Source organism: Argopecten irradians, chromosome 9 (genome assembly GCF_041381155.1).
Source record: "Argopecten irradians isolate NY chromosome 9, Ai_NY, whole genome shotgun sequence".
Taxonomy (NCBI): domain Eukaryota; kingdom Metazoa; phylum Mollusca; class Bivalvia; order Pectinida; family Pectinidae; genus Argopecten; species Argopecten irradians.
The window spans coordinates 8,155,460-8,298,339 of NC_091142.1; the positions used below are offsets into that span (position 1 = coordinate 8,155,460).

Below are 142,880 nucleotides of genomic sequence, written 5' to 3' on the forward strand. Positions count from 1 at the left end.
TACATAATCATTCACACGCATTAACATTTAATATAGAACAATAAAAAACAGTCAATTAACAGAAAAAAAATAATAGAACAAAAGTTAAACATCATTAAAGTTAAATTGGCGAAGTAAATTATAACTTCATTACACGTGTATCTTAACTAGTCAATGGAAGCAAAATTCTAACAGTTTTAATTACATTTTTTGTACATCGTGTTGTACGGCTAAAATATTGTTTTATTATCAGCTACAGAAAATGACTCGAAAAAGCAGCATTTCAAAAAAAAAGAACCATTGAAATCAAACGAGTGAAGATAACGTCGGTCGTCTTATTTCATCATACCATCTACATTCTACTAAAAACATTTGGATGCAATTGCTGCGTAATAGGGGTCTAAAAAGACCTATTGAGGCGCCGCAGACAATATAAGAGTTCGAATAAGATATGTCGTTCTGGGAGGAGGAAAGTAAATATTCGGGTTGTAAACAAAGTAATTTCCTCGTCCCAGGTAGACGGATCCCGCGAATGAACAACAAAGAGTTGTAATAAATTCAACCTCACATTTATTAAATCATATATAAAATTAATACAAATATGATAAGTTAATGATTTTACAAACAATCGAGTACGTCAACTAACCTCTCTGGTCGGGGCTTTCCCCAAGAATGTTTGGGGTTACGTCACCCCAATTCGGGGCACCTGATTGGGGCAGAGCTCGGGGCTCTCCTCGGGGCTACTCGGGACAACCCCTAGCAGACGCTCTAATAATATTTTATAACTTAATAATAAAAATGCTTCCGATATAAATTATCGGCTTTACTAACGTGCCTGGTGCCGTTGAATAATAAATAAACAATTAAATAAATAAATTTGGAGTTTCCAGTATGGTAAAATTACCTTGTATCTGGAGCTACGAAAATACCAGCTTCACAGATGGATGGATGGATGGAGGGAAACTCGCGCATCGAGGATCCAGCGTAGCGACGGACCGACCAATGACGTAACGCGACAGAGACAATAACCCATGAGGGCCTACGTATCTATCTATATATATTTTGTATTACAAATCATAAACAAAGATGTCAGCGCCTAGGAGAGGACGTAGTAAATTACTACTGACAGCATTACTGGATACATAGATGTAAATATGTGTTAACGACTATTACGATGATAAGATAAAGTTATCTCAGGTATATTATTCTACTTAATAGAGCCAAAGATTTATAAATAATACATTTAAACGGCAATCGTAACCGACACAGCTGATTGCAATAATCTGACCTAGATAACGCAGATACATATTTTCGTAACACAATAATAATTGTTGTATTATTGCATTTTGTATATACGTACATATTAAACTTCATGATTGAACAATCAATAGCTTCTATTCACGTTTTATTGTCAGAATGCATTTTGACGAGGTCATCACTGAGCTGGGTGCGTTTGGACCTTACCAGAGACGAGTGTTATTGTTAGTTCTCTACCCCTGTTTCCTGTACTCCATGTATACAATGATCCCTGTCTTTATACTCACCGACCACACACATACGTAAGTTACTGCATAGAGGGTAACATTTGCCAGTGCTTTATTTTTGCGGTTTTACTGAAATCCGCGAATTTAAAACACCCGCGAAATATTTGCTTCCTACATTATCGTACCATCGTCAGTGCTTTGTTTGCTGTGTGCTATATGCAAAATGGCACCGCTCTCAGGCGATGTAGATAATACTCAAAATTAATTGGAAGAAAATATTTTTAAATAACATTTACGCTATTAAACTTTATTGATCTATGGATATTGCATGTATAACAATTCAGTTTTAATGCTTATTAAACAATCATAACATGTTATCATATTGAAATGTATTTTAATTTGAATAAAAGACATAATAGAAGACATAAACTATTTGCTCCTTTAGAACAACTGTTCAAAGTTCTTACATTTATTACATTTATTTCATAATTCCAATCATTCAAATATTTTACTTAAAGCATTTTTTCCTTTTTTTTTAATTCAACCTGATAGTTTGGTAATGGATGTACACGCAATTGATATTTAAGGATTCAGAGCGTATCTTAAATAATCCGCGAAAGTTCACTCAGATTTGTATGCTGTTTTAAGCTTTAAAAATATATTCAAATTAATCATTATAATCCAGTTTACTAAAGATAATCTTATTCAAATTAAAATTTCATGTTGGGATGGGGTTTTTTTTCTAAGAAATCATTGCGCCGTCATCACGGTCAATCATAAGCGACGTTACAAACGCCGGCGCCATTTTTTCTTTTATGGATTTATAGAACATCTTGATCCAAATAAAATTGATTATTACAATATAGTGATAAAACATGCACCAATCACTATAGAATTATTTCTTATTTCAATTTATCGTAGATGTAACAGCTATGGCAATGCAAGTATTGGCTTGTCGTCAAACTCGTCCCTTGTCACAGCAAAAGAAATTTGTCATATAGGTTACTATGACAACTTCACCAATTTGACCTCTGAACTTGCTTGTACATCTTGGGTATTTGACACTGGCGAACTGATAAGTACACCGATATCTGACGTAAGTTTATACTTCATTTTACTTTGTTGTTGAAACAATATCTTTTCACAGTACCAGTACTGAATCATATGATGCGTTGGCATATTACAAAGTTAACTGCATTTGCGGGTAGACCTGTATTGAATATGACGTTATGTGTTTGAGAGCGTAACCTTTCATACTTTTCAGAGAAAACAATATAACATTACAATGGATAAAGGAGCTAGTTTCATTTTGCCAACTTAAAATTTCTGATATGATTTATTCTGTAGAGTTACCTACCCTATCGGTTGTAACCTCATTTTAACAAGAGAAATATTACATTATGGTCACAAATGCTTGATAGAGAATAACCAATATATCATTTCTCAAAGGTGTATTAAAATTGGTCATGATGTCGAAATCGGCATGAATGTACGCTACACTACATAGACTACAATTTCGTCGAGATAGTTTATCTAAAAAGGAAATGTCCATTTCTACCTTTTGAGAAAATATGTTGTTATATATTGTAAGAATTTATTGATTATAGTCATATATAGTTCCAGCTTGTCTGTGAGAATGCCATCATGAAGTCACACATCGGAATGGCCTTTTTCCTAGGAGTAGTGGTCAGCTTCCTATTTGTCGCCGCAGTAGGGGACTCGTAAGTATTAATCAATCTGAAACGCTAAATTTTAATCCATTTCATTCACATGACTTTTTATGTAATGTACATGAACCAGTTTATTCCCATTTAAATGTGTTAAAATAATAAGCACAATTTAAGTAGTATGCTGGTTTTAAGTGAATTTCATTCAAGAATACGCAGGTGCAATTTGAATTAGAAACAAAAAGTATCGAGAATTTTCAAATTATCTTCAATCGCAATCTGATCAGAACAGGTACTGCCTGATGCGTTCTACTTTTCATGGTTACTCCTGTATGTTAATTCATTTCAATACAGAATCTGTTGTTATGCTATGTCAGTGGGTGATTATAACGAGTGATAGTAACCTCTGGAATATCATGGGAACAGATAAACATATATTCGTTTCTGTATGTATATATGAATATATATTTTTGTTTTTAGGCTCGGTCGTAAGCCGGTGGCGTGCATTATCATGCTGTTTTTATGTTTCTCCGTCGGTAGTGCATGGGCACCCAATGTCTACGTGTTCGCTGCTCTCAGGTTCCTCACTGGAATCGGATGCAACGTCGGTCAGATTAAGATATTAGGTACATAGCAGTTATTACACAAATATTGACCCGATACACATGGATCATCTCTTTTTACATTTAATTTCATTTCTACTCCCATGTGGGGCAGTTGCCAGGTACTGACCGCTGGCCGGTGGTTTTTCTCCGGGTACTCCGGCTTTCCTCCACCAACAAACCTGGCACGTCCTTACATGACCCTGGCTGTTAATAGGACGTAAAACTAAACAAACAAACAATCATTTCTACGTAGTTTACAGGGTCTATTACAGAGTATATATAAAACATATCATTATTTGCATTTGATCTATAATCGAAAAGAAAATCGGTTAGGAAAACTACCAAAACTTACTTATTAATATGATATTTTAGATGTTTAAGCCATATTGTATTGTTAGAAACTGAGACAATATTTTTAACTAAATTGGAATAAAGTATGTTGATTGTACATATTAGTTAGCGAAAATGGGAAAAAAAGTTACAATGACAAATGACAAATGTTTTTCTTTGTTTAGTTATAGAGATTGTTGGTCCTTCGTGGCGAGCATTTGCTGCCATTCTCCCTGACGTGATATACACGCTTGCCGAGTTGACTCTTTGTTGCCTTGCGTTTTTCATCCGGGACTGGAAAACCCTACAGATAGTGGTCTCAGTACCTTCAGTACTTTGCCTTCTTTATCCTTTGTAAGTGTATCTTTACCAATCGGAACTCCTCGGATGTATAACATACGTAAGAAAATCAAACATGTTTTTCGCCGAAAAACCTAATTACGCCCTAATTATAAGTGCGCATAAGATATTTGAAAGTTAATGAAATGTTGAACTTCTATAGTCGTTTGGTGGAAAATGAATGTAATCTTTTCTCCTTCGAGACGGACAACACACGGCATTAATGAACTGACGCATTCGAGGGGTGTTGTCCTGGAAGGCAACCGTTTGTTATGAGAATATCTTTTAATTTCAAAATGGATGCCCTTGTGTCACATCTGATATCAATGTACGACAATTACATCCAAGGAGTTCCGATAGGTATCATTAAATCAGGATTCACAATCATTTAAATACATGTACATTTAAGGATCAACAAAAAATCTGAGTGTACTCTAAATAACCGCGAAGCGGTTTATGATGAGAGTACACTCAGATTTTTGTGTTATATATCCATAACATAAAAAATCTATTCAAATTAATCCTTATAATTCAATTTACTAAAAATAATCTCTTCAATACTCAAAATTCATTTTGGTACTTTTTTGTCTATGAAATCATTACGCCGTTATCTCAGCCAATCAGAAGCAACGTCACAAACGACGACGCCATTTTTTCCTTTATGGGCTGATAAAGTAAATTTTCAAGCCAATGAAAATACTCGTAACAAGCAAAATTGAATTATTTTCGTTTAACGACTTTTTTTTTCTAGGTAATAACATTGAGAAAATCAATTTATAATCATTAATTGCCTTTTCGCACTTTCAGACTTCATTGGAATAGAAACACAATAAAACGATACAAAAGTGTTGAAAAGTTATATAATACAAGGGAAGTAACTCCTTTAACTTTAAAGCAAATATAAGCATTTGTATCCTTCAATATCGATAAAATGGCGGAAATCCTATTGATATAACATATTGTGAGATTTTGTTTATTTGCTTTCAGGAATATAAAAAAAATCTGATATTAATTTATTTTGTTTGATATACCGATAATAAAAAATTAAAAATGAATATAGAAAGGTTTTTCAAATACTTTTATTTTTAAATTCTATTTCTTTTTCAGAGTGCTTCCAGAATCAGTCAGATGGCTACATGCTAAAGGAAAGGATGGTAAAACTATGAACTCTCTAAGACGGATGTCTCGTTCGAACAGCACGACTCTCCCAGATGCCCTACAGATAACAAAGGAACTCAAGCCTCCCAGCGTCATGTCGGAATTAAAGCCGTTGTTCCAATCTCGTAGGCTTCTCGTCCGCTGGATAGTGAATACATACACTTGGTAAAATAGTTCCAGAAACTTCTGCAAATTTGTATGACGTAGAACATGGTATTGGTAGATTATTAGCAACGTCATCGAATCTTGTGTACACGTATAACAGATTTGTATCAGATAGTTTTGGAGTCTTCATAAAGAAACGTTTTTGCACACGATGTTATGTGTGCTATCAAATAAAAATATAGCAATATACCGTGTTCGCCGTAATGAGCGCCCAGGAGCTTAAATATTTTAACAAAGGGAAGCTTATAAGGAAAACAAAATTAATTTTGTGGATGAAAATAATCTAAAATAAGTCAACTCTTTCTGTACCCATGGCACATTAATATAATCTATCACAGTAAACAAGCATCATTATGCCGGGATTTGCAGGTGAAAGACTTTCTTCAGAAATAGAGGGGGCGCTTATAGGGAGATGGGCTCTAATTACGACGAATATGGTAGTTGATATAACAATATTTCTTTTGTTTTGATTTGAAGCAAATACTCTTATCTACGCAGAACGGTTAAAAACCCACAGCTATTTCCCTAATCGACATCGATGTAAAACAAATCCAATGGTAAATGTAAAGGAAACTGTTTTAAAATGCAATGCGTCTATTCCACCTCCATTAGGTTTGTGTGTGGCTTCCTCTTCGCCGGACTGTCCTTGAATCTTGGGACTCTCGGAGGAAATGTCTATCTCAACTTTTCCATATGTGTCCTAACGGAACTCGCATCACAGATGGGATGTCTTTGTCTTAGTAATAGACTGAGGCGTAAAGCGGTCATCGTATTCTTTTTCGCTATTTGCAGTATCTTGTGTTTCATCCTTATATTCACAACGCTCTATTTGGATACAGGTAAGTAATTATCAATAAAAATTATCTGCCAACAGATAGTATAAAAATTATGTTTATACTGAACACCAACATTCGTTTGCGTGCGATCTAAAAAAAATTGCAAAAGTTTTTGACAAATGATATATACATGATCTATATGAGGTAGTCCAAGGGTGTAGAGATCGTATTTGATCGGAACCTCTGGAGTATGGAGGATGGTCATTTCCATGAAGCTGCTTAAAATTGTTTCGTCGAAAATTGAACATTTTTGTTTTCTTTCACGACACTTTTTCAAATTCATAAAAGTATGTTTGAGTGTTATGATTATGTATTGACATTCTTGTAATAATAATTCTGGTTTCTTTTTATAGTAAAATGGTATTGGCTCCTGGCTGTTGCGACGATATTAATAAGGATCTGTATCTCGGATGCTTCCACCATCCTCTTCACATACACTAGTGAACTTTTTCCTACCTCCATCAGGAGCTTCTTCATCTCTGCAGCAAATGTCTCGTACATGTCGGGGGGCATGATCGCCCCTTACATAGCTTACATGGTGAGCATTGTTTCTTTATGCACATAACTTTTCTTTGTTTTCATACTAAATCCGACTTTCTGATTGGCGGATTAATTTTTTCTTTATATTTCTGAAATGATAAAAATCCGAGAATGACGGGAATCTCGACGTTATGGTGATATTACGATATATTGACGTTACGTATTGTTTGAAAATAAATAATCTTTTTGAAAATTAATGGAGTCGTACTTTACATAGTTTGTTATTTTATTAAGTTGTCTGAAATATTAATAATAAGCATTGATGTCACTATTCTTATAAATTTCATCCTAACAACGGATTATTACTGTTTGCAATCACGTTTGCGAAATGTGGTAATTCGGATTGCCGAAAAACTGGTATTAGTTTCACTGAAACAAGCAACATTAACGCTTCTTGTCACATGAAAGCACGATTATTTTACATGTAAATAAATTACCATTTTATGATGTGTTTTTTTTTAAAATTATTTTCAGAACGAGACTGTGGATGTCAGTTACAGGGCAGCCTTACCTGCTATTGTATACGCATCTGTTTCTATATCTGGTGGCTTATTGAACTTAAATCTTCCAGAAACTTTGAACAAACCAATGCCTCAAGTAATGACAGATCTTACTAATGAAGCGGATAATAAAACTGATAATAATGATCCTGTCTGGTCAACAAAACTTTAGGCGTTTTAATTAATTTTAAAAGAAAAAAACAATAATGTCGTTTGGTTGTTTATTTAACTGTATAATATAAAATATTCATTGCGTAGCGATTTACGTTATTCTCATGGTTGCTGCGAGACCAAAATTATAAATATAACGACCTATGTTTTCATATAATTGTCACAAAAACTACAAACCATGAAACATATTTCATCCTACATTTGTATACATTAACTCACTTCCGGAACATCTTGGCAACCATGCTGAGCTCAAGCGGGCAGAACCAGTTTGTTAGTCACGGTCCACTTATGGTAACTTGCCTGTTGGGATGTTACAAGCGTGTAAAGACTCTATAATGGGGTTGTAAACTACCGTTATAGGGAGATGGGCCCAGTTAAGGTGAATGTTTCCAATGTGTCAACGCGAAATGTCACCCGAGGTGTCGAAGTATGACCAATGAACTAGTCAAAAACTTTAAATTATATCTCTCATTGGCGTAATCTGGACAGGACAGGCTGTCCATGCCACAATCACCATTGAATTCAGGTGAAAATCGCACTTTTGCATACTGATTAGCGCTGTAAATTCACGGGGTCATAATTTCGCGGTTAGAAGAGTATACCAATTTGCGGAGTTTACATTTCGCGGTTCACTAATAACTGTAACTCTTTTAACTAATGTTCTTAGGTATTTCATTGGATTTCTGGATATTTCGCTGTTTAAAATTTGTGAATTTATGTGTAAACGCGGGAATAAAGCGAGAATACCACCCGCGTAATTTACTCGCTTAGCAGTATATGGTGTTTTTTTTAAGTTTTACGGCCCATCGACAACTAAGATCATTTAGGGCCAGACTACAAGGTAGGCATTAGTATTAGGATATAAATAAGGACTGTATCTAAAAAATTGTTATGTCTGTTTGAGTTTTACTACCCATCGACAACTAAGGTCATTTAGGGCCAAACCACAAGGCAGACATTAGTATTAGGATATAAACAAGGACTGTATCTAAAAGATTCGGATAAGATGAAACGATGAGTGTAATGTTGATATGAATATAAGATACGATGAGAAAACGTTCAAATTTTGTTTAAAATGCCGATCTCTTTGAGATAGTTGAAAATACGATTATGTCTCACGGCGTGGAACAAAGTGTCGGAGACATTATAATACTTATCTCGTATGTGTTTAAAATCAATACAATGCAATAAAACATGCTCCACTGTAAGAGGAGAATCACATGCATGGCATGTAGGAGGATCCTCCCCTCTCAATAGATAGGAATGTGTAAAATATGTGTGTCAACTTCGGAGCCGAGAGAGAACAACTGCCTCTCTGCGGTCTCTCCGACTGGAAAGTGTAGGTTGTATTTTTAAAAACACTTTATTGTTTGTCTCGTTAGACCACCTTTGTTGCCAATGATGTTTAATGGCTGACTGAATTGAAGGTTTGATGTCAGTGTAGGGTAGTTTCAAATTTGTTTGTGCTAGGCGAAGAGCAGTCTTAGCTGCTTTATCGGTCTTTCCTCTTCGATCCCGTATCCACATGGCTGGGAATCCCGAGATAAGTAATTTGAATTTTAGAAGACAATCGAAATGTTCGGATCAAAAGATTTTGGATTAATGTGTTCGCAGTATATGCGCATGGGTACTCACCCTTCTTTACCTTTAGTATCCTCACATATTTGAAAGGCTTCGCCAGAAACTTAGTATTTACACACATTCTTCGGAGGATTCTTTCATGAATCGTAGCTTATAGTAACGAACACTAGTTTAGTTCTATTAATAATATCATTGTAATTTATTCAGAAAAGCCTTATCTGTAAGATAATAAATGCCAGAACTTATCGTATTGAAATGTCGAGCTCGAAGAATTCCATCAGTTATAATAAATCATTCAAGCATGAACCGAACAGTTACAGACGTATCGAATATCTATTTATATTTCATCGATATCAATTATTCAAATGCGAACAAAACAACATTTTACATTTAGTATTTATTATTTTAATAGTTATAGTCAATGCACACGGTCAAATCAAGAGGCCACTTAGTTGTCTCAAACTCATTATCAATTTTTTGCTGTGTTACAAGTACTTTCACAATAAAGGAGGTTCTTTTTTGAAAATGTAACAATTAACGTAGACCGCCCCTTCTGTGACGTCATACGTTTGTTACGTCGCTATCCGAATCCCGGCAAACGTATTTTATTTCTCCGTACCCATCTATTACAACTCGCTTCTGGAATCGGCATTCGAGCAAGTATTTCGTCTAGAACCTTTTCGAGTGTTTACTTGAAGTGTATCAATCTAAAGGTGTGTCAATCGCTAAAAACTAACAAGGGTATATGAATAACATAAAACGTTGAAAAGTGCTACAGATTCGCCTATTTTTTTAACATTTTCAGACCAAAATTTAAGGGGTTGTAGGAAGCAAATCGGTCATAATTTGAAAAATACTTTTTATTGGCTTTTCGTATTGCAAATAAGCCAATCTTCATGGAAATTCTAAAAAAAATCGATTTTTCTTGAGATCATTTTTTCAGAAAAAAAGAAAACATTACTATTTTTTATGCAATCTTTCACTAAAATTGGGTCCGGACTTAATTTTAAAATAACGGTATTTCGTTTTATTGTGGAAAACCCAGGATATAGTTATGAGTTCTATATCACCTACTGAAGGTATGAACATGTTACAGGTATATTATTTATATGTTAGGATGCTACAGGAGGAATATTATCTATTTTAAAATCCTTAAAATCCGGATTATTTTTGTACATATCTGTGTTACAAAAACTTTGACATGATTTTAATGCGGTTTTTGTGGAGGGTATCCCTAAAATCTTTTTGAACGAAAATGAGGAAACAATTAAAAACATACATAGAATATCTAATGCAGGGGTTTTCACATTGTGTAAAATCTGGGCTTTTTTAAAACTTATTTTGTTAAACATTAATTTTTTGTCTGAAAATATTTCTACCTTTTAAGGCATATATTAATTAAATGATGCATTTATGTGTAGAATATTTGTGATATAGATTATAGAGAGAGGGGGAAGAGAGAGAGAGAGAAGAGGGAGAGAGAGAGAGAGAGAGAGAAGAGGGAAAGAGAGAGAGAGAGGGAGAGAGGAGTAGTGGAGAGGACAACACCAGTACATCAATTGTGTATGAACATTTACTATCAGATAAAAAATTATTCCGTCTTTGCATATTACAGAGTTAGCTCCCTTGCAGGTAGTTATCCATTCTGAAGTCATTATATTGGGAGCAAAATTCACGTTGTTTTCTATGAAAAGTATGACGTTACGCTTGCAAACACATGACGTCACAATTAATATTTACCTTGAAGGGCAGATAACTCTGTTATATGCAAATAGAAAATAAAATAGAATCGAGTCTTACTATAATCACTATCAGAAGTAACACGAACGCACTCCCCATACAACTCGTCACATAGAAGTTAAATCGATCTGCTGCAAACGCCGTTGGACGCTTCTCTTATCGTAGTATATAGCAGAACATAAATAATCTTAATCTTTATTTGATAGCAGCGCGGCATAAAAGATCCGACGACAAAGTGAATCGATCGGGTGAGTATCTAGACTGTATGTGTGAATCTGTTCTCGGTAATGGAGGAATGTCTGATTCGGTGCATTAGTATTTACTTCTTACCCTACACAAGGTTGAGCAGAACGATTTCGTTTGTGTTGGAGCGGTATGCTTCAGGGATACATCATATGTATTTAAGGTTAGAAAGTCGGCCATTTTGGATCGCTTCGCTGTTTAGTGTGTCATTTTAATAGTCCTCAGTGGCCAACGTTTCACAGACCCCATGCAAACATACCACCGTGCCTGTTACCTGTTAAGATTATCTTGTTCCAATATCGCACAGGTGTAAACAGCTATATATAGCGGACACGAATATGGGATGTGGATAGGTAATCTATAACATATGAAACATCGTAATAAAAATGCATGCAAGATGATATGTAGCTTACGTATGTTTGTCTGGGTTCCGTGAACTTGGTCTTTGTTTAAAATGCCATTGAATATAATTAATATGACAAATTCAATAACGGCGAGGCAATACAAAGTGGCCGACTTTCTACCCGAAATACGATCGATTGATGTCATAGAATCATTGGTTTTTATCCTGCAACTGCCCCGCATACTGAATTTGTGCTTTATCCGTCAATACAATTACGTGAATATGTCCCATATCTGAAGGAACATTTTCTAAATCGTCATTCTGTCCCGCTAAAAAGTGACGTCACAATCTCCGGAATGACCTCATTTTTACGAAATCGAAAATCTCGTATGGTGGTGTCGTCTTTTTCTTGGCTCATGGTAAAGGTATGTATTGTAAATTTGTAAAGTATTTTTTGATAGGTAATTATATTTTTTGAGTGTTTTCATATAGTTTCACTGATATTACACACAGAATTATTGGCACTGTATGCAAATGCGCTTATTCATTTCCCACGGTAGTGAAAAGGAGTACACTCTCCTTCGGTTAAGTGAATGAATCTTTTCATCCGCATCAAAGAAGCGTCTTGCTTCGAGCGAAATCAAGTATATAGCTGACAATTGTCTTTCGCTTGAATGTCATAATGGTTGCAGGATAAACAGAATGCACAGTTAATATCTTACAATACAATTTTTCTTTTGTTGCTCGACACGGAAAGCCGAGATGACTCGGCAAAGCCTCGTCATCTCGTCTTTCCTAAGTCTCCCAACAAAATAAACCTTGTATTGGATGATACTAATCATATTTTCGTTATCTGTGTTTCTGGTGTATGAAATGAGTAAGTGGTAATTGAACAGATAATGTATTTAGTTTATGATTGGTTATCGATTCGTGGTCTGATATATGCGGACATTTTGCTAAGAACATAATTGTATGTTATTGAGTTAGAAAATTTTGTTGATATCGTTCTATGGTTTGTGGTTAGGAATAAATCTAGTCATCTTACATATGTACGAATTCACAGTCTTGAACGATAACGGCTAAAAGATCCTGAAAATAATATAGAACAAAACAAACCCAGGCGATTACTGATTATCGACTCGAGTTTTAATCACTGTTAATATAACATACATTTATTGCAGATTCGACCATGGATGACTTCCGTGAACAAATAAAAGAGTTTCTATGTAACATCAAGGAGATGACCAGTCTAATTAAGAGTCACATCTCCCCGACGACCTGTGTGCTGAGCGTCAGCGTCGGTCTCGCTGTTTATTGGTTGATAAGAAGAAATAGGTACCGCCTCCCGCCAGGGCCTCTCGCTTTACCATTGGTCGGAAACTACAGTCGTATGTATCGGCAGCCAATCCAGTAGAAGCAGTGTCCTATACTCGATTATTCCGGAATTGCATATTACAGAGTTATCTGCACGTGCGGGACTGTCTTGATTATGACGCCATATGTTTGCGAGCGTAACGTCATATTTTCTGCGAAAACGACATGAGTTTCACTCACAAAATAATGATGGATACCTACCTGCACGGGAGCTAACTCTGTAATACGCAAAGACGAAACTCTGACGAAGACGTAAAGATCCCTCGATCACTATATCAAAAGTAAATGTTTAATGTGCAATGATTTATGTTATTTTTCACAAATGATTATTTGAACGCAAACTAGTCTGTATAAATCAAATATATTATCGCAAATCTGTTATGCTGTTTTTGATGATGTTCGAATCTGCATTAATTATATGAAGAAATTATAACTTAATTGACGTTTTTTGTTTCGACTATAGCGAACCCATCATTTCTTCGTAACGCTTGATATTTTTGAATAGAATTAGTGTATATTTCTTAATAAAAACAAATTAAACAAAAAAAATGCATAATATTTTTTTACTGTAGTTTAAAAAGGTATTCGTAAACACATAGTTACCAACTGTATATTTCTGTCAGTCGTCAGGCTAGGTTGAATGCTCAGTTAACTTTTACATATATATGTATTTTGACTCTATAATTAGTGCTGGGGGACCAGAGACTACACGAGACATGTGCCAAACTGTCCAATCAGTACGGACCAGTCATTACGATACAAATTGGTAAGTTTTATAAGTTAATCAAGTAAATGTTCGTTAGAAAGTTAGGTGCTGAAATCAACCATTTTTCTAAAACTATTTCATCAATCAACCTTTGACATGATTTCGAGAATGGATGGGAAAAGGTTTATAACTGTATTTTTCACATGTTCGAAATGAACATATTTTTATGTTTTGTCGCTAGCAGTAATATTGCAAATCATGGAAGAATCTTAATGCATTTTTCCAATTTGGTAAATATTATTAATGTTTCATTTTAAAAACGTTTTTAAATTGAATGCATTTATGGCAATTGTTTTTTAAATCACTGCATAGGAAAAATACTTCCACATACTTATATTTCTTTTCTCTGGTGAGGTCCGATGAGAATGGTGGTCTTGAATACAATAGAAGCGGTAACTGAGGCTATGGTTACCAAAGGAACGGACTTTGCCAACCGACCTGTTACTGTTTCCGGTAAGTGTTTTCTGGGAATTTGTTTTGAATAACACAGAATTGTTTATTGTGACGATGACATCTAGTTATGAATGTTGTATATTTACATTTTGCCGCAGAGACTCCCCTTACTCTAATATCAATTATAGTGTGTGATCTGCTTTATGCGTCAATAGATGCGGCCTAGGCTTGGTGTAGTAATAATGAGATCCCTGTTTCCTCCGCGCGATAAAATTGACACAAAAGTTAAATTGTTGAAACGTGATTATTAAATGTTCACTAGCATCTGAAATATATTTTACTGTGAAAAAAAATTGTAAGACTTAACAGGCGCTATTCTATTTATCTGCCACCCAGATTGCATTTATACTATCTTAAATAATTGCAATCTAACAATCCTTTAATTGTTCAGTAGAGGTTCGGTACTTGGTATTTGAAAATTGCATTTAGAAGTATTACGGAAATATTTACAAGAGTTGATCAGTAGGAATTTGACTTTTTTCTTTTATATATCGATTAACATACTGGAACTCAAATATTTTAGTGAAAAAAACGACCATATGTTTTTTTTTAACATAACCCAATACCAAATAATGTATAAATAAATTATATACTTTGTCCCCAGAATTATTTACTGATTTATTCGTTTAATTCATTTCACCTTCTATTTTTCCGGGAATTCTAAAAAGGAAACATGATAAGTGAAGGTGGCAGCGATATCCTTCTTTCACAGTATACACCGAGCTTAAACATCCACCGGAAGATTGCCACTAAAGCTCTCAGGTAGGTTAAACGTCATCATGTCGTCAAGTTATAGTTACAACGTCATCACGCATCTGACGTCATACCACACAATTGCATATAAGGTGTAGATAGATATGATAAAATGACTATAAATGACATCCAAAAATAACCATTATGTCGACGTTATAATTGAGATGACATATGAGTATTTGTTTATTATAAATAAACATTTTGAAGCAAAAACTTGGTCGCTGTTGGATCGATTGTTCTAACTTATATGGATTAGATTTTCAATATAGAATTGTTTATACTTCGAAATTATATCAACATGTATTTCGTAGATTCCAATAGGTTCGTTATAACTTTGTTTTCCTCAATGTATTTTATAAATGAAATAACTTTTATTTAATATAGGATGTACCTGAGAGGAGACAAACAGGAAAAAGCTGTGTTTGCCTCAATGAATGAATTTATTTCGCTTTTGACCAACATCAATGGCAAACCTTTCACCCCTCACGCCTACATTAACCACGTGATCTTCAACGTCATGTGCAGTCTCTGCTTCAATAAAGTGTAAGTCTGTCAGTTTTCGAACCGCTAGGTCCAATATCCCATGTTTTTTCAGAAGTCAGTTTGACGCAATAAATCAATTGATTAGTTTAAATTTGTAGTCTTTGTGTTTTGCTTGAACAATAATTGATCGTATTTTATGGATGCATGTTCAGTCGAGACTGTCTGAACGACTCCGTGTATGTAGCGACTCCCTGTGTCACGTGACCTTACATGATGTTGCGGATGAACTTGGACTCTTATAATTGACCCCCTGTCTTATGTGACTGTTTTTTGTAATGGTCCCTTGGAAAGTCACATAAGGCAGTCTCGACTGTATATTTGGAAACTTAGAACCTCGGAATAAAGGTACATTATAACTTATAAAGTTGCTTTTCTAGTTATTTATTTATATCAGCAGAACTCTTTTTGATCGCGAGTTTATATATTCGTGAAGATTTAACGGAAACGTCTCCTACTTGATTTAAGAGACTTCCATACTAAGATACCTATCATTTATTAGTTGTAAATTTTACGTATTATTATAAAAATTGTCATACTATTTAGAATACATGATTTATACATTTATCTTAGCTACATATCTGTTTAGATAATTGTTAAAATTAATGCATGTGACATGACAAGTATAAATTTAGACCAAACTTTATCTCAATATTCTGCAACATTTTATCTTTTAAATCATATACATGAATGCAGCAGCCATGGTAGAACTTCTGAATCCCATTGGTGGATGACCATCGGCTTATTAGCCACATGGACTCTCTGGTCTGTATCTGGTGGGTGAAGGTAATTTCATCATGGCTGCTGCATTCTCATTTCTTTATTATTATAGTTTTTGAAAAACAAAATTACTATCTATAATATCATTAATAATATCTCATAAGTGTCATGACTTCTGAAACACATACTTTAAATTTCAAATACTCTTTCATTGCATTTGTATATATACATTTTGTTACCAGGGAGAGAACTTACATAGGCACTGCCTGTTGTTTAATCCCATTTCAATTTATTTGAAATAAAATTTTGTTGAAATTGAAATACTAAGATTGATTTTATCTAAATTTGTATCATAGATCTCTTCAGTGATATCGATGACCCTTTTTCTTACCGATTTTATACATCTTCATAACACTTTGATATTACAAATATGTATTTATTTTTGTTCCATTTAATCTTAATAAATTATAATATACAAGGTTTCGGTGATTTCCATATCCAACATTTATTTTGTTCATGAAGAAAAGTTTACATATCCCTATATGATATATATAGCTCCATAAACATTCGTTTCAGGTTAAGGAAGCGCATTTTAATGCCTGGTTAATTTTTACATTTCCAGGTATAATTTCGACGACAAAACGTTCACGCATTTCGTAGGGAAAGACGATGAGTTTATCAAGGAGTTTGGACTTGGTTTAATAGAAGATGTATTCCCGATTTTGGTTAAAATCTGGCCAAGTGAGCGCTACCGCAAAATGGCAGGGCTTTGGGAAGAAGTTTTTCAATTCATAAAAGAAGAGTTCCAAGAGCATCTTTTAAAATACAATACAGGTAAGTGATTTATACTTTGAACCATTTGAAACATTGTATGAAATATTAACATGACATTATGAATATCATTGCCACTTAATCTAACATTATTACAATAATGGTTACTTTTTTTAAAATATTATTCTCGATCTCCTGTGGAAAGCAAAAAAAGCAAATAAAACCATGACAAATGGAAACGAAACATTGCAATAATACAGAGTATGACAAGCGAGTCATATTGTATAACCTGAAGTATTCGTGGATATTTAATTTTGTGGTAAGGAGGTTTAAAATCATTTCATGTGCAGGAGTATTCGTGGTTTGTCAATGAAACAGTGACTCAAATAATGTATATATCAACTTTATCGTTTTTTGTTTTTTTTGGGGTTTTTTTTGTTCGTGGTTCCGCTATACCGGATCATTTAATGTTATACAGTTTATATTTTAAACTGTTTAGCATTACTGCTTCAGCATAACTATTCAGCATTACTGTTCACCATTACTGTTCAGAATATATGTTCAGCATTACTATCTAGCATCACTGTTCAGCATAACTGTTCAGAATATATGTTCAGCATTACTATCTAGCATCGCTGTTCAGCATTACTGTTTATCATAACTGTTCAGCATTTCCCCATTTTTTTTTCTTTTTGAAGATGACATCAAGGATGTCACAGATTTTGTGATCCAGACACGGAAAGAAGCCGAGGGAGATGAAGGGGATGAAGAGCTTCTGAGCCAGTTAACAGACGTACACTTACGGCAGACAGTCTCGGATATCTTCTTCGGTAAAACCATCGAGCATTACTGGTCGGCGGCCAATTCTCGCCATGAGTAAATCATATTTGTATGATTACCCACGAATTTCCAAGCAATATTGTAGAAACTGCATGATTTTATGTATGGAAATTCGTGTGTAGCCATTCAAATACACGTGCGATGGCAAGAATCGGTACTTGGCGAGAATCGGTCGTCTGCCAGTAAAGATGGAAACAAAGTTCTTACTTTTATATGACTTTTCGGTGACATAAAGTTATTAGCTTTATGAAGACATAATGTAACTTAACTTCTAGTATGATAAATTTTATGAATCTTATGTAATATTCTGAGCAGATATACTTCCAGTTACTGGATAAAGTATTTTGCTACCAACATTATTTTGACAATAGGAGGATTTGAAAGTTCTCGTTTTACTCTGACCTGGGGACTTCTGTACTTAGCCGATCATCCCGAAGTACAAAAACGAGCACAGGCTGAAATAGACAACGTCGTGGGTATGTGAATATTTATTGCTGTAGCCAGTGGTCACAAACTATTTCCGATCAGTCATTGAATTATTTCAAGTGAAAGTAAATGAATAAAAACACAATATCGCTTTTAGGCAAGTGAACATATTTTTATTCAAATTTCTTACAGCATCATCTCAAAAATGTGTCAACGGAAATAATTCCATGGATTTACCGAAACTTTCAACAAATGCATTATGCTGTAATTGTAATATATTCAGCTATATTGATTTTACTTAATGATGCACGTGGTTTATAAATACAATATGACACTAGATTGTACAGTATCAAGCATTTTGTTTAAGAAACTTAGAGACTTTGTGAAAGTGTTTCTGCTTTAAGTTTAACGTGAGTGCGACTGCTGTTTTCTATATGGCAGTATAATAATAACCAATAAAATGGATTATCTTTGATGCAGGTAGAGGTCGTCTGCCAACATTAATGGACCGAGACGACCTACCCTACACACAGGCTGTCCTGTATGAGATTATGAGAGCTGCGACGGTTGTATCTCTCGGCGTAGCACACGCTGCTGGGGTTGACTCCACCATCTGTACGTTTCAAAAGTAAAAACAATATTTTTCACAATGTGTAATAATTTGAAGTAGAATAATTAGAGGCTGTTATATGATAATTTTAATATTGCGCCCATTATCACCACGAAACCGGCATATCAGGTCAAGGGTCACAGGCAAAAGGGCTGATATCAGGTCAAGAGTTGGTTTTTGTAACGTTTCTTCTGATTTCGTGAAATAGAAATATATTATAATGGAAATAACGCATTTCATTTCTTACAGGTGGATACGATATTCCACAGAACACAACCATCCTCATCAACCATTGGGCTCTACACAATGATCCAAAGCACTGGGACCAGCCTGAAGTATTCAACCCCGAGAGGTTCCTGACGCCGGACGGGAAGCTTGCTCCAACCCCTCAGAGTTGGCTCCCGTTCTCTGTGGGTCGGAGGGCATGTCTGGGAGAGTCCGCAGCGAAGCAAGAACTTTTACTGATAATCTCGGTCATACTTCATCAGTTCACCCTCAGGTTACCCCCGGGCGTTGTAGCTGACTACTCACCGGAATCGTCAGGTCTAGCGGGCTACATGGCCAATAGATACCTGATTGAAGCAGAGAAACGGGTTTAATAAGACACTTTAACATTTTTTTAATTATTTATGTGATTAGAAAAGGAGCTGTGCTTTATTTGTTTCGCAAAGATGTGTGTTTGTTTACGCGCTATTGACAACAGAAATCATGCAAGGATGTTTCAAGATTATGATTCGCCGAAAAATCTGAGTATCATGCGAAAAGCTACCGGTCAGTCAGTCAGTACCTGCCAAATATGTACCCAACATGAGAATCGAACTTATGTGGAAGGCTAATGGTAATATGTCGGATCACCTTATATCATAAACTAAACTCGGCTATCGCGCCCCCGTGTCGCAAAGGAACAATATTAGTATTGTCGTTGTTTTTTTTTGTTTTTTTTTTAACTTCCATAATCATCGTTTCTGAAGGAATCAAATATTAGAACATCATTGTTACATTTATGTTTGAAGATATGAGTTTACCCACATGATGTTTTGTATCTATCGTTCTTAAAAAGTAAACATTCAAGTTTTTGTGTTGTTGCCAATATTTGAAGAGTGTAGGAAACAACCAGTTTCAATGCTTATGAATAAACCAAATTATACAATTATCTAATACGTTTAAATTTAATTTATCAAATGGAATCCTCATTGTTTATTTTTTTATATATAAATCCGTTACTACATGTATTTTCTAGTAAACCTTATTTAACTTTTACAATGTATACTTCATTACCATTCCCTCTCCACATTAACATGCAGTGTGTGTGTATTGTTTTGAAAAATATGATTACAAAAATGACCTGTTTATCAGCAATCTTTTGTTTTCCATCATTTACAAACCAGTATGCAGTATCATACTGATTCTCTTGACCAAGAAAACAACAGAATGATATATGACATTAAGTATATCAGTTAATGTTATTTATCGATACATAATCTGAATAGGGCCGCGGTGGCCGAGTGGTTAAGATGTCCCGACATATTACCACAAGCCCTCCACCTCTGGGATGCGGGTTCGAATCCCATGTGGGGCAGTTGCCAGGTACTGACCGCTGACCGGTGGTTTTTCTCCGGGTACTCCGGCTTTCCTCCACCAACAAACCTGGCACGTCCTTACATGACCCTGGCTGTTAATAGGACGTAAAACTAAACAAACAAACAAACATAATCTGAAAAGAGATCTTCCTCTTCAACGGACACAAACCATGATGATTGGTTCATGAAGCAAAAAAAAGCCCTCTAGGTCTACTTCTATTACATATAATGTATTGTACGTGTTATCGTGTTCTTAGCCTACGGAATAGTCACCATTATCATAACTATTATTTGATATATATATTGTATTCTATATATATTTAGATAAATACTCCATTTTCTCCAATGTTATAAAATAAATTAATTTATATGCATATGTTTTAATATACTCCCTCAGCATAGCTCTTTCTCTGGACATTCCTGACTAGGACCAGTACTCAGTGGTAACACTATGGACTTTTTAGTACTGCCCGGTCACTAGGAATGGCTTGTGTGGGAGTGATATTGAGGGATCCAAATTCAAATTAAATTCAAATCAATATCAACTTATTTAAATCAAGGAACTGCATATATATTGAACTGATATGAATCCATTATAAATTTCAACTTATCATTATCTGGCTATACAGTATCCACATTTTAACTATAAACAAAAACATGTATATATATATATATCCTTAACATGCTTTTTATACCTGCTCATCATTGGAGTGTTATCATAGTATTACTTACAAGTGTATCCTAAATAGATGCTCCACCGCTGACGAATGCTATTTTTTTCATTATCAAAAACAGAAGCAAACGATTTCGCATTTTTCTTCAGTTACAAAAGTTACTTACTTTACATCTTTACCACCTTTGAAATGTTTGAGCTTCTAATTTTACTTCAAATTAAAAATATGAAAAATAATTAATTGCATCCCGAAAAAATCCGTGACACTATATCCTATATGGAATGAAGTACTGAATACGCATGCACCAAAGGTGAAATGAATTATTTTATATTATTTTTTGTGTTAACTAGATATATGTATACACGATTAAACATCAATTATTGTTCAAATGATGAATATCATTTATGATCTGACGGCGGTGGAGCATCTTTCAATATTGTCTGTAAAATAGCATATATTATATATATTATTTTGAGATGTACATGTATGTATCCACAGGGAGAGGGCTTATATAGGCATAGCCTGCTGCCCAATCCCTATTAAATCTCTTGATTTAATAAAAATATTTTGAAATGAAATAAATAGTGCGTTAATGGCAATGGGGAAAAATGATGTTATCATGTATGTAAAAGAAATATGATAAAACGACACTGTTTGAGTTTCTGAAAATTAAACAAAAATGTTCTGATAAAAAGCTCCATATAAACACGTGTTAAATGTTATAATCTGCATATCATATTGATTTATAATTAAAGGAGATGAAAATAAAACACGATGATATAAGTCGACTTTTTAAGATCACATCGTCATATCCAATGACAATGTACGCCTTCTGTACTGTAGTCATACAGGTAGATACGGGATACAAAACAGCTGTCCCGTCTAGCCTTCCGTAGGAGATAAAAAACAGTACATACGAACTAAATATGTCAATCACGATATCCTGCATTCACCTACTGCCTACCGTAGCAGATAACATAGGCAGCTATGCTGGCTAAATAATCTATACTGACTCTATCACTAGGGAAAACATATATGATATGAGGATGTTTGATTAGTTTAAGAACAAGAATTTGTCTTTGTGCATTGCCGATCAGCCGAGTCACACAGAACGCGTGAGTATGTTTCGTCTGTATATATTCTAAGTTATAACGAAATAGACAGTCAGTGACCTTGATGACCCCTCTCCGGAAGTAGATCAAAGTTGTGTTTGAAAAATAACTCCACGCGCTTTACATGCGGTGATAAGTAGAGCAGAGGACCAAAGTAAGTCAATGAGACAAGGTCTATATCAACTATTATACATGGGAATGTTCAGATCATTTGCGTACATTTTCACAGATATTTGATTGACAATGCAGGATAGGTTTTAATAGTAAGGTATTGTATTATTTATAAACACTCTACTTGGATTAACACTTCCAAACGTCAGATTTATAAAATTACCATGGTGATATGCTTTGTAAATAATAATAACAATGATATATCTATCAATGTAACGCCGACAAAACTGCACTGGTTGACCTAATGTGTTTTACATATCAGCAGGCGGAAGTTCACATAATACTTTATATGTAGTTGCAGTGTTATTTAAAGTATTAAAAGCATACTTACATTCAATCACACTTTGTATACCTAGGTACAGTATAGGCGAATGAAATGGAATGCAGGCCAAACAATTTATTGTTTTGTGTGATGTATTCGACTATACAGAGCATACAACGACAGGAGATATAGTTAAAAGTCTGGAAATAGATGAATACTACAGTGTCCTATATTTTGACTCCTGATCGTGATTTCTCATCAGTTAAATCATGACAAAGAACCACAATACCTAAAATAGGATTCTAATATTTGTATGCATTTGGTTTTCTAAATTTAAGTTGAGTTAACCAAACCACAACTTTTTCAAAATGGTGTCGATATATCGACACCGTCCTGGTAGCATTCAATAAATTTAAAACCTATACGAAAACAGATAATATGTAATAGAACTTAATTATAACTATAAGACTCTTTCATATGTGGATACGAAGGATAGGGATATTCTAACCGGGGTCACAATATGTTGGAAAACCCGAGGCTTGCCGTGGTTTTCTTTAATATCTAGAACCAATTCGATAATTATTAAAGTTCATGAACAATAAATGATTGTTTCTACGAGTGAAGTGTGGTAACTACAGACTAAATAGTAATTGTAATTACACTAGGAAACAACAAAGGAAACGATGCGACATCACATTTTAAATCAGTATGCATTTGTTTCATGCACTTTGAAAGAGGACAACTTCAGGAATGAAGGACATTGTCATATTCATTTTTTCGATGTTAAGGTAGGTCCATACTTTTGAAAATCGCGCCAATTCATATGACGCTATACCGGAAGTGCGGAGGTTGTTTTGAATTCCAGAATGGTTTCCGATACGCCACGACATCACACTTGGATATTTTTTCAATAGGTGAAAATTGTCTACATATAACATTGAATGTTTAAAATCATTAAATAAATCAAATAAAAGCAATGAAGTGAAAATTATATGCTATCTCTGAGGTTTTTGCGGTCCCTGTCGTAAATGGGAATGGATTTTTAAACACCGGAAGTGCCGTTCGTCGCTATAAATCATAAGACGGGACCCGGCCGGACCGAAATTCCGGAATTCTAAAAAAATCGCATTCGGATTTCCTTTAAACACACAATTTGGAGAAAATCATAAAAACAAACAGACATAAACCAGATATAATATCACAAAAACGTATGAACTGATGTGGAATGTTTTTTTGCGGCATGATTTTCAAAAAATAGTCAAATATAACCTATCTTAGCACTGGATGAAATGGGGGTAGGGTTGCGAGTTACAAACTTCAGCTTACAAAATTGTGAAATTTTGATCGAGGACCCCGTGTTTTTATATGATATTTGAAAAACATATTACCTTGGGCATATCATATACAAATATTGTGAAATTGACATGGGTTTTCATTTCCTTTTTGGCCTATTCATTGATTTTTTACGGGCGAAAATATGGCAAAACATGGTAATTACGTATAGAAACGGTCCTGGGAAATAACAAAAATTAGTTAGCATTTGTAAAAATAAAATAGTTTTGTATATTGTTCTATCGTAAGAAATTTAGGACAAAAAATCAACAGGATCGAGACTACATTCACCCTAATATTACAGAAAACATAATTTTATGAATATTTCTATTTTCGGTCAGCAAATTTGCATGGATGGTATATTTCAAGCTCAAATATCTCAAAAAGTAGTTCGAGAGCACCCATATATCTTTACAGATTTGAAATCTACATGAAAAATGCAAGAAAATAAGACCTGTTAGAAAAAAATGACATGGGTTTTTCCAAAAGTATGGAGCTACCTTAAGTTTGCCACTGCATCCTCCAAGTCTCCTCCAAGTCTCTAAGCACATATTCGAGATTAATATGTTTGATAAAAAATAAACTTTCAAAAATCGTCCTTCAGAGGGAGAAAAAATATACAATTTAAAAAGGACAAATGTCTTCTTTTTGACAAATATACTTCTTATCGGTATCGTGGTAATCCTCATGCATATGGAACAATAATTATAATGGCTATGTAAAATCTATCCTCAACTTTATGGTCTTTTTGATATGATGCTGTAGTCGGCCATATCAAGAGGTACAAGATGGATATTACTTAGCTCTTTTGTTTCTATTTATCCGAGGATAGTCATAATTTTGTAAAAGTAAAGATAGTTGTATTTCTTAAATTTAAAAAAAAATGAATATTTTCAAAAATAATAACTTTGAAAAAAAAATCTAATAATGTCTATTAAAGATCCTCCACTGCTGAAGAATGGTATTTTTTCTCTTGTCAAAAATAGGAGCAGACGATTTAGTATTTTTTTCAATTACAAAAGTTACTCACTTTACACCATTACCGCCATTGAAAAGTTTTTTTGCTTCTAATTTGATTTTAAGACGAAACTGTTAAAAATATTTAATTGCATCCCGAAAAGAATTCCGTGGCACTGTGTCCTATATCGAATAAACAACTGATTGCGCATGCACCAAAAGCAAAAAACAAGAATAATTTGGGAAGTCGGCGGTGGAGCATCTTTTATTATACTAATTTCGTAAAAAGTAAGATTCATACATCTAAACAAAAATCTTTAATCTATTAATTAACAAGAATAACACCTTCCAGTAAACAATGGAGGAATTCCAGAAACAAGTACAACTGGGCATGCGTCACCTACGGGAAATGACGTCAGACCTTCGGAGCCAAGTCACCCCGACTACTTGTTTGGTGGGCGTCAGCGCCGGTCTCGCTGTTTATTGGTTGATAAGAAGAAATAGGTACCGCCTTCCGCCAGGGCCTCTTGCTTTACCAGTTGTCGGGAACTACAGTCGTATGTATCAACAAACTACTTCCTGTACCTAACTGTCAGTATAATGAATTACATTCATTTTTTTCTCTGGAATATGAACACTTGACTGACAAGAACTTTGATTATGATAACAAATTTAAAAAAAAAAATGGTTATGTAAAATGTTCTTTATAAAGGTTCATTTGAGCTATAGGTTTAATTTAAACATATTTTATTTGAACAAATTCAAAACTGAATCGGGCACAAGTTATACAACTTCGAACTGTGTCAGTCATATATCGTTCTAAACATATAACAGGGTTGGATTTTGTTGTGCTGCCATTTCTTATTAAAAAAAATGTTAAGAACCAGGTTTCCTAGATGGGAATTCTTGATGTCGCAAATAGAACTGCTTAATTATCCGGGCATGAGCTCATATTACTTTTCTTCCTTTTTCATAAGAACCCGCGCAAATCAATATTTTTTTTTTTTTTTTTTTTGGCTGTAAACCACCTTTCGTCTGTGAGCAATACATGTTCGCGAATTCCGCGCGAAAGTGTATCTCAGCGAAATCAGTATCTCCGCGAATTCAGTATTTTCGAATTCAGTAATTTCCACAATTCCTGTACAATTAAATTGAAAGGCAATTCCATTCAATTTTAAATCCGCGAAACTTAATCCCGATAAAATGTTTTGAAATGAAACCGCGAAATTTAGTAGCCGCGAAAGAAAGTGGGTTTACAGGATGTGTTGGTGCAACTGCGTTACATGTGATCGTTTTTACTCCATTGCGAGTCCAAGAAGGATGATAAAAAATTTGTTGTTTTCTGAGTTTATTGGGACTGTTCATCATTGATATTAATAGCGGATAGGTGTTTTTGTTGCATTATTTAGTTTCTAGTTCTTAAATTTGACATTGATTTGTAAAAGCCTCTGTTACTGTGTTTGTTGTTTGACAGTTTTGGGAGATTCCAAGCTTCACGAGACCTGTGCCAAGCTGTCTGACAAATATGGACCAGACATTACTATACAGTTTGGTAGGGATTCGATATCAACAAAAACGATTTTGTCAGAGCTATTACAGTAATTCATTTTGTTTAAAATGTATCCCTTTCAAAGTATAGCCATAATACCAGCCAACCTTATAATACTATATATAGCGTTTTTTTAACGTCTATCAGTTTCATATCAATGAAGTCAGCACTAATAGAGTGTACTCGGACTAAAAAGATGTAGTTTAATACCGACATTGTTACCAGCCTGTACGAAAGGTGTCATCATCGATGTTTATTAAGATTTCAATAGGTTTTGCAGCTAGGAAATAAAAAAAAACTCATAAAAATAAAAAAAACTCATAAAAAGTCACACATGTATGACTCAGTTTCATGAACATTCCTTAACTTTAAGGAATTCCTAAACTTAACATTTCCCATAGGAAAGCACTGCATAAGCTAAGGAAATCACCTTTACTTAAGACGGTTCTTTAACTTCCGTAATGCCTTCCTTTGTTGAATTTTAAGTTTAGGAATCCCTTACAGATAAGGAATGTTTATAATGTTTGGCCTTGATTGATTGTTTTCTGATAGGACCAATGCAGATGGTAATTCTGAATACAATCGAAGCGGTTACGGAAGCCATGGTTACCAAGGGAGCGGACTTCGCCAACAGACCCGTCACTGTCTCTGGTAAGGAGTATTCTACTTTCGACTGGATTACTTGCCTTAGTACCAATTCTTTCCGCTAGGCTTCGCTCATATTGAAGCGAAACCTAGCGGAGAGTGGAATAACTACGGTAGTCACTCTATAGACTATAGGTCTTATCACATAATCATAATTTTGTTAAATGTGTCACTAGTGTTTCATTTGGAGCGCTTTCCATTGACTGTCAAGCGCTAGACACTCATTGTAACATCATAACCTCAATATAGAATATTGTGACGTCAGGATTCAACACATTCTGGATGTAGCTTGTTGAAGTCATTTGATAAAAAAGAATTGTTATTTTGTATGAAATAGTGTGGAAGTTTTATTTTTTTGCTAGTCAAGGCCCGCAAAACTAAAATCATGTTTGACTGGTTTCTTAAAATCTCATATAAAATATACACACATTAAAAATAATATACATACATACTAGAGACCAGGAGACTTGACTTTGACTCAACCGGAGTTTCGAGTCATCCGATCTTAAAATACATATAAAAAGAAGGACAAAATCGGGACTTCAAAATTAATTCGACTCAACCGGAATTTCGAGGCAAGCGATTTTGAGATAACGAGTTTCGACTGTATGTGAATTGCACCTTTAAAAATAACAAATATATAACGATATGAAACTAATGCACTACCCTGTAATCAACAAACAGGTGAGGAGATGAGCGAAGGCGGCCGGGACATCTTCTTATCACAGTACACACCAACATGGAGACTACACAGGAAGATTGCCGCCAAGGCTCTCAGGTTTGTAGATTTCACACATGATACAAACACAATATGACATAGCATTAACGAAATATCTTTCTCCAACTATACCCTTAATACATAGCATAGCCTATCAAAACAAAAGTAAGTAACACATGAAACATATTACATACATGGAAGCTTACACAGGAATAATGCCGCTAAAACTATCAGATTTGCATTTCTCACACATTATCCAATGACAATATGACATAGCATAAACGAAAGTTTTTCAAATTGTGAACCTAGATATACACAACCGCAATCTCCAAAACACACTAGTAATTACCACATGGACAGCATTGCATACATGAGAGTTCTTAAGCAATAACGAATTTACCATACCACAATTTCCCAAAACACACAAGTAATTACCACATGGAAAGCATTGCATAAATGAGAGTTCTTAAGCAATAACGAATTATCTCCTTCAACTATGCTCAGAGAATACCATCCACAATCTCCCAAAACACACAAGCACCACACGGAAAGCATTGTTTACATGATTGACATCCATATGAATGATCTGAATTAGTAATAAGACGTTCAACAACCAAGCAACATCGCTTCAATTGTGTATTTCATGAAACATTTGACCGATTAAGGAATGTTAATGGTACAGGCCCGAGGTCTCGAAACCAGAAGTATCGGCATTAGTTAAAATCCTTAGTCATGCAAACATCCAAAATTTTGATTTTTGAAATGTGAAAAAAATGTCCCCGCATAATTCTTGAGCAGACTGGTACTTAAGTAACGGTCTTATATAACTATGTCAAACTTTGTTCACTACAACTGACTCCAGTCAAATTGTTTCACATAAGTTACATAAAGAGAAAAACGTAAACTTTGACTTAAACCTGCATAACAACATGGCTACGTGCGAGTTCTCGTCCTAACACAATATAAAACTATGTCAGCTAATATGATATATTTGACATCCTATAGGAAGTACCTGAGAGGGGACAAACAGGAGACGGCTGTGCTCGCCTCCATGAAGGAGTTATCTAACCTTCTGACCAACACCAATGGCAAACCATTCACCCCACACGCCTATCTAGACCACGCCATCTTCAATGTCTTGTGTGGCCTCTGCTTCAATAAAGTGTAAGTTTGGACTGTACTAGCTCTAGAATGTTAAAATGATACTGCTATAGATAAGCTTAATAAGATGGTCAATAATCTATAATTTAATACATTAGATGTATAAAATTCAGAGGCGACCAGAAATTATTCACAAAAATAAAGAAGTAAAAAATATAACATAAGATTAATTCCTAGACATTCGTGCGCCTAATTTGCTCAAAAGTCAAGGATGACTTTGTTTTGATCACAATTTGTCAATTCGTGTCTTTTATCAAATGTTTAAAATTCAGTGGTGACCAGAAATCTTTCACAAAAGAATTGGTCTGGGAGAGATCTCAACAATACTCATTTTCCTCTTTACAAATCATTATTGATTGCACAGCTTGTATAAGTCGCACTATCTCGATCTACTGCTATTAATCATTTTATACCTCCTTCCTCCCGCACCCCAAGAAATGATGTCCGTTTTCTTTTAAAGGTACGACTTCAACGACAAGACGTTTAATACGTTTATGGACGCTGACAACGATTTTATAAAGGAATTTGGACATGGTCTGCTAGAAGATGTTTTCCCTATTTTGGCCAAACTCTGGCCAAGTCAACAGTACAAAAAAGTGTTGGGTTATTTCAACACAGTGCTCGACTTTCTTTTAAACGAATTTAAAGAACACGTAGACAGCTTTGATTCAAGTAAGTAATTTATAAATCTACATTTTACATTAACGACGGTACCTGAATATCGTTTCGTTAAAAATTCTCTTCCGTCGACAGAGCATAAATGATACTCAGCATTTGAACAATAATTGGTGTTTAATCGTGTTTATATAAATATATGTCTAATTATCATACAGTTGGGCGATTGGGTGCCGTAGATCGTGAGTTCGAGGCCCGGATAGGGCTCGAGTCAATAAATTGTCATGCTTTGTTAAATTGTGTTTCTGTGATATTTAATTAAAGTCCACTACCTTTCCGGAGCAAAATTTATAGGTTTCTTAAAAACATTAATTACAAAAGAAAATATATATCGATGGCTTAAGATGAGGTTACAACACCAAACATATGCAAAATTTCCTGTCTAATGTACGATAACAGTGGAGATTCATTTCGCTGTTTTGCCATCTGGCGCAGTGAAAGTCAACTACCGCGCGGCATTTAGGACGACGGCGGGAAACATAAAACGACCCGCGTTATGAAAATTACCATTTTATTTATTCTAACTAAACGGTTCTGAAGTGTTGATAAGTGTGCTAGTAAACGTATTGTTAATAACTTCTGCGACTCTACAAAATTATTGATCTCATTTTACATTCCTATTTTAAAAATTAAAAGCTGTTTCGGAAAGGTAGTGGCCCTTTAACACACAATATAATATAATATAATGTATTATGCATGCGCAATCAGTCCTTCATTCCTTATACGACATATTGCTACGTTTTTTCAGGATGCAATTAATTATTGTTAATATCTTTATCTTGAAGTAAAAAAAAGGAAGTTCAAACTTTTCCATGGTGTTAATAGTGTTAAATAAGTAACTTTTTTTAACTGAAGGAAAATATTAAATCGTTTGTTCTTGTTTTTTTAGGTCATCTGACCGAAGGTCAGGATGACCTATTGTCATCGTGTTTTGTCCGTCGTCGTGCGCCGTCCGCCGTGCGCCGTGCGCCGTGCGCCGTGCGCCGTCCGCCGTCCGCCGTGCGTCGTGCGTAAGACTATTTATACAAAAGCCTACTCCTCCTTAACCCTTGAGCGGATTACATCCATATTTGGTGTGAAACATCATTGGGGGAGGACAATCATATTTTATATAAATGAGCCTGGGCCGACCCCTAGGGGCTGAGGGGTGGGGCCCCAAAAGGGCAAATTTTCTTAATTTAAGCTTTAAAATCCTACTCCTCTTTCATCCTTGGATGGATTTCATCCATATTTGGTGTGAAACATCATTGGGGAAGGACAATCATATTTTATATAAATGAGCCTGGTCCGACCCCTAGGGGCTGAGGGGTGGGGCCCCAAAAGGGCAAATTTTCTTAATTTAAGCTTTTAAATCCTACTCCTCCTTCATCCTTGGACAGATTACATCCATGTGGGGTGTGAAACATCATTGGGGAAGGACAATCATATTTTATATAAATGAGCCTGGTCCGACCCCTAGGGGCTGAGGGGTGGGGCCCCAAAAGTGCAAATTTTCTTAATTTAAGCTTTAAAATCCTACTCCTCTTTCATCCTTGGATGGATTTCATCCATATTTGGTGTGAAACATCATTGGGGAAGGACAATCATATTTTATATAAATGAGCCTGGTCCGACCCCTAGGGGCTGAGGGATGGGGCCCCCAAAAGGGCAAATTTTCTTAATTTAAGCTTTTAAATCCTACTCCTCCTTCATCCTTGGACAGATTACATCCATGTTTGGTGTGAAACATCATTGGGGAAGGACAATCATATTTTATATAAATGAGCCTGGTCCGACCCCTAGGGGCTGAGGGGTGGGGCCCCAAAAGTGCAAATTTTCTTAATTTAAGCTTTAAAATCCTACTCCTCTTTCATCCTTGGATGGATTTCATCCATATTTGGTGTGAAACATCATTGGGGAAGGACAATCATATTTTATATAAATGAGCCTGGTCCGACCCCTAGGGGCTGAGGGGTGGGGCCCCAAAAGGGCAAATTTTCTTAATTTAAGCTTTTAAATCCTACTCCTCCTTCATCCTTGGACAGATTACATCCATGTTTGGTGTGAAACATCATTGGGGAAGGACAATCATATTTTATATAAATGAGCGTGGTCCGACCCCTAGGGGCTGAGGGGTGGGGCCCCAAAAGTACACATTTTTTTAATTTAAGCTTTAAAATCCTACTCCTCTTTCATCCTTGGATGGATTTCATCTATATTTGGTGTAAAATATCATTGGGGAAGGACAATCATATTTTATATAAATGAGCCTGGTCCGACCCCTAGGGGCTGAGAAGTGGGGCCACAAATGGGGAAATTTTTTTAATTTTAGCTTTAAAATCTTACTCCTCCTTCATTCTTGAATGGATTTCATCTTTATTTGCTGTGAAACATCATTGGGGATGGACAATCATATTTTATATCAATGAGATAGGTCCGACCCCAAGAGGCAGAGGGGGCGGGGCCCCAAAAGGGGAAATTTTCTTAATTTAAGCTTTTAAATCCTACTCCTCCTTCATCCTTGGATGAATTTCATCCATATTTGGTGTGAAACATCATTGGGGAAGGACAATCATATTTTATATAAATGAGTGTGGTCCGACCCCTAGGGGCTGAGGGGTGGGGCCCCAAAAGGGCATATTTTCTTAATTTTAGCTGGCCCACTTCCTGTTTTCAGGTTTCGGTCTCTGTTCTCAATGAAAATTAGTCTATAGGGGTTTAAATTGATGCAGAACAACATGCAAACGTTTTCGTGAAGATTTTAGTATTTCAAGATGGCCGCTGACCCACTTCCTGTTTTCAGGTTTCAGTCTCCGATCTCAAGGAAAATTGGTCTATAGGGGTTTTAATTGATTCAGAAGGGGGAACTTCAGGTGAGGACAATCATATTTTATAAAGGACCGAGCTAAGACCCATGGGGATAGTACGGCGGATGTCCAAAATGGAAGCTTTGCTGAAATTTGGCTTTAAAATCTGACTCCTCCTTATATTAATCCATAAATGGGTTACAACCATATATGGATGAAGGGCTACCAAGTTTGTTCAACAAATGACATTTACCTATTTCAGAAACTTACATATTCATCTAAGGAGTTCCTCGTATTGTTTATATTAATCTTTAACCAATACTTTATACTGTGACTTTGTTGTTTTGTGCAATGAGTCAGATGACCGTTAAGGCCCATGGGCCTCTTGTTATAGAGACAAAATGCCATTTGACAGTGGTGGAGAATCTTTAAATCACTTTGATTTCTTGAATTTCTACTTCTGTGGACTTGTTTATCAAAGCTTTTGGGCGTTTTTAGTTCGACTATCATGATATTTCCCTACCTTGAGAATATTACAAGGAAACACACCCCGAGATGTAATTCATGAATGTCCATACGTTAATTGAACATTTATTTATGTTCACCGAGGGTTTAGATTTCACCATTTAAGATGATACCATGTACCGTCGATTATCCATATTTGCCATGTTAGCGAATACACTTAGCTAATGTATACATAAAAATGTCTTACATGAAAGATCTTCACATATAAAATTTTCTAAAATCTTTCATGGGGTATGACATATCCCTATCTGTATGGTTATATGGCCCATGCATGATATTTTTCCCCGCATACAAATTAAAAGAAGAGGATGACATATCGACAGTTGAAGTTGCTATAGCGACATGTTTGTACATGCAGGTCCATCAAATGCAAAATCAACGTCACTATCAGTAATGTAAACCACACATTCGCCACATGTGTTTACAGCGTCATATTATTGTTACAAGTTGACACGGAAATGTATGCCAGTTTTGTCTCTTGGTAATGAGTCAGGTTTGGACGTTAGAAATCCAGAGTTTTAAGAGAGAAAAAAAAACATCCGAAAAAATGACCACTACCTGACAACAGTACTGAGGAAACCCACTATTGTGTGCTTTTCAAGATATATTTACTAAAATCTGAAGTTCTTGACTTGCTAGATATATCCGATGTTTATGTGATATTTTTATACATCAACAATATTTGTTTACTTCTGTTGTTGGTGTAGATAACATCAGGGATGTAACAGACTTTGTAATCCAGACACGTAAAGAAGCCGAGGATGAAGAAGATGCTGAACTGCTGAGTCAATTAACGGATGTACATCTACGGCAGACAATCGCTGATCTGTTCTTCGGTAATGCGTCTCATTATATTAGGCAGCGTGATATTATATTATATACATTTGTATAAGGCAGCGTGACATTATATTAGGCAGTATTGAAATGTTGGTGTTTTTTTGGGGTTATTTTTTTTTTTGCTTGTTAATAAACCCCTCTAATTAATTGCCTGAAATCCACAACAGGTCTATCTGTATCCTTTTGCAGTGTGTCGACGTCTTTTAATGGTTTCATCATCCTGAATGAATGTTGCATATATATGATATGACAAGATAACCAACCCGAATTTCAAATCAAGAAATTTTGACACGAAATTGACCGGAATTCTGGTCAATTTCAGATTAAAATTCCTTGACCGGAAATTGTGGTCAATTTAAGATTAAAATTCCTTGACCGGAAATTCAGGTCAATTTGCAATCAATTTTTTAGGTCACCTGAGACGAAGTCTCAAGTGACCTATTCTAATCGCCTTTTGTCCGTCGTCGTCCGTCGTCCGTCGTGCGTCGTGCGTCGTCCGTCGTATGTCCGTAAACAATTTACATTTTCGACTTCTTCTCCAAAACTGCTGAAGCAATTTCAATGAAATTTTGCACAAACCTTCTAAGGCATAAGGCCAATCAAAATTGTGAATTATATGGTCCCCACCCCCCAGGGGGCTATGGGAGGTGCCAAAAGGGGTAAAATTGAGTAAAATTTCAAAAATCTTCTTCTCTACTCACAGATGTGGTAGAATCAAATACTCTTCATAGATAGAAAGGTCTTAAGGTCCTTTACAAAAATTGTGAATTATATGACCCTGGGGTCTCTGGTTTCCCCCTGGGGAGGGGGTTAAGTTTACTATAGTTTTATATTGGGAAAACACATTTTTGTGCATTATTTGGTCATTTGTAATAGGAAATGAGTCAAATGTTGTCAGAATTATCAGTATGAGAAGGCCATTTAATCCTATTAACAAATTTTCTATGACTGACCCCCAGGGGTCTTAGGGGCGGGGTCAAAAGGGGTCAAATAGGCTAAAACTTCAAAAATCTTCTTCTGAAATTCTGGAAATGGTAGAATCAAATACTTTTCATAAATAGAAAGGTCTTAAGGTCCTTTACAAAAATTGTGAATCATATGACCCTGGGGTCTCACGTTTCCCCCCTGGGGAGGGGGTCAAGTTTACTATAGTTTATATAGGGAAAACACATTTATGAGCATGTTTTGCTCAATTTTCATTGGAAACAAGTCAAACTTGGTTAGAATTATTAGCCTGAGATAGCATTTTAATATCATATACACATTGGTCCTGGCCGACCCCCTGGGGGCAGAGGGGCGGGGCTAAAAAAGGGTCAAATAGGCTAAAACTTCAAAAATCTTCTTCTGAAATTCTGGAAATGGTAGAATCAAATACTTTTCATAAATAGAAAGGTCTTAAGGTCCTTTACAAAAATTGTGAAATATATGACCCTGGGGTCTCACGTTTCCCCCTGGGGAGGGGGTCAAGTTTACTATAGTTTATATAGGGAAAACACATTTATGGGCATGTTTCGCTCAATTTTCATTGGAAACGAGTCAAACTTGGTTAGAATTATTAGCCTAAGATAGCATTTTAATATCATATACACATTGGTCCTGGCCGACCCCCTGGGGGCAGAGGGGCGGGGCTAAAAAAGGGTCAAATAGGCTAAAACTTCAAAAATCTTCTTCTGAAATTCTGGAAATGGTAGAATCAAATACTTTTCATAAATAGAAAGGTCTTAAGGTCCTTTACAAAAATTGTGAATTATATGACCCTGGGGTCTCGCGTTTCCCCCTGGGGAGGGGGTCAAGTTTACTATAGTTTATATAGGGAAAACACATTTAACATATTTGTGAACATTATTTGCCCAATTTTCGTAGGAAAATAGTCAAATTTGATTAGAATTATTAGCCTAAGATATAGCATTTTAACATCCATATCCGTCCTCAATGACGCCTTGGGGGACCAGAGGGGCAGGACCAAACAGGGTCAAAATGATTAAAATTTCAAAAAATACCTCTAAGTTCACAGCTTGATGGAAGCAAATACTCTTCATAGTCTAACAAGTCAAATTTATAAATCACTGACCAACTTCAAGGCCCAGTATATAGTGTTTGTATGTCTTTAATTTATTTCATTATTTGTTTCATTATATATTCTAACTCAGGTGACCGTTAAGGCCCATGGGCCTCTTGTTTTTAGATCAAGATTTCTTTAAAGTGTTAATACCTACATGTATATATATATATATATCTGTTAAATTCCGTCCGTCGCTTCACGTACCTTCCTGCTTAACTTTATGGAGGCGGGATATTTATGCCTTAAGACATTTCAAACTTCCAGTTGATCCTAATATCCTCAGCAATGAATCACACTGTAGAAACGTAATTAGTTCATCAAAAAATGACAAAAAAAAACTAACAACAAAATCTTATGGATGTATTAGATGCTCAAATTCTACTTTACATATTCTACCACACGGCAGTTGTTAATGATATATGTATTTTGCATTTGCATATTGCAGAGTTATCTGCCCTTGTGATTAGGTAGTGATTGTGACGTCATGCCGTTGTGACCTTAACGCCATACTTTAAAGATACAACGACGTGCGTGTCGCTCACAAAACAATATATACCTACCCCACAAGGGAGGTAACTCTAAAATAGACAAAGAAACGGCATTGCGACTATTGAAAGTTTGTTTTGAAAATAAAATCAAAATAGTGTCTTATATAATGCTGATGGGTATCACAAATCATCCCAAATTACATTATACATCACGTAACTTTTTTTTTCAATAATAGCGGGATTTGAAACCACAAGGTTGACACTGACATGGTGTTTATTGTACCTGGCCGATCACCAAGACGTACAAAGGCGTATTCAGGCGGAAGTAGACAATGCCGTAGGTATGATACTGAGTTACTGTGAACTCACTACTTTTCGCGACAACTTTGTTTCGCGTTTACCTAACTTTATTTACGGGGCAGTTTCATTTTGCAGTTAAAAGTAATATGGATCTATTTTAAATCGAATTTATACATTGTTTGTACTTTTTCGCGCCGGTGAATTTTTGCGATCACTGCTTGACCGCAAAATACGCGAAATTCAATCTCGCGCGAAAATAAGTTGGAGTTCAACGGATAGATATTAACACATATGCTGTGAATATTACAAAATGTTTACCTCTTGAAATTATACTAAAATTACTACTTTTACAACTGTATCAATTCTGAATGAATTTTCTAATCAAATTTTTAGAACGTCCAAAACCAGGAATCTATTAATTTCCATTTAAAAATGACTTAAAATTTATATTAATTTTCTCCGTCTGGAGGACAACTGTTTAGTACTTCAAATTCACCGTTAAAGATAACGTACATTAATATACAATGTATAAGATGGAGGATTCTAGAAAATGTTCATATGAAAATCACTTTAAATTCAAATACCTATGATGAGATGGCATATTCATAACATGAATCTAATCCTTACATTGTATCTTATTTGTATATTGGCATCTTACCCACGAGAAGGAAGCGGACGGAGGCCTAAGACACAGGACCGCGTCAACCTGCCCTACACCGAAGCCGTGATATACGAGGTGATGAGGATAGCTTCAGTAGTACCGTTTGGTGTGGCACACGCTGCCCGGGTGGATTCCTCAATATGTAAGTACAGTGTCCTATTTTGGATTTAGTTAATACGTTTCTTTAGTTTTATAGTATTGATATGTAAAACACTTCTGTATAGCGACCACATGCTTCATTAGACCACTTTATCTTGGTCAGAAATGATCGATTTCAACATGATGTAACCTCTTTGAAATAGAGACTACCGTCCTCTTTGTGTTGTCTTTATACCATATGAAATAGATTATTACTATCGCATGCTAGTCTTCATTAAACCGTTGATAAGAAATGGTGAAACATCTTCATCTGCAGTTCTTAATTGTAAAAAAATAAATCACAGTAAAATCCGTTGCTTTACATGATTTCATATACAAATCCTGACGGACCTGCAGTTAAAAAAAACATAGTCATAATTGCAACGACATATACTTGTCAAACTCTTCTGAAAATAACATGTAAGGTCAATAAACTTTATCAGCGATGGCCAAACCAACGTTGTTTATAATCACTTAAAACGACCTATAAATAAATATTATATTATTTCACTTCTGTACGTGCATGTGGTTAATTTATGATATACCAAAGGATAAAACAGTTGTAGTCGCGCCGGTTTTACTGCGTAAACAAAACTGTCTAGAACGAAATATTACATGGTTTTACTTTTTTCCAGGTGGTTATGACATTCCAAAGGACACAACTATCGTGATTAACCATTGGGCCCTACACAATGATCCAAAGCACTGGGATCAGCCTCAGGTATTCAACCCCGAGAGATTCCTGACTTCCGAAGGTAAGCTTGCTCCAACTCCTCAGAGTTGGCTCCCTTTCTCTGTCGGAAAGAGAGCATGTCTTGGAGAGCCTGCTGCAAAGCAAGAGCTTATGCTGATGATTCCGATGATTCTCCAAGAATTCAACCTCAAACTGCCACCAGGTGTCGCCGCTGACTACTCACCGGAAGCGTCTGGACTGACGGGATACATGGCAAATAAATATTTGATAACAGCCGAGAGAAGATCTGCATAAAGCTGAATAAAGAGATATTCGTCAATGTATAGGACCAATGGAATCCTATGAAGAAATCATCCAATTGTTTGTATAATAATTTTATTGTAAAATGAAAGATGGAACATATTACAAAATTTTCTATGTATACATGAAATAACATTGTTATAAGATATAAAAATTTGCTACATATGTACACTTAATATCATAACAAATAGAATGTGTTGAAATAACATCCGCATCTCTGCCGTTGGATGGTAAATTCTGCAAACATTTAACATTTGATTGTTCTTAAAGCATGGACTATGTAAACTTTTGATCCATAGTACATTGTAACTCGTTCAGCATTAAATATCTGAACTTACAACATTTATGTTTAGCTGTCTTTTGAATTAAATAAAATATTTATAGCACGAAAATATTCAATGAATAACAAAAATATTATGTACTTCAATAAATATGCATCTAAAAGATTTATATTCATTTAATATAAACAAAAACTTTAAAAAAGATGAACATCGTAAAAATAAATATTTCAGGTGCATGTATCCTTACAAGTGTATTACTTATAGTTTCAGTTTAACAACATTTTGACCCTAGATTACGCATATTTTGTAAAATTCAAACAACAATATGTAGGTATCTACTTTAGTAAAACTTTTGGGTAAAATAATACAAATGGATTGTAAAACATTACAATGAAAAACTACATTGTACTGCTCGTTCACTGACTTTGGTCTCTAATTAAACAACATTAGATCTAACAAGGTGCTGTGTACATTAAAGGAAACCCATATTAACATGTCCCTATCTGTAATCATTTATCAGTTCATAAATTTGATTGTAGCTGCAAATAAGACAAATTGATATACTTAAAATATGCGTTTTATGTCATTATTGTAACTAATGCATCTACGATCTTTCATGAGTATATTACGAACGAAGCTTTTATTTTTACGAGGCCTGGCGACCAAAATTTAAAAAAATTGAGACAAGTTTTATAAAATTTCATATAAAATGACTACAAAAAGATACTTTTTTATCACATCAGTGCAACAACCTCTACAGTTCTACATTTCAAAGAATATCAACGCCAAAATCTACTGCAAAATTCTGGTAGAGACAGCTTTTTTGTACCGCCGTCATGTCATTTTCCTTGCGTCACATTATTGCTGCCGTCATAATGTCACAATAAAATTTTGTTGGTCTTGCCAACGAAAATCTTTCTATTTTACATTGCACTAGTGCAAACTATCACACGGTATAAGTCACTGGATATCAGCCAGACCATGTGAACGAATAAAAGATCATTTCATAAATATGTCATCACAAATGAAAGTAAAGATAAAGTTTTATGGTTGTTTCGAAATATACGTGTTTGGAATTACATACTAAATGTAAGCATGCATATGGCTTTTTGTAATTATCTTCAAAATTGATTTATTCCCATAGATTGATATTAGATCAATAAGCTAACCATTCTGTTCAATATGCATCATCTTCATCGCCGTCTTTCATAATATCAACTGCATTTTGTGATAAATCATAGTCATTATCGTTGTCTTCTTCATCAAAATCATCGTAATCGTCATCGTCATCATCTGCATACTCATCGGCTTCAAAATCTTCCTGATCCTTCTCATCTTCATCGTCGTCGTCATAATCATTTTTAGTTCAATCGTCGTCGTCATCAGGATCAATTTCGTCAATTTTTTCATCATCATCGTAATTGTTTATCTCCATGGTTATATCGCATTCTGTAAATGGTCAACACGAAAGCAACATGTCATTGTAATGCAGAAGTATTTCAAACTTAAAAAAGTATCATATCGTGCATGTCGACGAAAAACATGTGTAAACAATAACCGTGACTGTCCTTCCTGTCTTCTGTTTTCATAAACAACACACGAGTAATGACTTTAGATGTTCCTTGTTTACCATGAAAGCAAACAAACACGAGAGATCATTATCTTACCTTGACCTTGGAAGGTGGCTGGACAGTCTGAAAGGCCAGTAGACTGGACACCAGGGGCCACTAATGTCCAGTGTATCACACTGCAGTCTGCCAATAGGCAGATCAAACTCTGACCATCCGGATAGAATTTTACCGTCTGAATCTAAAACCCAAGAGAGCACACATTCTCGCAATTGTACATGTACTTCATAATATATAAAATAAGTGTCAGACTTGTGTAGAAACAAAATGACGCGTTTTGTAAGCAAATATTAAGCTGATATTTATGTATATAATGATACAGTTTAAATAATCAATTACTTTTCTTTAATTTTTCGAGTGCTTTCCTGCTTTTTAAATGTCTTTTGATGTCTTTAATTATAGCATAATAATGTACATTACAAACATTGAGTCTTTGCTTTGAAATATCTTCTCTCAAAAACAGATAAATACTGTATTTGTTTTAAAGAGTAACGTCGCTAATGTGTGTAAAAACGATGTTAATTTCCGAAAGATCAAAATGCGGTAGTAATTGATCTTCAACTTGGAATGAAGCAACATCGTGCTACTATCACAGATCATACTGTAGTAAATGTATATATTTAGCGGTTATCTTATTTTAGTGGTTTTCACACAAGAAATGCTGTGCTTAAATATGGGTGCGCAAATTTGACTTTCTGTGTAACGTTTATATTAACAATGGTGATTGCGCGAATTCATCAGTGTGCTAACCTGTTCAATATCGCTATTGCGCTAAGTTTGATTGTGCCAAAATTAGTAAGTTTAAATGAAGCCTTTATCAAATAAAGCGTGCAGTATCAATCATCTGTGTGTTTACCTTATGGTCAAGTAAGCACGTCGCTAAACATGTCAGCGATTTTTTATCCCACATTCGTATTGAATTTTCATCTCCATTATTTGCCATAGAAATAAAGTATGGGCTTTTCTCGTTGTTTTCCACAAGTTGAGGCAGTTCCGTAAGTCCTTCTAATCTCTTTATCAGTTCACCTACAAAATACGATCACAAATATGTTCTTCGTTGGCATATTTTAAACATCTTGATCAAAATACCTGGCTTTTAAGCTAATAATGATTCAAATATTTTTTCTGTGATTTTATCGAGTTCTATTGATTGTATGCAAGACACACAATATACTAATATAAGTAACGTTAAAAACTTATTTTCGCGACATAACTTGCCGATATCATACTTCATGATTTTCTTCATTTCGCGATAGAAATTATAAGTTGGTTTACAATATGAACATCGAATGCGCCCAATAATAGCATCGTTCGTTTTCAAACTGTCAGTGACGCGGGAAGTGCCTAGAACTTAAATTTTGAATCAATACAATGAAACAAGAGGCCCATGGGCCTTAACGGTCATCTGACTCATGGCACAAAAAAACGAAGTCACAGTATAAAGTATTGGTTAACGATTAATATAAACAATACAAGGAACTCCTTAGTTGAATATGTAAGTTTCTGAAATAGGTAAATGTCATTTGTTGAACAAACTTGGTAGCCCTTCATCCATATATGGTTGTAACCCATTCAAGGATTAATATAAGGCGGAGTCAGATTTTAAAGCCAAATTTCAGCAAAGCTCCCATTTTGGACCTCCGTCGTACTATCCCCATGTGTCTTACCTCGGTCCTTTATAAAATGTGATTGTCCTTACTTTGAGTTCCCCCTTCTGAATCAATTAAAACCCCTATAGACCAATTTTCATTGAGATTGGAGACTGAAAACAGGAAGTGGGCAAGCAGCCATCTTGGAATACCAAAATCTTTACGAAAATGTTTGCATGTTGTTCAGCATCAATTAAAACCCCTATAGACCAATTTTCATTGAGATCGGAGACCGAAACCTGACAACAGGAAGTAGGCCAGCTAAAATTAAGAAAATTTGCCCTTTTGGGGCCCCACCTCTCAGCCCCTATGGGTCGGACCACGCTCATTTATATAAAATATAATTGTTTCCCCAATGATGTTTCACATCAAATATGGATAAACTTCATCCAAGGATGAAGAGAGTAGGTTTTTAAAGTAGAATTTCCCAAAGCTAAAATGAAGAAAATTTCCCCCATTTCGAGCCCCAAACCCTCAGGACCTAGGGGTCGGACCAGGCTCATTTATAAAATATATTTTGTGGCCCACCCGTCCCAATGATGTTTCACAGGCAATTTTATAAAATATTATGGATGAAATGTTCCATCACCAAATATGGATGAAATCCATCAAAGGATGAAGGAGGAGTAGGATTTTAAAGCTAATATTAAGAAAATTTGCCCATTTGGGGCACCATCCCTCAGCCCCTAGGGGCCGGACCAGGCTCATTTATACAAATTATGATTGTCCATCCCCAGTGATGTTTTCCACCAAATATAGATGAAATCCATTAAAGGATGAAGGAGGAGTAGGATTTTAAAGCTAAAATTAAGAAATTTGCCCTTTTGGGGGCCCCATCCCTCAGACCCTAGGAGTCGGACCAGGCTCATTTATATAAAACATGATTGTCCATCCCCAGTGATGTTTTCAACCAAATATAGATGAAATCCATCCAAGGATGAAGGAGGAGTAGGATTTTAAAGCTAAAATTAAGAAAATTTGCCCTTTTGGGGCCCCACCCCTAAGCCCCTAGGGGTCGAACCAGGCTCATTTATATAAAATAGGATTTTCCATCCCCAATCATGTTTTCACACCAAAATATGGATGAAATCCATCCAAGGATGAAGGAGGAGTAGGATTTTAAAGCTAAAATTAAGAAAATTTGCCCTTTGGGGGCCCCACCCGTCAGCCCCTAGGAGTCGGATCAGGCTCATTTATATAAAATATGATTGTCCTTCCCCAATGATGTTTTCAACCAAATATAGATGAAATCCATCCAAGGATGAAGGAGGAGTAGGATTTTAAAGCTAAAATTAAGAAAATTTGCCCTTTTGGAGCCCTACCCCTCAGACCCTAGGGGTCGCACCAGGCTTATTTATACAAGAGATCCCAGAGGGATCTTGGCGCCCACCAAAGAATGATCTATGTCTGACAAAGGAAAGAGGGATCTTTTCTCTGCTTTTCAAACTTTTACTACAACATATTACTACATATGAAATTTGAGAATGATTCTTTGAGTACTTTCTGAGATATGTAACTGTCACAAACTTCGATTATCAAAAAACAAGATGGCTACCGATCTGAACATGCAATATGCACAACTAAGATCCTAGAGGAACTTACATATAAAATTTTAGACAGATCATTTCAGTACTTTCTGAGAAAAAATGGTAACAATTTCAAATTAAGCTTCAACTATTAAAATCCAAGATGGCGGCCTGTCGGCCATATTGTTCACCTTTCTGTCCGAAAATGTGATATGCACAACTGGACCCCTAGGGGAACCTGCACATGCAATTTGACACAGATCCCTTCAGTACTTTCTGAGAAATAACAGTAACAAAATTCAATTGTCTCAAAATCAAAGCGTCTGTCGGCCTTCTTGTTCACCGATTGGTACCAAAATGCAATATGCATAAGCAGGGACCTAGCAGATCCCTTCAGGGTCAAAACCGCCTGTGCACTTGTTGTAGGGAATGTGAAATTTGAGACAGAATCCCTTCAGTACTTTTTGAGAAATAGCGGTAACAAACTTCAATTGTCAAAATCCAAGATGGCGGCCTGTCGGCCATCTTGTTGACCGATTGGTCCCAAAATGCAATATGCACAACTAGGGCCCTAGGGGAACCTACAGGTGAAATTTGAGAAGAATCCCTTCAGCACTTTCTGAGAAATAGCGGTAACAAACTTTAATTGTCAAAATCCAAGATGGCTGCCTGGCGGCCATTTTGTTGACCGATTGGTACCAAAATGCAATATGCACAACTAGGGCCCTAGGGGAACCTACATATGAAATTTGAGAAAGATCCCTTCAGTCCTTTCTGAGAAATAGCGGTAACAAGAATTGTTAACGGACGGAAGGACGGACGACGGACCACGGACGAAAAGCGATTTGAATAGCCCACCATCTGATGATGGTGGGCTAATAAAATATTATTGTCCTTGGCCAATGATGTTTCAAACAAAATTTGGTTGAAATTCGCTTAGCGGTTAAGGAGGAGTGGCGTTTTAAAGGAAAACGTGTACGCACGATGGACGGCGGACAGCGGACGACGACGGACAAATCACGATGACTATAGGTCATCCTGACCCTATGGGTCAGATGACCTAAAAAGCAAACAGAGCTTGAGTCAAAGGTATAAGTAATAAAAAATCACTATATATAACTACTATATACTATCCTTAAAAGATGCTCCACCGCTGACAAATGGTATTTTTTCACTATCAAAACAGGAGCAGACGATTTAGTATTTTTCTTCGGTTACAAAAGTTACGTACTTTACACCATTACCACCAATGAAAAGTTTGAGCTTCTAATTTTACTTCAAGGTATATATGGAATGAAGTACTGATTGCGCATGCACCAAATGCAAAATAAATTATTTTATGTTAGTTTTTGTGTTAATTAGGCAGATATATACACGATTACACACCAATTGTTGAATATCATTTATGCTCTGTCGGCGATGGAGCATCTTTAAAAGAGACACAATTTTAGTTCATCTAACTAAAATCTTACCATTATTGTGTCATACTGGTTTACCCTAGGCAATACACTCATGTCGAGTGAGATTTTATTACCTACCCATGCAATACAGCTTCGGAGCATCACTGCATCAACAAAATAACTATTTTCTAGGCAAACTTTTAATATTTTTTTCAAAAGCTAGGCTGTTTTTAAAATAAAACATGCAAACAAAGCAACAGGATTTACTTTACAATATCACGCAATTTTCATGTATTGATAATTGACTTGCAGTCGCGGAATTCTTCTATTTTTTTTAAATAGCGAAATATCATCAATGCAAAAATGAAATAAAACGTCGAGGTATGAGAGAAACATTTTGTAACCCTCGGGTAGAGTATCCAATACATTTATTCCCTAACTTTCATACAGAGAAAAAAATACGATTTGAAGCCTCGGATTTTACAACATTTTGAGACCTTCGGGTAGACTTTCAAGCCTCGGATTTTACAACCTTTTAACAATGCTCCAGATGATCCTTGAAGGAGTGGGTAAGTTTCTTTTTATCTTATTTCATGATGTTAGCGGTCATAATAAATGCATTAAATGATTACTAATATTGTCGGGGTAATTAGTGCACGTTCATGTCAGTTTTAGGGGTTATTGACAGATTTTAATGATTGTTCTACCCGCACTCTTAACAACTGGAGCACTGTAAAGAAAAATACTCTTTTAAGCCTCGGATTTTACAACATTTTGTGACCCTCGGGTGAAATATTCCAAACCTTCATAGAGAAAATTACTGTTTCAAGCCTAGGATTTTACAAACATTGTGTTATCCTCGAGTAGAATATTCCAAACCTTTAAATCTACATAAAAAGAGTCTTATAGTATCACTTGTGGAACCTACCCGTCCTGACGTTCCATACTCGGAGGATGCGGTCATTACTAGAGGTGACCAAACGATCGTCATCCAGAAGTATAGCATTATCCACGTCTAAATCCTGGTTGCTAAGGACGTCCTCTTTAGCATACTTCCGGTAGTATTCGTCGTCCAGGCACCAATGGGTCACCTTTCCTGGAAACATCACATGTTTGTGACAATCACAGACAGTTTCAACAGTCGACGTATACATTTGTTTTGTTATAAATGAACAAATATGACTACTTTGCACAACATTATAATCATATCACAGTTCTTAAGTCTATGGCATGAACTTATTCAGCCTTGAACTACTTTCCCCATCTGTATACTTACTCTATAGATTTCGCGGACGTAAAATTTTACAGATTTACTGTCTGGATCTTATTTGCGGGGGATTATTTCCGCGAATTATCTTTGTAGCCTTTTAAAGCATCATTCTTGTGATAGAATATATTATAAAATGTGAATCGATGATTTGATAATTTCACGAGTATCAAACTTCGCGAATTAGGATGGAGTCCGTGAATTTAGCGGCATTAAAACCCCCGGGAATATTATCAACAAAACGTAAACCTGACCACACCTTGCTGTAAGCTATACACTGCTACACAGCCGACGGTATTCATTTCGCCCTGGATGACGGGGTCTGGAAAACGTTTATAGGTATTAACGGCCAGATAGGAAACGTCTTGTGACAGGAAAGCTCCCCAGCTCTCCCTTATATCCAATGGTGCATGTATCAGGTTCACAGTTTTCCCAGTCTCTATATTGTATGTCTTAAAACCAGGTTTCCCTTGCGTAAGTGTCAAGATTTCTGGAAAAAATCAAATTTTTAGATTAAAAGTTTATTTATTATGGATTGTTTTCTTTTACAAAACACTGTTTCCTTGCTTTGTTCAGCGCTTTACAACTGTGTGGACTGTTCCATGTCTGCGGCCAAATGAATATGTCAGTATTAGTTTTATTATCTTCTTTTTAAACATGGAACTTATGAAGAGCAATCTATTTGTGTAAAACAAATTCTCCTTAATTCGACTTTTTCTTCCTTTTTGGCAAGTATGCACGGTTATGGTGTTTTTGTAGGATTTTTAAACAATTCTTTAATCGCTGAAGTAGGTTTTAGAAAACATGTATTATTTATATTGTTGTTGTCATACAAAATTTCATTATTTGAGTCAAATATTACTCTTTACATTCCTTTGCCCTGTAGAATTTCGCTATTCCAAACCCAGATATCAATAGAACCAGCAATACAATAGTAAAACGTTTATGTATCAATAGTACCTTTCCCATCCTTGATGATCTCCATTCTGCTATTGTAGGGGTTAAGTTTCCCTTCAAACACCCGTGTCACCGTCAGCGTGTTTAGATCCAAGATTTTGATCTTTCTCGTGTCGGTTGCTATGGCAACCTCAGTTTCACTGATACACAGCATGGCCCTTGGAAGTCCATCGTTCTAGATTAGGTAAATGAATAATTACTGTGCAGGTACTTATTTTAGCTGTTACATTATTTTCGGGGTTTTATGAGCAAACATTATGAGCCAAAATATAATGGGACTAATTTACGTACCACGTGATACCCGATACCTTGTGCGGGACTAATATCTCCAGTGGTAACTTTTTGTAATCTTGTAGTGAAGTTATCCGCTAAGGAACAGCCGTAGCTTCAACCAGCCAAGAAAATCAAGAGGCATCATTACAATCTAAAACTAGCTTCCTTTGATACAGAGTTCAGCCATAGTTCAGCCAAAGTAATAGTCCCGCTGTAATGACGTTAGCGCGGGATATCATCTTTTGACGTCATTCAATCGGCAATAGAAACAACAGTCACACAAACGCTATCGTGTATAAGGTGGTATGTTAATTAATCCCGGTCATTACGCAAACATTTCTGTGTGTTGTTTATAAGCCTATAAATTTGAAGACGCTATTACCCGAACTTAATCAATCTGAATGAAGTTACACTAAAATATGATGGCACTGGAATAAATACACTTACAGTATCTATCATGGGTATACGTTTATATTGTAATAACCGATGTTGCAGTTAGTCTCCCCAATATCTGTATCGACTGGTTATGCACTTACAAACATACCCAAAAAATATAACCAAATAATCAACTATTTTTCACGCATCTCTATGTATAGATACCATGTCTACTGAATTTGTAATATTTTACTGTGCGAGTTAAAACGTTTGTTGCAAAGAAATTTTCGTTGAAATAACAAATATAAAAAACAACGAAATTTGTTCGTTACAATACCGCAATAAAATTATAGACCACGAAAGAAAGAAAACTATAGACCACGAAAGAAATTACCAGCGAAAATCTTATGTTATATAGTATCAAAATTTTTAGTATGTAGATAATATAAACAGTTGTTTCGCAATAAACATAACGATTCGAACTACAAGACGGCAGACAGATAAACGTCTTTGTTCATTATTTTCTAATCAAATAATTTTTTAAGATACCCGGTTCAGAAGAACTAATTGACCAACTTTAGACACACCGCTTACCGATGGTATTGTTTCTATGTCAAAAACAGGAGCAGATAAATCAGTACTTTTCTTCATCACTAAAGTTACTTGATAAATCAGTACTTTTCTTCAGTCACTAATGTTACTTACTTTACACCATTACCACCATCGAAAATATTGAAATATTAAAATTGATTAATTCCGTCCCGACAAAAATTCATGGCACTTTGTCTTGTATGGAATGATTAAAAAGACACATATATACACGATTAAACATCAGTTATTGTTCAAATGATGAGTATCGGTTTTTCTCTGTTAGCGGTGGAGCATCTTTAAGATAATAATAGAGAATCTTACCACGACTCCACGACGGATGACCTTCCTTAACAATAGATCATATACCATGATGGCACCAAGTCTGTAGTTGTCGTTTTTCGTACGAACCGCCATGGCGATATACCGTGGGTTCAACAAGCCACAGAAGCAGCTGCGTAAAACAACAAACATCGTTATATTTACCATGACAGAACTACTATAAACGAACTTTCTTTCGCGGTTATCAAATTTTGCGATTTCCATTTCAAAATATTTTCGTGGGATTGAGTTTAGCAGATTTAAAATTGTCAATGAATGGTTATACCTATGAATATGATTATGCATTTGCGGAGATTACTTTTGCGAATTTACCTTGATCGTGAAATTCGCTAAAAAAATCGAATGCGAAAAGAGTTGATTTACAGTACGTGTAAATAGCATTATCATCATACAATAAAACTGTTTTCACGAAATATTTAGTTTGATTTATTTGATTTAAAAAATAAAAATCAAGCTGGATCTCTGTGAGGAAACAGCAAACTTTTGCGTCCCTCTGTAATTTTACTTTCATATTTTGATTAGGGTCTCAATTTTATGAATATTTCTTAATTTACAAAAATATTCTGACAATTCCACAACGGAAGGTAATGAAATACGTATATTAGATAAGGAAAGAAAGATAAACTTCCCTTTGGACCTGTTTTAGTGAAGGATTGGGTCAGAATGAATAGAAAATAAATATAAAATATTTTCATATCTTGTAGATGGCATAATGCTGCAGAAAAGTTAAATATTCTAAGTTCAAGTACTGACATCTAATGTGAAAATAAAACAAACCAATTCACGAAATTGATAGTGAAACGTGAGGCAAAGTTGGGTTGAAATTGCAAAGATCGAAGAATAATAGCCTTATACAGTGTACTAATGTGGTGTTGGATCAGGATAACGATAATTATAAGACGTTAAAGATGCTCCATCGCTGACAAATCGTATTTTTTCACTATCAAAAACAGGAGCAGACGATTAAGTATTTTTCTTCAGTTAAAACAGTTACTTACATTACACCATTACCACCATTGAAAAGTTTAAGCTTCTAATTTTACTTCAAGTTAAAAATATGAAAAATAATTAATTGCATCCCGAAAAAAATCCGTATCACTATATCCTATATGGAATGAAGTACTGATTGCGCATGCACCAAAGGCGAAATAAATTATTTTATATTATTTTTTTGTGTTTATTAGACATATATATACACAATTATTGTTCAAATGACGAATATCATTTATACACTGTCGGCGGTGGAGCATGTTTAATATAATGAACCAAACCATATAATTGACAATCAAACATACAGTTGAAAATCACTTGGAGATGACTGATGATACTATGATAGTACAGTAGAACAGACATAACGAACCTCAATGGACTAAAGAACATAAGCTATATAAGTATATTTCGTTAAAAACATACTACAAACGCCTTATACAAAAACGTGATGCGTTCTAACCATAAATTTGGTGCCTTATTACTGTACATAGTTGCTAATATCTGCGAGATTTTTAATTTTGCTAAAAAATATACGCATCTATCCAAATTCGTAAAATTTAACACCTCTTGAAATTGATCGAATTCGTAGTTTTACGTATTTTAGTCTCTCGTAAGAATAAAGTTTTTAATGGCAACCAAGATAATTCATGAAAATAAACCCCCGCGAATAAAAGTAAATCGCAAAACGCGAAATCTATTAAATATTTGTAACATAAATAAAGTCTTTTTACCTGACTGATATGCCGAGAGGTGTTTGGGAAGTTATCGCTTGTTTTTCTGGCCGTGTAACGTCCCAAACGCGTACGCCACTATCACCTTGACATACTGTTACTAGAATCTTCCATGACGCGCTGGCAATTCTGGCAATACTGGACCGATGAGGTAGGATGGCCTTTCTCTCCTCCGTGTCAAGGTCATATACGATAATGTCGTGAAGATTTGAGAAAAACATCTTTTTGCAGTCTGGAGTATATTGTAACCATTGTCCTATATCGGTTTTATTTCCTGAAAACAGAAATTGATAAAAAGTTTTATAAAACAAAATTGTATTTATATGACTGAACGAAGGGCAAAAGATTTAACATGTTTGCTGATTTTTTATTTTCAAAATTCAACAATCGACTTTGTTTCGTTATACACGTAAATCATTTTCCATTTACATTTTAATGATTTATTCTTAAACTTTAATAGTACGACTCATTCATAACTGCTTCCGATTTCTTTATCTTTTTAACTGGATCAGTTCATGAAAAAAATCCTGATTTTATTAAATTATCTTTATTCTTTCCCTCGTATTCAAAATATATATCAAATATCACCAGACTAGTACAATTAAAGTGAATAGTCGGGCAAAGAAAACCAGTCTAAATGCGTTCATTGGCCTTCCAAAAGTTCTCACATAATAATAGGACGGTCAAGTTCTGCTTAGTTTCCCAGTTCTGGCCATTAAAGTAAAGAAAAGTTGAAAGCATTGAAAGCGAGGCTGCGTGGAAATGTAACCACAGACATAGTGAGCCGGGAGGACGTTTTAGAATTCCCATACTTTAAACTGATTATTTTTTTGTACGCAGACAGATTTTGACGAGAGATTTTATTTTTCTATTTCATAAGAAATAATACTGGATACATTCACACCATTTTACCAACTTCAGCCATCCTTGCCCGACTGTTCACTTTAAGATTTACAGCTGATTTCTGTCGAGGTTAGGATGATAAAGATAAGATAACAATCTCACAATAAATTAAAATTACAGCAAAATTAAAGACGCTGACGAATGGTATTTTCTCTATGAAAATCATGAACAGAAGAATGAGTTTTTTTCTTCAGTTACCAAAGTTACTTACTTTATACCATTACCATCATTAAAACCTTTGAGCTTCTTATCTTACTTCAATATAAAAGTATTAAAAATACTTAATTGTGTTCCGAAAACAAATGCACGGCACTATACCTTATATAGAATAAATTATTGATTGCAAATGTACCAAAAGCAAAAAAAAATAATTTATATTACTTTTGTGTTAATTAGACATATATACATTGTATATACACCATTAAACACCAATTATTGTTCAAATGATGGATATCATTTATGCTCTGTCGGCGGTGGAGCATCTTTAATATAACCGCTAAAATAATTATATGTCGTGTTATCTGTGATTTATTTTTAATTACTTTTAATAACCCTCGTCTGCTGTAGTGTTTCCGTACTATAGAAGTGGAAATCCTCATCCGACATGCAAGATGCGACGAAGCTTTTCTCGTCGGGAGAGACACAGACAAAATTCACGGACAATCTCGTTTCATCACGTGATCCCTTTGAGGGTGGTTTGTATACATCAATCCAATTGGAGAATTGTTCTTTCTCAAGGTCGAGCAAGGCGACCTTGAATAATTCTTTTTCTACCACTATGACCAACCGGCCTGACCCTGTTCAAAAGATATATTTAAACTTAATTCTGGTTCAATAAATCCATGCATACCATGAATGATATTCAAATGAAAATTCGGAAAATATCAAATTGCTACCATAATTGCAATTTCCAAAATCAAAACACTACGACCAACCTCTGTAAAATATAGATAGATCTATTACAAGATTTCGTAAGTGGAATCCAGTGCTCTTTAAAGTTGTATTTCTTGCAATTTTCACCATCACAAACTGTCATAAAACACCCAATGTGTGAATGTGGATGCTTATATATGATGGTTCAGATCCATAAAATACATACATGTATTTATTTTTACTTCATAATAACATCAATCAGGGATAAAATGAAATGATAGACTAAACATTAAGTTTTGAGATTCAAAATGTTGGTCAATCGAGTAAGGTATGTTTGCTTCATAATACAAAACGCTAGTGAATAATAAAATGCTTCTCTTTTTCTGTAAGTTGTACACACCGTGGAATAGATCCTCATTTTCCCTCATATAACGTTTCTCCTTTGTTTTCACTTTGGACATCTTCTTGCCTGTAGATGCATTGTACAACACCGCTCTATCATCCGTCAGCTTTACGAGGACATTTTTATCGTGACCTCCGACACAGTAACCCCCTATATCAGACAGTGAGTACAGTATCTCTCCCGACGGCTGGATAACCTTGACCTTTACGTCCTCGTACTCAGCCAGAATGAGTGTGTCGTCAGCCATGAATCGAACCCTTTTAGGAGATCTGCCAAGTTTGTTGAACGACTTAATCAAGGTTCCGTCTGATAGATTCCACATCTTTACACTCTGTTCGTCATCATCAGCACCTATTGAATAACAGTATACATGCAAATGGTTCCATAACAGATCGGATTAAGAGATACCAATACGATCTAGATGAGGTATTTTCCGTGGAGTCGCCCCACCTTCCGATGATTGTTACATCATATTTTGATTTTTGTGATGTCACAAACACTGGAAGGTGCTTTGCTAACTTTGTCCACGTTATTCTGGTATCTAGAAATCCTTATATCGTACAATTTCTCTCTTATAAAGAAAAATATTCTGACTAACAATGCAATTTAAAAACTGTATACAAAGAAGCGGCAGACTTTTTAGTTAAAGGTCAGCTTGAATATGTGTGTCCATAAATCTGGTGGATAATAAATGAAATTTGTCAAGTGGGTCATTATTGGACATTTTAATTACAATGGCAAGTTTTAATGCTAAAGTATCCGATATAACCAACAGACAAGACATGAATTATAATTACATAATAAAACTAAGCCTAATATCTTTGGAGAAACATACAGAGGCTCTTGCAAGAATACGGAGAATGAAGGTTAAGCATGTACATGTGGAAGGTTATTTTGTAGTTCATCAGTAACATTCACCAAACGGACCTCAATGAAACACTGAATGGGTCACAATCTGAATTGTGATTCGAGTTTCAACGCTGAATCGTCTAACACAAGAGGTATCTTACAAATCGGACCTAGGTAAATCTTACAACATACCGGTATATATATATTATAATTATGTATAGCTGTTTTCCAAACACTCACATGTAACGATAGTTTTGCCATCTCTGCTAATGTCCAGTCCTGTTACTTCGGCTGAGTGGCCGGAGAGTAAGTAAACCAACTGACCACCAGGTTTGGTCAGTATATCTCGGTCTGGTAGTAAATGGGGTCGGGTGATGTGCTTGCACTGCTCACAAAGTCTTCGAAGGCCTTCATCCTATCACAAGCGATGTACAAATATTGTGAAATCAAACTAACAATATGTTGTTTTCATTTAGCAGTCACAATGATTGGATACTGTATATGTCAAGTAAATAGGCTTAGAATAGCTCTTCGAAATAAAAAAAAAGATGATTAAAATGATTTTTCTGACGGAATATCATGGAACCCTAAATGAAAGACGTATAATTCCTATAATGCCGTATCTTGGTCATAGAAGGGAGGCACAACAGCAAGTTGAAGTTCAAATGTGATTCGTCTACATCTATGTCATTTGTACCATAATTTATTTTAAAAATATGTTTTTGTTGTGCTTACCTGATCACCACCGAGTCGGTCTCTGAGCTGTAAGTCCAGCAGGTTCACATCGTACAATAACGTCTGCATAGACAGCTGAAAACAGTCGTGTAGCGTGTTGATGGCATAATCAAGTGGGAACTTCTTCATGGCCAGCTGGATGTCGGCCATCACATTCCTGCACAAGATTTATATTCTGTAACAATTCTACAGTTGGAAGTCGATCATCACCTTTCTGGATAATAATTGCTATCAATAAAAATTCGTCTTTTGGATGTGGGTCATCACATGTCTAAATAAGATTTACGTTAACACTTTCTTTCATTGTTTAACCGACTACTTTTCAGTAGCACATTCTGCTGACAACGACTGTACAACACAATTGAAATATACCGTAAGTAATGATATTCTCTAAGTAATGGAAAAATTGAATTCTAATAAAGTTCCAGAGAAAGAGAACAACATCTTTAATTAGATACCTTGTGGTCTTATAATGTCTGGAAAATTTGAATTCTAATAGAGTTCCAGAGAAAGAGAACAACATCTATAATTGGAAACCTTGTGGTCTTATAATGTCTGGAAGTCGATGATACTGAACATCTAAAAGTCCTTTGGGTTGGGATGTTGGTTTGATGAAGTGTTTGCCCCCTTGAAGTCAGTTGTGACAGGGTTTGGAATCCACCTAACTACTAAGTACTTACCTTATTGAAGAAGACAATAACTTAGTCTGTAGGAAGTCTAAGCGGAGTAAACACTGGTCTTTTAGTTCCTCCAGATTCTTGGCCATAGTGAGGTGGAATGGAAGGTTGTTGAGTTTCCTTAGATTAAACTTGTCTCCGTGTTTCAGTGGCTGAGTAGAGGAGTGTCGGTCCTCTAAGCCAGAATTCCCCGATCTATCTGTGCACGGTTTCTTGTTCCCTTATGAAAAGAAATCATTTGAATTCATGACATCCATCCAAACAAGTGGCATAGGGGTTGGTTTGGGAACTGAGACATTTTATTTATGCATTAAATGTTTTATGGAGTATATTGTTAATATGCATACCAGACCTTTCCACACACTCTTTTTGCAAATACATCCAGTATGAAGGAAACCACATTTTTGCATAACATGCCTATGATCTGTTAAAGCGCTACTCAGTATGTATTTAGTACACGATGCAATACCTGCAAAATCTTGATTTTTCAGAGATGAAATGAAGACTCACCATTACTCCACTTTCCACTGAAAAAATCTGCCAGCGCCTGGTGTAGATTCTGGATGTCCTGTTCCCCACAGTAACGCAATCTCGCTGCCTGAATGAACTGTCTATGGTACCAGTAAAAGACGCGGACATCATCTGCTCCTCTCTCCACTGAAATATATATTCATTGATTACATTATATCGCAAGAATATAAAAAAAATTTCGGATGGGTGGTATTTTTCACAGAAAGCTGTTGGTAATTGATCAATGTTTTGAAGTGAAAGGGGCATGAGTTGCCTATTTAACGATGTGTTCATCATGAGTCCATATAAAGAAAACAGAATTACGGGCATAGTGCACGTGTGAGGTCAGTGCTATTAGAGCTTCTGCGCTTATGAACCATCCCAAGGCCAATATAGGAAAGCGCAAAGCAAGTAAAATGTTCCGGGTAGAGGAGTCTTGACAGGTATAGGCAGTGCGGATGTGACAGAAGGTAGCTTGACTCACTGGGAGGGAGTGAGTATCCTGGAATGATATTTGGAAGATGGAAGGTCGCTGGTTTAGCCTCCTGCTGAAGTCTACATATAATCTACTTAGTCCAACCAATCTTTTCACCTGAGGTATAAAGACCAGTGCAGAATGTGTATTTTGTGGGAAACTGGCTAACCTGGCAAAATCCTCACATCATGACAGGTGGCATTTTAGATGGAAGATACACATGGCGTCATGATTAGGTCCTGAAAGATATAATTTCAAGCTTTAACCGTGTAGGAAGAAAAAAAATTGGACATTATTCAAAGGATCAAATAATGTCACTTTTGTGAAATCTGGAACCCGTGCTTCAGGGATTGTTGGGGCTGGGATATGAGGGCAGGTATCCAGCAGAGCACGAATTTTCCCAGCAGAGATGGCATCAACACCACTCTGCCCAGACATTGTGTTATGGTTCCTCAGCTCCAACAAGGATGCAGAAGGTCAACGAACGGAAGCAGCAGAATTACCAGCAGCTGGTGAAGGATTGTCAACAGCAGATCGAAGTAACGGTACCTACCTAAAGACTGGATGTAGGGGTTTGTTCTGTCAGTAAATTTGGTCTGTCTTGTTTAGTTTTACGTCCTCTTAAAACCACCGACCAGTGGTCAGTACCTTGCAACTGCCCCATATGCGATTCGACTTCAAGACTCCGAGGTGGAGGGCTTGAAGTAATTTGCCGGGACATCTTTACCACTTGGCCACCGCGGCCCCTGTGAATAGCTTGGGGGACCTTATGTCTAATAAGGATCATGGGAACAGTCCAGAGGAACCTGATGAGTAGACGGCAGGGCGAGTTTGCTTTCCAGTTGCGAAGAAAGAGAGGCAGAAAAGCGGTTTGGTCACCAGCAACAGTGCTAGTTATGTCTGACGAATGACAGCCAGACATCGCTGTTCGAAGTGATTAATATGCAAAAGATATACGACTACCGGCAGTATTAACAAGAGGAAGCAATAGCCAGCGCACCGCTGGAGGGAGCTTGAGAAGAGAGCCGAAATATCTAAGCAAGATCCACCTGTAGATCTGTCTTGAGTCACACTAGATTGACAAGTTATACTGACCTACATATTCCTGTAGATCTGTCCTAAGTCGCACGAGCAGCAGGGGAGGTAATCTCCGGACGGGCGGGGTCCAGTATACGTATACATCATTGAGGACAACATCATCACAGGATAAAATGTCTTCCAACTCTGCCTCTGACAAACCATTGGTAGCTAAAACAAAATTGTACCAAAGTTGAAAATATAAGCTAGCTCAGTCATTCACTGATCACCTGCTGTAAATCAAATTATACCGTCTAGGTCCCCGACGTGACTTTGCATTTTGTAGGGTGTATATGCTTCTACATTGACTAGCTACACAAGCCTTTGTAAGCACAAGACATGTCTACTTATTGTCTGGCAATTAACTATAGTCAATTAAAAAGAAACTAGCTCAAGTCACTTTGCTCTTGTCACTATACACTTAACATTTTCACTTCTATCAGGGGGGGGGGGGGCGGTATATATATATATACTTAGGAATCGAATATTCCTGGGTATATTTTCTTGATTTATGGGTAGAATCTAATTGCAGTAAACCTATTAATATTAAAAGTAGTGAATTATGATATGCAGGAAACTACAAATATCTCAGGTGAAGACAAAAAAAAGAAACTATACCTTGCAACCTCATTTATACACGTGTATAAAATCACAAAGGAATGTGCCGTCAATGAGCAGCAGAAATGATGAAAATTTTATATGACTGTCAAAATCTACATTTCTGTATACCTGTTGTCAAATATCCAAGAGCATGTGAGACCAAGATTTTGCCGTGTTTGACCTCAAGCTGAGAAAACAGAAGGTCGATACTATCACGAACCGTTGATTGTAGTCTGATATCATCTGGGTTTGTGAACGAGGTCCATTTCTGCGCCTGGTCAAACGACAGCTTCAGATACAGAGGTATCGGACAAGTGTCAAAGGCATTGGTCAAGGTGTCCCACTGCCAAGTGGTCAGTGTACGTCCACTAGCAGTCAGCCAGCTTCTGACAATGTTATCTACAGCTTCTTTATTGAGCACAGGAACTGCGACAAAATTTTCTGGGGTCTTGATTTCTCTCTAAGATTTAAAAACAAAAATAAACCTTTGTTATGTATTTTGTTTTCTTCTGCATTTGTTTAACAGGAGTCTACATAATAAAGGAATGGTGAGCTTTATTTGATCTACAATGGTGAACATTATTTATCTGATTCATTAACTGTTAAAGTTAGGAGACAAAGGTAATTCAATGGCGTAAATTGCTAGCATACTATGATGCATTTAGACCTATATCTTATCAGAAATAAGTTTTAGTAAATTGATTCAATTTTTGCTATACTTCGCTTGTCAAACCTTGAATGACAGTCAAGGTCAAACATAGCAGTAATTCATAATCAAAAGCTATCACCAGTAGGAACAATAAAAAAATGAATTTCCATTCTCATTTTTTTCTTTGTTTTACTTTTTGAAAAGTTCAAACAAAAACATGGTAAGTTAAGGATATGTTTCGATACTAAAATACTATAATAAATAATTGTAAACATACTTATTTTAGCACTTTAAAATTTTAGCGCAAATGTACAAAATTGTAAATTAAGATATATTAGAACTTATGAAAATACCTTTAGAATTTTCAACTTTAGGGAATTCCCCTTTTTACCGGAAGTGACGTATTGTGAGCAACAGATTACGTCTGTGTTGTGACAACACGATGGCTTCGTGCTCGATGCGTATCAATTTGAAAACATTGCATTATAAAATCATCGCCTCTTTATATTTGAATTTATCTTTTTTACGTACGTATACAGTTTTTTGTATTCCTAAGCTGAAGTTTTTTTCCTGTAAATGTTATAAAAATGGCAAGTTTTCGGCACAAAGGATGACGGTGCATTGTTGCAGCAGGCTGCAGCGGTATCAGGACATCTCGCTCTTGGAGACCTCGGTACTTGGGTTTTTTTCACCTCGACAATTTCTCGATATCTCGGCATTTGTCGGTATCTTTGTCGGTATAATGTTATAAAGATACATCATTGGCCTAATCTTTAATGCCTCAACTATAAATCCTTGTTATATGAAATACTGCAGTAGATTCTACCCCTTTTATAATTTACAGAATACGAACATAAATTGTAAAAATTAAGATTGATTATAATTTTCGACACTTGTTTATACATGTACAAGAATAGTTCTCTTTTCTTTTAAAACTCTAACCAACGACGAAGATCTAAATCTTATGTCATAAACACACGTGTTCCATGGTACAATAATAATGTACATTGTAGTTCAGACTTCCGAATGTGTCAATTTACGATATATTTATACATATAAATATTCATTAACAACCTTAATGCATGTTATCATTTTTCTTTCAAGTCGGTTATTTATAAGCTCTGCAGTTATCTTTCATATCATACAATAATTAGTTTACGGCAAATTAAATCCTTAAAAGTATCTGTCGACAGACTTTTGAAGCGTGTAGTAACTTACAAAATATCGACTTAATCCCGATCTTAAGTACTAGTTAATCGGTAAGAGAATGAAATATGCTTCAATTTCTTGATTTCAGCATTTTTGAAGATGACCTCTGACAAGTGGTATTTTTTTCTCTATCAAAAACAAGAGAAGACGACTTTACACTTAGTATTACAAAAGTTACTTGCTTTACATCATTACCACCATTGAAAAGTTTGAGCTTCTAATTTTACTTCAAGATAAAGATATAAAAAAATAATTGCATCCCGAAAAAATCTGTGGCACTATGTCCTATATGCAATGAAGTACTGGAATACGTATGCACCAAATCAAATTAGTTTATCGTTTGTGTTAATTAGATACATGTATATACATACGCGATTAAACACCAATTATAGTTTAAATGTTGAGTATCGTTTATACTCTGTCGGCTGTAATTTATTTTTCTGATATTCACAACTGGAACATTTGCAATATATTGATCATCGTATCGCTATAAGTCTATAACAACCTGTCATTTGACACGAACACATGCATTTTTATGTAATAAATCTTGTACCGAAGTACATGTATATGTTGGTGTTTTGTTTTTTTTGTGTTTGTTTTTTTTTTTGCGGGAGGTCGCCGTAGATCTAGAGGCCCCGCCCCCGCCATAGCATTGGCTACAAGCCTCGATGTTCACGTGTCAGTCAATTATAATACCAACTGATTGACGAGGTGTGTTCCATTGGTTACTGAATCATTTATTTCTGCAACCAAACCGAAGCATATGATATGAAATGTGTCGCTATACAGAAATCTTCAAGTGTATGTTGCAAAAAACTTTAATTTACGTTCCGGGACTTGTATTTTGCATAACCAGAATAAAATACCTATCACTGTAAAAATCTACTAAATTTGATGTATACGCCGTAAACTCCCTATGAACGGAGTAAATAGTGAACAGCTAACTTTAATTTGATTGCTGTAAAATCTTGCGATATTGGAAATTAAAGCTCAGATATGTCAATGTCTGAGGCACGTTCATGTCTTCTCAGTAACAACTTACAAATGTGCCTAGCTTCAGTTAACATTTTATGCAGAGAGAACGTGGTAAACTTTCTTGTACATATATGTTTGTGGTTAAAAAAACTGAAAAGTTACGTGTATTTGGCCTATGACATTGTCGAAATCAATTTTTTTACGTTTGCAAATTGCAATTAATTATAAAATCAGATTTCCTGGTATTGTATAATTTTTTTAATATATTTCATGCCTTTTGAAATATTTTTTAGTTGATTGTCACAGTTTCGTTATTTAACCAAATTTAATTAAATTCCGTATGATCGTAGATAAAAATTTGCAGATTCCATAATAATGGTATGATTTTCCGTGGTCTATTTAATTTATATTTTAATGTTACATGCATTTTTATCGCCAGCGGAACATGATATTGACGTCAATTTTTTGTTAAGCACTAACACAGAATTTATGGAAAATTCGTTGAAAAACGAACGTGAAATTCGACTGAAAATTAGTCAAAATGCATTAAATATCATATATAAGAAAAGTATCAATAATATACTAAAACGAACATTCTTAAAAGTGTGCAATATAGCGATTCCCCCTAATAAAAAGCTATTCCTTCGTTCGCGGTACCGCCAGGTGGTCGCTCTCACTGCCTTGAATGTTGCTCATATGACGTCACAATGCTTCGAAGCCAAACCGGAAGTTGCGTTGATTGTTTTTCAAACAGGTGCAAATGGGCAAATTTCGATCTTAAATATCTCGAAGATTTCTGGATCGATTTTCATAATAATTTTTTTGTTATTGTTGGATTAAAATTTTCTTTCTGATGTGGAAGGAACATTTCCATTACACTACCTCTTTAAGATATATTAGAACTTATGAAAATTAGTGCAATCTGGTGGTTCAATACCGGAAATACCCTTTTACATAGTTACCTCTGTACAGCAATTTGCGCTTCAAAGACATTGCAAAAAACTCTAAAATAAAACTACCACTGAAATAAAATTACCACTAAAAATAAAACTACCATTAAAAAAGAAAACTACCACTAAAATAAAACTACCACTAATATAAAACTACCACTTAAATAAGAATGTTTGCAGTATTATATTTTTATAAAATACCTGAAGAGCGGGAAAACACTCATAGACATCCTCCTCCAGAGTAGACACTATCACTTTCACATTGTCTGGGAGCTTTGCTGGAAGCCAGTTTAGGGTCCGGCCATTGTTTGATTGGTCAAGCTGATCAAGCGAATCCAGAATGATGACCAGGGGACGGACATCTTTGGCCAAGCCTATAGCAAACTTAAAGGTTTTGACCAGCAACTTGATGTCCTAAAATGATGCAAAGTTTATAAATTAATTTAATAACTATATTGTGTATCTTTTATAGACAGGTGTCCCATATATATAGGTGTCCTTTATAAACAGGTGTCCTTTATAGACATGTGTTCTTTACAGACATGTGTGTCCTTTACAGACATGTGTGTCCTTTACAGACAGGTGTCCTTTATAGACATGTGTCCTTTACAGACATGTGTCCTTTATAGACATGTGTCTTTTATAGACATGTGTCCTTTACAGACAGGTGTCCTTTACAGACATGTGTCCTTTATAGACATGTGTCCTTTACAGACAGGTGTCCTTTACAGACAGGTGTCCTTTACAGACATGTGTCCTTTATAGACAGGTGTCCTTTACAGACATGTGTCCTTTATAGACAGGTGTCCTTTATAGACAGATGTCCTTTATAGACATGTGTCCTTTACAGACAGGTGTCCTTTACAGACATGTGTCCTTTATAGACATGTATCCTCTACAGACAAATGTCCTTTATAGACATGTGTCCTTTATAGACAGTGCCCTTTATAGACAGTGTCCTTTACAGACAGGTGTCCTTTACAGACATGTGTCCTTTATAGACATGTGTCCTTTACAGACATGTGTCCTTTATAGACATGTGTCCTTTACAGACAGTGTCCTTTATAGACATGTACCCTTTACAGACATGTGTCCAGACATGTGTCCTTTACTAGACAGGTGTCCTTTACAGACAGGTGTCCTTTATAGACATGTGTCCTTTACAGACATGTGTCCTTTTAGACATGTGACCTTTACAGACATGTGTCCTTTATAGACATGTGTCCTTTACAGACATGTGTCCTTTAAAGACAGATATCCTTTATAGACATGTGTCCTTCATAGACAGTGTCCTTTACAGACATGTGTCCTTTACAGACAGGTGTCCTTTATAAACAGGTGTCCTTTATAGACATGTGTCCTTTATAAACAGGTGTCCTTTATAGACAGGTGTCCTTTATAAGCATGTGTGATTTACAAACAGATGTCCTTTATAGACAGATATCCTTTATAGACATGTGTCCTTTATAAACAAGTGTCCTTTATAAAAAGGTGTCCTTTATAGACATGTGTCCTTTTTAGACATGTGTCCTTTATAAACAGTTGTCCTTTATAGACATGTGTCCTTTATAGACATGTGTCCTTTATAGACAGGTGTCCTTTACAGACAGGTGTCCTTTACAGACAGGTGTCCTTTTCAGACAGGTGTTCTTTATAAACAGGTGTCCTTTATAGACAGATGTCCTTTATAGACAGATGTCCTTTATAGACATGTGTCCTTTACAGACAGGTGTCCTTTATAGACATGTGTCCTTTATAGACAGATGTCCTGTATAGACAGATGTCCTTTACAAAAAGGTGTCCTATATAGATAGGTGTCTTATATAGACAGGTGCCTTTATAAACAGGTGCCCCATAAAGACAGGTGTCCTTAATAGACAGGTGCCCCATACAGACATGTGTCCTTTATAGATAAGTGTCCCATTTAGACAGGTGTCCTCTGTAGACAGATGTCTTATATAGATAGATGTCCTTTACAGACAAGTGTCTTTTATAGACAGGTGCCCTTCAGAGCCCGACGTCCTTTATAGACAGATGTCCTTTACAAACAGCTGTCCTATAAAGACAAATATCCTTCATAGACATGTGACCTTTACAGACATGTGTCCTTTATAGACATGTGTCCTTTACAGACAGTGTCCTTTATAGACATGTGTCCTTTACAGACATGTGTCCTTTAAAGACAGATATCCTTTATAGACATGTGTCCTTTATAGACATGTGTCCTTTACAGACAGGTGTCCTTTATAGACAGGTGTCCTTTACAGACATGTGTCCTTTATAGACATGTGTCCTTTATAGACATGTGTCCTTTACAGACATGTGTCCTTTGTAGACATGTGTCCTTTATAGACATGTGTCCTTTACAGACATGTGTCCTTTATAGACATGTGTCCTTTATAGACAGTGTTCTTTACAGACAGTGTTCTTTCAGACATGTGTCCTTTACAGACAGGTGTCCTTTATAAACAGGTGTCCTTTATAGACATGTGTCCTTTATAAACAGGTGTCCTTTATAGACAGGTGTCCTTTATAAGCATGTGTGATTTACAAACAGATGTCCTTTATAGACATGTGTCCTTTATAGACAGGTGTCCTTTATAAACAGGTGTCCTTTATAGACATGTGTCCTTTATAAACAGGTGTCCTTTACAGACATGTGTCCTTTTTAGGCATGTGTCCTTTTTAAACAGGTGTCCTTTATAAACAGGTGTCCTTTATAGACATGTGTCCTTTATAGAAATGTGTCCTTTATAGACAGGTGTCCTTTACAGACAGGTGTCCTTTACAGACAGGTGTCCTTTATAAACAGGTGTCCTTTATAGACAGATGTCCTTTATAGACATGTGTCCTTTACAGACAGGTGTCCTTTACAGACATGTGTCCTTTATAGACAGGTGTCCTTTATAGACATGTGTCCTTTATAAACAGGTGTCCTTTATAGACAGGTGTCCTTTATAAGCATGTGTGATTTACAAACAGATGTCCTTTATAGACATGTGTCCTTTATAAACAGTTGTCCTTTATAAACAGGTGTCCTTTATAGACATGTGTCCTTTATAAACAGGTGTCCTTTACAGACATGTGTCCTTTTTAGGCATGTGTCCTTTTTAAACAGGTGTCCTTTATAAACAGGTGTCCTTTATAGACATGTGTCCTTTATAGAAATGTGTCCTTTATAGACAGGTGTCCTTTACAGACAGGTGTCCTTTACAGACAGGTGTCCTTTATAAACAGGTGTCCTTTATAGACAGATGTCCTTTATAGACATGTGTCCTTTACAGACAGGTGTCCTTTACAGACATGTGTCCTTTATAGACATGTGTCCTTTACAGACAGATGTCCTGTATAGAGGGATGTCCTTTACAAAAAGGTGTCCTATATAGATAGGTGTCTTATATAGACAGGAGACCTTTATAGACCGGTGTCCTTTATAGACAGATGTCCTTTACAAACAGGTGTCCTATATAGATAGGTGTCTTATATAGACAGGTGCCCTTTATAAACAGATGCCCCATAAAGACAGGTGTCCTTAATAGACAGGTGCCCCATATAGACAGGTGTCCAATATAGATAAGTGTCCCATTTAGACAGGTGTCCTCTGTAGACAGATGTCTTATATAGATAGATGTCCTTTACAGACAAGTGTCTTTTATAGACAGGTGCCCTTCAGAGTCCGACGTCCTTTATAGACAGATGTCCTTTACAAACAGCTGTCCTATAAAGACAAATATCCTTTATAGACATGTGTCCTATATAGACATGTGTCCTATATAGACATGTGTCCTATATAGACAGGTGTCTTTTATAGACAGGTGCCTGTTATAGACAGGTGTCCTTTATAGACAGGTGTCCTTTATAGACAGGTGTCCTTTATAGACAGGTGTCCTTTATAGACAGGTATCCTTTATAGACAGGTATCCTTTATAGACATGTGTCCTTCTGAAAGCAGGTTTTTTTCCATTAACAAATGACATCTTAAATCTAAAATTTCAGAATCCCATATAAAAATCTGGACATGTGTCCTTTACAGACATGTGTCCTTTATAAACAGGTGTCCTTTACAGACATGTGTCCTTTATAGACATGTGTCCTTTATAGACATGTGTCCTTTACAGACATGTGTCCTTTACAGACATGTGTCCTTTGTAGACATGTGTCCTTTATAGACAGTGTCCTTTACAGACATGTGTCCTTTACAGACAGGTGTCCTTTATAAACAGGTGTCCTTTATAGACATGTGTCCTTTATAAACAGGTGTCCTTTATAGACAGGTGTCCTTTATAAGCATGTGTGATTTACAAACAGATGTCCTTTATAGACAGGTGTCCTTTACAGACAGGTGTCCTTTACAGACAGGTGTCCTTTATAAACAGGTGTCCTTTATAGACAGGTGTCCTTTATAGACAGGTGTCCTTTACAGACATGTGTCCTTTACAGACATGTGTCCTTTATAGACATGTGTCCTTTACAGACAGATGTCCTGTATAGACAGATGTCCTTTACAAACAGGTGTCCTATATAGATAGGTGTCTTATATAGACAGGTGCCCTTTATAAACAGATGCCCCATAAAGACAGGTGTCCTTAATAGACAGGTGCCCCATATAGACAGGTGTCCAATATAGATAAGTGTCCCATTTAGACAGGTGTCCTCTTTAGACAGATGTCTTATAGAGATAGATGTCCTTTACAGACAAGTGTCTTTTATAGACAGGTGCCCTTCAGAGTCCGACGTCCTTTATAGACAGATGTCCTTTACAAACAGCTGTCCTATAAAGACAAATATCCTTTATAGACATGTGTCCTATATAGACATGTGTCCTATATAGACATGTGTCCTATATAGACAGGTGTCTTTTATAGACAGGTGCCTGTTATAGACAGGTGTCCTTTATAGACAGGTGTCCTTTATAGACAGGTGTCCTTTATAGACAGGTGTCCTTTATAGACAGGTGTCCTTTATAGATAGGTATCCTTTATAGACAGGTATCCTTTATAGACATGTGTCCTTCTGAAAGCAGGTTTTTTTTCCATTAACAAATGACATCTTAAATCTAAAATTTTAGAATCCCATATAAAAATCTGGAATCTATTTTATTTAAATAAGATATTTTATTTCATATTTCATTTGATATGTTGGGTTTTTTTTTCATTTTTCATGTCAAAATATGACCATAACAATTGATCTTATGTATAAGCCACAACAACATAAAATGCATATAGCTTCAGAGATGCAGAACATTTGTACAGTGCATCTAGAAAATTCCTTGAAAAGGAAAATAGTAATATCCAGACAATTCATGTTTTTTTTGGTGTTCTATAGTTAATAAGGAAAGTTGATGTTACAAAACCATCATAACACATCAATAAATAGCAGTATAAATTCTGGAGATCACTTTACATTATTCAGCTACTGGTTGATAATGTATTAATCATTATATAACCATGTGTATATAGATACCGAGGAAATTACTTGGACTTCCTGAATGTCTATATATAACACAAACCGAGTATGTGTATCCTATAACCTGTATTTCTACACTTACATCATTTTCCGTTTCCATCACCGCACATCTCCACTTCCTATTATTAAGTACAACACTGATACGTTTGAAAGCGTCCTGCTCAAATTGTGTCTTACGATTAGAAATTTTTTATCTTGACAATGAAAACTACAAATGAAGATATGACTTAAAAATGACTGATGACAGTATATTACCAGAGGGATCTTGGAGCCTACCAAAGAATGATCTATGTCTAACAATGGAAAGAGGGATCTTTTCTCTGCTCTTTAAACTTTAGATATCAAAATCCAAGATGGCTGCTAGACCAATTGATCTCAAAATGCACACAACTAGGGTCCTATGGGAACCTACATATGAAATTTGAAACAGATAATTTAATTACTTTCTGAGAAATAGTGGTAACAAGAAAATCGGACAGACGGACAGATGGACAGATGGACAGACAGACAGACAGACATCCTGATTACTATAGGGCATCCGCATCTCGGAGCGAGGATTTTTGTGACATCCTAATGATAATGATGGCAAAATAAGCAGATGGCAGTTCATGCACTGGTGAATGCCAAATGTGTTTGATAAGGTAACATGGTGGGAGTTGCAGTAAATATGACCTATACCTACCTCTGGGATGTGTTTGTTGATGTTATAGAGAGTGTAGATTTGTTTGGTAACACTTATCAGTAGGCTTAGGATGTTAGAACTGTCAGGACTGGTCCCAATGAACCTGAAAATCAAAGCAATGCATTATTATGTCTGAAAATATCTTGTGACTTAATTAAGCATTAAAACATTTTTGTCTGCGTGATATCCATGCAGTGACTTCACCCTTAAAATATTTAAGCATTTTTTGCTTGAAATCAATTGTGACAATTTGCAACAAGTCTTGACATTGAAATTCTTCAAATGTCTTTCATCTTCCTAATGGCATGTAGTCAGAACTCTCATTAAAGGTGTGGAATATCATACAGTTAACGGACAGACCCTTACGTCTGTAACCTGGCACTCATCACAGTTACTGTACAATATCAAAATAGGATTCCGTATCGACCCAATAAGTTCCCCATCCCTATTAGCTTCTCCCCCTCTTTGAGGCCTCAATTTAACTTACATTTGAATACAGAATGAATTTATCAAAATCATAAAGATTTCTCTATTTGATTCTTTTCTAAATTGATAAATGGCTTACACTGTGCAATACTTTTGTGAAATGTTAGCCTAATTTTGGTCCTAAATTCAGCGTTCCTTCATTTTTAAATTTTTAAATCGACCTCGGGCCGCTCAATGGGTTGAATACAGAATTTTGACTAAATACCTAATAATCACAGCTGGTTTTGATTGGTCCTGTGTGTAGTAGCTGGGTGCTAGTGCTGCTGCCTTGGCCATTATAGACGTTTTACCACATCCTGATTGGCCATGCACCACCAAAGGTTTCGTGTTCTGGCGGGTCAAGTAGTCCTGGATGGCCTGGGGAGCAAATTTTATTTATGTATAAATATGCATACTGTTAACATGCTATACATATGAAGCTGCTTTATTTTTAGTTTAACTCATTCACCCCTGAAAATTCATAATGAACTATTCCAGTCTTTGAGTAAGAAGGGTTCAAATGTGTCTTCAGGGATGAATGCGTTAATTCTTACCAGGGTCAATCAAATATTCTAATACCAAGGTAATTGTTTTTGAGTCATACAAGTTCAAGTTAACAAGAACCAACATCCGGTGCCAAGCAATTTTCCCCTTTTGTAAGAATGAATGTCTGAAGATTCTTATATTTTTTCTATCACTGTCAATGTGAAGTGCTAAAGGAAATCCAGAGTCCTTGGAGGAGAAATCTCCAACCTACATCAGTCAATCAGTACCAGGTACTGTACTCACTACTGGACAGTTACCAAACATAAGTTCCAATCTTAAATATGATCCAGAGTTGGAGGACAGTATATCAGCACATAATCTAAAATCTATTGAAGACTATTGCAGTCCCTCTCCCATTCAAGACAAAATTGTTAGATGTTATATATTATAGGTAAAATGTTATTTTCCATGTGAGCTATACCTGAAGAGTTGCCTCCCTTCCGTGGAAGTTTTTACACTTTTCCTGACAGAATTGGATGTGTTGTAGACACTCGGTCTCCAGCGGATCACTCCTGTCCTCGGACAATCTTTCCTCAATTCCTTTGGTGATCATCGTCATCATTTTCTGGACAAAATCCTCAGACATTTGTTTCAGATACACCTGATGTTCCGACAACTCTGGATTTATACCTGTTAATAAAATCAAAATTAATTTATCTTATTCTAATTGCTCGATAAGCTCCATGAAATTATTACTTCATTCGCAGTAATAAATAATTTTGAAAATATAAGAAACTGAAAAAGAAAAGCCTAACAGATTAAATGATAATTTGATTTGTTGGTTAGATCCTGTTTTATGCCCTATTTACATCTGGGTTTATTTACCAATCTGGCAGATTTAGGAGTTAGAGGAAACCAGAGTACTTAGAGAAAAAACACCAAGGTACAATTGACTCCTCACAACTCTAAGAGAGATAATAGTCAAAACTTAATGGAAAAATTTAAGGTATTTTCCTTTACTACACACATCCTATAAGGCTATTCTGACATCACAATTAAATTATTCAAAATTAAACCCTTTATTTCACATTTTGAATCTTCCCATTCAAGCCTGGGTCAGTTTATTATGATATAGTAAGGGTGATGATGTAAGTATCCTCTGACAGTCTTCAGATCACTAAACCAATTCCACTGTTGATATTTCAAACTAGGGGGAGATAACCTTTTTTTCGTTAACTCATTCACCCCAGAAGGGACATTTAGGCTCTTCTAAATCAAAGAAAAGACCAGTCCATTATGAAATTGCAGGGGCGAATGAGATAATATCATAATGACTAAGGGGACTGGTGAAGAGTCTACTGAAGTTGATGATTCAGTGACCTTTAAATATCATAAAAAAGAATTTACAAGCATTCAATTTGTCTGGATTTCCAACCAAGGGGAAGATAATCTTAGCAGTGTTGCCCATTCACACAATTTGTAAGCAAAATATTTTTCATATACCCATATGAGTTTAAAAAATAGAGAAATCAATGCTTAATTACGGTATATATGGTAACACCATCCTTTGTGGTTACTATGGTAACACAATCCTTTATGGTTACTATGGTAAACACCATCCTTTATGGTTACTATGGTAACACCATCCCTTATCTTTACTATTATAACACCATCCTTTATGGTTACTATGGTAACACCATCCTTTATGGTTACTATGGTAAACACCATCCTTTATGGTTACTATGGTAACAGCATCCTTTATGGTTACTATGGTAACACAATACTTTACGGTAACTATGGTTACACCATCCTTTATGGTTACTATGGTAACACCATCCTTTATGGTTACTATGGTAACATCATCCCTTATCGTTACTATTGTAACACCATCCTTTATGGTTACGATGGTAAACACCATCCTTTATGGTTACAGTGGTAACACCATCCTTTATAGTTACTATGCTAACAACATCTTTTATGGTTACTATGGTAACATCATCCTTTATGGTTACCATGGTAACACCATCCTTTAACTTACCATGGTAACATCATTCTTTATGGTTACTATGGTAACATCATCCTGCCTTACCTTTATCTGACCAGGGTACAGTGTAAGAAATGATATTATCACTGGGTAGATGGTTCTTCATCTTTCTATCCTTCAAGTCTGTCAGAAGCCCCTGGGCAAGCTTCACAGTCTCTTCATCTCCCAAACATTCTAAATAAAAACACCATATACATTATCAGTAATCTTAAATGTATAGATGAGACATAAAAATTATGTTTCAGTAATTTTGTTCTTTCAATTTGACTCTGCTATATTCAGTTGAATCTGTACTAATGGCCATCTCTATTAAGAGACCCTCTGCTCTAAACGACCACTTCAATTCCTCTCAAGCGTTTTCACAATATATTTTAACTCTATTATATGACCCTGTCTCTAACCTGACCAGCAACTACATAATTTCCTTCCTGTGGTCACAAATTTTTATTTTTGCAGATTTGACTGTGGTCTGGTCCCCTGCTTTGCTCTTGAGAATAGTGCAGAGCTATTGGAGAATTTGCAGCAGGAGACCAGACTATTTTTTATACTATTTCATGTTATCTTATTTATATGCTTGTTTTTAATCGTATTGCTCTAAATCTCTGTTTGCGAGTAAGTGCATATGGAGCAGTAATTAACGGACAATGTCAATAAGATTTAATGTCCATAAACAGGTAGCCTAATTGCTAAAGCTTCCTGAATATTCCAAGGTTCTCAGCTTCTGTCTCCGGTCTGACTGTGTGTTTTTGGCTTCTATTGCACAATGTCATGCAATTGTATTGCATGTTTGAAAATACATCTTGTTTTATTATTATAATTGCATGCTGCAGGTCAAGCTAATATGGTGATTTCAAGATACAATGATCAACTGACTGCAATGGTGTAAGCTGAGTATAACAGGAGCAGTTACATTTTATTTATCAGAGGGGTGCAAACATTTTAAGTTATTCACCCCTAAAAATTCATAATAACCTGTCCCTGTCTATAAATAAGAAGAGTTCAAATGAGTCTACAGGAGTGTATGATTAAATATGTCTTACCCATGTAGCGGGATAGCTGATAATTTGGCTCCACCGACTCGATATCCTTGATATTTCTCCTGAACCAAGCACATCCGCTCTCCACCCTGTGTTTATCCACGGATAACAGCCCCATCTCAATTTCCTTCTCCGTAACTAAGTGATGAAAGGGGAGACAACTGATAACACAAGACTCAAAGGATTAGGGAATATTGTTATTGTTGATGAGCTAAATACTCTAGTTTAGTAGACAAAGAGATACTTTATAGGTATTCTTTGTACTTCAAGGCTTCAAAGTGACCTTAAATGAAGGTGAAGGTCATTAAATTGAACCATCTTGATAACCCTTCATCCCAGCATGCTACAAACCAAATATAAAATATCTATGTCTCATAACTATTGAGAAGAAGTGAAACAATGTCAATATTTTTGTAATGAACAATTTATAATGGGATAACAGACAAAAGGTGATCTTGTTAAGCAATCTAAATATAGCGATTTTCTTTCCCTTGATGCAACTAATAAATGACACAAAACACCAATGTGCATAATTTATCATTCTCGATTCTTCAGTGGTTACTTTCGCTATCGTTATATCCACCCCTGGACAATCTCATAGTAAAACCGACACCCAATTTCAAAAGCACACAGTCAACCAGTGTACCATTAATCAATTCTTTGATTACATCAAAGGACCAAACTACCAGCTCAATTGTTGTCACATACAGAGCCTTCAGTTTTACAATGAGGTAGTCCAGGGGTGGATATAACGACAGTGATAGTAACCCCTGCAGTATTAAGGATGATCATTTACCTGATATGATATATTTCTTGGCCTCGACCTCTCCCAGTGCTTCCTCTGCTGCAGATTTCAGTGCCTCCTGCATAACCTCGCTCTCCTCCCACCAGATCTGTTTGGCCTTCTTACTGACCTCTTTGTCCCGACTGACCGAGTCAGGGAGGTGGTTACTGATGGAGCACAGGAGGTACACAGGAGGAACAGCGTTACTGTCACGTAGGTACCACCTAAATCAAACGTTCTATAAATAGACAGGGGGTACACAGGAGGAACAGCATTACTGTCGCGTAGGTACCACCTACATGTAAATTTTAAAAACATTTAGTTTGGGTAAATTTGTTCTATTAACTCATTCACCCCTGAAATTTCACAATGGACTGTTCTAGTCCTTGATTTAGGAGAGTCTAAATGTGTCTTCAGGGATGAATAAATTAACAGCCTGGGTCATAAAAAAACATCAGGTTTAGGAAGTACTGGTATAGGAAAACCGGAGTACCCGGAAAACTTAATATGTCAATACCTGGAAACTATTCCATGTAGATTATGAACTTAGAGAATGACAACTCAATGCTGTTATGTAGTTAGAAAGGTTAAGCAAAAGGATCTTATAGATAACTTATAACTAGGATAAGGTTATTCACTTAAACAAACCTTTTAACCTTTGACATCAAGGTCAAGGGTCATGACCTTGAAAGTATCTTGGCTATAATGGTGAAAAACCTTTTTTTGAGATACAGTTGTTTGGCAATTTCAATAGATTATATATCTTAAAATGGTCCATAACATTCATTCTTTATGTCTTTTTTAACCTTGACAGTGAGTCAAGGTCATTCACTATGACAAAATTGTTGGTGTAGGAAATAATCTGGATGTCTTTAAAGTGACCGATCAAAACAGTATTGCAGATTAATAATATTTCAGGAATGTATGTATTATTAGAATCATCCAGATCTTATGTAAATACTTACTTTCTTAAAAGGTCTTTAGCTTTATCAGATTTCACAGCATGGAATACTTTATCAAATTCCTCTGCTTCTATGACTTTTGGCAGAGATCGATATCCATATTTATGAGACAGTAAACTCTGAAAAAAAACATCATTTTTAAAAAGCTAATATGTTGGAGTAGGCATGGTTATTTTAGTGTTTAGCTAAAAATGAACAGTAGATTATTTCCCCCTAGCTTTGATGTTGTATTCCAGAGAAAGTCGCCTTTAGTTTCAGCTAAAATGAACAGTAGATTGTCTTTCTGTAGTTTTGATTTTACATTACAGAGACAGCTGCCCTTAGTTTTGATCTTTAAATGAACAGTAGATTATCTCCCCTAGTTTTGATTTTTCATTACAGAGACGGCTGCCCTTATAGTTTTTAGCTAAAAACAAACTGGATTATCTTCCCTAGCTCTGATTTTACCTTACAGAGACAACTGCGATTAAAGTCTTAAGCTAAAATGAACAGTAAATTATCTCCCCTAGGTGTGATTTCACATTTTAGGCAGCTGCACAAATAGCCTTTAGCTAAAATGAACATTAGTGATTATCTCCCCCTAGTTTTTATTTTACATTACAGATAGAGCTGCTCTCAGTTTTTAGCTAAACAGTGAATTTTCTTAGTTTTCATTTTACATTCCGGAAACAGCCATCCTTACATTTAATTCTTATCTAAAAGTGAAAATTTGATAATCTCCCCCTAGCTTTGATTTTACATTTCAGAGAGAGGTTGCCAGCCAAATGGCCATAACCTGTGGGCCAACTTTTGTTCCGATTTGCCCCATAACAATGCACCAAGTGAAACATACATATAACAGAGCCTATTCTGTAGCCTTTTGTGGACAGATATCGGACCCTATTTACAAATGAAAAAGATTGGCCAGCTCAATTCCCCAACCTTTCCCAAAATTCACAATTCAAAAGGTATAGGCCTGTTTTTTAAGCTAAAAAATAGGCCCTGTAAATAAAGGCATCTCATTGTTGTGAGTTAAAAATCTGTGTGAGGTACTGTCAAGCTCTCACTATAGATTGGTGGTTTTTCGTTGAGAACTCTGGGTTTCCTCCACCTCTAAAACAGGGACATGATCAAATCTAGCTCTATATAGAGATAATAGATTATAATGGACCAAAAATTTGATTCCATTATTGGTTTTTGTTTTATTATTAGGTAATTTAATGTCCTAATAACAGCCAGGGTCATTGATAAAAAGGATGTGCCATGTTTGTTGGTGGAGGAAGGCCAGAGTACCTGGAAAAAAACCACTGACCAGCAACTAGCAACTTCCCCACATGAGACCAAGAGGTGGAGGGCTTGTGGTACATTGTAATATGTTGGAACATATTAACCACTGCTGCCCCTGATTTCATGAGGATGACTATCGGTAATTGATGCCTACCACAAAGTTGGGCCCTGTAGACAGTTTTTGGCACATATCTAGTTCCTTCAGGCAGAGGTCCGTGGTACTGTGGTCGTCTGACGCCTCGTCTCGGACCCCCCATCTCATGTCAACAACCTGAAACTCGTACCCTCGTGCCTGGCAGAAAGCCTTTACTCGTGGGTATGCATCGTTCATCCATGTATTTCTCTCAAATTTTGTATCTAAAATTTAAAAAAATATGTGAAGACAATTTTAATACATGTCACATAAAAAGAATCAGAAATGAATTTTGAAAAAAGATAATGATCGAGATAAAAAAAATCAGTATACATTTGTATGCATTTTTTACCTGTAAATGTGCTGCTGGTGAAAATTCTAACAATCTTGACGAGAGTCTGTACAGATATTGTTGTGTCTCCAAGTAGGGAAGGGTGTACCTCAGGTATCTCTGATACTGTCATTATGATATCATCATCATCATCATCATCAGTTGGCAGTGATTGGCCCGGAGAGAGGGGCGGAGGGGGAGGAGGGAGCGGGGCTGGAGGGGGATTTTGGAAGAAGGGAAAGGACATAACATTTGCTGGATGACCTTCAGTAGTAAGTCCGGCAACCTCATTTTGTTTTCTGAAAAATAAAATTGTTTCCCATCATCAGTTTAATTTGTTTACACTTATAGCTTGTGTATAGTATGATTTTGTGGCAAATTTGTCATACATTTTTATATGGTACCTTTATGGCCAATATGTACACATATTATCTGGGTGCTAGGAAGGTAATTACAATGTTATTAAGGTACATGTAATTAGTGACTGGTAATATGCACATGTAATTAGTAATAGACACATATAATTAGTAAAAAGTACATGTAATTAGTAAAAAGTACATGTAATGTAATTAAAAAATAAGTACATGTAATTAGTAATAGGTACATGTAATTAGTAATAAGTACATGTAATTAGTAATAGGTACATGTAATTAGTAATAGGTACATGTAATTAGTAATAGGTACATGTAATTAGTAATAGGTACATGTAATTAGTAATAGGTACATGTAATTATATAGTAATTAGTAATAAGTACATGTAATTAGTAATAAGTACATGTAATTAGTAATAAGTACATGTAATTAGTAATATGTACATGTAATTAGTAAAAAGTACATGTAATCAGTGACAGGTAATTAGTAATAGGTACGTGGCACATGTAATTAGTAATAGTAAAATAGTACATGTAATTAGTAATAAGACATGTAATTAGAAAAAGTACATGTAATTAGAAAAAGTACATGTAATAGTACAGTAACATAATAGTAATATGTATACATGTAATTAGTAATAGGTACATGACACATGTAATTAGTAATAGGTACATGTAATTAGTAATAAGTACATGTATAGTAATAGTGACAGTAAGTAATAGTAATTAGTAATGGTACATGTAATTAGTAATAGGTACATGTAATTAGTAATAAGTACATGTAATTAGTAATAAGTACATGTAATTAGTAATAGGTACATGTAATTAGTAATAGGTACATGTAATTAGTAATAGGTACATGTAATTAGTAATAGGTACATGTAATTAGTAATAAGTACATGTAATTAGTAATAAGTACATGTAATTAGTAATATGTACATGTAATTAGTAATAGGTACATGTAATTAGTAATAGGTACATGTAATTAGTAATAGGTACATGTAATAGGTACATGTAATTAGTAATAGGTACATGTAATTAGTAATAGGTACATGTAATTAGTAATAGGTACATGTAATTAGTAATAGGTACATGTAATTAGTAATAGGTACATGTAATTAGTAATAGGTACATGTAATTAGTAATAGGTACATTAATTAGTAATAGGTACATTAATTAGTAATAGGTACATGTAATTAGTAATAGGTACATGTAATTAGTAATAGGTACATGTAATTAGTAATAGGTACATGTAATTAGTAATAGGTACATGTAATTAGTAATAGGTACATGTAATTAGTAATAGGTACATGTAATTAGTAATAGGTACATGTAATTAGTAATAGGTACATTAATTAGTAATAGGTACATGTAATTAGTAATAGGTACATGTAATTAGTAATAGGTACATGTAATTAGTAATAGGTACATGTAATTAGTAATAGGTACATGTAATTAGTAATAGGTACATGTATTAATTAGTATAATAGGAGACATGTAATTAGTAATAGGTACATGTAATTAGTAAAAGGTACATGTAATTAGTAATAGGTACATGTAATTAGTAAAAGGTACATGTAATTAGTAATAGGTACATGTAATTAGTAATAGGTACATGTAATTAGTAATAGGTACATGTAATTAGTAATAAGTACATGTAATTAGTAATAGGTACATGTAATTAGTAATAGGTACATGTAATTAGTAATAGGTACATGTAATTAGTAATAGGTACATGTAATTAGTAATAGGTACATGTAATTAGTAATAGGTACATGTAATTAGTAATAGGTACATGTAATTAGTAATAGGTACATGTAATTAGTACACATAGATAGCAAGTAAGATTCATTGAATATCAGTTTAACTTTTGTGTTGGGCTCGTACAATGTCTAATATAAAAGTGTACAATAATTGTACATAGTAATTGTGTAGTAATTACATGTAAATATATAATAGGACGCATGTAATTAGTAAGCTCACATGTAATTAGTAATAGGTACATAATGTAATAACTACATGTAATTAGTAACTGGTACATGTTAATTAGTAATAGTACATGTAAATAGTAATATTTACATGTAATTAGTACACATATTATCCTTCAAGTAAGATTCATTGTATATCAAAATCTTTGTGTTGGGCTCGTACAATGCTAATATAAAGTGACCCAGAAATGTAGACAATTCCAGGTATCAACTACCCTTTAATTGATTTTAAAGAAATTAATTACATTTAGGTATAGATAGTCTCCAAGGACACTCTCGATGCGATATACATAATACATGTAGTTACATATTTTACAGGTGCAAATGTCATACAGTCGATCACTTTTAAAAAATGACTTAAGCAAGTCTAGCAAGGTACTCATGTACATGTATTGTACTTTCTGTATACGACGCGTTAACGTTACGTCGTAATATCCTAATTTTACCTTGTGTCATCCGCTGTTTTGTGACCAGCTGATGCTAGCAGGGACAACTGGTACAGATATTGGCGATACATGTTACGATAAACCTGACGGCGTCTTCTGTCAGTTAGTCGCCGTATACCTGTGGTGCTAAAAATAGACACCGGTGTTTTCTCTTTAACAGGTAAACACGGCGTGGTCGTCAAGCGGTACACTATTCATATATGCATGTTTATTTATTAGATGATCGATCGCTCGTCTCGGGCTAAGATTTCCAATACAATAGTTCAAAGGAATAAAATCTTACCACTCTCGAACGTTGAGGGGATAAATGTTTATAATATAAGTGCATAATGCATTAGCGGAAATAAAAAGAGATACCTATGTACAATGTACAAATGCATAAGATCCGCCTCATACATTTTAGGTGTAGACTGTGATCACGAAGATAGGTGATTCCAACTTAATTGATTCTATTAATTACTCTATTACTTATTACTTATCTTATCAATTACACATAATGTAAATGTAATCAAGTCTATAGAGATTGGAAACTCCTTAAAAGTTGTTTTCTTTGCTGACAGCATTTTTTTCTTGGCTACACTGTGTATTGTACACATATACATATATAGTGTTTAAAGTTAGTAAGCATTGAAATAAGCTATTTTTAGATTACTTGTCTTATCGAAAAACATGTACATACATGCATTCACTGAAACCGGAATAATGTGCGCTTTCTGCTACCGTATTGACAGCTATAGGCCTAATTATATACCCAACGGTCAAAACTTTCTTTTAATTTTGTCCACGCCATCTGATAATTACTAAACTTTCATAACATATTAAAATTATCTAAGCTACCTGTGTGTAACTTTTAGAGGTTGCATTGCGTGTTTACAAGCATCTTGAATCTTTTCCCGCGTAAAACTTCACGCAGTACATATGTACCTAACCGCGGAGAAATCATTCTCGATTCGGAGAAAAGGGCAGTTTCCTTCATCTTCATTGGTTTCAATATTATTAATTGTTTAAATATACTCCCACCGCTGACAAATGGTATTTTTTCACTATCATAAACAGGAGCAGACGATTTAGTATTTTTCTTCAGTTACAAAAATTACTTACTTTACACCATTAACACCATTGAAAAGTATGAGCTTCTAATTTTACTTCAAGTTAAAAGCAAGAAAAATAATTAATTGCATTCCGAAAAAAAATCCGTGTCACTATATCCTATATGGAATGAAGTACTGATTGCGCATTCACCAAAGGCGAAATAAATTATTTCATATAATTTTTTGTGTTATTAGACATTATTAGACATACAATGTATATACATTGTATACACGATTAAACACCAACTATTGTTCAAATTATGAATATCAGTTATGCTCTTTCGGCGGTTGAGCATCTTTAACTTTTTATTTCAGCAATATTTTTTTCACCAATAATGGGGAATATGCTTTTTTTTGTTTTGTGTCTATATTTAGAAATGTAAAACATCATCATCGATTGAAGAGTGTTTACAAGAAGTTAGGAACTGTCAATAAATAAATATTGTTTCTTTGTTACTATGAACCCTAACAATATTGTTTCTTTGTTACTATGAACCCTAACAATACGTACGTGTACATATATACCATCACAACCAACGTTCACTGAGCAACGTGTATTATTCGCGATATCGAATGCGCACCTGCAAGCCGGAAGTACTCTGACGTCAGACCGGGTGTGTTTTCTGGTGTGGTGTACCTGTTCAAGCAAGTGAATATCGTACTGATCTTAGCACTTTGTTTTATCTTTCCTGTCAGGTCTCATGAACAGCCGGTAAGTTATCGTCTGTACAGCTCTTGTTTCAACAACTGGACTGGAAACTTTACATTACTGTCCCATTTAACGCTTTTGAACAACTATATTTTATAACACTCGTTTAACTACATTCTGACAGGTGCTAAAAATACACATGAAGCTATGAAAGTCAGCATGTTACATTAAATAATGAAATTGGCATTGGCTGTGGCTAGGTACACTGAAGATGATAGAAATTTATCGTGAATAAGACCCATTTAATATGTACATATACTCTACATGTACCTGTATCAACTCAGTACTCTACTGCACTTAGTAGCCTTTGAAGTATTGGCTATACTGGATCTATGTAGTTAGTTGTATGATTACTTTATATTGATATATTGAAAGCGGAAACAGTGATAAATAATTACTGTAAGTATGTGCACATACTGTAACCAACATTGTAGTATCAATAAATAAACGTGTATAACTCAATATAGCCAGGAGGATCTTTCTTCCTACGGTATATGTGTATATATGGGCATGTCTAGATGACTTCAGTTCAGTCTCTCCTGTATAACTATCACACTATTAGAAGACGTTCAAGTGACAGGTATGTCTCACTGTCTTATACATAGGCTAGAGTCAGATGCATGTAATGTATTACATACATTTGAATATCTGATACAATGCATGTACATCAAAAATCTACAATATAAATGTAGGTTCCTATATATATATATATTGTACATGCACAGTTACTTTTGCTATAATTTAGGTATATTTGATTTAGTTATACTTTATATTATATATAAATTTATCACTGTATTCTATAATGTAATAATGTCTTGCATGATTTTGAGTTGTTCCTGATTTATACATGTGTGTATACGTATATATAATCAAGTATGTGATTTCTCACACAATAGCCATAAAATCTCAATCAATTTTACTGTATTGGTTAAGTTAATTAGTCATACAATACATAAACATAATGATTAATTCAGATGTGTATACTCAAATGGTATACACCAGGACTTGTATGCATGAAAAATCTTAAATGGTTAAGAAAATGCTTAAGTTAAAAATTCTGTTAAGCAGATTGATTTTTGTGCTAAGTATATTGCTTATCTTGTTAATACTTATAGTCAAACATTGATAAATATGTACATATTTAATACCAATATATTCTTAAATAAATTTTCGACATGGAAAACACAACTTCAAACACGAAATAATATATAAACATACCTTTATTTCACTATGAACGTGGATATCTGACTGCATTTTCCACGTTCATAGTGAAATAAAGGTATGTTAATATATTATTTCGTGTTTGAAGTTGTGTTTTCCATGTCGAAAATTTATTTAAGAATATATTGGTATTAAATATGTACATATTTATCCATGTTGACGGAATACGGGCGACTTTTGTAGAGGCAGGTGTACCTCTTCCAAGAGAGTCGTTGGTTCCCTTGTCCTTTTATATAGTACACATGTATACACAGCAGACTTTCTCACAACCTACGTTTCAAGTCCCTGTGGTAATACCCACTTGTACCAGTTACTTGACCTTTTTTTAACCCCCTATTGAAAAATTGTATTATTGTAGGTTCAGATATAAGGCATGCAGACCTTACGTGGCATCCTCCTTAGAAATAAATGTATACAGAGTTGCTTATCCAAAAATGCAAGGATATACATGCATGAAGCTGCAATTTAGATTGTCTTTGAAATGAAAGCTAGGACACATAGTTTGCACCGTCAGTGTGTGCTTCTTGCACTTAAATTATCACATCTTTGTATATATAGCACAATTTAATGAATGATTTAAATTTCAGAATAATTTATATTTTATTATTTGTTAATTATTAGTCTAACAAGTAAAGATTTAATTAGTAAAATCAAGTCATATACTTGTACCGACAACCAGCTTTGATTTTTCGTGTTTTTATTATTATTTTAGATACGTGTAGCATATTTTCACACATCTTAAATTTGAATTATCAAAAGCTATGTAATATTGAATATTAACAGTAGATTTTTTTTTAATTTATTGCATTAAAAAAATAATGATTATGAGGGGTTGAAGTAGCCAATTAGCAAGGGGGAAATTTGATGAAATAAGACCAGTAGTTAGGTGAGGGTATGAGTAGTTAGGTGAGGGTAGGTCACTGCATGAGTACACTGTTTTTCAGGTGAGGAATGCATGTATGGATAGTATGCACGGATACTTTGGGGATCTATACTTAAAGGTAAATCATTGTATCATATTAGATCTAATCCATCATTCATTTTGGGTTTTTGAAAATCATGCTTCTCCTGGAAGTCATGTTTCTCACAATCTTATTCATTTTGAGTTGATAATTGATTACCCACATTTTCCCTAAATCCTTTTTGCGATAACTAATACTGTGTGTATTTTTGGGTCTTTATTTAAATTAATTGCTATCCTTATGAAAAAGTTTGCTGAAGTGGTATTCCAATTGCAATGGTTCTGCATCAGGTCTGAATCACAACCAGGTAGCTCAATTGGAATAGCATATCTGACTATTGCTTCGTGGTCTTGAGTTTGAGTCCACGTCTTTAGTCATCTGGTCGTACATTTTTTCCGCTTCTAATAACATAATATTCTAAATGTAAATGTACATGTGTAACAGGAGAAGAAAAATGTACATGTAGTTACTAGACTATAGGACTCCAACTGATGGGACCTCTTAACAGAACACCGGATACTCTACCAATTGAGCTACCTGGTCAGCTCACAGGGGCCATCTAAATGAAAATGGATGTTTTCATACATATTTTGTTTTTGGTGGATGGACTGATGAGTAGATATGACAGTCATGTGATTATTTTTTCAAAAAATATGAGATTTGAAAAAATATTAAAAAAACAGGATATTTTCTAATCTAGATTGTTTTATAGTAAATATCCTGATTTTTTATATTAAAAAAAAATCACATGACTGTCATATCTACTCATCAGTCCATCCACCAAATACAAAAAAAATGTATGACAACATCCATTTTCATTGAGTTGGCCCCCTGTGGGTCAGCTAAGATTAAACCAGTCCAATTCCGCTACATTCCTCCCTCCTTTCTCCAAGTCTTTGTTCCTGGAGATCACATATCCCCTGCTCAGCATATCCTCTGTGCTTGAAACAGGGGTTAGCAAGCTCACCAATTTTGTAACAGAAAAAGAGAAAATGAAGTGGTCAAACTGAGATTCTAACCCGGGACATCCAAACACAAGCTGGGTGCTTAAATGTTTGACTTTTTTTTGCTTGCTCTCATTTTACGCACAGCATGTCAAAGTTGATAACTAAAAGAAATTAAGCATTTTAACCTTTTGATATCGTCAGTCTTAAAAATCCTTATAAAATTAAGATTATTATGCATAATTCTATAAATATATTATACTAAATGTGCCACACTAGCTCAAAATTCATCATCATCAGGTATTTTTCTGTCTTAATTACATTAAATTGTCTGATTACGGTAACTATCATGTCTTTCATTAACTAATGTCCTCGTATGTTCATTTATCTATTTTATCAGTAGGCAACATTTTGTGATTTTTTTTAAATAAAGAATATTACAACAACATAATGAGGCTTTTAACATTAGAATACTCTTACACAGGTACTATGTAGGCATATATTGCACAGTTGTTGAATTGGCATTCTTAATTATGATTTTTGATACTTAATTAAAATTGCATATTTATTTCATTTTGAATGGTTTCTTATATTGTTTTTGTGTTTTGGCATGTTTGTTTGTGGGTATTTCAAGAAGGTTTTGAAATGGTTACACTTTCTTATTATTAGATTTAATTGCATGACTTTGTGTGGCTCTTCAAAGAAAACTACACACAAAGCAATCATGCTCGTCTCAATAGAAAATCAATATGTTCCTATATCAACAGCCAATTAGCGTATTCCAGTAATTATAAATTCAAAGTGAAGACGTGTGTGTAGCTTTCAAGCCTTGTAAACTAACAACAAAATGTGTACTACTGGGAGCCCTAGGGGACGATAAATTGTGCTTATCTGAGTATATGCATGTACAATGTAATGTTTATTTTGTCAGTACAATGTATATGCATGCATATACAATGTTATTTGATTATATGTAGTAATAAAAGGGGAAGTTACTTATAATTTCTCATATTTTTAATCATGAGTACTGTACATACAGTAGGTTTTACAGTACATACTGTACAGTGTATGCTGGTAAATTAAGATATTTTCATCATACAGTATAAGATTCACCTATAATTTAAAAGATGAAACTGCGTGTGAAAGCTAGTTTAAGTATACTTATTAATACATTTAAAGATGCTTTACCGCTGATAATTGGTAATTTTTCTCTATCAAAAATAGTAGACGATTTAGAATTTTTCTTCAGTTACAAAAGTTACTTACTTTACACCTTTACCACCATTGAAAAGTTTGAGCTTCTAATTTTACTTCAAGTTAAAAATATGAAAAATGATTAATTGCATCCCGAAAAAATTCCGTGGCACTATATCCTATATAGAATGCAATACTGATTGTGCATTCACCAAAGGCAAAACACATTATTTTATATTATTTTTTGTGTTAATTAGACATACTAATACACGATTAAACACCAATTATTGTTCAAATGCTGAATATCATTTATGCTCTGTCGGCGGTGGAGCATCTTTAAGAGGGATATATATAAACAAGAAATGTTAATTTCAACAGTTAACAAATTGTAATCTGGCTGCTAATAACTTTGCAACAATTAATTCATTAACATTCAATCTGTGACATTAAAAAGAAAATATCATCCGTAATATAATTTAATCTTCCTAAAAAAACAGCCTACCTGTCAGTATTTCTTTTCATATTATGGATTTCAAAGAATACTTAAGATTTTTCCTTAACTTCTATAATTTCCTATGGAAAATTTTAAGTTAACAGATTCCTTACAGTGAAGGATTTCCTTAAACTTACAGAATATTTATAAAATGAAAGTGGGCTCAGATTATATTTTCTTTTGTAATTCACTAGCTTGGTATTCATGGACTTATGAATCAAGACAAAAAGTTGATTAATGCTTAAAAAAATAGCAATATAAAAGGAGAGCTAGGAAGCGTATCTGTATGACTTAAGGACTTTGATGAGTATTTGAGTTAGTATCAGTAGGTACGGGCAGATAATTAGGCTGCACTGCAGTAATATGTTGAGAAATATGAGGTCTGATACCAGTGTAGGGTAGGTAATATCTAGCCGTGCATTCCATTTGCGGGTTCATACCAATTGTACCATATAGTTCTGCTGTATCAGTAATGGAACGTGCTGTACCAACCAAACTGAAGCCGAACCGGTAAAAGTGGTTTGTTTCTTGATATATAAGTCATTAGATTAGTGTTTAAATCACAAAGGTTAACTCAGTTTAATTCCTCATTTATAAGAAATTTAGCCATAAAGTTTGGGCCCCAGAGGAGGATCGTGGTAAAGATGTCGCGACATTACCACAAGCCCTTCATCTCTGGGTTACAAGTTCGAATCCCATGTGGGGCAGGCGCCAGCTAGGTTACATACTGACTGATTGCTGGTCAATGGTTTTTCCATGGGTACTCCAGCTTTCCTCCACCAACAACCTGGCATGCCTTAGGACATTAAACTAACAAAACCAAACAAACATTTCTGATTTTCACTCCACAGAAACATTGTATGGGAAGCCGTGTCGCAAGAATAGCAAAGCCAGCAATAGCCAAAATGACAACAGAGACGGAATGTGCCAAATTCCCCGAACCAATTCAGAAAGTCAATAGCTTCTTGGAAAAGCTACATGTAAAAGCAAGATGTGAAGTATACCCACGTACTACAGATGTGAAACGATTCAAGGTGAAAGATGAATATGTAAAATGGCAGGTAGACTGTCCCGACTATAACCCCACGGTATACACATCAGAAGGAGTGTTAAAAGGACCTGTGTGGGCAGACCCTGATTTACTGTAAGTATATCGTTATGCCAGACTACCGAGACTATAAATATTCCATCTTTACATAATACAGAGTTAACTCCCTTGCGGGATTTTTTATTCATTTTGACGTCATTATTTTGTAATTGCAATATAGTTGATTTCTCCGAAAAGTATGATGATGAAAACACATGATATCACATTAAATACCTACCTGCAAGGGCAGATAACTCTGTATTATGCAAATACTGTAGTGTCAATATAGTTGTTAAATTTTCACAGGGGTTAAAATTTTGCTGCCATATTTACTTTTACGAAATTAATTGTGGGGTTTATTTTCATTTGTAATATGTCTGAATCATCCGAGATTAACTAGGTCCATCGCTTTTAATATGATTTATTTGCTTCCAAAAATTATTATGAGGTATGTTTGCTTGTTTAATTTACAGAGAAGAAGGTGTTCAAAAAGAAGTTAAAATTTCTTGGAATAGTATTGATGGCAAAGTGAGTCGAAAAAGCTTCATGGGAGATTACAAGATAGGTGACGACAACCTGCCAAGGTATGTTTACACACAATTAACTTCATAAGTAAATATTAACGATGTAAAACGAGATCAATAATTTTGCAGAGTCGTAAAAGTACGTAGCTTACCGTTAATACTATGTTCATCATCACCTCCTGATCAAATTAATTAAAATAAATTTAATGTTAATTTTCATAACGCAGGTTGTCTTGTGTTTCCCGCCTTCGTCCAAATTATTGCCCATTAGTTGACAATAACTCTGCCAGAGGGCAAAACAGGGAAAAGAATCTTCTTTGTTTACATAGATTATGCAGGAAATCTTACATGTATTTGATGTTGTAATCTCATATTAGGTCATTGATGTATATTTTCGTCTGTTATTGTTGTTTTAAAGAAACTTCAGATTTTTGTTCAGGAAAGGTAGCGGGCCTTTAAATACAACCTTTGCGATAAATAAGTCCTGCAAAAATGTTATAAGTAAAACCATATCAGGGATTTCCCTCCCGGTTTTAACTTTGGCATTCCCAGGGACTCCTAGGTTTGAAGTTTGGGAGTACCGTTATAAAACATTGGAGACTTTTTGTTAAAATTTATTGTAGAACTTTCTATGCTGTATCAGAAAATGTATCTTGTACTGTAATAACTGTATATGCTTTTGAAAAAATTAGACAATTATTGATTCTAGTTATCTAATTGACCTATAATTTTCATTTTAAATTCCTTTCCCCATTAAGTCCCAAGGACTCCAATCATTTTATTTTAGGAGTCCCTATGCATTTTTGTGCGGCAGAGATGCAGAAAACCTGCATTCAGAAAATCCCTGCCATATTAGTCTAAATTGCAAAATTAAAGCTACATTGTAGAATAATGGACTGTAACATTCACTTTTGCATGTTTCAGAAATCCTAGTGGACGTACAGGACTAAAAGGTCGCGGATGTTTAGGACGCTGGGGACCAAATCACGCAGCAGATCCCATTGTTACACGGTAAGAAATAGGTCGTTGGGGTCCTCATCACACAGCCGATTTCATTGTTACATGTTACGATATTACACCCAAGTATAACCCATGGCCAATACTGACTGTATTCTGTGAGTAATATGAAAAGATGTAACTCATTGACACGCTGCTTAATTGTCTGTTATACATATATGCAGATATTTTTTTCCCTTTATGAGCTGATCAAGTAAATTTTTAAGCCAATGAAAATGCCTGTTACAAGCAAAAGTGAATTATTATGAAATAAATGTAAAATATCCTTCTTTAAAAAATTCTTAAAGGTGGCTACGTGATGAAAAGGAGGAGAAAGTTAAAGGAGGTGATGGAAGAAATGTGTTACAGTTCGTTGCAGTTCAGAGACGAGACAATAAGCAATGGGCCTTGCCTGGGGTGAGTTGATGTCTATCACTTAAATTAAACATTTACGGTAAATCTGCACTTTCATTAGCGTCTAATCAATCGTTTAGTAAATCACACACGGAAGAAAGTTGTAATCTCAAATATTTTGTATAGCCTACCTAATGTTAAAATGAAAGTGCTGGAAATGGTCCTTGTTATCTTATATTTTAGTTTTTAACAAGCAAAACAAAAAAAATCACAGATATTTCTTATCCTGGCTCCAAGATCTAAAAAAAAAAAAAATTGTTGACAGAATTAGTTTGTTAAACCGATAAAAAATTACTTTTTACGACATCATCTGAGTTTGTCTCGGTCAAAACAAAGATGCATGGCTTTATGGTGTGGTTAAGTATGAAATGTTAACATTGTTTTTGTCTGTTGATAATTTTGTTGTCAGAATTAATATGTAATGTAATATGTACTGACAATATTTTCAGGGTATGGTTGACCCCGGCGAGGTCATTACACAGACGTTAAAACGTGAGTTTGGGGAAGAAGCCATGAACTCATTAGAAATGTCAGAGGAAGAAAAGAGGAACATTGAAGTAGCTATTGATGATTTATTCCATAAAGGTGTAGAGGTAAGTACATACATTCTACAATACTTCGCTAGGTATATCTCATAGCTTAGAAAGTACATACATTCTTCAATACTTCACTGGGTATATCTCATAGCTTAGAAAGTACATACATTCTTCAATACTTCACTGGGTATATCTCATAGCTTAGAAAGTACATACATTCTTCCATACTTCACTGGGTATATCTCATAGCTAAGAAAGTACATACATTCTTCAATACTCAAGTACATACATTCTTCCATACTTCACTGGGTATATCTCATAGCTAAGAAAGTACATACATTCTTCCATACTTCACTGGGTATATCTCATAGCTAAGAAAGTACATACATTCTTCAATACTCAAGTACATACATTCTTCCATACTTCACTGGGTATATCTCATAGCTAAGAAAGTACATACATTCTTCCATACTTCACTGGGTATATCTCATAGCTAAGAAAGTACATACATTCTTCCATACTTCACTGGGTATATCTCATAGCTAAGAAAGTACATACATTCTTCAATATTCACTGGGTATGTCATAGAGTTAAGAAAGTACATACATTCTTCCATACATGTACTTCACTGGGTATATCTCATAGCTAAGAAAGTACATACATTCTTCCATACATGTACTTCACTGGATATATCTCATAGCTTGGAAAACTCTTACTTAAGGGATAGACAGCTTACACTTGCTAAACAATTACCCAATGTTATCAATACAAGAAGCACATTTCGCCAGTTACATTATCAAGTATAATTTGATCCTATGACAATGATAAAATGAAAATGCTTTTAAACAACTGAATTCCCATCCTTTAATTATAAATGAAAGCTGACTGATCACATATAACCCTGCCTCCCCTATACATGTTCAGGTTCCCATTATAAAGTCATTTATTATCTTTTTTACAGATATATAAAGGCTATGTAGATGACCCTCGTAATACTGACAACTCATGGATGGAAACAGTAGCTTTGAACTTCCATGACGAATCTGGGAAAGGAGTTAGTAAAATTCAGTTAAATGCTGGTAAGTACATGTTCCTCTCTGCTGTGTTACCTCTAGTTCTGGATTGGTAGAGAAGTTGATGGGTGATGATTTTTCTCTAGGTCCTCTGAAACATTGCACTTCCTGAAATGACCCTGACTACTTATTGAAATAAAACAAAATAATTTTACTCTTTGGCAAGATGTTTTGAGGCAAAAAATTACAATTATTCTTACATAGTATGGTTTTCAAAAATGAATAATTCCATTTGGTTTCTTTGGCCTGAACTAAAAGTGACAGAGGATGTATTTGATAGCCATCTGCTTACAGTTATATAGATTTTTTCAGCTTTCCTCAATGTGTTTAATAAGTCTTGTACTCAATTTTGTAAATCTGTCGCAGTTTCATCCCTTCTGTATGATTAGACTTCACCAGATGTGGATTATTTTTATCTTGAGTTTCAGAAATGTCAGACTGCAGTGTCATGAACGTTCCTTCAATTTAAGGAATATCTTGATTTAAAATTCTCCATAGGAAAGCATTTCAGAAGAAATCGTAGGTGAAGTAGCCTTCCTTATAATCTGAAGTGGCTTTCCTATTGGGAACTTTAAGATAAAGATGCTCCACCGCTAACACAGCATAAACAATACTCATCATCTGAACTGATGTTCAATCGTGTAGATATTTGTCTAATTAGCACAAAAATACAAATGAAATAGTTTATTTTGCTTTTGGTACATGCACATGCACAATATACTTCATTCCACATAGGATGTAGTGACATGGATTTTTTGCGTGACACAATCAATTATTTTTAATATTTTTGTCTTGAAGTAAAATAAGAAACTGAAACTTTTCAATGGTGGTAAAGGTGTAAAGTAACTTTCATAAATGAAGAAAAATACTAATATCTGTCTGCTCCTGTTTTTGATAGAGAAAAAACACCATTCCTCAGCAGTTGAGCATCATTAGTGGTAAGGAATTCCATTAAGAAAAGGAATGTTCACGAAACTGAACCTAGGTGAAGGTTGTATCAATATAAAATATTTGTAAATCATGATTTACTGTTACAGGTGACGATGCCATAGGAGTTCAATGGATGGATCTTACTAGTAAACTAGAAATCTACGCCAGCCACATAGACTTTTTACAGGAAGTAGCCAGAATGCACAACGCAAGCTGGTGAACCGTAGCGAGGTTATAGTAGTTATATTTTACATACAATTTATTTATGTTTCACCTTCTTCTTGAGATAAGGTTGGGTCAGCTTCACTGTCTTGGAATACGGTAAAGATCAGCCTGCATGTCTTAAAATAAGATCAAGGTCAGCCTTCACCTTCTTAAAATAAGGTCAAGATCAGTCTTCATGTCTTGAAATAAGGTCCAGATCAGCTTTTACCTTCTTAAAATAAGGTCAAGGTCAGCCTTTTTGTCTTGAAATAAGGTCAAGGTTAACTGTCAATGTCTTGAAAAGGTCAAGGTCAGCTTTGTCCCTTCTTAGATAAGGTCAAGTTCAGCTTTTACCTTCTTGAAATAAGGTCAAGGTCAGCCTTATCCTGTTGACAAGACAACCATTATGTTTACAAAATCAATGATTAACATGTAATGAGTCGGACAAAGAAAGAAGATTCACCAGTGATAAAGCTTTGTAATACAAAATGTATGATATTTGTAGTACATGTATATGTATTCCATCTGCAGTTGGAAGAAAAGGTTTCTGATTACAAAAGATGTTTGAAATCCATGTGACCTATATTTAAGGCAATGTACAACCTTTTTTACTCTTTCATTTTCGTCTTTTTATATGCATACATTATATGTTTCCCACCCGTCAATCAGTGACTTCGTCTATTTAGTATTTTTGCATACTTGTACTTTAGGATTGCACTGCGACCTCAAATCGTTCTCTTTAGCTATAATGGGCAGGAAATATATATATATATATTGTAACATTATAAACAATGATGCAATGCCTTTAAACAATGATGTAATATCATGAATCGAAGACGGCAAAAGGACTGACCCAGTTGGGTAATTCTTAATCACATATTGACTTACAAAAGTATCCTTCAGAATATAGATTATCGTAGTAGTTTGTTGTACAATTCTAAAATTTGTTATCTTTTCATATGAGATTTTTTGTAACTCATATTAAAGTTTTTAATAGGTATTTGCTGGGTAAAGCTTGCTAAAGATTCTTTGGAATGAATATAGAATGAATCCTCATTTAAGATACTCAATCACAGGGACTTGACACATTCAACTTTCTATGAATCAGAATAGACAAAAATACCAATTTTGACCCAACCCTCTGACAACTCATATGTGTCCTAGGGATCGGGTCAATATTTGTATCTTTTTATTCTGGGTCAAAGGACCATGTCAAGTCCCTGTTTTTTATACATGTATTTATATATTTCCTGGTACGGTTATATATAACATGCCCCTGAGGATAGCGCTTAATGTGTAGCCACCTAAACATTTCTGACAATTCTGCTGTGAAATATGTTTTTCTCAGGAAATATGTTTTAGAACCATAAACGTTACTGAGTGTTTAGAATCAGGGTAGTTATATAAGTGTCAATAACCCCTGATATTCCATAATGGACTATGGGTAGTCTTGTCTTTGATTTAGAAGAGTCTAAATATTTTTTCAGGGATGAATAAGTTGATGAGTGTAAATCTAGATGTCATCAACCAATCACTGCCATGCTTTCAAATGGTAACATATGCTCAGTTGAAAATGAATTAAGTTGCCATGGTTTCACTCAATCAACTGTAGATCTGTAGTTGACAACATAAACCCCAAAAATTCTTGTTTCTGAACACATGTATATTATCATATGTGCTTGAATTCTCCTATACTTCACTGAAACCTTAGACACGAAAGTTGTATATCAAACTTTGTCTGTATTCTTGACTTGCATTCAGGGAAAATATACTGGTACTCTGGTAGATATGTGAATTTATATATGATAAGTGCTGATTCTATCACCAATACATTTATCCCTCTTAACGTCATAATGGACTGGTCTAGTCTTTGATTTAGAAGAGTCTAAATTTGTCTGCTGGGGTAAATGAGTAAAGTGTTAATATTCATTCATTCCTCCTTAACTTCATAATCTGACTCTTCTAGTCTTTGGATTACAATGTAAATGAATTGAAATGCATCAATATCTGAAAATTCCCCTTAGCTATTGGTTGTCTTTCACTGAATGTATTTCAATTTGAAAGTATTTCTTTCACACGCTTGGTGTCCATAAAGTTTGGGTATTTTGTAAGAGTTATGCCCCTTGCAATTGGTTCATACATAATCCTGATATGAAAAACAAGTAAATTATAAACTACATTAAGGGGACAATTCAGTCTAAGAGTACATTAAAAGTACAATTCGGTGAGGCTAATTCGTTACATAACCATGAAGCAAAATATGGCATAAATGTATTGTTCCATTGAAATTCCAAATCGTTGATCGATACGATTAAGCAGGTACAACATGGACGCTGTACCCTTACCAGAGTCAAAGTCACGCACGTTAAACAAATGCAATACATAACTACTGAGGAGTTGATGAAATTATTTTTAGACAAGAACATGCATCTAATAATGTTAACACAACTGTAAGATCGTTTTGAGTGGTTCTAGACAAAAAATTCTTTATTACACAGGCAAGGGTCAGGGTTCGGCATACAAGGTTATGTGTAATGGCGATTGAACATTTCGCATACAATTGACTGCAGTGGACTTTTCTGGCATATCACAGTAAAACCAACTAATCTAATTTCCATTAGAACTGGTTTGTTTGCGAAATATGTGCAAGTTTTAATGCACTCTTAGACCGAATTGTCCCTTTAATATTCTCTAATCTTATTGATTATAAAAAAAATACTCAGCTTCTAGTATTCTATCTGGCATGAGGGCATATAGTGTTTACAATCACCATCCTCTGTCTTACAGACGTATCTATATTTAACAGAACTCACAGGCACTTGCCATACTTGTCAATTCACTTAACTTTTAAGGGCAAAGGAGTCAAAAGCCTGTGCAATAGGTAGGATAGTTGTGTATCAGTGTGAAATTGTATTAGTTAATCCAAGACATATTTTATTCTGTTTTTCATGACATATTTCTTACGTGTGACTTATTTTGAACAATTTACTAGCTATCATGCATATAAAAATTACGTCTTACCTAGGACAGAGATTCCTGCCTAGGGTTATAATCAGAATGTAACAAATAATATAAATAATAAATATTAATTATATATTACACATGCAAACTTATTTCAATAGGTTTTATATCAATATAATAACCAGTGTTTTGTTATATTAATTAAATCATAATTATATTCACTTTCCATTTACAATAATAACAACATTCATTAATATTTATTATTGTAGCAGTTACCGTATTTGATCCAATAATCGCCCAGAGCATTTAGAAAAATTGAAAAAATGAAAAGGTGCTAATAAAATGAAATTATTGCAATCTATACAGTTGTGTGTACTTTTGGTCTTTATATATGCCTGGACAATTGAAATTCAGACCTCAAAAAGGTGGAGGGGCGCTTATATGAACATGGGCACTTATTGGGTCGACTACGGTACTAACAATTTCATTTTTACATAATGTACCATAACATTCCTTTCATTAATGAATTTAATTATCATTGCTACCAATTCAAACCCTATTTGTCTTAATGTTTGATGTTGATTCTAAAGTTATAGATTTATTGAGAAAAAGAGTACAGTAGGTATTTCTAGGTTTGTGTCTCATAATCACAGAGAAAAAATTCATTTGGAGAGATTTCCTGGTGATAAAAAATGTGTGCAATCTTGAAAAATCTGAAGTGTAGTTAAATATTAAACTTTATAGAAACATTAGTTATGGAAACAAATATAATATCATTTTGCCACTCCTTTCGCCCCATAGATGTACCTGATGTGCTTGTCAACATTAATATATCTTGCATTTTTAAGCATGCTGTACAAAATAAAATTCTTATGGTGTACAAAATTTCAATATGAAACCATGAAAATTAATTAATTAGATTATATTATTACTGCAACTACGGTAACAAAACCCAGCCAAAGATATTTCTGCACTTGAAATCATATACTTTAACTGTATTCATTTTAGCGAAATCCAAAAATTATCGCAAATATGAAAAAACTAATTATGATTTATCAAAGATTTAGATACTATCGAAATCTCTGGTTTTATTAGCTCAGATATAAATTAGCGCAATTCGGTGGTTCAATACCAGAGATACCTTTTTACAAAATTTAGTGCTGTGCATGAATTAAGTGGTTTCGTGCTAAAATAAAACTACCACTAAAATATGTATATTTACGGTAACACCATGAAAAAAGTAACCATGAAGATTTTGTATTGTACAGTATGTAACTGAAGGGCTTCCATTGTATACCCTGGTGGATGTTACCATTGTTACGGATACGAGTAATCTAAGCCTAACAATTACACTTTAGTTGCTTGTATTTGCGTGATACTTTGTAGCACATTGAATTCGCAATGTTAGTATTTTACGGTATCCTATACTGAACTTATTCGCGAAGATTAAATTTTGCTGTTCTCTAATTCCTGTAATTCTTTGAAGTACGTAGAAGTACTCCGGAATATTTTGCTGGTGTTAAGAATTTGGCAATTGCGGTAAAAACAGGAATCTAGCAAAAATAAATCACCTGCGAAAATTAACCACTATGCAGTATCACTTATCGCTGTACTTAGATACAGTTAATGTCTGTAAACTTATATACCCATATATTTTACTAACAATATTTGTAAAAATAGTGACTTGGGGTAGCTAGGAGGAATTTTCATTTTAATAGTACAATAAATGATAAAAATACCCAGAAACTAGTTATGGGCTAACTTTTATCTAATGTGCTTTTATGTGCTACAATTTACTTATTTTATTTTATTTTTCGTTTGTTTGTTTTGACTATTGTTATTTTTTTCTCTCTTTATGTTCTTGTTTTTGCTCTTTTTATAATTGTCAGAAATGTCATTAATTTGCGAAAACAAAAGAGTCTGTTGTGCTGTTTCATGAAGTCAGTATTTATTTCAAATTGGACATCAAGCTTCTAGTAAGCTCTTGCAAGCTTCATCATTTATCATTAGCTAAAAAAAATTAGAAATATTAGAAAGCTCATTTTCCGTTCTATAATTTGCAAAATCATTGAAATTTTATTTAAAACTTGTCATTATTAAAATTTTATATAAAACTTTAAATTCATTCACTATATAATATCTAAATTCCTATTAATGTTATATGCATAGTTTAAAAGACTTTTTGTTATTTGAGAAAGTGAAATGTTTTTTTGTTGTTAAGAATTACCATGTCTGCTGTGTTATTACGAACTGTGAGTTTGAATGTATACTGGGATATCGGATTGACTGAAGGATAGCAGCTAGTTACTAGAAACGCTGATATAACTCAAAAACTCTCAAATTGTTTTGTTTGATTTTGAGTTTTAATGTTTGTTTATATGAATTGTATGTACCAATTAAACATTTGAAGATATACGAATATGTTTATAATACCTTGTAGTTGTTAATGGTGAATAAATAACATTAGTTGATGCTGCTGATTTTGTTTTATTTTTTCAGTTTTAGGTAATGCATGTCTTAAAATGATCCTATTTCAGAGATCTTTCTGTTAATGGCCATAGACGTCAATGGCAAATTCAAATTGTATTTAAGATTTTATAAGTGATAAGTCATCTACATTCTTCCATTCGTTGATTAAAAACTGCATAAAAGAATGAAGAAGTTTTCATATCAATCTGAGATCGTCCTTCTACTACAGACGTTTCCAATCGGCAGAATGTGTTAATCCTAAACATTGTTACATATCATACATTGAGGCACTTGTACGATAATTCACCCCTGAAATCTTATAACTAAATGCACTCATCTGGTCTTTGTTTAAAAAGAACATAAATTTGTCTCCAGGGGTGAATGAGTTCAGTAAATTCGAATGTTTTGTCTCTCATCAGTAAGCTCAGCTTGTCGAGGACTCATTCAAAGTTGCAAAGAACTTACTTGTGGACGAACGAACGAACTATTTAGAGATTTCCAAGAAAGTTGCAAAACAACTATTGACTGGTTCCTGTCTCGGTTACCCCCCTTGCGGACCGCAGTCTGCTAGAGAGTAGAAAACTATGGAAAGTGTACCATTTTACAAAATACATTGAAATCCTGACAGGGCACGCTCATTTGGGGACTGTCAAGGGTTGTTTAAGTGCAGCCGCCAAGTACTTTATTTAAACTGTGAGAGTCTTCGTGGAGGGAAGTGAAAAAAGTGGTCATGAAAGGAAGATCAATGTCAGCACCTAGCCCATGTGTGTTACAAGATGTAACAAGGTTGTTGCGACGATTGCTCCTGCCACTCAAGAAGTTATAGAAGAAAGTGATAATACCTGACAGTTGAAATAAGTCTAATGACAGTTCTGTCCCAAAAACGACGTAGTCCACATCTGTAGAGCGTTTAGAACCATCCATTTGCTTAGCGTGGAATGCACTTTTCATCGGTGAAGACTAGGCGGTTAACAGCCGACTACAAGTGAACATACATTTGTTCTCAGCCAGATGGAGTCGCGAGGCGATTTCAGACATTCTTGAACATATACACCGCGTCAAAAGTTAAACACCAGTAGCTTATATGACTAATTGTCAAATTACTTTCAAAAGCTGTCTTATGACCGTCTATCTTTAAGGTATATTATCCTTGTGCGTACCTAAAACACGACTGTACCCGTCCACACCGGAGTGACGCCGTGGACGTGCGTTTAGCACAATAGGGTCACTTGCACCAAACTCATTTTTGGTTGTGTGTTGTGTCCCATGATCTGGAAAGCCTTTTTAATGACAACAGAGTCGCATTTCATAATGTATTGGCCAATATGGCAAGATGGAGATTATCAAAAGGCAAGAGACGACAAAGTATCGGAATTAATACGACAATAACGTCTCAGTATGCTATTAAAGCTGTCATGAACGTCTCTCATTCTGTTGCGTCTAGTTATTGGTCGGATGAAAGTCGGTTCTTCCTCAATGTTGCCGATGGTTGCACGAGTGTGTAGGTAGAACGAAGGTTTACTTACCACCAGAGAAACACCCATACCAACAGTTGCATTCGGTGGTGGCTTCGTAATGGTCTAGGTTTTGTTTCTTATGATTGTAAGTTGAATCTCTATAAAATGGTCTTTGATTATTAGAATATCATCTTAGAAAGAGTGTTATTTCCCAATTTTGACAACCATTCACTAATATATATATGATGACAATGCTGGGCCCCATCAATTACGTGATCGCCTTTCCCTAAAACAATGCCATAGACATCCTTCCTTTGCTAGCGAAGAGTCCTGATCTCAACCACATAGAGCATTTGTGGGATCATTTAGGACACCAAGTCAGAACTAGACATCTTCCGGTTCAAAACTTCTAGATTTGACTGCGGCACTCCATGCGGAATCGAAAAGAAGTCCGATGATTAGGATATGTCTTCTAATATGAAGCATGCGATGACATATGACAGTAACACTTACTGCTAACGGAGAATACAACAGATGTTGACAAACAGGTCTTTGTGCAAATAAGACATGTTATCTGTTACTTTTATCATTAATTGGCTTATCATTAATTGGCATGATTAACTTACCGTTTTATTATAATGACCAAACTTGTTAAGCCATTTTATTTTGCAGTTTTGTCTAGCTGGTCTTCCTGCATTGCTAAATGTCTTAATTTAGCAATATTTGAGCTGTAATTAATTGATTGAGAACTTGTATGTACTTTTCTATCGTAAAAAATTAACAGATTATATATACATAAAATGTTATTTGTTTTTTCGTAACATTGAAGTTCGCCGGCATCAACAAAAATAGGGCGGAGCTTAACTTTTGATGCTGCGTATACAAACGTCCTTGGCAAGAAAGGAGCGGAGATATTCCAGATATTCTAGAACATACAAGTGTCCTTAGCCAGAAAGGGGCAAGATATTCCAGACATTCTAGAACATACAAGTGTCCTCAGCCAGAATAGAGCGAATCCAAAATGTCAATAACATACAAGTGTCCTCAGCCAGAATAGAGCGAATCCAAAGTGTCTAGAACACACAAGCGTTCTCAGTCAGATGAGTCGCGATGCTTAAGCTGACTTGACCGTGGTCTGATTAGCCAATGTATATGAATATCCTACACAAGACTTGGATTGCCTGCCTTAGTACCAATTATCTTTGCTAGTCTGTGCTCATACAGTGACTTTGTATTTTCGGAGTGAAGCCTAGCGGAGAGTAGAAAAACTACGGCAGGCAATCCAGTCTACATGCAGACAAGCTGATAGAGATAACTTTGTAGCATTACTAAATCCCCAAACATCTTGCTGTCACTGTGATGAAGTGATTTGATAGTATGCAATCAAGTTTAAATACCAACCGTGGCTGACCGGAGCATATCAATCATTTTTGTGATAGAAAAGAAATCAGCTGAGTGGGACCCGAATATTATCACAGGTGTCTATCAACCGTCAAACATGACTCATGAATGACCTGACATTCAAAACAACTACCCATGTACAGGCACGATGCATGCATGCAATATGTACTGCATGATGTTGTCATCGGCTAGGACGCCTTTTAAGCCGAGAAAAAAAACGTTTCATGACTATGAAGAAGGGGCGCTGGACGTAACCGTTTACCCTTGAAACCTAGAGAGATGATATACTAGTCCCATCTTTTGTCACCAATCCAAGTTATTGCCTCAGAATATAGTACGGTAACATACTGTCGGACACATTTCGGAGAAGTTTCTTATCAATTTAACAATTGGATGGATGAAAAATGATTGACTAGTCAGAATTACCAGGGGAGTTCAAGGCTTTTTTGTATCAATATTCAGCATCGTGTTTTTCTTTGATTACCTTGTACTCTTACACTATATCTCTGGAGAGATGCGTTAGTAGGAAGATGCCTTCATGACTGGGCGTCCCTCCAAATGCCACATCAGTAGGGTTGTACATCGATATATCCCAGCTGTAGTTGACACTGTCCTTTGTAGTAAGGAGTTCAAGGTGTCTAAGCGTAGACATGCCATGTCTGAAGGACTCCAGAGAGAGCAAGGTATGGGAAGTCATAAAACAGCTGGTACCACTGTCGGCAAAGCTGAGAGCACAAATGAGCTTCAAGGCATTCTTTTGTTTGTGGACTAAGTCTTGGGAATCGACCAATTCCACGTCAAGAGAATCAAAGTAGAAGTCAAAGCTTGGAGAAATAATTTAGAAGCAGTAGTTAGAACAACAGTGCAAAAGTAGAATCGAGTTTGGTCAGATGGAAGATGGAACCCGTTAGAACTCCTTCATTGTCAGGTAAGTGTATGGCAATTGTCATCTCTATGCAACTTGCGTCTTAAAAATCCGGCTTGTAGTCTGTGTGACTAGCACATATCCTGTCTCGGTGTAAAGTAGCTCTACAGCAGGGAAGTTATCAGTTAACTTGTATCAACGTGCCTTGACTTTAAGGAATTACTTAAACTTTTAAAAAAAAGAAAAGTTACCGAGCTAACCTCATCTTCTTTAATACTTTGCTTAAGGAGAATCTTAATTTTTCATGTAAGGGATTATCATTCCTATGCTGTGAGATGTGGAATTCAAATTGCAAGCCTTAGCCTGAGTAGTTTTGTAATATTTACTAAATTAACTAGGTGAGTGATACAGGCTTTATGGCCCTCTTAATTGATACAAGGCCTCTCTTATTGGGTTCCTGCTATTGCTTATTGTACAAATACTACAGTAAAACTTTCTTAAGGCGATTCTGCTCTACTTGATACGAAATTCGCTTATTTAAGCATTGATGTCACTTTTTTTTTTAATTTTATCGGGGTATGAAAAAAATATTTGTTTGCAAACTGTGTGAATCCGCGTAACGGATTCTCACAAAAGTTTGCAAACAATTTTTTTTTCATAACCCGATAAAATTAAAAAAATAGTGACATCAATACTTATAATTAATTTTATACTCTATTTGAAAAAATGAAGAATGTTTAAATGTAACCTTATAGTGGTTTTCAAGGGATTATTTTTTCAGAATCAATACGCAACGTCAATGTCTCTATTGTGACGTCACGATAACGTCGGGGTTTCGCGCCATTCTCGGATTTTTTTTTTCATAGTGGTATGCAAAAAAAATATTGGCCAATCAGAAAGCCAGATTTGGTATAAAAACAAAGAAAAATTAATTATAGAGATACTTGGGACCAAAAATCAAATACGATCAAACAAGTATACAGTTAGTTTTTGATAATGGAAAATCTGCCAAAGACCATATTGTTCCTTAGAATTTGTGAGCTTAGTAAAGTTACAAATGTACGCTGATTCGGGGTGCAATCAGCCAATGACTTTAGTTAACGTATAAGTTCAGAACCTCTTTGGCGAATTTCTTTTATAAATAGTAATTTATCCTGATCCCATGGGATTCGTTATAGGAAACATTTTCCAAAACCTGTTTCTGAGGTTCCATGTCTTTTTGTTTTGATCAATAATGAACGCTATACGCTTTTTATTATCTAATTTATTTTATTAAAATGAAACATAACATGCCATATTTTTAAATTATAAACATTAAAATCCTGAAAAAACGTATATGACATCACAACATTGGACTGAGGATTCTGCCTTGATACCATAAACATATTGGCCGTAACGAATCAGTGACGGGCATAGAGAAAGGGTGGATTGATTTTCATACATTTTTTTTTGTATTTTGTGGATGGACTGATGAGTGTATATGACAGTCGTGTGATTTTTTCCAGAAAATATGAAATTTGATTTTTCAAATCGCGATATTTACTATATCTCTGTTTTATTCATAAATATCCCGATTTTTATAATAATTTTTCAAATCTCAAATTTTCTGAAAAAATCACATTTTTTTTCACCAATACTTATTAGAAAAATGACGAAATTTCACTTGGTTTCCAGGTTTTTCATCGCGCCATTATCGCAGGAACGTCGTTATGCGTCGAAATTGATGACGTTGTTTACAATGCGCGCCGCAGTTACGCCGCATGTATAGATGACGTCACGTTATTGTCTAGCGCGTGTGAGCTGTCTTACAATCCCCTTTGTAAGATAAAGATGTCTTTTCCCTAGCAACCACGGGATATCCCTGTGAAGTATGGGAGAATAATAGAATCTTACATGGGTCTGTGAAGTGGACAGGGATATCTCAACCCGAATTGAAAGATTTGGCCGGTCAACCCGAGGCTTGCCGAGGGTTGACGGTCAAAATCTTTCACGAGGGTTGAGATATCCCTGTCCACTTCACAGACCCATGTTTGATTCTTTTTCTCCAATACTTAGAAGAAAAAATCATGAAATTCCACTTGGTTTCCAGCTTTCATTGCGCCATGATTGCAAGAACGTCGTTATGCGAAAAAAAAGATGACGTCATCTATAATGCGCGCCGCAGTTACGCCGCATGTATTGATGACGTCACGTTATTGTCTAGCGCGTGTGAGCTGTCTTACACCCCCCTTTGTAAGATAGATATATCTTTTCCCTAGCAACCACGGGATATCCCTGTGAAGTATGGAATAATAGAATCTTACATGGGTCTGTCAGGTGGACACGAGGGTTGAGATATCCCTGTTCACCTGACAGACCCATGTTTGATTCTCTTTCTCCCATACTTAAACGAAACATGATGAAAATGCAGTTATATAGAAACATTTCCAAAGCGTCGCCATCATAGGAATATCGCAATGCGTCAAAATCAATGACGTCGTCGACAATAGACACCGCATGTAATGATGTCGTCACGTCATGTAGCGCGTGTGAGCTGTCTTTTCCCTACTCCGAGTTATCTTTCCCTAGCAACCGCATTATAACCCTGTCATTTCTACTCTCCGCATGCTAATTTGTCTGCAAAATATTTGCTCCATGTCATTTTTTTTCTGGAACTTTGTTTTTGAAGTGCTGAATATAGACTTGTTTAATTAAGCATTGATGTCACTATTTTTTAATTTTATCGGGGTATGGAAAAAAATTGTTTGCAAACTGTGTGAATCCGCGTAGCGGATTCTCACAAAAGTTTGCAAACAATTTTTTTTCATAACCCGATAAAATTTAAAAAAAAAAGTGACATCAATACTTATAATTAATTTTATACTCTATTTGATAAAATAATGTATGTTTAAATGTAACATTATAGTGGTTTTTCAAGGGATTCTTTTTTCCGAATCAATACGCAACGTCACGATAACGTCGGGGTTTCGCGCCATTCTCGGATTTTTTTTTTTCATAGTGGTATGCAAAAAAAATATTGGCCAATCAGAGAGCCAGATTTGGTATGAAAACAAAGAAAAACTAATTATAGAGATACTTGGGACCAAAAATCAAATACGATCAAACAAGTATACAGTTAGTTTTTTGATAATGGAAAATATGCCAAAGACCACATTGTTCCTTAGAATTTGTGAGCTTAGTAAAGTTACATTTATACGCTGATTCGGGATGCAGTCAGTCTATGACTTTAGTTAACGTATAAGTTCAGAACCTCTTTGGCGAACTTTCTTTTTTAACGAATTTATTTATCCTGGTCCCATGGGATTCGTTCTAGGAAGCTTTTTCCAAACCTGTTTCTGGGGTTCCATGTCTTTTTGTTTTAATCAATAATGAACGCTATTCGCTTTTTATTATCTAATTTATTTTATTTAAAATGAAACATAACATGCCATATATTTAAATTATAAACATTAAAATCCTGAAAAAAACGTATATGACATCACAACATTGGACTGAGGATTCTGCCTTGATACCATAAACATATTGGCCGTACCGAATCAGTGACGGGCATAGAGAAAGGGTGGATTGATTTTTTGCATTTACAATAATGTAGTGGATGGACTGATGAGTATATATGACAGTCATGTGATTTTTTCCAGAAAATATGAGATTTGATTTTTTTTAATCGCGATATTTACTATATCTCTGTTTTATTAAGAAATATCCCGATTTTTAAATAATTTTTTAAATCTCAAATTTTCTGAAAAAAACACATTTTTTTCACCCATACTTAACAGAAAAATGAAATGACGAAATTTCACTTGGTTTTCAGGTTTTTTCATCGCGCCATTATCGCAGGAACGTCGTTATGCGAAAAAAATGATGACGTCATCTATAATGCGCGCCGCAGTTACGCCGCATGTATTGATGACGTCACGTTATTGTCTAGCGCGTGTGAGCTGTCTTACACCCCCCTTTGTAAGATAGATAGATATATCTTTTCCCTAGCAACCACGGGATATCCCTGTGAAGTATGGGAGAATAATAGAATCTTACATGGGTCTGTCAGGTGTACACGATGGTTGAGATATCCCTGTTCACCTGACAGACCCATGTTTCATTCTTTTAACTCCAAGGCTCTCAAGTCATCGACCCTCTAAATCCGTCTAACGTTTTCAAAATATTTTGAGATTTAAACCAACGATGTTATTAGAAACTTCATGTGCCTATCCAAAACGTGATTGAAGGTAGTAAACCATCAAAAGTGCTTTTGACGAGTGCCTTTTCATTCAAAAATCTCAACATTTAATAAAGATTGCAAAATAGGAAAATTGACCAGTTATTTTTTGCAAGACTGGAAGCGTGGAATTTAGCATCAGGCTTAACCGTATGTATTTATTTGCGGGCCGAACAGTGAGCCTTTTCTATGCAAGTTGATAAATTCTTTCGTTACCCTAAATGTGCATTTCTACTTTCATACCTTTCGGTCCTGATTTTTAGGTAATTATTGGCAATGTAGTTGAAATTTCATTTGAGGTAAATACTACTAAACGTAGTACAACGTTAGTCGTAAGTCATCCTCGATACTCCATGGGTTACGATCACTTCGATCTCAACATCCCTGGACTATCTCATAGTAAAACTGCAGGCAGTTCAGGGGAACAAATCTCAACCAATCACAGGCCTGCAAAAATTCTTTAAGACTACCAAGAGAACGACACCCTTCTTTAAAGCCACACAGTCACCCACAGTGTACCGTTATACGACTTTTTTGATGTACATCAAAGGACTAAATTACCTGTTCTGTTCTGGTGTCTTCAGTTTTACTATGAGATTGTCCAGTGGAGTAGAGATCGTAAGTGATCGGAACCCCTGGAGTATCGAGGATGGTCTTAAGTGTGACATTCCAGTTGTTCTATTACACCAATTCATTTTTGCGTATGATTATATCTTGTATATTGGTGTAAATAAATCACCGCTAAAAGATTCTCGTAAATCGTCAAATTAAATCGCCTTTGCATTCTGATGTACTAGAGTTACTTCCCTTTAATTTAAATCCGTCAGCACTGACGGAGTGAAACCGGAAGGATCGAGTAACTCCGATAGACCAGAAGGAAAAACATTGAAATAAAGTCACCACGATAATCAACTCTTTTACAGTAGAATGGTTACCATAGTTGATGTAAAAAAGTCATCGGTGAAGTGAATTAACGAGTGATAATTTATGTGTATATACATTAAATGTTTATGTTGAGTAATGACGAAAATAAAGAGATCAGTTTAAGAATAATCACCACGTGCTGTGTTTGGTCTCTGTAAGGTACGGTAGAGCCTTGTTCACTGACCGCACTAACGTTACAAAAATTTGTGTAGAAAACATTTACGTGGTGCTCCACGTATATGATTATCCTGTACTGATGAACGAAGAAGTCATTTTAATCACATCCTAAGCTTCATCACGTACACGTGCAGTGCACAAGTTTGTTGCATCACGTGGTTCACCATAAGTGACACTAAGTTTGTTTAGTGTACTTTTTAATTTACTTTTTGTGGAGTCACGTGGAACCTTGACCATGCAGTCCGCCTATTCACTTTGTAAACGTCCTAGGAGCACGTGGTATCCGGTTTGTATGCTCACGTGCTATTGGACTCCCTACGTCTAAGTAGCACGTGGTACCCAGTCTGTATTTTCACGTGGTATATGACTGTTTACGTCTAAGAACCATGTTGTACCTGGTCTGTATACTCACGTGGTATATAGATGCCCTAAGTATGCGACAATCTGAACGCAATTAAGGTATGCCATCAGTATGCTTATAGCCACGTGGTACACATGCTTGTATGATTACGTGTTACGGTAGCACGTGATTCACGTCGTTCCTAAGGACACGAGTACGTACACGTTGAACATCACTCTGTCAGTGATTTGAATGATGAAATCCCCGTCTACAAGGCGACGATATCTTTTATGTGCTGACTCTGTAACTGTACTTTCATTTCAATAACACAATACATGATCAGGGCCAACACGAGAACCCCGCCCAGAACGTAGACTTTCGTCTGCACGCACAGGAAGTGACTGTAACCAAACGCAACAGCACATCCGGTGGCGTAGAACATTCGGTAGGAAGAAAAGGCGGCTTCCTGTCTGTCGAGGAAAAGGACACCATATAGAGCTGAAAGGAAAATAAAGAAAACACTATAGAGCTGAAAGGAAAATAAAGAAAACACAATAGAGCTGAAAGGAAAATAAAGAAAACACTATTTCTAAATCAATTATAGCGTCATTCATACGTTTGGGTATAAGACATTTGTTTGAACAGGATACTCTCTAGAAGACAGTTTACATTATATATGTACATGTAAAGTATTATTTATCAGTAATGGAACCGTTTCCGAATGTTTATTGATCACTAATCGATGGGATATATATGCTATTTTTTGGACGACCGAATTACATAAGTGTAACAGAGCGCAAATTTTTTACATAAACACACAGACCACTTCCTCTGCTAGAGATCGAATTCTGGACATATGGCTTACTGTAACAGTCAAGCGCTCAACCGATCGAACTCTTTAAGCTGAGATGTACAATGTATATACTTAAAGAAGGTGTGTGTGGGGAGGAGGGTGTACAAAAGCAATATTTTGTTAACTGAAGATACGTACTGTATGTCTGAGTTTGCCAAATGGCGTCACACAGACCCAGACAGCCTGCTACCACAAAGAAATTTGGGATGTCGTTCGGACTTGGTTTCCATAGCCACAAGACTATCAGTAGTCCTACATTAAATGTGGCCCCGGCGGTGATAAAGGCGAACCTCTTGATGTGCTTACTGGCAAAGTAACCAATCATAACACAGCTTACAGCACTCACGGCACCAAAACAGATCATCACGGGGCCGATACTGGTGACACCTAGTGTACACGAGATGTAAGCCTGCAAAACAAAGGTCAAGGTCATATGAAAGATTCGTATTGAAGGACAATAAAAGATAAGCATAGCAGGAGCAAAATATAGATGATCAAATGCGAAGTTAGATGGCGTAAAACTGAAAATCGAGCAAAGGAACTCTGTATTCCGTTTCCTCATTGGATGGAACGTCCAGGAAGCAATTGATGTCCTTATCGTAAAATAATCCAACTGAGTTACTGATCCTGTCTACCTATGATATACCAGAATAGTTGCGGTCGTCGAGATTTGCACCCTAATGGAGTAACGCCATTTGACCCCGAACTGAGAGTTGTTAGATTTTGTATAGGAGCGTTACGTAGAACATCGTAGTGGAGCAGAATTACAAGTTTTATTTTAATCAGATTGACAATTTGACAGGCTTTTCATCAACTCAACAACAAATGAAGGTCAAGGTCATTCATATTAAGAAACCTGGTAACCCTTTATATCTGCATGCTACATGGTCAATATCAGGTCTCTACAGGCTTTCCAGAACTTCACAAGAAGTTGTATTAAAGATTATTTGACCCATGTGACCTTGCGTGAAGGTCATTAGGTCAATATCATTCATATTGAAACATTTGTAGCCTTTTATGTCAGCATGCCATACTACAGGCCTAATATAAGGTATCTTGGCCTTCTAGAAGTTAAAAAGAAGTCGTTTCTAGATTTTAGGATTTTTGGCCCCTGTGACCTTAAATGAAGGTCAAGGTCATTTATATTAACAAACTTTGGAGCCCTTAATCCCTTACCTAATAAAAGTATGGAAGAAAGAATGACGTTGTGTACATATACTAAGGATAGGAGTAGGGGAGTAGGACCACAGGGACTTGTAATATCGAAGGCAGTGGGTTATGTACACATATATATAAAGGACTTTTAAATATTATATCTATAGTTGACTCCCTTCCTTCTAAGTTACAATTCCCTGTGAGTGGGGCATGGATCCTCTGGTCTGAATATACGGCTGCCTATTGTTTGATTACCCGGTGTTGTATAGGTCTTTGATCGATATACAAACGCACGTATTATAAACCTGATGAACCCTGTAAATACAAATAAAACAAACGTGACATGGAACATCCTCCACAATAATTTAAATCTATTTTTAGCATATGACTCTGCTTCAGCGCTATAAAAATGATGAAATAATGATTCCGTATCCATGGCAGTATTTTATACTATACAAACAACGCCTATCTACTCTTTCTCACGATATCCTTTCCTTTGTTAAACACTCTCCCTCACAATAAACTCTCTCTCTTTCATACTTTCTCCCTCCCTCACTCTGTGCTACCTCTATCATTCTCTCCTCCCTCTCTCACTCTGTCCTCCCTCTCTCACTCTATCCTCCCTCTCGCATTCTATCTTCCCTCTCGCTTTCAAACTTTTCTCACTCTCTCCTCCCTGTCTACGTCCTTTCCCACAGTCTCTTACCCTCTTTGTGGGAAGTTGAAAGGTCAATAGTATTATAAGGGAGCTATATTTACACTGTGGTACTTTCCGCACCTGTGTTTGAATTTGAATTTAAAGTAAAACGATCAAAACCTTCAGAATATATCACAAATTTTATCGATCATGGAAACGACTTTTATTTTTGATATATATTCATATCTTCCTATTATAATATTATTTTTAACCATTTTTTACAAAAAGTGATTAAGTAATTATGACACATTATGAAATTAATTTCATGATATATTAATACTTTACAACAACAAGTTTAAATCTTTTTCGTCTTATTTTTCTTAAAACACAGGGGAGGTAACTTTGACTCCCCTTCTAAATACTACGAGGATATGTTAATACAGTTTTGCAGCCCAATTATCCGATATAAACAGTGAAAGTCCTACCGGTACTTCTACATTGTACTAATCTCTAAATATATCGTCACCAATGGATACAGTTGACTACACACATGTAAGATAATTATAACAAAATGGCATTGTGTAACATGACAATAAAAGGCCAGTGTAACTTTTATCATATGTTTCTTCCTTATTTAACTATAACTTTCCAAAGTTCAATTTTTCAAACTGATGTAGCGCATTTCCTTTCCATTTTGATCGAATAAAAACTTCCAGTTTCCTTCTTTATTTACGGATTGTGGTGTGTGTTTGATATGTTTTTCTCTGCTTTAAAACATGCATATTCAGCACAGGGAATTGTGGAAAGTTTCCCTCTGAAACTAATTATGCATTAAGAAATTACTGAGATAAATATAATGTGTGTTTGTATATAGTTTAAAAAATAGCTATCACAGGGGACTGTGACATGTTTTTCATGATTGTCTTAAATGTAACGCGGAGAAAACACAAGGAAATATTGCGATATTAATCTTGGCCCGGTTGTTCAAAGGATGATTAGCTTAATTAAATGATTAGTGAAACTTTCATTTCACATTTGCTGCAAAATTTATGATTCTATCTTCACTCAAATCAACAATTAGGTAAAGAATAGAGTTCTTAAATAACTTATAAAATTTTGTAAAAATCGTATTACCACAAATTATTTTATCTTCATTTGAAATTTTCGTTAAATTGTAATTAACACTTTTTGAACAACTTGACCCTGGTTTCCAGCATGGTCATTCAACTGTACATCAAATCATTGAAGTGTGAAAATCTTGGAAAAAAATGTAGCGACTTATTTGTTTTCAGTGATATTGCTAGTGACAATCGAGAACCTACGGCACTTTTATCGTTTACGGAAACTGCCGATGGTTCCCGATTGGCACAAAGGACTGAATGTTAAGACAGAATGTTGTTGTATATTTGGAAAACTTCAAAATTAGTTAAATATTATGTCTATTATCACTGACATACAAAATTGTAGCTCTTCCGTTAAAAGTACACATGCTGGGGTTCTTCAAGGGTCAGTTTTAGGTCCATTACTATCTATTCTATATATCTTAATGACATATCTACATGTAACAACTTTGAAAACTTATCACAACCTCATTTCTAGATACCGAAACAACAAAAAAATAAACAAGGACAGAAAATGAATACATAAAAAAACAATATTTGGAAAACGGAAGCTCTACTTATTTCCAATATTGAAAATGAACAAAGCTATAGTTGTTGATAACCATAGTCCATAAGCACATAGGTCTTACCCTAAACGCTAACTATAAATGCAGCAATCATATAGGCCAAGTCATAAGTGTAAAAATGTTTCAAACGAAAAAAGTGTTCTTCGTAAACTAAAATTTAATTTGACAAGATGTTGCCATTGTCTGGACACAGGCATTTGACTTTATAACATTTTTCTCAAAATATATGTAATACTGTATTGCATATGTAGAAAGGAAAATGTCTATAGAGTCAAATGCCTGTGGTTTGAATACTATTGTGAAATTTGAGATGGATGTGCATGCAATCTCGGTCACTCAGATGATTTAGAAAAAAATACAAGAAACTGAAATAATTTGGTTTGCCATATTTTGCCAGTAGACTATCATTATACTCTGAAAGTGGACTAGAATCCCTTGCTAACCGTCACTGTACAACATTACTAACAATCAAGTGGCACAGTCCCTGCAAAGATACAAGCTATCCGTACCTGGTGAGCTTGGCTTACACGTTTTCCTGTTTGGTTACACTAAAGTACATTAGACACGACAAGTTCATAATTGTTTATCGACCCTAAACGCCAATTTGATTAATTCGTCTCCGCCGGAAGCCAACGGACGTTTCCGGAAGTAAACTGACGCAGCGGAAATCAACGCTGCAGCAAAAGTCGATTCTACTCCCAAATTGGAGACGGTGTTAAATATGATTGGAGCCAATATTTGTAAGTCTGTCACACGCAACTTTTAATGAAATGAGATGTGTGCTGCTCATTTATGTAACACTACAATGGTACCAAACTCATTTACCCCTGAAAACGTATTCGACCTCTCCCATTTAAAATTATGGAACAGTTCATTGTTAATTTTCAGGGGTGAATGAGTTTATTAGTTTTTCCTAACTCCTGTAAGTACATTTGGCGGACCTCTTCTGTACCATTAAAACTGGGGCTAGTTAGGGCAAATATTTCTCACAATCACCAAATTGTAAATTGAAGATTCTCCTTTAATGACAATAAATGTAGTTAAATAACTTCCCGCCCCAGTAACGGTCGGCTACATTGCACTACGAGTTTGATACATGTACATTAACAAATAGATTTGTTTTACATAAATGCAAGACAACCACCTTATCTGAAGGCTATCCGACACAGTTGTCGCATTCTTTTTAACTCATTTCTTCAGCTAAGTCGGAAAAGAACCAACACGGGGGATCGTGGTGTGGTTAAATTTTTCTTTACCTCGAGTTGGGTTCGTGTGATTTTTTTTCTCGTTTACGGAAAGTGCCGGAGGTTCCCGATTGAAAGAACCTCAAGATTGTAAGAGCATCAAATGTTTGACACATGGCTTCTTTTTATTGAAAACACTTTCTTACAAGACTTTCTTACAAGATTGTTTAAATATAATTATACAAATCGAATCTAACGACCATGAGTTTTGCAATTCAATCAATGTTTAGAGTTTGTTTATCTGTTTCTTAAACATCACGTTATGAAAACTGATTTGAATATTTTACATTATTGAGAATTAAGCAAAAAGCTCCTGCAACAAGTAAACAACCAACTTGACCTAGTTTCAGGCCTCGGCCATGCTAACGCTGCATCAAAAGTCGATTCTACTCCCAAATTGGAGACGGTGTTGTTGGCAATTACTTAAATATGATTGGAGCCAATATTATAAGTCTGTCACGCGCAACTTTTAATGAAATGAGATGTGTGCTGCTCATTTACATTACACTACAGCTCATTTACCCCTGAAAACATATTCGACCTCTCCCAATTAAAATGATGGAACAGTTCATTGTTTATTAGTTTTTTTCTAACTCCTGCAAGTACATTTGGCAGACTCTTCTGTACTATTAAAACTGAGACTAGTAAGGGCAAATATTTGTCACAATCACCATATTGTAAATTGAAGGTTCTCCTTTAATGACAATAAATGTATTTAAATAACTTTCTGTCTCAGTAACGGTCGGATACATTGCACTTCGAGTTTGATACATGTACATTAACATATAGATTTTCTCTTTTTTTTTACAGATATGCAAGACAACCACCTTATCTGAAGGCTATCCGACACAGTTGTCGCATTCTTTTTAACTCATTTCTTCAGCTAGGTCGGAAAAGAACCGAATACATGGGATCGTGGAGGTGGTTACAGTATTCTTTACCTTGAGTCGGGTTCGTGTGATTTTTTTCTCGTTTACGGAAAGTGCCGAAGGTTCCCGATTGCGAGAACGTTTGACACATGGCTTCTTTTTATTGAAAACACTTTCTTACAAGATTGTTGAAATATAATTATACAAATTGAATCCTGCGACCATGAATTTTGCAATTCAATCAATGTGTAGAGTTTGTTTAACTGTTTCTGAAACAGCGCGTTATGAAAATTGATTTGAATATTTTACATTATTGAGAATTAAGCAAACAGCTCCGACAACAAGTCAACAACCAACTTGACCGAGTTTCAGGCCTCGGCCATGCCAACGCCAAAACGTTTTGGGCAAATGCACGGAAACTGTTAATGAAGAGAAACGAATGAGTTCTGTGTTAAATCACGCAAAATCGAATCAGGATAGAACTAGTGATTTGACATTGACGAAGTTAACGAATTGATGAAGAGTACTCTAGGTTATCTGCCCTTGAGTTGAACTGTAAGCCTTGGAGAGATCGATACAAACCAACTGTATATGTATATATACAAATCTTGGGTATTCAGGCAGAATTTGCAGTTTATTTAGTAACCGCCGCTCTTCTGACCACTATTTGATTATCGACAGCCCGAGGGAGTGCTCAATACACAGCGTCTCGGTTTTCCCCAACTATATTGATATGTAGAGAAAAGACACTGATTTACGCAACGGTACTAGCTAACTGGACATACAGTCCGACAAGACGTGAGTCATTTAAACCTTGAAGCCGTTAAAGCTCGACATAAAATGAGCCACTAAGCCAGACCTAGAATATCGTGTTATTTGCGTTGATTTCAATTTCACGAAATGCGATCTGAATTCGCAAAATTGATGAAAAAATTGTCCTCTTACGCAAAATTGAACAAAAGCGTGATTTAACATATAATGTAGCCTGTATATGCATGAATGACCGCTATGGAGACTCGCAAATAAGTTTCAAACAATAAATCGTGAAAATTTACATACATGAAATGTAAATACCATCTACATGATATTACGTATGCGCTATATCTTTACTGTGTACACTGTGCATCCGGTTAGACAGGATGTACAAACACGAATATGCATCTGCTTCTATTCAATGGTAATTTGGATCTTTGTGCACATATTTGAGAAAGTCAGCGAGTTGTTCTTGAATTATATACTTTTAGGAAAACGTATTCATACACGGGATGACTTATTTAAACATGCATGGCGCTACAAATTACCGAGAAGCACGCATACAAAAACAAGCACCCACATAAACTAGAGATTCATGGGTAATTGATTCAGTCGCACCGAGACCTACCTAGTGTACCTGATGAACCCTAATTTAATGCTGTTAGTGTGAAGAGAAAAGTTGTGTCTAATGATAGGTACGGATGCATAAAAACTCTCCGGAAGGAAGGATATCAGTAATAGATGTAATGAATAAATGATTGTGTTCTGGTCTTGGGGGAAGCGTCGTTTCATTAGCGGTGTTAAATTATCAGTTTTCAAACATGTTAGTGCGTTATGGCTCATATTAATGGAAGGGTAAGCTCCCACAGCCAAAACGTCTCCCCTATATCACAACAGGGATCTGGGAATTAGTGACAGTTAATAATCATTTATGTATAATTACATTTAGAACTAATATTTATTAACTGTGACTAGTTTTCAGACTCCTGTGTAAACTTGCTCCAATGCAAATGATCTTTCCATGCACAGGCATTTCACTCTCCTTATTTTTTTTCTCCTTACTTGTATATAAATGTATTTATAGAGCCAAACGCCTGTGGTTCATGTACCTGGCAATTAACCCCAAACAGTCTTGACTAAGCATGGACTAATCTGCACCAAATAAATTCGACATATCTCCCGAGGTTTTGCCGACTTTGTATTATGTGATATATTAAATTGCCAATCAATAACAGTTGAGTTTTAAAGTACTTTGTTTGTTTGGTGTTTTATCGCGATTTAAGTTTGGTTGTAACGCCACTTTTCATCACATCAATTATTCTGTGACATGTTGGTATTTCTTTTTCATAAAACACATTACGGTTATTTAGAGTGCATATCGACAGTTCAAAGTATTAATTTTGAATCGCATTTAGTTCTTAATTATTTCTGATAATAACAATACATTAATATATAAAACTTAATCATAATTACAGTATATTGGTAATAATTAGGAAATGTAGAATTATTTTATGAACTACCACAAATAGAAAGTTTGAAGAAAGCAATACAAAACAATTTTTACCAGATAATACTAATATACTGTAAAAACTGTAGGTTTTGGTAATGTCATTTTCGTGACTTTACTATTTGAATTCCTTGTGCCAAAATTGTCGTAAATTAGAACGAATACTAGTTATTACATCCTGCCTCCACTCCGTTTCCAGGACGGAATCGTAGCTATGACGACGATCATTTGTCAGAAATGGTCCCAATTGCGACATCTCTGAGTCATTTCCGTCAATCTTTGAAAATATATCATTTCCGAGATTACCAGAATTTTCTCCGAGGGGATCCGATTGAATTGTCCGTCCGTCCGTCCGTCCTTCAGAGCTACGTAATCACAGCTACACGTGTACAGATTATATCTTAAATTACCAAATAATGTTGATGGACTAATTAGACACTACCAAACATTTCTGTTAAAGCACGCTAAATGCTCTTTATACACGCACGCTAGAGAACCTTCGGCACTTTCCGTAAACGAGAAAATTCCGAAGGTTCCCGATTCATGAGAAGCTATTTGTGTTCTGCAATACAGCTTGAACATATCAGACATGACAGGTGGGTTAGTACTCTCACTATTTTTAGAGTTTGTTTACCAGTATTCGCAACTCTAACTGATTCAGTGATTCACGTTTACAAGAACAAATTAAGGATCCGTTGATTTAGTGGTAACCGGGATCTAATACGGAATATCCTTCAAGATTAATGATCATATCAAAAACTAGTAAAACGTAAAAAATCACCTTACGATTTTTTTATTAATTTTTCTATTTGGACCTTATAGTCAGCCCCATAGGGTCAGTCTGAGACACCAGAATCTCAACCCGAGGGGTAAGATTTATAAGTCGTAAAACACGGGGCTGTGTCAAATCTTATTTCGAGATCTCGTGTCTCACTACAATTAGGGTGAATGGTTCTTTTTGTCCGTAATACTCTACCATCCCATAGTGTTGAAATAGAAGTTGGACTTAGTTCCTATATCTATTGAACAAAGAATGCTAAAATGTGTTAAACTATATGTAGTAAAAACTTACAACCAACTCCCTGGGGGAAAACTTGAGACCTTCAGGTCTTGCAAATCACGTTTAGGTAAAGAATATTAAGTCCTTACACTCTAAATGTATTTGATTATAATCATAATTCAGAATTGAGAAAAAAATGGAATTAGCAATTATTAAACCCGTTTTGGCCTCTCCCATGAGTTCTGCAAAATGTCAATAGATTTGAGATTTGATTTTTATAGGCACAGAGCTCACCACACACGGATTTCGATCTCAATCTCCAAGTTATTTTGCAGATGTTAGCGACAATGGGAAACGGACAGTCTACACAAGTTCTCTGTAACGGGCAACAGGCAGAGCCTACCTGACTGATAACAGACAGAGCCTACCTAACTGATAATAGACAGAGCCTACCTAACTGATAACAGACAGAGCCTACCTAACTGATAACAGACAGAGACTACCTAACTGATAACAGACAGAGACTACCTAACTGATAACAGACAGAGCCTACCTAACTGATAACAGACAGAGCCTACCTAACTGATAACAGACAGAGCCTACCTAACTGATAACAGACAGAGACTACCTAACTGATAACAGACAGAGACGAGCCTACCTAACTGATAACAGACAGACTACCTAACTGATAACAGACAGAGTCTACCTAACTGATAACAGACAGAGCCACTACTTATAACAGACTACTACTACTGATAACAGACAGAGCCTACCTAACTGATAACAGACAGACAGTCTACCTAACTGATAACAGACAGAGTCTACCTAACTATGATAACAGACAGAGCCTACCTAACTGATAACAGACAGATCCTACCTAACTGATAACAGACAGAGTCTACCTAACTGATAACAGACAGAGCCCACCTAACTGATAACAGCCAGAGCCTGCGCAAGCTCTCTCTGTAACGGGCAACAGTCAGAGTCTGCGCAAGCCCTCTCTTTGTCGGGCAGCAGACAGAGCTTAAACAATACGTCTATTACAAAGAGTAGAAAACGCCTTGGTAATAAGGAATGGATGAGTAAATGATATTGTGTTTATTAAACATTTAGCCTCGTATTGCTCCCTCCAATGTTCTAATATTTGTGCTGCTCAATGTTTGGTACCAATTTATATACATTCTAGTCAAAATAAACACATTTTACCGGTATTAAACAGAAATGTCTGCAATTCCCGCCAAACAGGGATGTTTATTCTCGCTCAACCTGATCAGGTTCTCGTAGACACATCAACTCTCGCGCGAACACAGATACAATTATCCCAGACCATTACGCTCTACAACTAAATATGGCCACTACTGTGATTTATTTCTATTGTGTCGCCCAACACTCGCAATCTCACACCACGAAGGATTGGCGAGCGCTGACAGATAGCCAGGCCAACGCCAGTGGCCGGAATTGGTTGCACGTGCCTGAGAGGACAATCTAAGGATCAGATTTGCCTCAGACGATTTATCTGGTGATCGAATTAAACAATGGCATATTGTCCGGACTCCGGTTATGTTGTTAGTTGGTCTGTAGTTATTAGTTCCAACCTGTCTTTGACAGATCTTTGGCATTTATTGAGGGCATAGTCGGGAAACGTCGGTAGTTTCCGTTGACGGTTGTCGATTGAAAAAAAGCGTAAAAATACCTAATATTTTTATAAGTAAAAGATGGAGACAGAAACGTTCAGGGGGGGGGGGGGGGGGGGGTAGGGGGGGGGATTCAAGAGCATAGTGTCACCATTTAATTTTTCCTTTAGCACCTTTCAGTAATGGAAATCTAGACCTATGGATTAATTTCGTGACCATTAGAAGCAGCAGTCAATATAGAATGTGTTTAGGTCGCTACATCTTATAATTGAAATCCGGTAGCAGAATAACCAGGTATTAACTGAATGGTGGTGGTTGTCCTACGGATACTCCGGCGTTTCCAAAACGGCTTTGAATTCTTAAAATGGGAATGTACAACGAAATCGATAATTTTGTAGAGTCGCAAAAGGTATTAACTTAACGTTAATACTACACTTATCATCGCTTTCTGAACAATTTAATTTTTAAAAAAAGTCTTAATTTTCATAACGCGGGTCGTCTTATGTTTCTCGCCGTTGTCCTTAATACAGCGTGGTAGTTGACTATCACTGCACCAGAAGGCAAAACAGTGAAATGAATCTCCACTGTTAATTATATATTACACAGGAAATCTTGCATATGTTTGGTGTTGTAGCATCATCTTAGACCATCGATATATATTTTCTTTTAAAAGAAACCTTAACAATTTGATCCGGAAAGTTAGTGGGCCTTTAAAGATGATCCAACGCTGACTAATGGTGTTTTTTTGTTGTTTTTTTTGTCAATCAAAAACAAGAGCAGACGAATTAGGTTTTTTTTCAAATACAAAAGTTACTTACTTTACACCTTTACCAAAATTGAAAATTTTAAGCTTCTTATTTTACTTCACGATAAAACTATTAATAAAAATGGTTAAATGCGTCCCGAAAAAAATCATGTTATTATTCCCTATATGAAAGTACTGATTGCGCATTCATCAAAAGTAACATTAAAGTTGTATTTCTGATAATTTTCACTGTAACGATATATTGCTTAAACATTTGATATTTGAACATGCACATGTAACTTATTGATTAAGCTCCCAAAAAGAATATGTCGGCCTATAAGAGCGCCGAAATCTAGGGATCATATATTCTGGTTTTGAATACAGCGCCTTCAAACACCGCCATGTTCAGTACCTTCGGCTTTTGTCGGCATTCCGAATCGTACCACGCGACTTATGTCCACACGTCCTGCACGTGGTGATCCAGGTTACTAGCGTAAGCGCACATGTGTTTATTTACGTTTTCCTTCTGGCTAATATGAGCAAATCGTGCTGGTATATGTCCACAGAGCGAGTATTTGAAACATCTAACTCACACATTGCCGTAATTCAGTATTGTGTGTATCAAATATTGTAATGTGCATGCATTATTTTCTTTGTAAATCCGGTCTGCTGAGGTCGACCGCATGTTTTGTTTATGAAAAAAATTGTTGACATTTGGTTTCACATCTCTCGTGTTACTTCGAGATTGTCGCGACGATGTTCGGAAGAGTTCGGAATGATTCGGCATCTTTCGAGCTTATTTTTGACGTGTACACGTTAAAAAGATTTTTTACTTCTATAATTAAAAATACTTCCAGTGCTGCAACTTTATAAAAAGTGGTAAAAGTAGAAAGTTTAAACCTCGGACAGACGGGGGAAAATGTGTATAACACTTAAACAGTTTTCACTATGACAAAAAGAGCGAAAGTGATAGACCATACAACTTTAGTATTTTATATTATTTTTGTGTTCATTGGACAACAGACAGAACATATGCAAGCTCTCTCTCTGTAACGGGCAACAGCCAGAGTCTACACAAGCCCTACACAAGCCCTCTCTCTCTCTGTCGGACAATAGAGATAACCTATGCAAGCTATATATTATTTTTGTGTTAATTAAACAACTATTTACATGAGTAAGCATCAGTTATTGTTCAAATGACGAGTAAAAGGGTGGTAAGGCATCTTTAAATGATAATGGACGTACATGTATACAGTACATAATAGCTAGCGCGCAACCGTGTATATGTTTGCTACTGCTAGGACATCCATTTTATATTACACAGCAATGCATGTCATAAATATGGCAACAAATGCTAATATGTTACATTGCACATAATATTCTTTACATTATGTGTGCATTACATCACAATTTGTGTGTTATAAGGACGAGCGGGAGTTTGATGACAGACTGGTTACTAGGATATGCTACAGAAAGCGAAAGGTTATTTGAGCGCTCAAATTGTTTCCTAAATGCGAGGCAATGGTCTGGGCTATCTCTGCTAAAAGCCTCTAATGGTATGTAAAGTATGTCGTCAAAAGCGGAAAGGTTGGACGGTGAACTGTTGACTTGTGTAAAGGCCAAATGAAAGTTACAAGTAAATTGTAAACGACATACCGCCATTAGTGTCAAATTGGAATGACAAACCACAGGGGGCGTGGTGGTTGCCAGCACGTGAAGACGTTCCGAACGACTAATAGCTTGTGTCGTCTGCTAGTTCCAGTAAATAACATCGTTGTTCCTAGGCCTAGAGATTCGACGTCAAAATGGATAACTTCGTCAAATAGGTATTATTTCCAATGATGATTTTATTAGACGTGAATGTAAATACATTTGTATGTGTTTGAATGAAAACAATGGTCTTAGCTTAAAATGAAACGCTTTCATGGAATGTTTAAACCATAAAGAGACAGTGACACTTCTAATGTAAAGTCCTTTGTCATGCATGTGACATGCATGTGGCATGAAAGGGAAAATTGCAACTGAAACCTGCGTGCGCTACTGGCAGTTCATGAACCTTGCCCGATACCACAATATTAGTCAGACAGACAGACTTCTTTATTTCCCCACAATAAAAAAAATATTTTCTGCATTGGAAAGAAAATTGTATAAAAAAATTAATTGACTAGATATGCTACAATACATAGTAGTCAAGGAATCAACCTTATACTAGAACCGAGCACAAGACAAAAATCTCACAAATGTATGTTGAATTAAGAAAATATTATGAAGTATTCATTTGTTTTTGAGCTTGATTCTGTTTTGTGTAAACTAAGTGGAAAACTCAGTATTTATATTGTGCTTTACGATTTGCTCGAGTGTCCAAAACTGTTTCAAACTCGTTACCTAATGATGGATGGGGCAGTGAACGCTATAGATGTTCCATCTTATTTCTTGTTTACAAATTCAGATGACAAAAACCAATGTAACTTTTTCTTTGGAGATCGTTCCTGTGTGCAACTGCATGAGTATGAATGGGAAAAGATAATGGTGAATATATTTACTCTGTAATTGTCCAGGAAATGCTGAAGGAGATGAACACAATTCTTGACTTTTCTGTGTCTTAATGTATAATTTATCATGTAAATATCTGTACTGTAATATGTAAATTGAAATATATTGTTTGATTGACATAATCTCTTGTAAAAAGAGGAAATAAAGAATGACTGTTTGTCTGTCAAGTAAGGAAATTACTTATCAATTGTGAAAACATAGCAATTTCAACACAGCTATATTCATCATTTTCATCATTCAGGACTTGCCCTCATAAAATTTTCCGACAGCTCCTGTAATGCTGTCACGTCTGGCATAGTAAAATACCAGAATTTTCTGAATTATGAATGATAAGCCTAGCGTATTAAAGTTTTATGAGCCATAACTGCTAAAAATTTTAATATGTTGTTTTTTTCTTCAGAAATATATAGAAAACCAAAAGGTTTGATGAATTAAGCTGTGAAAATAATTCAGAGACAGGCAAAAATGTATGATGCATTATACACATTAGTTACAACACATGATTTTGCACTTTAAAATTGTGTGATTAAGACATATCGACAGAGGTCACTTTGTAATTGGTAAACCACTGTAACATTGTGAAATGACCGGAATTGTAAGCCACAACTTGGTATGTACTTATTTTACTTCACTTTTAACGTAATTATAATTTTTTTTGTAGTACTGCCATAATCCATTTGAAGCTTTATTTGTCCGTGTAAAATGAAAACCCGGGCATTACAAGTATTGTAATCTCAAAATTTTGGTAGCTCTATATATCAAAAGCTCTTATTAATTCGTCAATATGAAAATTATAACTTTCAGCGTCAAATACTTCCACTCATCATACTTATTATACTCAAAATCATCCACTTCCCGATTTTTTTATCCACTACTTCTTCGATTGAAAATTCAAGTTTTTCAGGATGGGATGGAAAATGTTTTTTTCTTTGCAGTTGTGATTATTTTCGATTAGCAAGTTGTGCTCCCCAAATAAACCATAGACTCAATATAATATGCAGCACCTGTGAGTCATAAGTTTTTTACGCGATGTGATTCAATTTGGATTCAATTTATAAAAAAATGTTAATAACAATCGTTTATTGGTCTTAATATTAGCTGGTTAGTTGTAACGCCTAGATGACTCCGCCGATTCTGTTAAGCCTTTGTCTCGACTAATGTCAGTGGTCTGTTGGCGTATCCAAGCATGTAAAGTATAATGTGAGAATTATGAAGATTCGCATGATATATGAATCTATCCTAAAATCGTTGAAGGCCCACTACCTTCCATGAGCAAAACATAAAGGTTTCTTAAAAAAACATTAATAACATCAGAAAAATATACCAATGTCCTAAGATGAGGTTACAACACCAAACATATGCAAGATTTCCTGCGTAGTATATGATTCAATTCAATTCTTTTATTCCTTTAACCTTACGGTTCATCAGAAAAAGTACATTAATATATACAGTGCAACAAAACTTGATATACAATCACATGGATATTTAACACACAGAACTGACAATTCCGTGGGAGGTGATGATAAGCATGCGCACTTATCCAGACCCTTACGCCATACAAACATACATAGTACAGATACACCCAACACGTGCACGACCGCTACGCTAGGGCAGCAAGCAGTATTGATTCTCTTCTTATGGCCAAAACTATCAATTTTCCTAAATTAGGTAATTACTTATAATTTCTTATTTCCAGAAGTTGTATAAATTTGGTCATGCTAGGTTTATTATGATAATTTTTGATAAAACGGTTTCTAACATATGAAAACAGTGGAAATTTTGCCTTCTACCACGCGGTATTTATAACGACGGTGAGAAACATAAGACGACCCGCGTTATGAAAATTAATATTTTATTTATTTGAATTAAATTGTTCAGAAGGCGATATTAAGTGTAGTATTAACGTTAAGTTGATAACTTTTGCGACTCTATAAAATTGTCGATCCCATTGTACATTCCTATTTTAAAAATTAAAAGCCGTTTTGGAAAAGTAGTGGGCCTTTAAATGTAATTTTTCACGTGCTTTGAAATGTGAACGTCAAAATAATGATACACATGCACATAATCAAAGCCTGTTATCACGGTTTGACTGACATTAACACGGCCGATCACTTTATCATGACCTTTGTTTATGCTGCAAAAGTATTCCGTGTAAATTACAAATCAATTTCCACCAGTGCCGTCGCTAGAAACACCCATAATTATACGTAACGAGCACTGCGGTATTTATAAAACCATTCGCTTCCTTTACGTCATAGCCTCCTCACGGTTACATCCATGTGATTGGACATGCCAGAATTTTCCGGATATTGTTTTTGATAAAATTGTTCAATAATTACCACCCATAGAGACCGCATGTATCGGGCATTTATATTTAGTTTAAGACCAACAATGCGGCTATTACCACGATATTTGATACAATTTCAATTGATGCAACACATCAAACACTGCTTACACATTACAGGCGGTAAATCGAGGCGTCATTAATCATGACAAGAATCGACGAAATGCTCTCTCAGACGAAAAAATGCCCCAACACTGATCGCCGTACTTTAAATAAATCAGAACATCAACCTGTCATCCGATTATAAAAGATGGGGGAAAAAACAGGAAAAAACTCCAGCCCCATTGGAGTTTAAAGGTATAAACCTTTCAAGAGCGTAACTTGCTTTTGATAAGCTTTACAGTTACCATATTATGGGGCATTGTTTTTTTCTATTTAGTTAATATGATATATCTCAAATGAGTGATATTTTTACCTTCTAAAGCGAGTATCGCCTATTAGAATGAGCGATTCATCTATTAGAATGAGTGTTTCCTCTGTTAAATGAGTGTATCACCTATTGAATGAGTGATTCACCTATTAGAATGAGTGATTCACTATTGAATGAGTGTTCACTATTAGAATGAGTGATTCACCTATTGAATGAGTGTTGATATTTAATGAGTGTCACATATGTGATATGAATGAGTGATTCACCTATTGAATGAGTGTCACCTATTAGAATGAGTGATTCACCTATTAGAATGAGTGATTCACCTATTAGAATGAGTGATTCACCTATTAGAATGAGTGATTCACCTATTAGAATGAGTGATTCACCTATTAGAATGAGTGATTCACCTATTAGAATGAGTGATTTCACCTATTAGAATGAGTGATTCACCTATTAGAATGAGTGATTCACCTATTAGAATGAGTGATTCACCTATTAGAATGAGTGATTCACCTATTAGAATGAGTGATTCACCTATTAGAATGAGTGATTCACCTATTAGAATGAGTGATTCACCTATTAGAATGAGTGATTCACCTATTAGAATGAGTGATTCACCTATTAGAATGAGTGATTCACCTATTAGAATGAGTGATTCACCTATTAGAATGAGTGATTCACCTATTAGAATGAGTGATTCACCTATTAGAATGAGTGATTCACCTATTAGAATGAGTGATTCACCTATTTGAATGAGTGATTCACCTATTAGAATGAGTGATTCACCTATTAGAATGAGTGATTCACCTATTAGAATGAGTGATTCACCTATTAGAATGAGTGATTCACCTATTAGAATGAGTGATTCACCTATTAGAATGAGTGATTCACCTATTAGAATGAGTGATTCACCTATTGGAATGAGTTCACCTATTAGAATGAGTGATTCACCTGAATTGACTGAATGAGTGATTCACCTATTAGAATGAGTTCACCTATTAGAATGAGTGATTCACCTATTGAATGAGTGATTCACTATTGAATGAGTGATTCACCTATTAGAATGATGATCTTAGAATGAGTGATTCACCTATTAGAATGATGATTACCTATTAAATGAGTGATTCACCTATTGAATGAGTGATTATTCACCTATTAGAATGAGTGATTCACCTATTAGAATGAGTGATTCACCTATTGAATGAGTGATTCACCTATTAGAATGAGTGATTACTATTGAATGAGTGATTCACCTATTAGAATGATGATTCACTATGATGGGATTCACCTATTAGAATGAGTGATTCACCTATTAGAATGAGTGATTCACCTATTAGAATGAGTGATTCACCTATTAGAATGAGTGATTCACCTATTGGAATGAGTGATTCACCTATTAGAATGAGTGATTCACCTATTAGAATGAGTGATTCACCTATTAGAATGAGTGATTCACTCTATTAGAATGAATGATTCACCTATTGGAATGAGTGATTCACCTATTGGAATGAATGATTCACCTATTGGAATGAGTGATTCACCTATTAGAATGAGTGATTGATCTATTAGAATGAGTGATTCACCTATTGGAATGAGTGATTCATCTATTAGAATGAGTGTTTCCTCTGTTAAAATGAGTGAATCACCTATTAGAATGAGTGATTCACCTACTGGAATAGATATTATGAATAGGTAATTATGATATCATTCATTTCAATAGCTCATACCAAACCAGAAGAGAAAAAACCCACAAATAATTCATGTTATACACTGCACCTATCAAACGTCAGATTGAATGCTACTTTTCATTTAAAGGTTGGAACAAATAACCTCTTACACCACGTCCAGTTTGTGTGTCACATGTCTTGCCTGACAACAGATGACGATAAACTAGATAAAAAGTCACTGGAACCATAATTAGTTCCAATCTAATTAAAATTTGACTTCTAATTCCGCTCTTCGATGCTGTGCGTTACGCTCTGATACAAGATCTAACAATTTCCCGTTCGGAGTCATCTCAGTACGGGGTATTGTAAGATTAGTTCCTTCACAAAATGTCGTTTATCATCGTCTTGTTACTAATCATTAATCTCTGAAAAATGTCATATCAGCATGACCAACCAAGTACTTGTCAATAAGAAGTTCATAAAGGTAGGGATATTCCGTATTTGCATATCACAGAGTTATATGCCCATGTGGGTAGATATTGATTTTGACATCATGTGTATGTAAGCGTAACGTCATATTTTTTCAGAGTTAACGACGTCAAAATAATGACGCCACATTTGATACTTACGTGTAAGGGGTAACTCTGTAATAAGCAAAGACGGGATAGCCTTCTTCTGATCTGAACAACATTCCTGTGAACCCAAACACCATTAAAATTGTTACGATTTCGACATGTTACGAACCCATATGACTGCTAACGGCGAGAGTTTACCCTTCACCGAGCCGGTGTATGTTAATTCTTACCTTTGTGAAATCTCCGAACATGAATCCCTGCTCCAGACCAACGAAGACGACCATCAAAGCAAGCAACTGACATCGGGAATCCCTCAACATGTCCAGCGTGGCAAGACATAGCTCCTTGGAGGAGAGGTTTTCGCTATCGTCTTTATTCTGATTGCATTGGTCCATCAGGGAGATGAGAATAACCACACCCATCACACCACATCCTAGATATATACTTAACAGCATTATCCTTGTACTCTCCGGGATGATCGTGATGGTGTCGGCAGAGTAGCGCGCCTGGTCCTCCATTCCTTCCTCTGTAAGACAGTAAGTGGACCCACAGGTAAAGTTTGTTGACGTATTGTAATACTGAAATGTGTTGGAGAATGTCTTATTCTGTGATAGGACAAGTGTAGTTATGAGATTTCCCCATATATTGCTTGTCCTGTACAGTCCACAAAATATCCCCATGAATTTGTTTATAACAACATCCTGATCTTGAATATGGGAATGTTCAGCGTACGCAAGTGCAATGGTGGTGATGGAAGTTGCTTGTGCACTCCACATCGGACCAGCTAAAAATCCGAGTACTACTCCCAATGGAAGCAACATGTAATGCTCCGGGTGAAAATTCCCAGCAAAATATCCGGTGAAGAATATGAACGACATTACCATGGTCCATTTGGTGGTAAGCTTTTTGATGATGAATGGCGCAACTATGCAGGAAAGGATGGTGGTGAGATACATACTACTAAGCGAGACAACTCCAACCCCTCCCTCCCAATTCATTGTACTCTGTAAGCCCTGAAGAGATATGAACGCTGTAAATATGAACATGAAGGCAAAGCCGAGGACTATAACATTCTTTAGGGCTTTCGTCTCACTCATGTCCCTGACGGCCTTCATTGTGGCCGGATCGTGAGGGAGAGTGTGATAGTTCGAAAGGGTATAGGAATGAATGGTGCTTCTTCGCCTCCCTTTGTTGTACTCCGCCCCACTTCCACCGATGAGGGACATAACATTCGTGTGAGCGTGAGACAGTGGGTCCACGATGATCTTTTCCTTTGTAATTTCTGTGTCGGACGCCATGTTTGTCAAATCCCAAAACGCAATCTGATTCACCAGAACGTTAAAATCGCAAAACAAATTTTGGAATTACTTTCACCTTATATTTTTTATAAACACTGTTTAAACATTGTCGGACGCCATGTTTGTTAAATGCGAAAACGAAATCTGATTCACCAGAACGTTAAAATCGCAAAACAAATTTTGGAATTACTTTCACCTTATATGTTTTATAAACACTGTTTAAACATTGTCGGACGCCATGTTTGTTAAATGCGAAAACGAAATCTGATTCACCAGAACGTTAAAATCGCAAAACAAATTTTTAAAATTACATCCACCTTAATTTTTTTATTAACACTGTTTGCTATTTTTGTTATTTTTCTTATATGTATTTGGTCTCTTTATTACATTCCTAGGCTTTCGACGTAACATCGAAAATATTTTCTTCAATTTACGTCATATTATTCCGAGGTTAAACGCTGAATTCGCTGTTTTTCCACTACTTGCACGGTTGAAAAATTTCCATTCGCAACGAGGTTACGTACATTGGAATATTACAGCGTAAACGATTTTCATCTTTTTAAGTCCTTAAGTCTTCTAAACAGATATTCTGTATTTGGCTCAGATGTCGTATCCAATTTTGTACCACCCGCCGTAATTCAATTCAAGATGTTAACCGCTGCCTCTAAAAACTACCATATCTCACAAACATCCGGTAGATCTGGCACTCGATTCTGTTGGGATCCGTCCAAAAACAATCACAACAAATCTCAAATCACATGTGATGTATTGTTTAGTTAAACACTCGCGCGTGCGCGCGTGCTGTGAGACCGCTGACGATGTCTGATTTATTGTCCTTTATAAGCTTCCAAAAGAAGATTATGTAGCGATCTAGAAATTTGGGGATTTACTTTGAGTCGGCATCCTAATCTAAGTATTGAACGTCAACTGGTGATCGTAGCATTACGTCCAAATAGATAAGGCTTCGTTCATGCAAAATCGTGTTTTAAATTCCGTGGCTGTATTCAAACGGGACACGTAGGCTGTAAAGCTGATCCGGACCCCACATCCACGAGAGGAACGAACATCTATCGACTGGTGATATCGAGTTAAAAGCTCGTAATATAGAGACAGCCTTTCACTCACCAGTAAAAACCACTATACTTATCATCCTCGCTATATAAGATGTCATGCACAACGTTTGCGCGTTCTAAACTATTCATAGCTTTCAAGTCTTGATCGCTGTCGGAGATATCGTTTCCGTCAAGACAAGTGTTCCCTTGACCTTTGACCTTTCCTAACACCCTAGTAACGGAAACCAATAAAAAAAATCTCTAAACCAAAGGGATATTTGTGCAACAGCCGCTCAGATCGATGTGATCAATATCTATGATATTCTCCGCATGACTGATTGGAATCTATTTGGTATAACTTAATTTTCGATCAGAACGGAAAGCTTTGGCTACGCAGGAAATGTCTCGTACATTGTAACGATAAATGACAAATATGTGTTAACGATTAGTCCTTGCGGAAGTCTTCTTTTAGTGGTTGTGTCAGATGTGTGCAAAACGTCTCCGAGGATGTCTGTCGAATTGCAAGCTCTGATCCTTGTCAGTGGAAGAATTGCCGTCGTTGATACTGTTGGTCTTGCGACTGTCAGTTTGATTGTCGAGTATGAGACGCACTAATTGTGTTAGTCCGCCATTAGCACGACACTTACATCCATCACATGGGCGACGAAAGTTTCACACACCATTTTATTTAGAAGCGAAACACTATTTTATATTTATGCATGAGAAAGTGGTATACAATATCACACTCGGTCCGAACTCAATAAAATTAGGACCATTTCTGATTTTTTTTCTGAACAACTACCATTGGTCATCGCCCCCTGATTTCCTTCAGTTTAATCCTAACAACACCGCACCAAGAGACCTACGTGCTGAGCACGACTATCGTGACATTGATGTTCCATGAAATAAATCGGCAGTCCGTGTACATAATCGGCAAAGTCCGTGTATATAATCGGCAAAGTCAGTGTACTTATTCGGCAAGCTGACACCTGCATCACCACATTAAAATGTTTTTCCGTGGGAATCGAACGCTCCGCATGTAACTCTAGACAATGCTTTATCGAACTCTCCCTATGATCTCCAAAAGCTGCTGTTAAATCAAAGCACATAAACCATCGGATTTGGCGGTTGCAGTACCTCACAGCGTCGGTTCCGTGTTGTCATGGCAACAGGTAACACCATCTGAAAGATTTAAATAAAACAATGATAAGATTGAATAAAAGTGCTCTAAACGGCTAGCATTATCTGCTATATGCTCTCTTTTATACACGTTTTCCTAATAGATTTTATTAAGCACACGTAAAGAAAATAACTGCTTGTGAAAATTGGGTCAAGGTTCAGATAAAATGTTTATGCAGTATAGCTTGTCAAAACCGTTCATTGTCTAATCCAGACCCAGGATCATGAAACAAAACTGTCTTAAGTTTATACTTAGCCAATCAAAGTTAACGTTACAAAAAGTAACATCATTTATGATTTGCTAAGTCTAACCTTAAGACTAAGATTGGTTCATGATCCTGGAGCCTATATCCCTGTGATTTCTGGTATGACTGTATGGCATTAAAGTACTCTAAATGATTGTCATTATTTATGATCAACAATACGATATCTTTTAATCATTTTTAATTGGACTTTATTCAGCACAAATGAAAAAGAATATACCGGACGTATCTGTGAAATATGAGTCAATGATTGGGTAAAATTTGCATAAAGTATAACTTGTCAAACCGTGCATTGTCTTATCCTGCTCCCTATGTATTCCTCTGCCTTGGCATTGCCATGGTATTGTCATGGTATTGTCATTATCCGAAAAAGGTATAGCCAAATTATGTATTGGTCAAATATGCTGACCCTGGTCAAGTCCGGTTTAGGCTGTACTAAATTAGGCACAGAAGCTTGTCTAATCAAAACTTTATCCATCTAACTGCGTTTAATAACCATTAGAAAATTCTTCATCTCAAAATTGTCCATGGGAATGCATTACGAAAGTTAGGTAAGGTTTCTAAGCTTCAGGGCTCAGGGCCCAGTTGTTTAAAAGAAGATAAACTTAATTATTTTGGTAGTGAAATTCTAATTTCTAATTTACTGCAAAATTCATTGTTATATATTCACTTAAGTCAGTACATTGTATGTTGGTCAAGAATGGAGTTCGTTAACGTTTCATCCCCGTAATATTTGTAAAGTTAACAGAACTTATTTTATTTTGATTTAGAAATTGTCTTAACCTGTGATTAGCTTAATCTTCATTTCTCATTTGCTGCAAAATTTGTAATTATATTAGCCCAATAACCTTTTGAACAACTTGGCCCAGATTTTTTCCTTCACCTACAGTATCAGAAGTATGATTGATCCTATCGGCAAAGAAGCATATCTTAACAAATGATTGGAAACCTTTCTCATTTTTATCAAATACGTCATTTCATGATGTTCAGATCAGATCTGAGATATTCCTTTCTCATAAACATTGTTCAGTAAGGGTAAATGCTCTGAAAATAGGAAAGAGAAAGAATGGCATTATGTTTCAGATCAGATATGAGAAAGGCCTTTTAGTTTTTCTTCAACATTTCTCAATGAGAGGAAATGCTGTGAAAAAAAGAAAGAGGAAGAATCGCATCCCTGACTATGTAATGTCTTCTCTTTGCAGAACATTGCGTTGCGGAATTTCCTCAAATCCAGGAACATTTGTGAAGCTAAGGTCAGGCTAGCATGTTCCCAATTAGAAACTATTTCATGAAATGTATTACCCTGTTAGCTTTCGTGATCAATCGCAATCATTCTAAACAAATTTCTGACGTGAAGTATTGCGAAATATTACAAAAGTGCTAAAACAAAAACCTTAAAACAATATCCGGAGGTGGATATTGGTGTTAGTTCGTTAAACAGGGTAGTTTTTGCATTTCTGTCAGCGATTTAATCACTGCCTGCATGTTGAGAGTCAAAAACGACAAAACTGCCCTTAAAACTCACGAATCAACAGATTAATGTTTATTACAATTTGTGAAAATCAATTAGCCTCTACGAACTTTGGAATTTAGCTCTATTGTAATTAGTATGAAAATGGACCGTTGGGACCATGCCCTAATTAAAAGACCAACTTCAATATTGCACGTTTTGGAATGACTGGTAGCTTAATAGCTCAGACCGTACCGGAAACCACACAGTTGTCAGGATTTATGGGACTTGTGCGTCCTTCATGTCAAATCATCGGATATTATTCCTAAATCATTAAATAGTTCGATTATGATTAATCGTTTGTGTTCAATTTCATTCATTATAATTTATTTGCATAATTCTATAAATAGCATACTCTAAACATACTAACACAAATTTTAGCACATTCAAATTTTCGCGGAAATGCAGAAGAAAACCAACTAAATTATTTATTAGCGTGAATATAATTTAGCGCAATTTGTAAACGGACACGTGGAAATAATAATATAAATATATTTTGCTATAAGTTCTGTCACTGGACATAGGAGGAAAAGTATGCCCCACACTTATATTCATTCAGAACGATTCAATTAAAGCATCAGCTTAAGTGTATTCAATTGCAATATTATACATATGTATCATATAGTCGAATATTAGGCAAGCTAGTCCAAACAAAAAACGGTACAACGTAATGTATTTTTCATGTATAACTGTCGAGAGCTACTGTAAGTAGAACGCCGATTTAAGTATGTTGCCAACTTAAGTTGTAGTCATTTAGGACCACAGCCAATCAAGGCACATAGTAAAATCCATTTATTCAGACACAACTTTAGATCCAATGAACAGCTATTCAGGTCAACAAGCTTTCTTCACATCAGTTTATGAAGCTTTTTTCGCAAATATTAAAAAATAAAGTTAATTTTCATTTATTCATTTTAGTTTATACTCGATACTTGATTACATTTAATTACTAAAAATAAAAAGAATTTATCTGATTATGCATTAAAAAATGTATCCCTTTCATACCTATAAACCCCTTCAACTCGAACTTTCGACACGAAAATTTCGTTTATTTCGAAGTGTTTTTCGATGAGTCTCATACCTGCGGCGTAATATTGGTTTTTCCCATGCGGTAAAGACATCATGCAATGTTCATGTAATAAACATGAATATTCTTTATTTCCAAAAATGACAGGCTATCATAATTGTATAATTATAAAAGAAATTGTATAATATGTAAGAAAAATACTCTTTCATTTGTGTATATGAAGGCTAGGGATATTATACCATCAGGATTAGGAGTGTCACGGTTAACCGAAAATACGGTTAACCGAAATATTCAACCATACGGTTCGGTTCGGTACGATGATTCTTATTTTCGGTTCGGTTCATTAAAAAAACAACTGTCCTAAAATACCTCTAATTTACATGTATAAACTGTATTGATGATTATTTCATTGAAAATACGGCGAAAACCTCGGGTTTTACAACATTTTGACCTTCGGGCAGAATATCCCTATCCCTCATAGCGTATCTTCATATGAAAGAGTCTCATTGTCTTATATGGCCTTCATCCCTGATATGTTTTATGCGTTCGAATGGAACATTAATTTTGTTTCTCTTAGTTTACTATCATGAATCACCGGTCTGAATTGTGTTTCTATAGATACAATTTGGGGATGTGGATGTGGCGCAGTGGTAAAAGACGCAGGTATGTTTGGCTAGGCGATTGGGTGCCGTAGATCGTGAGTTCGAGGCCCGGATAGGGCACGAGTCAATAAATTGTCATGCTATGTTAAAGTGTGTTTCTTTGGTATTTTATAGATACAATTTGATACATACACAAACTAAACTACAACTGAAACTACCAACTAACATTTCATTTTTCCTGTGAGTTATACACATGAAGCTCTTAATGTCGTTTATTTAAAAGCAAATACAGCACAAACTTGATTGCGGCAATCTGGTACAAAGAATTACAAAGAATATCCACTTGGGAAATAGGATCTTTTATGTCTTTATTGAATCATCCTTAAAATGAAGCATAGAATACAAATTAATTTGATATCATGAAGATAATCATTCCTCAGATTTCTATAAATATCGGCAGCATGTTACTCTCGAGGCCTTATATGACATTCAGAGCCATTTGTATTTCTGTGTTTTTCGATCATATGACGTCAGATTTTATTATTTATGGCGAAACACGATAACAGAGACAATATCAAAATACACATAACAAGAATCCCTTTTTCTTCTTTTGATTTTAGTTACAACAGAGATAATAAATTATCAAAAAATAAAACATTGAAAGCTCAAATAAAACAAGAAAACTGACTTGCATGGCCATTAAAAATAATGTTTAGTATATCAAACAACAATTGACTTTCGCGGCTATTATTCGCGATTTCCATTTCCAAACAAGTTTGGTAAGATGAAGAAAAATTCGCGGATTTAAGAAACTGAATGAAAATGCCTATCAATATAAGTGATGCAGATATTAATTCGCGGAAATCGCGAATTTACTTGGCTCGCGAAATTCGCGAAAGTAAATCGTTCGCGAAAAAAAGGTGGTTACAGTAACTTTAGTAACCCGGAATCTTCTGAAACAAATATAGTTGGACTCGTTTCCATACTATACAGGTTTTGATGCCTATAACTATTCCGTATTTGCATATTAGAGAGTTTTCTGTCCTTGCGGGTAGGTTTTGATTGTGAAGTCACGTGTTTGACGATAACGAACGATTAATTAAGGAATAGATAGCCGGGTTAGATAAAATTTACACGGGCTCCATTATCATTATACCCTCATAACCTCAACAAAATAAACATCTATTCCTTATATTTACAGTTTTTCAAGTAAATGATTATTATTTTTCCCCGCGGTAGTTGCATATTTTTTTTTTATTAAAATACCCATATTTTTTCTCTCCAGTCATCGTCAACGAATTCGATTGAACAGCTAATTGGAATCGAGTCATTCATATGTTCCCGCCAAAAGTGGGGTCGTGACCTCACGTTGCTACGCCATCGACTATTCACGTAACAATAGAATCGCCGCGCGTGTTGTGCTAACAATATACACTAAATATAAAATATAAAATTCATAGCCAACTGAAAGACGTTCAATGCTTAAATGAACCTCCAGACAATGTATGACCTCTGACCTTTAACCTTTGTTCTCTGTAATAACACAATGGTGGTTTTATAGACTGTCTCTATATATCTGCTATTTCTTTTGATTTTCACCTCTCATTCTTTCATTATCACGGTACAATCGGTTCCTTAACTGACGTCTTTAATTAATTTGCCTCTTGAACTTTGACTTCTCTTTAATTGTCGGTTTATATCATTATCTTAGACCTCTTCAGTTTGTTTAAGCAATTTTTTGTTAAATTATTAACTCCAATACACACACGTACAAATACAAATGTTAGGATGGGAATACAAGCTTGTAGCTTATATAAACTCCTCTACTTCCTTTCTTCTTTTTTTTTAAATTTTGACATTGTTGTTACTTTTCCTCTTACACTTTGACCTCTTATGTCATTTACAATTTCATTACACAATATTGCAAAGACCACTCTCTCTTACTGAAAAATTCGTGGTAAGCCCATAAAACAATGATGATGCAATAAATTCGTGTTTTTTGTATTCCTGTAGTCATAGCAACCATAGACAACAAACCATTCTACAAAACAATAATATCATTTTACACAGTATTAATGCGCTTTTGTATTAACCGCAAACTGTAGTTATATAATGGCGGCGATATCTCTTTTTCCTGTATTTGACGACAGTACTGTATTTATGTCGAAATTCACGGATTTAAAATCTCTCAATTTACACTTTGAGGCTTACTCGCGGGGTTTACTTTTGTAATATTTGAAAGCGGCATTCATACGATAGACTGTCATATGTAAAACCATGATTTTGAAAATGTGTTCGCGACGTAACAAATTTCGTGAATTAGGATGAATCATCTAATTTAGCGAAATTTAGAACCCGCAAAAATTCGCATGTATGCAGTAGAATGTGATATATTTGTACCTGCTTATTTAAATAATCAGTATATTTTTCTTGCGCAAACAATTTCATATTTTGGTAGCTATCATTGATGATGTTAACATACGTACCAACATTAGATGTGGTGCTCAGGGCGCGCTAATCTAAACATAAACCCACGCGCACGCCACGCCACTATCAACAGGCCTAGGCTAGGATGTGTCTATACAGCGGAATTGACATTTCAGACGGGGGTTAATTTGGCGGTAATGACATGCTCTTCTTAACATCAATTTGCTTCCTGATTGTTCCAGACACCTTTTGTGTATCTCTGAATGACAGACAAGATATGGTCTGGTCATTTCGTGACAGCAGGAGAATACGAAATGACTAAAACATCCACTGCACATTTTCTTCATGGTTTAACGTGTAATATACATGTAGTTCATTGATTTTGTGATAAGTTGATGTCCTGCTCTGTAAGCTGATGTCCTGCTCTGTAATGATTCTTGTAGAACGTGACATGCAAATTAAATTTTATTAAACAGGATTATACAATGGGCGTATACACATTTATGAAAAAGTAATTATACTGTTGGTACTCTAATGTTCATCCACCACCAAACTATTCATCCGTCTTTGACAATCTATTACTTATATGAAACAAGGGCATGCCCAATAAACAAAATTCTAGATCGCAGTTATTACTGGCAACATGGAGATTTACGGGAGTGGAAATTTACGGGAGGTGTACGGGAGTTGGAAATTTACGGGAGGTGGAAATTTACGCTAATTACACGGTAACCTTTTGACCGCGAAAAGTTCCTCTGCGCGTTATATTTTGTGTATGTTGATGGTAGAAGTTCGAAGGTGTGTAAATCTCGAAAATAACAAAGAACTGAAATATTTGCACGTGCAAATCGTGAAATTTAACACTCGCAAATATACCTACGTCTACAGTATTAAGTAGAAATGATAGATCAATTTTGTTGAAATCAAGACAGGCATATAAGAGGAAAGCCAAACATGTTTTGGCCCATCTATAAAATTCTGTTTCATTAGTACAGGATTTTCACAAAGCTTCCAATGAAGCGAACGGAAATATGGCCAATAAAAATCTCTATTGTACTGTAGTCATAAAACCCGAGGACTTAATAAGTATTCCACACAAACGATTCGTTTGCAATATGACTAAGTGCATATTAATCGTAATGGTCTGCACTATAATCGTTAAATGTGAGCATCAACGTTCACGTCCCGTAGCAGTTGGCTGTTGTACCGAATCACACGGCGCCCAGGGCATTTCCTAGTTATTTTATCGTCGATATAATAATTTGCAATATAAGTACAGCACTGTTATCAGCCAACGCATCCCTTCCCCCACCCCCACCCAACACAGTGTCTTATAACCAGCTTTGTGTTTCGGTAGAATAAATTACTTTTCCAGTAAGTGTTTCATTACATTGACTCACCATGAATGAATTAAATAAACGTTTATGTATATACAGGTGTCCCTATAGGCGCTGATGTGAGGTGATGCATTATGTTGCAGTTAGAAAAGGATCACCCTCGATATTCCAGGGGTTACTATCACTGTCGTTATATCCACCCCTATAATATGTCATAGCAAAATTAAAGGTTTTTTGTGTGTCAGCTGATGAGCAGGTAGGTTTTTTTACCCTGGAGTATTGAGGATGGTAAAAGATATCTGTTCAATGCAATCATAACCCGGATGCAGCCCCATAGTTGAAAAAATCAACATTAGAACCATTTATATTTCATGAGAGGAAGATCATCAGAAATTGGAATACAAAATTGACACTGTTGATATGAATCTTGCAAAGCTATCGAAAAACGATCCATAATATGAGTTCTAAGGCCCCGTGGCATAACGATACGCACATAATTCTATACCTTAAATACTTGTAACGTTAGATACTGTTCAGGGTTGTGCACGCTATCAGACAGTTTGTATCAGCTAGCATTGAGTTCTGCGAAATTTCCCCGGAGGCCAAAGTTTCGTTAAAACTACGGAAGATTACATGCAGCAGAGTTAAGCATATAGAAACGTGAAGTGTTTGGGTTATGAAAATCGCCAAATAGGTCGTCAGATGTGAGAGGCATTATTGAATAATAATTCTAGTTCATATGTTATATTTAAAACATCGGGCTTCTTAGAACACATACAATGTATGCCATGTATGTACTGCAAACTAACGTTTTCTCGTGTGCGTTTTTTTTCGCGAATTTTGCGATCAACGGAAATTTGTGAAAGCTTATCTCTGTGAATCAATACCATATAACCGGTTATTTTCGCTAGGATTATATCTTCGCGATTTCGAGGCGCATTGAGCATGACTGCGAAAATTTGATCCGCGAAATATTGACAAATGGTTGAACGATATATACCTTTACCGGGAAAATGAAAAACAGCCAAAATCTGAATTCTCGTTATAAGATCAAATCGCGAAAGTTTTTTTCCGCGAAAATTACCGACTTTACGATATTGTAATCAATTCTTATACAATTAAATTAAAAGATATTTCAATTTTTTATTTTAAATTCGCGAAACTTGGTCTCCGCGAAAATATTTTGAAACGAAACCGCGACAATTAATAACCGCAAAAGAAATTTTGTTTACAACAGTATAGACAAAAATATCATACGATGACTGGTGAGTTTTAATGTTTCCAGAGTAATTCTCATTCCTCCTTTGTCGTGATAACAGAGATGATAACCATTTCCCAATTGATGGAAATTTGGTTTACAGTTGTGTAGACAACAAAATAATAACATGATTTATCTTATTGGTGCGTTTTATTGTTTACATAGTAATAACGTTCATTTCTTGTCCTGATAACAGAGATGATAAGCATTACTCAATTGATGGAATTATTCTTTACAGTGTAGCTTTCTTTCCTTTGTTGTCTCAGACTAAAGGACGATAAACAATACCAAATGTCATGATTTTGGAAAATATTTACCCATAACAGACAACTTTATGAAATAAGAGAACGAAATTCAAGGACTATAGAATTTCTGTACCATTTCTGCGTGTGACACACGAACAAACCTCTGTATTAATGCCTACTTACAAGACAGCCACAAATAAAATCACAAGCAACAGCGTATTCATATCAATACAATCACCGCTTTATTGACATATAATCGATCCAAGTCGTAAAGACAAATTGATTAAACTGTTTGACATAGAGGAATAATACTTCCGGCTTTTAATCGATGAACCAATAAAATTACACGACTCCTTGACCACATGATACTACGAACCATTGTTGTTTAAGTATGGTTAGCTTATTAAATATTTCTATCTCATAAATACGTATCTAAAGGATTTTTCTTCTTCTTGATGAGTCAGAAGAATTCTGACAATAAACCTGGTGTAAACCATACAAAAATAAGACAAATATATCAGCGGTAACGATTCGAAAATTTTTGATAAAAGATCAAATTACTATCGAACATAGCTATGTAGGTCCTACTTTTAAACGAACCGAAATTATCTAGAGCCAGTTATCTTCAAGTATGACATTGATTATATATACTTTGAAGAGGTGATGGTAACGATACACAATGCATTATTTATACCAGGTATCTTAGAAGTATGACAATGGTTATATTTTTCTTTTGAAAATATAATGGTAGCGATACACAATAAAATATTTAAAACCAGGTCTTTTGAAGTATGGCAATAATTATGATACATTCTTTTGGAAGGTAATGGGATAGAAAATTAAATAATTCCAAAAAACATCGTCTGTTCTAATTTTTGATTTAAACATATTTTATTGTGTCTGTTCTAAGAATACAAGCTAAACGTATATGGTGACTTATTTTTATTTAAAAAAACCCACTCAGTGAATATACAGAAACAGAAGAAGGTTGTGATTATGGAAAATATCAAGTGACGAAAACCAAGTTTCTTTTGCTAGCGATTTATTTTCGCGACTTTGGCTATCAAGGTAAATTCGCGAAAGTTTATATTCTCGAATGGATTTCTTAGAGAATTCTTGCAAAATTAAATTCAAAGGTATCTACATTCAATTTCAAATTAGCGAAACTTAATCTCAGCGAAAATATTTTGACTAAAAACCGCGAAATTTAGTAACCGCAAAAGAAATTTGGTGTACAATATCCTATTTTGAGTACAAATTGCGAAATTTTCGAGTAGCGAAAACAAACATTTATACGGTAATCAGACAACAGGCTAGGCATTCACTTGTCCATTCCACTTATCATCATATTGTCCAGACTAGTTTTGATCAATCAATACTGAAAAACAAATCCCGTTTAATTCTAACGTGACTCATTTAGAAATTTGAACATAATGAGAGATTTATTGTGAAGAAAGTACGCCAATTTGAATATTACAAGAGATTTATTGTGAAGAAAGAACGTCAATGTCAATATCGAGTGTCGACTATATTCGACAACGGGGAAGAGGGAGGGTAAAATCCTGTCGACTATAGTCGACAACGATACGGAAAGAGTTAATTAATTGACAAAGTCACATACTGATTTTATTGATGAATGATTTACCATAAAACACTGTTATACTTCATAAACTGGGTTAATACTTATATGTGTCATTAGATGAAATGCTTCCAGTTTCCATCTGCATTAACTCTTACATTCTCTGATCGATATTATATTAATGAGCGTGGTGATTTCATTTAACAGATAACGACTATCACTTCACTAACAGGTGCGTGTACTCGACTCTGCTATCAACACCATTGAATGCTATATCGGGTTCTGACAAAGACAGATTTGTTCTCATACAGAATGTCAGGTCCAGCTGAGACAATAATTATCGGAGATATAGAACCCTAAATATCATCTTATCAGTCTGTGTGACCCTTTTACAATTTCGGCTTACCCGAATATTCGACTTATCCTAATAATCCTAATATTCGAGGTTTTTTTTTTAGATATTCGAGTAAAAGGATATTCGAGTAAAAAAGAAATTCGAAAAAGAGTTATACGTATATTCGAGTAAAAATATATTCGAGTTATACAGATATTTGAGTAAAAAGGATTTTAATATAAAATTATATACTGTATACCTACTAATGTTCGCATGCACTTGATTTCGCATGTTGATGTCTTGGAACGTTAACTTTGCGATCTAGATTTATTGGCTTTTTCATTTCCCAGCAATTTATTTTTGCGATTTCTTATGTAATCGCACGCAAAGAATAAGCTGGTTTATAGCAGCGAAATATTCTGTTGGGAAAATAAAACATTTTGAATTAAACCCCATTATCGTTCGTCATACGAATTCGAGATTATGAGATTCAACAGCGATTAACGTTTAAATTCTGTCTGGGTTGAGTATTTCCTGTATGTGCTCGTCACCAATAAAATTTGACGGGCATCTTTGTATACTTGCATTTTCACTTTAATCCCACTATATAATCTTATCAGATGCAGTTTTCACTTTAATCCCACTATATAATCTTATCAGATGCAGTTGGCGTCGTTCAGCGCATGAACTGCCATCATATGAATGTGTTCTATATCCTTTTACCAGACGATAATATTAAGGACTGGGATGAGTCATTGTGTTTTATTGAAGAGGGTGTCTAACCATTTCATCACTTTATTTGAATTTCAGAACAGAACCCGAGACTGCAGATAATTAACAATGTCGTTTCGTTCGATACAGTAATTCAACAGTTGTTAAGAAGCTGCTAGGCAGACTATAAATACTCACAATTACACTTACCCTTTTGGACACTTTGGAGAGTATGCGGATGAGCATAATCAATCAAACTGCCGAGAGATCTCGAAGGTCAAAACCATTTCGACATGTTGGATAAAACTAACACTGTGTTGTCAAACACTGAGATTTATGATAAAATGGCACAGTGCTGCTGCAATGTCGAGCGCATCTACCGACAATGGAATCGGTAACTGTGGTATCTTTCTAGTGTGTGATGGCAACATGAGCGTATGGCATTTTGGGGATTATCATTAAGAAGGGGTGTTAATGTCATATTGTTACTGTTTGCATTGTTATGCTCTTTTTAGAAGTTGCACATTCATTCATCTTGCTCGGATTTCTTTTTTGTGTCAGACAACAAAGGGTACTATTATTAAGCGTTAACAACTGCTAATTCTCATCAAAGCACATTTCACTCTCTTACCCTCTTTTTCAAAAAGAAAATTTCAATGTTGCTTTAATCATTCATTTTCAAAAAAGTTTAATAATAAACTATGGCCTCATCTAGTATTACTAAAATGGTACGAAAATATCATACAAAGATATATATAGGGTCTTTTATGATTTATCGCCATTTTTTCAACAGACTCGGAATATTACCAATCATTTAAACACAATCCATGAGTGATCTACCAATGACCATTATATCTACCTATCGAGGTTGGTGTTTCGATCATTAATAATGCACAATATCCCATGTAGGATATCTTAAAGAAGGGTCTCCACTTGTCGGTTTTTGTCACCCACGAAACCATAAAATCAAATGTCGTGGGCATTTTTTGTGGACATATAAAACGAAAATAAGTAAAAATGGTATATAATATGTGCTGAATCACTCCAAGGTTCACTACGTTTGTCAAGCGGGTTCACATTGATAACTTTAGACATTGAGGAAAAATTGAATTTGTCGTATCCTTTTTCAGAGAAGTGAATTTGAGCGTATTTTTTAAATATATTTTTGTACTTTTATCATCTTATTAATATTATTTATATTAATTATTTATTTACGTGTTATGTAAGTTGTACTACTTATTTTTTTACAGTATCACACATTTTATAATATATTTCTTATTTCTAGCTTCTGTAAAAATCATTATATGAGATTATGAGGGTCGAATTTGCGTGCCTTTCATTTGACAAAAATCTACGAATTTACATCCCAACAAAACATAGATTTTCCTAGTTTTTCGACTGTAATATCTTCTCCGTGAATTGGAGTACCAAACGAAATAGTAAAATTATACAATCCATGAAAATTGAGCCCAATGAAAAAAATTGATTTCACAGTTTCTATTCATACAGTCTTTGTTTAGAATTTAAATCTTTTATCATTAATCAATGAATGACTTGCAATAATTTAGCGTGGTAAGTATGTAACTATGGATTATTATATCATCGACATTGTCGATAATGATGAAAACCATTATGTAATTCATCATCCGTAGCTAAGCTCCTGTCATGCCAGCTGTTGATAGCGATGTCGCCTCTAACTAAATCACCCATGAATAAACATTTAGGCTCGTCTAAATCAAAGAGTAGACCAGTCCATTGTGAAATTTCAGGGATGAATGAGTAAACTAAGACTCTCTATATCGAATTACCAATGTTATAAAATGTGTTAACTAGAAACCATAATCAACGAGCAGGATAGCAAAAGCCAAACTAATTCAAAACATCTGAGATAGGTGCAAAAAGACGTATAAATCACATAGATACATCAACTTAATTTTGAAAAATTAAAAATGCGTTGCAAATAAAAAAAATCCAGCGGAGGCTGCCATTTTGTCATGACGTCTTCGACTTCTAACGTCACGTCATTATTTTCAATGTATTTCAAGCGAATAAAACATCCCCGGGTTACATTACACTAGTGACATATGCAAAGATATTACACAGGCGAAATCACTGGATATAAGGCAGATTATTTGATACCAAAGCCAATAGCGTGTTTTTCAAACCTAGCAATAAGCATACTGGTATAATAACTGTATGGTGGTACAAATGATATTAGTTAAACTCTCTCTTATTACTAATGACATTCAATATCAACCGATCTTGACAATCAAGATGTTACAATCACGAACATGTTTTAATGATAATACGCTGTAATTATATGAGGTAACCTTATCTTAGTTTGTTTGTTTGTTTGTTTCATAAACGTCCTATTAACAGCTATGGTCAGGTAAGGACGGCCTCCCATGTATGCGATGTGTTGCGTGTATGTTGTGTGAAGTGCGTATTTTGGGACCCTGCGGTATATTCATGTTGTGTCTTCTTGTATAGTGGAACTATTGCCCTTTTTATAGTGCTATAACACTGAAGCATGCCGCCGAAGACACCATGCAACACACTCCACCCGATCACATTATACTGACAACGGGCGAACCAGTCGTCCCACTCCCGTTATGCTGAGCGCTAAGCAGGAGCACAAACTACCACTTTCATCGACTTTGGTGTGTCTCGGCCAGGGGACAGAACCCAGAGCCTTCCTCACAGGGGCGAGCGCTCAACAGGAGGCCAAAAGTGAGGTGATGTCAAGGGAGACGTTAGGAAGAATAAAGTAATTTAGGAAGAAGGAAAAGATAATATCCTAAATTTAGTCGCCTTTTACGATCAATGCATATAGGGGCAGCAGGTACACTTCTAACACCCTACCTGCAGGGCTTAGAAATGTCATAAAAGTAACCAATTTCAAACCTATAATTTCTGTACATTTTTGTATACGGTTTTCTACGGTTGATATTATATAGTCGGATAAGTATTTGCATGTACTTGAATTTTAGACATCGGAGATAAGCAACATATCCCTAACAAACCTCTTGATAATGTATCAATGTGTTCATGTTGTGTTTTTATGTAACTGTTGATACGTATCTCTAAAGGAAGAGAAAAAACACTCAGAATCTCTGTGTCATCGCTAGGCGTCACCTAGCAACGCCATCAAACTATTGACACCATCGTAAAACATATTACATGCTCACTCCCAACTCTGCTATACTGATAGTAACGATAAACAAGTATTACAAACTTTCAAATAACGGTAATTCTGCTGTATATTAGATTGTAGATGACAAAGAAGTCTTGTTTACACTAGGTATGGAGCTACGTACAACGATATATGAAGTTATTTTTCTTGTTTATGGATATGTTTGT

The 142,880-nt window shown here is 35.3% G+C and overlaps 5 protein-coding genes across 7 annotated transcripts in view; 3 read left to right on the forward strand and 2 right to left on the reverse strand.

Moving 5' to 3' along the window:
• The first annotated feature begins 972 nt into the window (after positions 1–972).
• LOC138331311 (organic cation transporter protein-like) lies at positions 973–7,810 on the forward strand. 2 transcript variants are annotated; one of them, XM_069278836.1, is made up of 10 exons: positions 973–1,127; positions 1,395–1,538; positions 2,385–2,559; positions 3,081–3,184; positions 3,611–3,756; positions 4,251–4,419; positions 5,512–5,727; positions 6,340–6,566; positions 6,917–7,101; positions 7,578–7,810. In XM_069278836.1, exons 2-10 carry the CDS (start codon positions 1,396–1,398, stop codon positions 7,773–7,775), a joined length of 1,563 nt encoding a protein of 520 aa, XP_069134937.1. In that variant the 5' UTR covers positions 973–1,127; position 1,395; the 3' UTR covers positions 7,776–7,810. The 2 variants fall into 2 exon arrangements, with proteins under 2 accessions (XP_069134937.1, XP_069134938.1); XM_069278837.1 differs by having other exon boundaries at positions 1,037–1,176.
• Positions 7,811–11,126: 3,316 nt separating this feature from the next.
• On the forward strand, positions 11,127–39,412 carry LOC138331383 (uncharacterized). Its single transcript, XM_069278960.1, has 21 exons — positions 11,127–11,343; positions 12,863–13,069; positions 13,744–13,821; positions 14,176–14,274; positions 14,943–15,036; positions 15,412–15,570; positions 16,910–17,121; positions 17,757–17,888; positions 18,270–18,374; positions 18,805–18,939; positions 19,184–19,531; positions 25,379–25,579; positions 26,497–26,574; positions 27,124–27,222; positions 27,901–27,994; positions 28,940–29,098; positions 29,556–29,767; positions 33,789–33,917; positions 36,705–36,809; positions 37,437–37,571; positions 38,203–39,412. Exons 2-21 carry the CDS (start codon positions 12,871–12,873, stop codon positions 38,553–38,555), a joined length of 3,126 nt encoding a protein of 1,041 aa, XP_069135061.1. The 5' UTR covers positions 11,127–11,343; positions 12,863–12,870; the 3' UTR covers positions 38,556–39,412.
• Positions 39,413–39,470: 58 nt separating this feature from the next.
• On the reverse strand, positions 39,471–78,029 carry LOC138331312 (NACHT domain- and WD repeat-containing protein 1-like). Its single transcript, XM_069278838.1, has 27 exons — positions 77,915–78,029; positions 75,131–75,408; positions 74,800–75,002; positions 73,383–73,498; positions 72,430–72,641; positions 71,637–71,771; positions 70,642–70,770; positions 69,034–69,242; positions 68,293–68,444; positions 67,602–67,704; positions 61,655–61,867; positions 57,800–58,130; positions 57,089–57,241; positions 55,519–55,665; positions 55,012–55,228; positions 54,332–54,488; positions 53,837–54,011; positions 52,745–53,098; positions 52,014–52,268; positions 50,569–50,842; positions 48,830–48,959; positions 47,273–47,444; positions 46,572–46,802; positions 45,974–46,141; positions 41,327–41,496; positions 40,510–40,651; positions 39,471–40,291 (listed from the first exon to the last, which is right to left on the reverse strand). The coding sequence occupies exons 1-27, from the start codon at positions 77,983–77,985 to the stop codon at positions 40,209–40,211; spliced, it is 4,980 nt and encodes a 1,659-aa protein (XP_069134939.1). The 5' UTR covers positions 77,986–78,029; the 3' UTR covers positions 39,471–40,208.
• A 1,546-nt stretch (positions 78,030–79,575) lies between these two features.
• Positions 79,576–95,725, forward strand: LOC138331313 (putative nudix hydrolase 6). 2 transcript variants are annotated; one of them, XR_011209681.1, is made up of 10 exons: positions 79,576–79,717; positions 81,880–81,936; positions 85,380–85,672; positions 86,089–86,199; positions 87,064–87,150; positions 87,444–87,552; positions 87,999–88,142; positions 89,047–89,164; positions 90,196–90,472; positions 90,504–95,725. XR_011209681.1 is itself a non-coding variant. In XM_069278840.1 (9 exons), exons 2-9 carry the CDS (start codon positions 81,895–81,897, stop codon positions 90,306–90,308), a joined length of 1,017 nt encoding a protein of 338 aa, XP_069134941.1. In that variant the 5' UTR covers positions 79,576–79,717; positions 81,880–81,894; the 3' UTR covers positions 90,309–95,725. The 2 variants fall into 2 exon arrangements, 1 of the variants encoding a protein (XP_069134941.1); XM_069278840.1 differs by having other exon boundaries at positions 90,196–95,725.
• Positions 95,726–103,031: 7,306 nt separating this feature from the next.
• LOC138331314 (protein unc-93 homolog A-like) overlaps positions 103,032–142,880 on the reverse strand; it is a 41,390-nt gene continuing 1,541 nt past the window's right edge. Inside the window, exons 2-4 of the mRNA XM_069278841.1 lie at positions 124,929–128,230; positions 106,094–106,364; positions 103,032–105,600 (exon numbers count right to left, since the gene is read on the reverse strand). Of these exons, the coding sequence (XP_069134942.1) occupies positions 105,371–105,600; positions 106,094–106,364; positions 124,929–125,996 (1,569 nt within the window). The 5' untranslated portion in view covers positions 125,997–128,230 and the 3' untranslated portion in view covers positions 103,032–105,370. The remainder of the gene's footprint in view (positions 105,601–106,093; positions 106,365–124,928; positions 128,231–142,880) is intronic.

What these genes read in the sequence shown, in the direction of transcription:
- LOC138331311 (XM_069278836.1), top strand. Translation starts at nt 1,396, where the DNA reads ATGCATTTTGACGAGGTCATCACTGAGCTGGGTGCGTTTGGACCTTAC. An exon ending in CTCACCGACCACACACATAC is followed by an intron (nt 1,539 to 2,384) that starts GTAAGTTACTGC and finishes AATTTATCGTAG; the next exon opens with ATGTAACAGCTATGGCAATG. An exon ending in CTTTGCCTTCTTTATCCTTT is followed by an intron (nt 4,420 to 5,511) that starts GTAAGTGTATCT and finishes TTTCTTTTTCAG; the next exon opens with AGTGCTTCCAGAATCAGTCA.
- LOC138331312 (XM_069278838.1), bottom strand. Translation starts at nt 77,985, where the DNA reads ATGTATCGCCAATATCTGTACCAGTTGTCCCTGCTAGCATCAGCTGGT. An exon ending in AGTGTTTTCCCGCTCTTCAG is followed by an intron (nt 58,131 to 61,654) that starts GTATTTTATAAA and finishes TTTAAATCTTAG; the next exon opens with AGAGAAATCAAGACCCCAGA. An exon ending in AGTATGGAACGTCAGGACGG is followed by an intron (nt 41,497 to 45,973) that starts GTAGGTTCCACA and finishes CGTATTTTGTAG; the next exon opens with GTGAACTGATAAAGAGATTA.
- LOC138331383 (XM_069278960.1), top strand. Translation starts at nt 12,871, where the DNA reads ATGGATGACTTCCGTGAACAAATAAAAGAGTTTCTATGTAACATCAAG. An exon ending in ATTGCCACTAAAGCTCTCAG is followed by an intron (nt 15,037 to 15,411) that starts GTAGGTTAAACG and finishes TATTTAATATAG; the next exon opens with GATGTACCTGAGAGGAGACA. An exon ending in AGTCTCGGATATCTTCTTCG is followed by an intron (nt 17,889 to 18,269) that starts GTAAAACCATCG and finishes TTTTGACAATAG; the next exon opens with GAGGATTTGAAAGTTCTCGT.
- LOC138331313 (XM_069278840.1), top strand. Translation starts at nt 81,895, where the DNA reads ATGGATAGTATGCACGGATACTTTGGGGATCTATACTTAAAG. An exon ending in GCAGATCCCATTGTTACACG is followed by an intron (nt 87,151 to 87,443) that starts GTAAGAAATAGG and finishes AAATTCTTAAAG; the next exon opens with GTGGCTACGTGATGAAAAGG. An exon ending in TATTCCATAAAGGTGTAGAG is followed by an intron (nt 88,143 to 89,046) that starts GTAAGTACATAC and finishes TCTTTTTTACAG; the next exon opens with ATATATAAAGGCTATGTAGA.